Genomic DNA, 144,179 nt, shown 5'->3' on the forward strand with positions numbered 1-144,179 from the left:
CAATTTACCCCACCGCACGCGGCCCGCAGATTGACCACCGGTCAATGTTGGTGTGAAGGGCGGTGGAGGAGACGGGGAGGATTAAAATATTATAGATTTGAAGCTTTCGTGACTGCAAGGATTCATATTCTTAGGTTTTTTCGGTAAAGTCACGTAGGTAAAAAAAGAAAATTTTAAATTAATACAAGTAAAAAATAAGAATTTTAATTTTTTACCTACGTGACTTTATCCAAAAAACCTACGAATAGTCGTTTTCATCGTTGGCTGATGGGACGGAATTCACTCCAAAGTTGCCACTGCCCAAATGTGAGCCAAGCGCTGTCGCCACCGTGCCACAGACGTATGCAGTGACACACATTTAAAACAAATATATATCAACACGCAGAAATCATTGTGATTGCACTTTTATTTCAAAGTCTGGTCTCCTTAGAGCAACTTTTTTTTCGTAAAAAATACTTTTTTTTGTATGTATACGCATGTACATGTTTTAAAAATCAGCACCAAAATACAACAAACACGGCACTTTTCTCTTGGTATAATGAATTGTAAACGTCTGATTTTGTTTTTACTTACTCATAATAATCGTGGAACGCACTTCAAGTTCGCTAAGTTCTTTTTTTTAAATGTTAAGACAGAAATATAGCACGAGCATGACACACGTCTGTTAATAATAATCACCATGCAGCACACCATCGTCAGTGCGTAAACACAGAAGACCAACACGTTAAATGAGTTCTACATGAGCCAAGATCGCTGTTGTTATTCAACAAATTCTGTGATAAAGCTCGTTGATGTTCATACGCGTAAAGATATACTGTACGCACATTGACCCAGTGCTGAAAAAAACACCCAAAGAGTTGCCTTAATGTGTAACGAAGAATGAATTCACTTTTCAGTTTAAACGTAACGAACGTCAGCACGTATCCTGTCCTCCTCTGGAGGAATACGTTTTAAAATCTTTACTCTCTATACACAACGTCGCAGCGAATATCTATCCAACCAATATTGTGATGAGACAAATACGCGGGCGTGATCAATCGGCATTGATCTAGGCACATCAACTGACAAAATGCAATTTAGAGTTTTTGCACGGAAATTATATTGACGTTACCACTGAAACAACACGAGTACAATTTCGTGGAATATATTAAACTCTAACATATACCATTTCTTTGCAATAAAAAGTCCACCCGTCAACAACTCAACATGCTGTAATACTTTGAACTTCATATGTTTTGACCTTAAGTGGGCTATGCACATCTCTCGAAAGATCGTTTCACAATTTTCCAACAGTTTTGTCGTAATAAAAAAAAGTATGAAGCAGGCGCACACATACAATGCATTTCTACATGATATGCAAAATGATTATATATATACATACTACATGCACATATATGCTACTTATATTCTTATACACACATAAGTACAAAGTATAGTAGGCGCTATATATGGACACATTGAATATACCGTGTATATACACACACACGATTCAAGACACTCACAAGTACCATTAATGATTCACATTCACGATCATGCGTACCGAGACTCAATCACACAGTAGTTGAGTGAATGCCTTCATGGTGCAATCCGTAGTCAGCGTTGAATATGCACACGTATGCAGAGTAAAAAAAAACAACAATAAACAGCAAGTCTGGCTTTGATACCGTACAATGTAAACCATGCAGAGGCAATGTAAAAAAAAAACTATAATACAACTGGTGTGCGATTGTGTTCGCTTTTAGGTCCGCAAATGAGGACGCATGAATAAGTCATCAGCCCACGAAAAAAATATATAGCACAGGCTAGACGATTACTTGTGTGCGCTTAGCGCCATGTGCCGGGCCAACAATACTTTCTGTTAAAAAAAACACACAAATAATCTTCCCCAAGGGCTCAGGAGCGGGTAACATATTTTTTAAAGTTTTGAGGGCAGTTTGCCCATAAGTGGCCGTGCACGTTGTTAACACCATGCAAAAACGCTGACAATTATTAATCGCACCAACAAGAAAGCACCAATTATATCCACGTGCCGATAAAAAAAAACTCCGCGTAAATGACAGGCGTTATGCCATCCGTTAAACAATGTGGCTACGGTGCTGTATGCATATACTGTGGATGTAAGCCGGGTCTGGCTCGGTGACGAAGTGGTAGAATGAGTGGCACACAAATGGAAGGTCGCATAAGTTAAAATCCTGGTTTGGGGTTAACTCAGTCCATTATCCCTCTGGGGTCGATACAATCAGTACCAATTTACAGGGAAGTCAAATGTGGCTGTCCTATGAATATCCTCGCCCCCGTCATAGGAATGTGGGATTTCCACCACTGGCTCAGGGCTGTAAACTGAAAATGAGCACAAACTCAGTGATCATTTGAACTGGAAATCACTGATTTTCCCATGTTCTGGGCAGTGGTGCAATAGTGGTTAGAACAATTTCCTATAATCCTAGTGACGTGAAATCATTTTTTGGTCATGTACAGCATCAGTGGAAAGTGGTATCTGAACCAGTACTGAGCCTTCTCAGACATAGTGAGTACTTGGTGGTGGTATGTAAATACCTGATAAAGGCGGCCAGGCCTGGTGCTTCCTACACCACTCCCTCATGTGCACTCTAGGCTTAATAGTTACGAAACCGACTTGCCCCTGCAGTCTATAAGGCTAAAGAGAGGATCTGTTTTTTTTACGTGTGAAGAATTGCCAAAAATAATTGTGCAAAACCCTTTTTACCATCATAATACATGTTCAACGATCCATCGCTTTGTTGCAGAACCACGCTCTATCGTTATCTTGCATCAAACATACGTACACTTTAAAGACACAAGGAATTTCACTTGCACACTTTCACTGTCAAATTTGAATGCATGCCATGTCAAGTGTAAAATTATTCCACAGGCTCTTTCTTGAAAGGGATCTTAAAGTTGGTCAGCTTCCGACCAAATAGCTGGCTTAAAATGCTGTCCTGGGCTTCAGCTGTCTGACGCTGCTGTTTGGCTGTGCATGGAGCTTGCGATTTGTTTTTAGCTGGGATCCAAGTCTTCGACAAATTGTGCCTCATTTGAGGCAGCGGTGGTAATTTCTTGACGGTCTTAGACTTTGCGAGCCTCAAATGATTGCCACTTGTCTGTGGTTTGTGGCCGGCAGAACCTTGTCGTTTGACCACCTTAAACCCGTTGGTGAGTGTGTGCCGTTCAACACCTTTGCTCGCTTGCTGCGTTAAGGCGAGCGAACCTTCGGGCGCAACTTTCCCTTGGTGACTGACCTCATGGCTCCCCTTGTCAGCAGCAGGTGAGTTCGAGATGCATTTGCTCTGTTTGTCAACAACTTGAACATTGTCCGCTCGTTTCCCATTCGTGGCCTCCTGACTGGAGTCTGCCTTCTCTAAAACCTCGGCTGGGTGCTCCGCAGATTTACCCGTGGACTTTTTGGATTCCTCTTGATTGTGAAAAGATGGAGGATCTTGGCAAATGGTGTCATCTTTAGGGCCCTCGCTAGCTGGCAAACCCACATCGGCACTTGCCTTGGAGCAAGATGTTTTGGCTCGAATCGGCTCGTCTGCGGATGCCGCTTTCACTTGCACTTTATCGCCTCGTGCGACGACGGCTTCGCCGCTGCCGCCGGCGCTTTTCGCCACGGCGGGGCACCGCTCTGTTCTGTCCCCTTCGCCCTGCTGCGCGGCGCATTTGTGCTTCTTGTTATGAGCGGGCGCTTCACGCTCGGAGCTTCCCTTGCGCTTTTTCTTATCCCTGCCGCCCTTCCTGGCGCTGGCGGGATGCGGGGCGGGGGAGCACCTCTTTCTCGGCAGCTCTTCCCCCGACAGCAGCAGTGGCCTCTTCGCCCCCTGGTACTTTACCGAGTTGGAGTCCCCCTTCAGGTGCTTGTCGACGTGCCGGTCGTACTGCTCCTTTTTGCAGAAGACGTAATTGCACGTGTTGCACACAAACGACTTCTTGATGATGTTCATGACGTTGGCGCACTGCTCGCAGTCGTAAATCGTCACGTGCTTGGCGTCCAGCTCCTCCGTCAGGCCGTGCACGGCCGCCAGGTGGGACTTCAGCTGAGACGGATCATTAAATGCGTACGGACAACAGTGGCAGAGGTACATCTTTTGCACACTGTGCACAACCAAATGCCTCTGCAGCTTAAAGGGCTTGGGAAATTGCTTTCCGCAGTGATGGCAATCCCTCGAGGGGTCATTGCACTCCGGGTGCGTTCTTGCCGACTGCTCATCATCGACGGGGAAATCAAACATCGACAAGTCGGAGGCGAAACATTCATTCTGTTTGTATTCACTTTTATCGCTTTCCCTTTCAGCGGCTGCGGCGGGCGCTTTCCTGCGCTTGGCGCGCCTGCGCTCCTCCTCGGCCTTGGCGGACGGTTTCAAGTTCTCGGCGTCCGTCGGTCGAGGTTTCGCCCGTGCGTGCTTGTGCTTCTTTGCGGAGACGCGGGCGTTTTCCTTGGGCCTCTCGGAGCGGGCGGCGAGCGAGGACCTCCTCTGCGCGTGGCCGGTGTGTTCTGAGAACTGCGCGGCGTGCTCGCGCAGGTGCTCGTTGTAGAGCCACACGTCGGTGAAGGCCCTCAGGCACATGCCGCACGTCCAACTGGCCGGCTTGTTCTTCGTGTGCTTGGACCACAGGTGCTCCTTGAGCTGCTCCAGCGAGCTGAACTTCCTCTGCACGCACATGTAGCACGTGGGCACGGGCAGCAGCAGGTTGTGGCTGCCCGCGTGCTCGCTCAGCTCGACGTCGGTGCCGAAATCCAGGCCGCAAGCTTTGCACGCGTGCGGCTTTCCCTGCGACTTTGCGCCATCCCCCGGTGGCGTTTTCGACTCGTCGCCACCGCCCTCTGTTTCGCGGACGGAAACGTCATCCTTGAGTTTGTCGACGTCTTGAATTTCACTTTCGCCCGCGGGAATGTCGCCTGTGCTCGGGCTGCAGCGTCCGGTTTGTAGCGCGTTCGCATCCGCCGTCGCGTTCGCACCCGCCGCGTCTTCGGTGACGGCACCCTCTTCCCGAAGCGGGACGTCACCGTCGCCCGTCTCGATTGCGGGGCCCTGGCCGCTTTCCGAATCCGCGGCCCCTCCCCCGCGGTCATGCGCAGGCACCGCTTTGCCCGTTTCCTTGCCGTCGACGATCTCGGCGGCGGCCGCGCTTCGAGCGGCGCGAGCGTCGACGTCTGCGCCCTGGGTCGCGTCGCGGTCTGGGTCAGACGAGCGCCGCCGCTGCACCACAACGCCCGGCAGCATGTCGCTGCACGTCGCGCCCGACGCGCGTGCGTCTTCAACGATCGTCGTCGCTGCTGTTTCTCCTTCTTCTTTGTGGAGCGCCACGCAGGTGTTGGCGCTGACCTTGCCATCGCACGGATGTTCCGTTTTTTTTGCAGCCTTCTCCGAACCTGACAAAACCTCTGTGGCGTTGGCACAATCAGCAACAGCTGCACATCCCATCCCGCGCGCCTCTTGAAAATCTACCAATTTAATTGTGTGTTCAGAACAGTCATCATCAACTTCAGGCTGGCTTGTCTGCTTGCGTACTCCTGAATAAGAGAGGGGACTCTCTGTGCCAACCGAGGCAACGTCGCCAATACTCTCAGAGTGTGTGGCCACCCTCTCACGGTGCAGTTTGCTGGACTCAATTTTATTGCATTTCTCACTGTTGGTTATTGAAGGGCTCTGATAAACACTGGCCGTGGATTTAACAGCAGCCGATGCCGTGCTCCTGAATTCCCTTGAATTTTTACTCAAAGGCGTATCTGAAGATGCACTCGTTTTTTTGGCAGCAGATTGTTCGCGCTCAGATTCACGTGTGAACGTTTTGCTTCCTTCCCGTTTGGGGGCGCATTTGGAAATCCTCCTCTTGAAGGCGTGCCTCTTTTTGAGCTTGTTCACTTTTTCACTTCTCCTTTGTTTGGAAAATCCATCGAAGTGTTTTGCTGCCCTTAATTTCGTGTCTTTCGGGGAGATATTTCGACTCGGCTTTTCGGCGAAATCTGAGGAATGGTTAACGCGGCTTAAATTCGTGTCACGGCGTTCAGCTTCCCGAACAGACACGGATCTTCCGATCGGCGCACAACCGGACAATGAGTTCTCTTCACCGTCTGAATCGACCTCTGAAATGCTCTGCTGCTTCACTGTAGCTGATCCAGGACGGCGACAAAGAAGCATAGAAATGGCTGATGTTATCGCACCCTTCATTTCATCTTCCCGAGTCCCCTCATCGTTTCTTTCTGTGCTCTGCTTAATTAATACGGAAGGATTTTCCGAGTGATTAATTAACACTGTGGGATTTTCTAAAGCCAAACTTTCCATTCTGACGCCCGAATCAATTCCAGCCTCCGCGTTATCACCCGCGCCGGGGCGAGGAACGCGTCTGATGTGATGTTTTATCACGGTGTGTCTGCTCCGGCTGATGGCGGTGGCGAAAGTAGCCTCGCAGAACTCGCAGGAAAGGGCAGGTGTGGCGGGCGGCAGCTTCCCCGCGTGAGCGGAGCGCGCCACATGTTGCCCGGCCGCGGTTCCATTTTCTGAAGGCGCCCAGCCGGCGGGGGACGTGGCGGGGGACGTGGCGTGCTCCGCCGCGCGACCAGTTCTCTTCTCGGCCCTTGTAGCCACGGCGTCCGCCGCCTCTGACGTGCCTGACGAGCGGCGATTGGCATCGCTGGCACTTGAAGGCGCCCCCCCACTGCCGCCCGACGAATCCCTCTCTTCCAGGGCGGCGTCTTTCACGTAAGTCGCCGCTCTGTGCTCGGGGTGGCTCGCCGCCTCCTCGGTGTTCATCTGGATGCCGCCCCTGCCTTTGACCAACTCCTCCGCTCGCTCGGCCTCCGTGCTTTCGCTGCCTTCTTTGATGCTGGCTGCATCGCCTGCTGACCGTTTTTTGTTCGACTGCCACCGCAGAGTATTACTTTCATCATCAGATAAGCCCCGTGGCTTCCTCCGAGATATTTTACACTCATCAAACTGTTGAATGTTTTCCCGCCGAGTTGCCCCCGCTGCAGCGTCTATCCGCGGCATCGGCAGGACACAGGTGCTTTCATTACCGCCGCTCGCTGCAGAAGCAGCAGCTGCTGCCGAATTCACAGCTCTGTCATCCCTTGCAGGAAGGCCAGCACTTGCATCACCTGTGTGGTCTTTCAACTCACGGGCCTCATTTTGCGACTCGAGACAATGCTCATCCTCTGTAAGAAGCAGACCCTGCTGTATACTTTGATCGTAATCTTTACAGCTGCTCCTCTCTGCCGCACCTTTATCTTCCACGATAAAACAGACGTCGGTGGATTTTGCTACAATCGACAGAATGCAACCGGAATTGCTTTTTACGCCATCTAGTCTACTCTTATCAAGTCCGTCTACTTTTGGGTTATTCTCAGAGATGTGAGACTCTACGCGATTGTGGCTCTGGCCGATTCGAATTCCAGGATTAATCCCACAGTGGTGAAGGAACTCATTTTGAGATTTGCAGCCCGATTCAATTGTGTGCAATTTTTTCTTTTTTTGACCGTGCACCCTTTTGCCGGTGTTTGCTCCCCTCGAGATGGAAGCGTCGATACCAGAGCTGTCGTTTTCAAATTTATTTTCCACGTCACTGTAATCCGGCGTCGCAGCTTCACCATTTAAAATGCTGTCGCGAATAACCGCAATTGTTTCCACACTCCCGGGAGAATGCTGGCAGCTCGCATCGTAAAAATCATGAGTGATAATAAGATCTGGTTTTGACACAGTTTCAATGATCGTCTTCTTATCATTATCGTCATTATCTTTGAAATCATCTCGTTGGTCCATGTTTGAAGTGCTGACCTGAAAGCAATTTTCGGTATCTGGGCCAGGATTTTCTTTGCTATCGTCGCCTTTTCCAAAAACCTCCTGCACTCCACACCCCGCGCTCTGCTGGATATGTTCAGCTGATATCTCTGCAGCCCCAGAAGTTGGGGAATATGGCGTTGATGCAAATGGATTGCTGTAGATTTCAAACATTTGCTCAGACGTCCCAGACTCGCCCGATTGAATTTCACAAGAATTTATGGGGCTTTTTTCACTCTCACTTTTCGATGCGCACGACGTGAACTTTGGCAAGATCATCTCTGAAAAATCGTTGCCTTCATCGCGACCATCAAATGCGTCCTCCTTCATATTTATTCCTCCTTTTTTATTGCACTCCCCTCCATGCATTTCACAGTCCCTGCTATCGGACGCAGTGCCGCAGAAAGCTGCCGGTAGCAGACATTTTAGGAAGTCATTATCCGGCACATTAGTCGGAGATTCCTGGGGCTCTTCACCAGATGTCTGGCAAGTGTCGCGCTCATCAGATTCGCACTGGGCACCCGGCGACACGCAATCTGAATATTTATTCATGCTGGAAGAATCCGATGAGCTACAAAGTTCGTTTCCAGTGCTCGCGATCGAGTACCGCTCTGCGGGCTTGCTGGGAGATTCTCCGAGACGGCCATCAGATCCTCGTGCGTCGAGTGGCTCCTTTTTATTTTCTGTCTCTCGGCAGCCCGTACCTTTCCCACTTGGATACATTTCTCCCGGCGACCCTTTCACGTTTTCAAGCTCTTCAAGTGTCGCGGCGCAGCATTCGGCCCGTCCCTTCTCCCCACCCGCCTCGCCCGCCGCGTCCCGTTGTTCGCTGGCCCCCGTCACGCCGCCACGGGGCTGGCAATCGGTGGCAGCGTTTGCCAACGCGTCGCCCGACTCCCAGGACCCGCCGTCCGTGCCGAGCGGAATTGCTGCCGGCGAATCGGACGCGCGCGGCGAGGTGTCTGCCGCGCCCCGACCATCGCGCATGTTCGCTCCCGCGAACGGGCTTTCGCTCGTACCTGCGCTGGCTTCGACGGCTGCCTCTAAGAAGAGCTCTGAAAGGGCACTTTCATTTTCTTGTCTCTTCCTGGTGTTATTCAAGCCCGGCTGTTCAGAGGTCAAGTGGCCTGCAGAGTGAAGGGATTTAGAGTGCCAGCCTCCCTCTGATGTCGCTCCTTCCTCAAGCTGCTGCACCGGCTGCGTCACCGTAATCCGCTGGCAAGCGTGCACTTGTTTTCCCTCCTCCGAAACGGGCACGCTCTGTGACGAAAAATCAGAGCGCGCATCCTGCGCTATCGGTGGAGGGCTCAACATTTCATCGTCATTGCAGGGAATTTCTGCCGAGGCTTCGTCCATTTCAACTGCAAACGTCGCCCCGTTGCTTGTGAGCTCATTTAGTTGATGCTGCTGTTGCTGCTGCTGCTGTTGCTGGTGTTGTGTTTCACACGTGAGTGATTGCTCTTCGGGGACCGGCAAATCAAAGTAAACGCCCCTGCAGTCGTGGGCGCCACCGCTCACCTCGTGCGAATCTGCCGTCTGCCCGCTTGAACCCTCCGCGTTGTCCAACGCGAGTTCACATTCGTTCATGTCCCCATCCAATTGCAGGAAACTGTCCGCCCGTTGATTATTGTCAGGCGCATCATCGACCACAATAATGACCGGCAGTTCGTTCAGGAAATATTTCGGGAAATGTTGGTTGGGGCTCGACACGGTTTGGTTTGCGTCGGCGTGCAACCTTTCTGCGCCATCAGAGTCTGCATCGCCGTCGCATGCCGCGACGGACAGCGAGGAGATTTCGCCGAAGATGGAAAAACCCGTGGCGTCATTTCCCCCGAAAAAGTGCTCGTTGCCGTCGGGGTGGAAGTTGTTCGCATCGGAGTGGTTTTCAAACGCGTCCATTAAGCCCCCCGTGCAGCTGTCGCGCATCGCAGCGCTGATTTCTCGCATCTCTAGAGGATCGGCTCCAGCGACGTCGGCGCTGGGTGGTGACACGCTAAGTGCCTCGGCCATGCCGGGCGGAAGGCCTTCGGCATTTGCGTCCACCTGAGCTGCCGAGGAGTGAAGATTAACGCCGCCGGTCTCCGAAATCGGCGTCACGCGCGACGGGGCTGCTGTTGTCGCGGAGATATCGAAATCGCACAGAGGGCCATCGCCGCTTTCCGAACACACGGCGGGCGGATCCGATTCGCTCACGCTCACCGACGCACTCGCGTCAATGCTTTGGTGGGTTGTTTCACTGTCAGCGCACAATTTGGCAAAAGCTAGCGGTAGGTTATCGTTTTGTTGGTCGTCCGTCAAGGTTACCTGGTCGGACAAGCCCATGCAGGCCTTGTCAGTGACAAATGAGACAAAGTTCTCAAATTCTCTTTGATTATCAAGATCCCTGTCGGCGACGTGCTCTTCCGCTAAGAGAAGTGACTTTTCATTTGCTATCTCGGGAAAGAGCGTGCAATCGAATTCAGGAAGCTGCAAGTCCGAGAGGATGTTTTCCGTGTCAAAGTCCCATCTGTCGTCGTGAGGTACTTCCGAGGTCTCTTTGGTGTGTGGCTCATCGAAATTCACGGTTGATTGCCGGTGGCTCAGCTCTTTACTGTGATCGCCTGCGCCAGTGCCACCATCACGCGTGTGTTGCGATGAAACTGGCAAGCGAGAGATATACGGGGTAGACCTGGAAACACTCACTTCAGAAGTGATCCTATCTAAATGTTCCAAATGTACCGGGTCACGCTCTTGTAATTTGCAGTCTCGATCAACACCGTCTGTGAAAAAATTCTCCAACTGGATGAATGGTACATCATTGTCCTTGCCCAATGCCTCTAAACTCTCCTGCACTTTTGCTCCCGTCTCATCGTTAGGAGCAAGTTTGGCCACGGCCCAAACAGAAGGATTGTCATTCTCCGATTTGTTTAACCACATTGAGGTGTCAGGGCAAGAATTAACCTGAGACCCATCTTGAGTTCCCTCGCAATTAACATCTTTGGCACTGGGCTTCCGGCTTGACGCTGGGACGTTGGCCTTTTCACCGGTGCGTGCATTACTAGCCTCGTAACAATCCGCTGCAGATTCATCATTCTCTGCGTCATTAATTTGCATCGCTCCTTGTCCGGGCGTAAAACCTTTATCTTGCGCGGGCGCTCCGTGAGCGCCTGCCTCATTTCCAAAGCACGTTCTCAGATTTCTCAAACTCACATCGCCCTCTGTGGCAGTTAATGTTGAAATGGAAGCTTCTTCGACAGAGCTCGGAAAAGTCTTTTGCCTCCGACCGCCCGTTCCATCACTGTCATAGCACCGCCGACTGACTTGTCCATTTTCATTATTGCCGTCAGAATCGGTGATACATTTACGCACACCAATCTGCTCAATAGATGTCTCGCTTGCCTTGCTGGGACTGTGAAGGTCACTTTCTGAATCGTCCACACTGTGGAAAACATTGCTCTCGCTCTCACTGCCATTCTTGGAAATGCTATATTTTTGGTTCACTTGATTAACATCTTTCGCCGATCTGTGATTGTCCCCCAGCGCTAAAGTCCTCTTGGTTTTTATTCTGTGCAACGCATTCTTTTCCGCAAACAACTCTTCCTCGGAATCGGACACAAAGTCGTACTCACTCTCTCGGGTTTTCTTTGTGCTGCACTCTGAAGTCGCCGGGTCCTTCAGCAACGACTCGCTACGCTTAAACGCTGCGTGTGCTCTCGGCGGTGCGGGCTCTGGCGCGTGCAACAATCCGTTCACATGAACGCCAATAGGAGGCCTCTTCTTGTTGTTCGTACCCTTAATCGGATGTTTTTTCGAATGCCTGACGGGAATCGGTTGCGTTCTGTCATCTTTCGAAATGGCCACCGATGATCCTGCGCTCCTGTGTACCTTCAAATCATTTGCACAGTCCGTGTCGCAATAATCTTTCTCGGAATTCTGGCCATCATGCCGTGCTCCGTGTAGTGATGAGACCCTGTAACCCTTGTGCTTGTTTGGAGAAGACCACTTGTAGGACACGTTTCCGGAAGGCTCCATACAGGATTCCGCGCTGCTGCCTGCATCCCGTTGTCCCGCTCTCCTTGTCGGCTGGTCAATCGATTGGTGTTGCTTGGTGCCTGATTTTTTCGGTTTTCTCTTTTGCTTGAGGGTTTCTATTTTGAGCTTATTCATATCTTTTCCTTGCGCAGGGCTTGCACCGACTTTGGGAACACTTGGCACTTGCATATTGGCACTGTCACATTCCACTGGTGGAGGCAGGGACATTTCTGAAAGACCTTCCACAACCATCTGCTTCTCCACGTGCTGCTTGCCCGGCATAATCTCATCGGCGAATGCCTCCACAAAGCTGTTCTCAATGTCGCTGCCATCAAGCTGGTAGCTCAGGCAGTTCAAGGTCTCCAAGATCAAGCTGTCGAGCTTTGCTTCTTCAATCTCAATTTCGCTGGGTGCTGGAGAGCAGAAACTGCTGCCATCCAGCGACAGGCCATTGAGCCTGCCGGCCCCGACATCTTTGTCGCTTTCGTGAATTGACAGCCTGTTTGCGATCGTGCCAAACTTATTGGTCCTGTGAAGAGTTTGCAGACTTTCATGCGGCCGGCAGTGCGGCGCTCCCATCATGCTTTGCTCCGCCTCATCGCCCCGCGGATGAGACGCCCTGTGCGCGACCGCCGCTACGTTGGCGGACGTCGAGCAGAACTGCCTGTGGTGGAGGCACGCTCCGACGGTGCTGAACTGCTTGTCGCACTGCTTGCACTTGAGCAGCACGTTGAGCTGGTCCAAGTTGGCACTGCTCAGCGAGCTCAGCAGCTTCTGCTGCGCCGAGTCCTCCGACTCTTCGGCCGAGCCGCCTTGCGCCTTCAGTAGCGGGTGCTCCGCTCCGGGCCACTCGCTCGAAGAGTCGCCCGCCTCGCCCACCTGCCCGCCGCCGTAGGGGGGCTGCAGGTCGAGCACACGCGCGATGTCCGCGCCGCTCGCGCAGCTGTCGGGAAAGTTGGACGACCCCCCGCTGCCGTCGAACGTCGGCACACGCCACTCGTAGCCGGACGGCGGCTGCTTCAGGTTGAACTCCGCGGGCGACGGCGGGCAGCCGTCGTCTGCGCCCGGCGCGGGAGATGAAAACCAGGACATGGCGGGCATGCCCGGGGAGAGCTCGAGCGTGGCCGGGTAGGCGGGCAGGTCGGCGAGGCTGTAGGAGACGCTGTTCTTGGACGAGGGCGGCGGGTGTGCCTCGTCGCACAGCATCCACGGTAGCTGTTGGTTGGTTATGGATGCGATGTCGACGGCGGCAGAGTAATGTTTAAAAACGTCCGATACCTTGTGGTTGTTGTGCGGCTTTGAGAGTCCATAGTTTGTAGGGTGTGCCCACTGCTTGTTGTCTTTTCTGGAAGTGGAAGAAGGGGGGACGAACACCTGCTGCTTGCAAATTTGGTTCGCCGAGTCTGTCCTGAGTGGCAGACCCGCTAAGCTGTTGGCGTGGTGCACGTTTGGCCTCGTGTAGGGAGGCAGAACGTCGTACTTGGACATGTGTTGATGGTGCAGAATTTCGGGCGGCTCATTGCCATGCGGATCCATCGCTAAAAACGACATTTCCTGGTAAGATGCGAAGTCCTGCGATGCACCATTAACATTTGCCCTAGCAGTAGTCGTCTTCATAGCCTGAGATCCGTTTGCCATAGTCAGCTGCGGGTTCTTGAGTTCAATGATCGATTGTCTTTGAGGCAGGGGATGAGAAGCAGATCCACCTGTGCTGCCCTTCCACAGAGGGGGCCCTACGTACACTGTTGCCACGTGAACACCGGGGGTCTGGGACCTCTGCATGTGCCACAGGTCATGCTCCGCGGGGCTGCTCTCCAGTGCCGCGCTATCTGTACAAGTCACGGGACTTGTCGCTAAAGAGATTTGTGAGTCGCAAGCGTTCGTGGGTGCTTGTTGCTGTGAATGCAAGTGGTGGCTGTTTCCCCGGCTGTGTTGCTGGTAGTTATGGTTTGGCTTCACGAGCGTCGCACTGCTGAAACGTTTTTGCGCGTGAATAGTAGCGTTCGATTTGTAGCGGCAGATCGCGTCGTCGGCAAGGAGAAACGATGGATCGGACGCCAGGACTTGCTGGAGGCTCGCCGCGCATTGATTTTGGACATTGTTTAAATATTTCTCCTGGCTGTGCGTATGCAGGACGTCGCCTTCATTTGTTCGAGGTTTCATTGCGAAATGCTTGTCCGCGGCGTGATTCAACAGAGACTGTCCGCAAGACTGCACCCCAAAGTTCTGGCCTGAAGACGGGCGATAAAAATGATGCGTTTGCTGCATTTGTCCTATTGGTAACTGCAACTGCTGCTGCTGCTGCAGCCCAGCATCAGCTGAAGTCCCATAGCAGGTGTCATTCTCCTGCTGAAAGTGCTGGGCCCGTTTGACGAACGCCGGCGGAGAGGAGAGGAGGAGTCCCTTCCCGTCGCTGTCCTCGTGCGACTGCGCAGCGCCTTCGCCCGCGTCACGAATCCTCTGCGGCTGGGACGCGGACTTCTGCTGTGGGTAAGCGATGCCGATGGTGAGGCTCCCCTTGGTTCCGTACGAGCTGGGCCGACCCCCCTTGCCGAAGCGCTTGAACTTCTCCCGCCCCCTGTGCTTGCCGCTGGGCGAGCGCGCGGGCGAGCGGCTCACTCCCCATCCCTTCATCTCTTGGCATCCCGACGTGAGCCTTGAGCCTGCGCCGCTGCCGCCACTACCACCGCCCGGCACGAGCCCGAACTTCCGCGCCTGCTGCGGTCGGATGATGGCTTCCCGCTGGTGCGTGTATCCTGCCGCAACTGCCGCAGCCGCCGCTGATGTTGCCGATGCAGTGGCCGACGGGTCCCCGGTAAAGGCGCCGTCGTCCAGAGTGGCGCTGAAACTCGGAGGGGGGCCGGCATGGCCGCGGCCCATCTCTTGTTGATATGACGCTGCGTCGCCCTGCTTGTAAACACTGCACGCATGTTGACCCGGATCCGTCATGATACGCCGGGGGCGGTGCACTCCGCTGCAGCGGGCTAATTAGGAGTCATGTCCAAATAGTCCTGCGAGGTGGAGCCCGTGCTCTAAGGGGCCATCATAGCAGGTAATTATAGCGAAGGTGGCCACAGGCTGCAGGTACATTTGAGAGGGACGTGCCGTTAACCATCAGCGATGCATCTGTGAATGAATGAAAAAGACACACATATATGTATGATATTAGAATTAAGTACACACAGTCAATCATCCATTTGCATCTATTATTTTCAATACAAATATGAATTGTTCAGACGTTATAACAGGACATTCTTGAAAGGGTCTTGCCACTTATTTCAACTTGTCCCCACCATAGAAATGTGGAGTTGCCTCTGCTGGCTTCGGGACACCAATGGAGATGAGAGATCCCAATGATCATCAAGCAGGGAGACACTTAGACCTATGACTGAATCGTGTTTTACGGATAAAGATTATTTTCATAGAACCAAAATTTAAAAACGTCAACATTTCTCGCTGCTCAAACGAGCATTAGACGGTTCTCATCTCCGTCAGCGACCACGAGTCTGTGCTGAAATTATATATACCTATGGCAGGTGCCATTCTCTCTCCTTGGCAGGCACTCTTATATGTGTGGATTGGATTAATCATTGCACTATAAGCTCAAGCATTCACGCATATTTGGAAAGTTTTATGGATGATGAATGAATCTCATGAAATAATTTGTTCCTACATTCCAGCGATTGCGGTAAAATACCATTATTTATGAGATTATGAATTGCTAAACAAAATTATTTCCCGACAAACACATGCATCTTTCGCGTGTGGAAATAAATAATTAACACCGGAATGGGGATTAGGGGGTGTGGGTGGCGAATGAAGCATCATTGCCCTTTGAAAATTTGAAAAATCAATTTGATTCCATGGATTTCACAACTAAAGACTAAAACAAAGGGAATGTAGCGCGCATTTTAAAGTGGCCCACAGCACTCCTCCCTGACTCTCAACCCCCATCCGCAGCACACGCACACATTCCACTAATGTGTGCAGTGCGCGGTACAATACAGCGACTCCCCAAGCTGCGCGATATTAACCTGCAATAACCGCATTAATGCGAGAACAAATCGGTGAATGGCGGTAGTGTCCTCATCTACAAAGTAGCCATCTGCCGCTTAGCGCTCCGAAAAACTTGGAACGTGCGAGCGAGCCATTCGCAAGGGAGAGCTTGATTTTAAATCAGGCATTGCGAGCAATCAACGCTCCACGCCTTTAATTGCCGAGCCTCGCTGCCGGAGCACGGAGCCAAAAAGCGCGCATCGCGACCCGGTATCAAACCCATTTCGCACGCCGCAATCATCGGAGGCTTTGCCAGCAGCGTCTTGGATACGGGGGGCGTAAATTGCAATTAATCAAGGTACATTGATTTTACCAACAGCGTCGAGTTTTCAGGTGCAATTTTACCGCGATGTTGCACGTACTAATGCCACGTCTGAATTTGCTATGATTTCTGAACCGGCAAAAGTGCCAGTTATGTTGCAGGTTTGCCTAATGGAACATAATAAACATGCTATGAGCAGCATGATTCATTACCACTAATTAGAGGCTTTGCCATCTGCAGTGTCACACCTGGGAGAGATTTGGCTTCAAATTGCAATGCTTTGAATCACATTTTGGAACAAAAAAAATTAAGAAATAAAATCCCCAAAAACTCGGCGAATCATCTCCCCGCTAACGAAAATAAAAAAATAAATACTCAAAACAGCAGTCGCTCAAATGCATTTTGCATTTAAACTGTAGAAAATTTGGCAGTCAAATTCCAGCAAAGAGCTGTTTTTTTATACAGTATGGCTTGTTTACCTGTCACAAGCATCTGTGCCTGGTCAAGTTACATGAAATCAAATCCTTGAATTATAGATGATTTCTAAGCCAGATGTTAGCTAAAATCTAGAACTGGTGGCTCTTACATTAACTATTTAAATTCAACGGAAAAAAAAAACGGTGAAGGTAAGAGATACAAAATATCTTGTCCGTTTAATATATAAATAAAAATGAATTATGCTGATGACGATAATAAAAATGCAATTTTAAGAATATTCTCCCTACTTGCTATGTATGACAGATATCTTGCCAATAGTCATGTGACTTCCAACAACAACAAAAGTTTCTCTTTCCTCCCTCTGATGTAAACCCTGCAACCGCCAAAGAATGCATGCCTTGCGTTGCCAAAAACAGCTTGCGTAGATTTTTTTTGTTAATAAATGTATTACCTAAGTAGAATTTCTCTCTCGTTCTCTCAGTCTCTCCCCCTTTGGACAGCTTTGTATGCAGAAATGGCCAATGTGGTTGAGGGCTGCACCAAAATTTTTCAATCAGACAAGTGTCAAGCTGCTTCTATGAGATTAAGCGGGCTTGCCGGGCGATTCGAAGGAAAGGCGTTTGCGTGATTAGAAATGTGAGCACAAACCGGCGACGATATGCATCTAAATGCAAGGGTGTAGTTACCACTCAAGCGCGCTCGCCATTCGAGCTGGCCGGCTGCACGAGGAACAAAACGACGGAAAACGCCGCTTATGTCCACCCGATGGAGATGACGTTTGCATGGGAAGGCAATGGATAACGAGGAGATGGTAGAATGCTTCTGGTGGTGGTGGTGGAGGAGCAGGAGGAGGGGGAACAGAGGACAGAGGAGGAGTGGCGATGTTTGGCGTAAAGGGGGGGCGGGAGAGAAAGCTGATTTTTTTTTTAAAACAAAAGCCACACATGCCTCATTTGCATTTTTAATTCCAGAAAATTAATTAAAAAGTGTTTCAGCATTTGTGGTTATCGCGGTTCTCCACTGCCCACTCAGCGGTAGTCTAAACCCGGCGTGTCTTTGAACTTCAGCTAATTGTTAAGGTCGCTGGGATGGTGTCAGTGCGGCTGGCTTGATGTTTTTTTTCTCGAGCAAACAATGGGGCAGCTGTGAAGGCGGTTCTGATTACCGCCGGCTAATGAGGGGTATTTATTTCCAAGGCCACCCCTATCGGCACTGGCAGATTCAGGCTCCAAGTCCCTTTGCAGGGGCGCGCACACGCATGCATACGCACACGCGCCAACACACGCGTGAAAACCCTACCAATTCCATCCGTCCTCACCAGCCACACACAAGCGCAATCCTGCACCCTTTTTCTTTTTGTTTCAGTTCGCCTCTTCATCTTTTTCAAATGAACGCCTGCTTAATCCATATTCAGTCTTACTCGTGTTAAAATACTGGATTAGATTAGTGGCTCCCAGCTCCTGTGATGAATTGTGATAAAAGACGTGCAATCTGAGAACGCACACGTCGAGTTATATCACTGGCAACAAAAAACGCGTTCTCGCAAAAGCTGCCGAGGATTCGAAACCGGTGGCTGAACCGCCACTCCACCAATGTGTGTCGACATTTTTGTTATATATATTTTTTTTAAATAAAATGTCAATTTCACAATTAGAAAACATCTAAGTAAAAATTTCACGTCTTTTCCGTCATGTGTTCCCTAAATTAAGAGAGATATTCTGTACGCACGCGGGAAGGCCATTGGCTTTTGGACGACAGCGATAAATTAAGCACCTGTGATTGATCAAAACCCATCGTGAAATTACACCCGTTGCCCTACAACGCCAATGATAACCAGCGCAAACATTCACGCATTCGATAACTGTGTCCAAATATCGATTTCATTTAGTCTGTCACTTTTCCCTGGAATCACCGCATTCTATGCCAAGGGGGAGGAGAAAAAAGGAGGGTGGATAATGGATGGGTGGGGAGGAGGAAAAGTAGGGGAAAAAATAAAGAAAAATAACATTATTGCCGCCATGGATGCTTATACGGCAGGCTCAGATTAGAGGCGTGTGGCAGTGCAGAGATAAAATATAATATGTAATTAACAGTGCGGGGTTTTGGGCCGAGCCCATTGAAATGCAAGTTTTGAAATGCACTGCCACGCCAGGCCTGTGTTTACGGCGAGATAACTGGAGTCTATTTGTTTGTGCCGTTTGCGTAAACACGAGTTTCGTCTCGCCTGCGCCCGCCGCCTGTGCCCAATGCCCCATCAAGCATCGGCGTCCGTCCCCCTCTTGCCGATTATTTCCTTTTTTTACACGTGAATAAATAAGTCGATAAGTAGAGGGCAAAGAAGGAAATGAATAAAGTACGTGGATTATTTAACCACCCCCCCCCCCCCCATAATCAATTGTCAATGCGCACATGATTTCTATTGTGGAAACAGAATTTAACGTTGCCATATCGCGGGACCGTAGATTTACAGCATTCCTGCGCATTAATAACTTTCAAGTTTTACGAGTGCTTGTCTTTGTTGCGCGCAGTGTAGCTGTAAAGTTGGGCTGTCATCTGAGACGGTTAACATTGCCCCCTAGATAAGTTTTGCGCACAAACACACGCGTGCACAATTTGGTGTGTGAAGGCTCGAGAGCACTGTCAGTGAGCACCTATTAAGGCTGGCAAAGCAGAGAAGGTGGCGCAGGAAATTAGGGCAAGTACAGCTCTACTGTCTCTGGCCAATTAACTGCATTGGTGGCCAATTAACTGCATTGGTGACCAACAAGCACACTTCATCAGGTGCTCATTAAAGGCTTAGATGACCTATGCGAGGCTCAGCGCAGGTTCGGATTTACAGTTCAAGCTGAATTGCAACATGCCCTAGCGATGAACCTGGGTCACTGGGATTCTAATGCAGTGTGAACCTAAACATATACAGCGTACGCTACATACACGTGGTCTGAATACTCAAGGGAGCGTTGAAGCAGTGTTCGTCTCTACGTGCAGCCCAAAACCAGCGGTGGAAATTCTAACATCCCGATGTTGGGGAACAGCTCCTACGTAGGATAACCATTGATTTAAAAAAAAAGTGGCAATAATTGAACCAACTCCAAAAGGATGATGGGCTGAATTTGTAACCTTGTGCTTGTGAGCTGCATGCTCTGATCACAGTACCCTAGCCAGACATGTCTTTACACATACACACACCACTTATACATGAGGGATTTGATCCCAGTTTCCAGATAAATCTGAATAAACCGAAAATCGGGCCGAGATAGGACATTTCAGATGGTTCAAATAGATTCGAATTCATACGAATATGTGATGCCACTTGCATGGTATCACTTCCGTGCCTTTTCTGCCAAAAGTCTCTTTCACGTGACGTGATTGTGACCGATATGTGACCGATATGTGACATCGCGTTTCCTTTAATTATTGAAATATTGAGATGTTTACGGTAAAATTATTGTCTTACTGATGGGGCGTCACGTACAAAATTGCAATTTAATTATGCATATTGAAAACGTATTCGAGTGATTACATCTGGCGCATGAACAATGAAAGACATGAACATCGTATACATTCAAGTCTGAAAATATTAAATCAAATTGTAAATTGGGTCCTAAAAGTAAAACAAAATCTGATACCCCGAAAAATGTAATCTGCAACTTATCCCTAGTACAGTGTAGTACAGTACATGTATGATACGTAATTACTTTTTCAGAGTTTGCACATCGTAACATGCACACGTACCCTGTTAAATTTGATTTCAATGCTGCAATTGCTTGAATCTGCACTGTGCCAAAAGTAGGAAACATGAAACGGGGTGGCGCGCTCACAAACATAATTTCTAGAATTTTTTGTTTGTTAACACTCGGAATCATTTTCAGATTGAAATCTGTGCGTCCTCCGTCGCAGCTGGATCGCGTCATTTCGCCGTCGCCTGCAAAGCGTGTGCAGCTGGCATGGGCAGGAACGATGTTATTGTGGCGGCTTTGTGTATCTGAAGCCTGTGTAATGTTACGTCGAGTCCAGAAGAGAGAAAGAAGCCGCTGAGAGTGTTTTTGCATGACCAGACAGAGGGACAGAGACGAAGAGGCGAAGGCAGAGACAGAGACAACCAGAGACACCGACAAACGAAAGTAAACAAAAGGACGCACAGACGGACGGACGGACAAGGACGATAGAGAAATAGCGACATACTGATGGACCAAGATAAAATATAGACAGAGAGAGAGAGAACAGGGAGACCCGGTGACAACAGCCAGGGTTTTATATGGACAGATGGACCGATAGAGATAAAGACACAAAGAGACACACTGATGGATGGACTGACAGACAGACAAAAGACGTACAAACATACTCTCACGTACAGAACGACAGAAAACACAGGCAAAATAAAAAGACAGAGAGACAAAGGAGAGCATAGAGATGGGCCTAATGTAAGATACAGAGACACAGAAGAGGAGACAAAGACACACAGACAAATTAGACAACGGAAGATGGAGAGGTTCGATGCTAGATGCATAAGAGACGGACGAGTGACTGATACAACGAGAACAGCCAGAGATTCGAGTAAAGGCACAGAAACCGAAACATTCCTTAGTTGACCACATTACCACCCATTTATTCCCGTGTAACAGGAATTCATAAGAAATATAAGTCTTCAGTTACTCACCTGTGAGTCTATACTTTTCTCTTACGAGGCCCCTTGGGAAACTTTACACTTACGCTTTTGAGTCATATCTGTGCCCCTGGGTAACCGTGCGGGCCCTGAAATGACTATGCACACGCTAAAAGGCAGGACTCCATAGCACACTTACTCTTGCGGATTACCATCGACACTGGTAAAGTGTGCTCATTTCCTCCGTAGACGATGATCGTGATAAAATCATTAGAAATCCTAGCAGAGGACCACCACACATAAATCCTCCACTTAACCATTTGACTACTGCAAATGCATCGTCCCCTATCGAGGGAGGGCCCACATTAAGTTCAATAAAATGCACTAATCGTAGCCCTTTTAATCAACAACAACAAAAAAAGGGTGTCCCTTTAATTAACGGGAACGCTGCCATGGGCGTAGTGGAATGGCACGCGTGGACTTTGCGATACAGAAGTCGACGGTTGGATTCGGCATCCGGGGCGCGGCGTTTGAAACAAAAGGAGCGAGCTTCTGAAATCGCGGCATTGGTCTCGTAGAACTTTCACCACTCGCTCACAGTTGTCAACACAGATGAGTGCTGCTCGAACCCATGAGAACCAATAGAGATATAGCGTTTATGTGCATCGTGTACTTATATATAGAACCAGAAAATGAAAGACAGAAAGGGTAAAACGACGTCAAGATTGTACTCAACCCAATCAAATGTGCAACATTGGCCCGACCTCGGGACAATGTCGCACGTTTTACTGGGTAGTTGTGCTCCTTTATATGTCCCGATATTGATGATGGACTGAGTCGACGCCCCCCCAACCCCCAATGGGTTCGATACCCCACGACTTTCTCATTGAGCCTCGAGTACATTTTCCTTGGCACTGCAGCACCCAGTCGGTTGTAACGGCGATGATGATGACGATGATGATGAGGATGATCGCGATGATGATGATGTGTGCGGGTGGATAAAGCGTGCGTCGAAGACACGCGGCGGCAATGCGCCTCGTGTGCGGGAGCGTCACGGGTCTTTTAAAAAGAAAATCCGCGAGTTAATAGAGAGCGGCGTTTGTTGATACTGTGCCCGCAATATATTGTTATGGCAGCTGAGATGGGGTCATGAGGGGGTCAACCTTGAACTTTAGAGGCGATGGCTCCTTGGGGATTAAGTCAGCGTGTGTCTGCGTGCGTGTATGTATGTCGTGTGGAGCAGTAGTGTAGCTGTTTAACACACTGCGCTACGAATCCAGAGATCCGAGTTTAATTCTCACTCACGGTTCGTGGCTTCCCCTTTGGTCGACTCAGCCTCAAATGAGTACCTGGTGTGGTGTGTAAACATAGCTACTAGGGAGACAAAGGCGGCCGGGCGTGGTAATGACCTTCCACCACCTCGCGTGTCCCGCCGGCCTTCATAGGTGCTCCCTAACAGCACTTGCCCCAACAATCTGTTAAGGCTACACTTTTTTTTGTCTTTGTGTATATAGTGGGGAGTGGTCGTGTAGTGGTTAGCGAACTGTGCTACAAACCCGCTGACTCGAATTCAATTCCTGCTCACGGCCAATTACAGTGGCGATCATTTTAACCCGATTCTGGGCCTCCACTAGGTAGACTCAGCCTAAAATGAGCATCTGATGTGGGCGTGTGAACTGTAGCACTGGGGAAACAAAGGTAGCTGGGCATAGTTATTCCCACACCATCCATTCACACCCGCTAACAGCGCTTGCCCCAACAGTCTGTATTGCTATCGCGGGATCTTGATGTTTATCACACTCAAGCCAATTCACGTGCAAATAATGTCACGTGTATATCGCATTGTGGGTACTCAACTGTGGTCGTCTCCTGAAGAGCAAGCGGCCTGCACAGCTCTTTGTCCATATACTGCTAGACAAAGTTCAATCTACGGCAACGTGACATTTTCACCACTGGCTCAGAGCAGCCAATGTGCCGCTACAAATCATGAGAACCAACAGAGATGCATTATGCATGTGCATCATGCACATCGGCTATTCCAGAGCCAGTTCGGCGATCACCCGCCACTGGTATTTGCCGTGGCTGGAAACTGACCTCACGTCGCTGGGTTCATAGCGCAGTGTGCTCACCACTGTGCAACCACTCTACCCCAGCCTCCCACCACAGAATCGTGGAATTCCCACCAATGGAGATGAGCACCATCCCATGGAAAGCCTATTTGAACAAAAAGACACCTTCACATCCACTTTCGTACTTACATCATGCGTATCAAGGTATTCAACTATGTATTTACAATCATGTCTGCCCTCTATTGACACACCATAGCTTGGTGCCCTATAGAGCTGTCGTCTCAGTTTCCTGAATCCCAGCCTCCAGGAACTCAGACCCAGGGCACGAGGCATCACCAAATTCTCGCGGCTTCACATGTGAAGAGCGCTGTTTATTCTCCCTCCATACCGCGTCTCCCGCCGCCGTTAGAGGTATGAGTTATGAGCGGTTCCCAGCGTATTCGCTGTATCCTTTTGTCAGCAACCAACCACGTTTGAGATCCGTAAGTCATCCTTGCCAACAAGCAATGATTGAATGCATTCCTTCCTTGGCTCATTGGCATTTGGCTCTTAATGATAAGAGTTCACTTTTCCCAAGAGCACTGCATCCTGCTCCGGCTATCTTTATTCTATCAGTGCACTCATAATCAATCTTGAATTGGGGGCGCTAGATACACACCATCTCTTGTTTTCAACGAGAAATGATGGAGCTCTCGTTTACATGGGCATCATAGGCAGTGCGGTGCCTGGGATTTACGTCCAGGTTACAGTCAAAGTCAAGTCAAAGAACCTCCCTGCTTAAACAAGCATCAGAGTGGTGCTCATCTCTGTGGGTGGCCATCGTGGGTCAATGGTAGATATTCCACATTGCCGTGGTGGTGGCCAGTCTATTCAATGGATGACCACGGTTGACGTCCCATAAAGTAGTACTCGTTTTTATCGACCATTGAGAGATGATGGGCTAGGTCAACCCACGAACAGGACTCAACCTCAAAGCCTTCCGATTGTGAGTTCTCTGCCTACACGGGAAGGGTTAGTGAGGTTAAGTGTCGAGGATACGTGATTAGGGTGGAGGTTAATATTTCATTGGCTAGGCTAGGTCATTTGATAGCACAGTAAGCTTATAATTGTACTTTTTTGAGGGCAACTATTATCATGAATGGCAATGTTTTACTGTCATCATCATCATCATACATAACATGTTATCATTATCATCATTATCATCATCAGCTCTATCATCAATAGCAACAATTATGCAATCATCATTGCATACAGTTTCATTGTCATCAACAAACAATGCAATAATTTATCATCCCTATTCCGGTGGCGGCGATGATGATGATGATGATGATAATCATCCTCAGCATCCATCTGGTGTAGGTAAAATGAGTACCACCCTGGTGAGGTTGCACCACTCAATGGGAAACCGACGCTTGTTGTTGTCGTCGAGACAGACTGGTCTCTGCCATGGCAACGTGGAATTTCCACCGCCGGCTGAACACCACCAACGGATAGGAGAGCGCCGCCCGATGTTGGAATTAAGCACCAGCTGAGGGATCAAGGTGACCATTCTCACTACAGCCACACAAATCTCTTTTTGCCAATGCCCCTGTCCATTGGTAAACATGTTATGCACATCTGCTATGCATTACCATTAACTCATTGGATATGCAATTGTGGCTGAACCTTTTCAATGGCTCAGGAGCGCAGGACAATGCGTCGATGGTGACTTTCCTTGTTTTTTTGTGTTTTTCCTGTAATTACCGCCAGCGTTTTTTTTGTTGCAATAAGCATAAATCTCTGGCCAAATCGATTCAGCCTTCACACTTATAATGGTAACGTTGTGCAGTGAATGCGATTGTAAATGCACACTGTGTGATGCAGTGTTATGATTTTCAATTGTTGCCACATTCGCCCGTTCCTTTGTTCGTCTCCGTGTTGTCGACGTGTGTTTCCGTTTGCCTCCGTTTAGATTTATTTTTAGATTGCTGCAAGGGCCAGGTACAATAGGGGACTGTTCCATGCGATGATTCAAACGGAGGGCCCCATGCTAAAATGATAATAATGTCGATAGAAACACAACTACTGCAATACTTTAATTGTTTTTTTTTGCTTGCTATAAATTAAGGATGTTAGCAAATAAGGGAATTAAAGCAAAGCAAAACAAAGTTTGAAGGACGAGAAAAGTTTTAATTTAAATAACAAACCTAGATTATCTGCCAACTGTGTGGTTTTTACAATTACTGTTTTGTCTTTAGGTTTATGGAGCATTATATAAGCTCCACGTATTAATGTATTTATAAATGCATGGGACAGGTATTTTGTCTGGATGGATTGCACTTCAGAAAAATGAAAACAAATCCATAAATGCTGGACGCATACAAAAGAGAGCACATTTTGCATTGCTACGAATACAACGGCATTTGCCGTTCGGCTCAAATTAACATTTGGGGGACATATCTTTGGTAGCTTCAAGGTTGTGGTGGAAATTCCACATTCCCCGAGGAATGATGGGCTGTACAACCCCTGACTGGGACTTGAACTCATGCGCTCATGATCTTTCAATCCTGAGTCAAGTGATACATTATCGAAACTCGTATTAATAACGTTAATATTGTAATATAAGGCTTGTAGTGTGCTCCCCCCCGCCCTCGAGTTAAATTTCCATTCCTTCAGCTCCATGAACAGGTGACGATTAGCTATGTGGGTTTAACCATTGTCTACATGTTGACAAGGACATTCTAAGGCTCTGAAAGTAATGGCAATCAAGCTCAAATCGATCACACAATGAACATGTTCCGTCATCATCAATGTAAGTTTGATGCTGTAGAACATACTAACTCTATTCTCCAGGTCACGAGAAAGTAAAACATACCCAACACAACTTTCGGGTGATTCTGAAAACAAGTAAAAGGGCGTTTTATAATGAGAAGAATACAGTACTGTGGAGAGGCATCTACGAGGAGGATATGATGAATATTTTTGCTTTAAAACGGGGAGATTTGTCGGCTGGCGGTGCTTTCTATTATCTGGGTGGTAACTCATCGCTGTGTGTCTTCAAATACGGAGCACAAAGGACACGTTCCTCATTGAGTCTCAACTCTGTTAAACAAGGGTTAGGGCATTAATTGCGACTATTCATCGAAGCATTGAGGAGAGCATTATTAGTAATGACGCAGCAAGCGTTGGCAATGTGGGAGAGGAAAGTGAAATGTCGGAGGGGACTGATCCATGACGTTTTATTGGTAACGTGCTAATAGTGGCAGGAGTAATATTACGATTATTCATCTGGAATAATAATCACACTGCAGCGAATGTAGTGTCACAACAAGTGTAATGATTACACAGCACATCTAATTTTTTTTTATGAAATATTGTATGTAAGAATGCCTTGAGAATTAAAAACCTCGATAAAATGCTCGTTAATGAGTCAATAACATGTTTTGACAACTTTGCCTGTTTTTAAAATGTATATTCTGCTGCAATGACCTAAAATGCCCAGAATGCTCTGAAAGCCATTCAGCCAAACGAATCTCATTAACTCCCATACTTATGCATGGAATGTTGAAAATTCAAGACATCTATCTGATCTTTAATTGAATATGGCTCCGTGCCAACAACATAACTCGTCATGTAAAGAGGGTTGTAAATAAATAAATAAGCAAATAAAGAAAGCCACTTCCCATATTCCGCTATAATTAATCATTAGCATAATCATTAGCATCGCATATGTGATGGTTGTTTTAAAAGTATGCGGCACATATTTTACAGAAGCTGCACTGCCTCTTTGCAATGTGGGACAATAACGGATCGATTAGTACACTTAACATGTTTCGTGATAAATCGTGGAATAGTCCAGATGCAATGTTGCAATGTGAAGCTAACAATAATAATCATTAACCATCATCACGTCCACCATTTTATTTATTCGGGAAATCCCTGCCGAACCTCCACCTCTCTCTCTCTATGGAGGTTCTGTCATGGGGTGCTTTAGTCAATTGGGGTGGTTGGGTGGCATCGGCGCGTTCACCAACTCGTTGCAGAGGTTCGCGATTTGGAATCGGGCAGCCCACCCTGGTTGACACTGCGGGTGCGTTGACCTTTCAACCCGCCCGCAGTGTCAACCAGGGTGGGCTGGTTGACACTGCGGGTGCGTGGACCTTTCAACACGCGCATGTTCGTGCTTCACGGTGGACGTTAAAGATCCTGTGATGTCATGCGAAATGAGTAGGCCATTGCGTGCCGGGCATCTTGGTCCAAATGAGTAAATGCCAATTTTTTGTTTACTCATAACAATCATTGCCTCGTATTTGCAGACTAATGCCCACTCACAGGGCTAGGTGCAACGTCACCTTGTACGAGAAGAGACATCTGCTACTGGGGGTTTCCATTTCAAATATTTCAGACAAGATGTAAGTCACTTATTACATCACATAAAGGCCACTTCATCCAAAATAACTTAATGGAAGTAAAACCAAAAATATGACTTTAATTGTTATTCATTTCTGAGTAATTTTGCATCAATGGTGGATGAATGCAGCTGCTGCTGGAAGTTTGTGGGCCAAGCGGTCTCAATTAAGGGACTGGATGGAAAGCAAAATATTTTTTGGGAGAAAACTGAAGTGTCAGAATAAATGGCACACTTACGATAGGAGAGGCGAGCACACAATGATCAATACTGACAAGTGACCGCCTCGTATAATGACAACGTTTTGAACACGCGAATAATTTAATTCACATGCCAATTTAAAAAATATAGTTTCACCGAGAAAAACTTTTAAAACAATGAATGTGAGCAAACACACTCTTCCATTTGATCGAGACATCCTAATGAAACACCTTTGTTCAAATTACTGCTTTTATAGTTCAGATACCAAGGGCCAATGACACGCACAATGGCTAGGAATTAAACCCATATAGCTGCACCAAAATACACTGCACTGTGCTGCACGCGCACACACAAAGCTGCAACCACCATTCACCACGAAGAGGTGGTGGTGCCATCACAATGGTGTCGTGCCTGTGCCAGGCTAGGTGCACATTGAGGCCAGGTGATGTGGTGAAAGCTGATTGAATTACAGGGCAGACTCAGATGTTATGGATTAACTTGCTAGGGGTGACCAACGACAAAGATTCCTTATCTAGCCTCAACAGACTTTTGGGGCAAGTGCTGTTAGCGAGCACCTATGAAGGCCGGAATGGCACACGAGGGGGGTGGGTGGCCCACGCTCAGCCTCCTTTGGCTCCCTAGTGGCGATATTTACACTTCGTCCCAAGTACTCATTTGAGGCTGAATAGACCTAGGGGAGGCCAATGGCCAGATCAGATATTCGTCACTGGTGTTGGCCATGAGCAGCAAACACAATCTCGGGTAGCCAGGCTCGTAGTGCATCGCGCTAACCACCACGCCATTGCTGTCCAGGGGTGACCTCACACATTCACACACAAGCGCAGACTCACAATTCAAATTCACAAGCCATCGGGACAATGCCAGTTAGCAAGCACCTGTCAGGGCCAAGACAGCGCAGGAGAGGGTGGTGTGGTCTTGCTGAATGTGTCTCCCCATTGCATGTGTTCACGTACATTACCAGGTAATCGTTTGGGATAACCTAGCAAAGACTTAGGGTAGGCTCAGAGACCACTTGGCACTGAGTTTGTATATGACTCGCAACCGAACTCAGGTTGCTGTCGTAATATGTGCAATGTGCACCGTTCACTGTTACACCCAGGTGCCTGTTGGGGCAAGTGCTCTTAGAGAGCGCACATGACGTGGAGGTTTGTCAAGCATCACGCAGAGCCAAACTTTATCTACTCAGTACGAATGTTTAGATAGCACATCAGGTACCCACTTAAGGCTGAGCTGATCTAGGGGAGGCCCACGACCGCTTCAGATGTCACTCGCTACTGGCGTTAGTCTTGGCTGGGAATTGAATTCAGACAACCAGGTTCTTTGCATAGTGCGTTTACTACAGGCCCAATGCTCCCCACACACACACGCACACAAAACAAATCCCCCATATAGCCTTAACAAACTCTTGGAGCAAGTGCTGTGAGCGAGCACCTATGAAGGCCGGCACGGCTCACGAGGGGGTAGGTGGCAAGCACCACGCACGGCCGCCTTTGTCTCCCCAGTGGCAATGTTCATACTTCGCACCAGGTACTCATTTGAGGCCGAGTCGACCGAGGGGAGGCCCAGGAACGATTCAGCTAATCGTCACTTGTTGTTGGTGGCCGAACTCGGGTCGCCGGCTTTGTGGCGCAGCGCGCTCACCGCCTACACGACCGCTCCCCGCACGCACGAGCTCACGCATAGGGCGGCGAGCACCCATGTAGTCGCGCCACTAGGGCTGAACGATTTGGGGAAAATATCTAATTGCGATTTTTCTGACAGATATTGCGATTGCGGTTTGATTTGCGATGAAAAATTAAAGTCAAGCTTCAGTTCAATATTCACTGTGTAATAGATTTAAAACATGTCGTGGAGCATTACCACGTGATACCATCAAAATATGAACCGCTCTATATATTCCAATGCAAGGATGAGAACTTAAAATATATGAATTGCTTCCAACGTGTATTTATTAAAATGTTTCAATTGAAATAGAACAATCGAACATAGAACAATTATTAAGTTAAATAAATAAATTATAATAACAAAAAATAAAACAATTCCAATAAGAAAGTAACAAAACTTTTAAAATCGCAAAGAATCGCAGCCATTGCGATTTGCTAATCGCGTTGTTTCAAATGGCGATTTCGATTTGAAATCGATTAATCGTTCAGCCCGAGTCGCCACCGTCCAACGGCTGCCGAGTTAATGATGTGGTGAGCACTCCGGCTAGCGGAACGGCAATGAGTATTATCGACACACCACTGCCACCTACAGCACACCATGCGTGCGCAGCAGCGCCTGTGAACGGCTCGCCGGATTTGTGGGAATTAGTTGCACGGAAAGTGACTTCTGTTGCTGTGCCTCATCATAAGCGAGGGCAAAGATCCCTGGTCAGGCTGATCGGTCATGTTGCTGTTAGCAAGCATCTATTAAAGGGCAGTACAGAATGCAGGCTTGGATACCGCTGCCAGCACTGTGAACCAGTTCCCTTTGTCTTCCCAGTTTTCATGTCAACGTTATCATCATCATCATGAGCCGTGATCGATCCACGATGACATCCCATGCACTCAGATGGTATACGAAAGACCAATTCCAGGTGTATATAACAGTTTCCTGTGGCTCTGTGTATGACCAGTAGGCAACTCCGAGTGACTGATGTTGTAACACATTCAGCACAATTTTCACAGATTTACAAGCAATAATATAGATGCCCCTTACAGCTTTCACAGACTGTTGGGGCAAGTGCTGTTAGTTAGCGAGAACATATTAAATCCGTCAAGGCACACGCAGGGACGGGTGGCCATCACCACGCCACCGCCACCACCACCACGCCACCACCACCACCACCACGCCGCCACCACCACCACGCCGCCACCACCACCACGCCACCACCATGCCACCACCACCACCACGCCGCCACCACCACCACGCCGCCACCACCACCACGCCGCCACCACCACCACCACCACCACGCCACCACCAACACGCCACCACCACCACCACGCCACCACCACCACCACCACGCCACCACCACCACCACGCCACCACCACCACCACGCCACCACCACCACCACCACGCCACCACCACGCCACCACCACCACCACGCCACCACCACCACGCCACCACCACGCCACCACCACGCCACCACCACCACGCCACCACCACGCCACCACCACCAAGCCCAACAACCATTGTCTCCCCAGCGGTGATGTTGACAGTGCACCAGGTACTCTTTGGAGGTTGAGTCGGCCGAGGGGAGGCCCAGGCAGGGGCGGCCCGTCCACGTTGGTGGTCTCCTAACGTGCCAAGTTAAGTGGGGCGCCACATTCGAGGGGAAAAAAACCCCCCAAAAAATATAACAAAGATGTTTATTATTAATTCCCGTGCACGTGCAGAGAGAATATGAATTATTCATGTCTCAACATTTATGAGAATGTATTGGTTGGATAGACGAACGGGCAAATCGAATAATTATTCCTCTGTTTAGAAAAAAAATACGCTTGAAAAACATTAAATGGAACATAGGAGCAAAATGTTTCCCAGTTTACCAAAAAACCTCAGCCGAGATCTGTCCTTGGAGTTTGGGGGTGTGGGAGCGCCGCTTGCGTGGTTCCCCTAGGGCAGGGGTCGGCAACCAAAATAACAAGAAGAGCCATTTCTTTCCAATTCGGTACAAAATTCAGTATTTCAAGAGCCGCAATGCATCTGAGTACATACTGTACATACGTACATATCGTCAAGAAGCAGCCCGTAAAGAGCCGCATGCGGCTCCGGAGCCGTAGGTTGCCGACCCCTGCCCTAGGGCACCAGTTGCTGGCAGCAGCGAGTCTAGGGCCCACTTCCTGGGCCCAGGATGAGTTCATAAATTATGTTGGCTCGTGTTGGCTCATGGCCAATACCAGTCACGGCTATTTGAACTGGACTCAGGTCGCTGAGTTTGTAGCGCAGCGAGCGAACCGCGAGACAACCGCTCCCCATTCGCTGAGTGCGGCACGTTCACACACACACCACAACATTTTTCATTTCACCACGCACGTATTGGTGAGCCAAGTTCGAGTCATCATTCGAAATCCATGAACATGGAAAAAACACATACAGCTGAGTGTAATGCGGCATGTCTGTAATCAATAGACTTTGATGGGGGGGGGGTTGGTGGACCACACAAAGATTAAGCAAAAGTATGTGAGACCGTTTCCTCCAATAAACAACAACGCTCCATGGGGGGCACGTGGCTGGGTGGCTCTGACATCAGAGGACCGAGCTGACGCTGCTGCAATCTGGAGTTCAAATCTGGGTTGCAGTCACCCGTGATTAAATCGAGTTCTCAAGTGTGGCGAATGAAACTTTAAATACAAAAAGAATTTAAACTGAATTCCAGCTTGGAGAATTTTTTTTGTTAAATATATTGGATTGACTGTATGGAAGGGAATGTGGTTAAGTGCACACCCCCCACCTACCCAAGGTGCACTTGGGGGGGGCATGGGGAGAACATAAACCACCATCACCACCACGCAAACTCCGGTCATCCGCACATAGCGGCTTTTGGCGAGACGTCGATCAAAGACGCACACCGCATCGCGCGCATTCCGACGCGCTTCTGCGGCCGTCTGGTACGCTCTCCCTTCCGATCTTACAGAAGCCACTGGAGCTGTGCTCTTTCAAATCTAAAAATTGACAATTATTTTTTTGAGAACTGCTTTTCGTGCTTCGTTTTTTGCACTTCCCCCGCACCTCCTATTTGCACGGTTGGTTACGTACGGTGCGAAATAAGTTCAATTTACCTACGAACAAGGTGTGTGGATGAGAGGTCATTTGAGGGGATCTCAATAGTTGTTCTGTGACATCCACTTCCCCAGGCCGTTCTCTAACATGGGATGGTGTACTGCCCTGTGAGAGTTGGCAAGAGATATTTAGTGTCACGGCATAGTCCCAATAGTATGGTTGGAATGTATATAGGTATAACTTCTTCCGCACAGTACCTAGCCAACTGTGCTAATCGTCGGTGCCAACCGCGCTCACAAAGATTACTCAATTAGGAATTGGACAAACGTCCCGAACAGGAATTGACACAGTGCGTGAATTAATAACTACTAATTATTCTTTTTACTTTTAGAGGAAACCAAAAAAAACGTAATTTTAAACACATTTGACAAAAGATAATAATATTTTAAATTAATTCTGTAGGAATTTTTCATTTCAAGACTGTTAAATCCCACTGGGTTATAATGCGCCAGGTGTGAGGACAGCGGAAGTTTTGTGCTGGTATGAGAGCAATATTTGAAGTCAAACATATTCTAGAAATGTTTCATTAAAATATTTTAATGAGCATGCAGACTACGCACACACACACACACCGAGATAGTGTGCGAAACATTAAAGGATGTGATGTATCCACAACACGCTATGTGATGTGGTTGCAGGAATTGTGGATGTTTTCCCAAGTTAGCAATTTCCTTGCATTAATGTCCATCTAAAGTCTTCCGCTTGATCCACAGGGAGAACTGGCAGTGGTCACACAATTAAGGCTGAATCATAACCGACGACTGGACTTACTTAATAAATATTGTACGACACGGATTTCCCGAGTAATTGTGCCCAGGGGCATCGCTGGGAATGTTATAAACGAGCGATTGGTGTCATATTACTTTCAAGGTTAATTCAAATGTTGTCCAAAATGTAAGATTGCATGTGAAGTGTGCGAGCGCGCTGCACGCACTGTGCGTACAAAGCCACATTGGGGCGGCAGCAAAAAAGAGTTTGGGGTTCGATTCCTGACTCGGGAACTTTTCTGTGCGGGGTTTGTTTGTTCTCCCCTGTTCGGCACGGGCTGCTCGTGCGTTCTCCCGGTCCCCCCGCTCTTCTAAAGATCCATCCACATGGATGGAGTTGTGGGACGCATGCAACGCCCAGAAGCGACTCATCGTCGCCGACCCAACAGTGGAGGACGCTGGCTTTGACCCCCTCGAAGACGGTGGATGACACTCGAACTAAACCCGCGCAGGGTAACACGATGGGGGGGGGGGGGGGGTGGTGCGGTGACACCATGGCCACCCACTTCACGAATGGACGATGAGGGAAGTGACCCCAAGTGCGAGGCTGGGGCCATGAGTCCCGGACCGCAGAGCGACGCGCATCGACCTGCCCTGCTCTGACCATCTGTTGTCGGCAGGCATTTAATTTCTCCGCTTTGGCATCTCAGGAAGCCACTGAGCGGATCGCCAAAACTCGACGTCCCACTGTAACATTTGTCAACGTCACATAAAAGAAGACTTCCCAAGAATAAACGTACAAATGAATATTAATTGCCTACAAATTCCTCACGTGGCAATCATCGCAGACTCACGCCCATCGCTGAGCCAGGTGCCGAGTCACCTTGTGCTGCACAGGGTCAGCTGCCAATCGGGGGCTCTGCGCTCTGAGATATTTTGTTTTGTGATAGTGTAACGACATAAATGAACCGTTCTGTGGCGCCAGTGGGTGTACTACACCTAGGGATGTGGACCCAGAGCCTCCGCGAAGGATCGAGAAGGGGGCGTGACTAGGGGCGGAGCCCAGTCACACCACAGGAGATATAAGCCGAGTCCCGAGAAGGAGCGGGCTGGTCTGGCTGTTCGACCCGGGAATGAAGCCGCCTTCTTCCATCCTCGCTCGTTGGTCTCCGCACACGACGACCCGACGGGCGTGTCGGCTGTTCTGGTTCAACCATATAGAGATTCCGTTCAAGTGAGTAGGTGTGGTTAGGAACGGAGGCCACCACCTTACGTAGTTAACCCGTAATGTACATGGTTTGCCGGAATGTACATAGTTAACCTTGGAACGTTGAGTAGTTGTTGGTTGTGTTAGTGGTTCAAGTTATGTTGGTTGTGTTAGTGGTTCAAGTTAAATAAACGTGTTGCCTCCAAGACCTGGTGTGCGCCTGGTTAGAACTCACTACAATAGTATGGACAACTGTTGGCTCAACATTGTTATAACTCGACGAGAGACATTTCCCCGAATATTCTTAATATTTTTAGAGATTAACTTTTATGTTTTTATGGCTGCGTCATGTTATGTTTTTTTTCCCACGATGTCCGACGTTTCGCTCCACGTGCTTGTAGCTTCTTCAACACGTGCAGCGAACCTCGAACATCATGTACTGAGTACATTGGAGAGATGGACAGTACAACTTTCAGTAACCTACGCAGTAACACAATTGGCTGTTCAACTAACACAAAACGGGGGTTAAACGTGTTCGACTTTGCCCATGCAGCACATGGATGTGTAAGCCCTCCGTCATGATATTTACTGATTATGATTGTCGTGAACGTCTGCACGATATTCGTACAAAGACACATACAGGTGTATGAATACACATGCAAGTTCAAAGACGAACAAATCCCCCAGTTCATCTTATAGACAGTGAGGGCAAGTTCCGTGTTAGCGAGCACCTGTTCAGTATCGAGGTTGGCATGGCACACCTGGCAGGGGCATTGATATCAATCCGCCTTTGTCTCCCCAGCGCTGACATTTACGAATGACACCAAAGTCAAATTGGCTTAGGAGACGCCCAGTACCATACACCGCATGTCACTGATGTTCTACATGGCTGGGAATTGCATATCGGTTGCCAATATCACAACGTAGTGTGCGAAACTCAACACTACCGAGTGCCAATACACTGCAAAGAGAAATATCCCACCCCTTTAGCCTTAACAAACTGTTGGGGCATGTTAAGCAAGCGCCCTATACCAGGTATCCACAGTGCAGGGCTAGCAGCACGGCTATCCACCTTGGTCCCCCTGTGGTGATGATCACACACGGCACCAGGCTGAGTTTGTGAGCAGGAAGGTTGAGGAACGATCCAGATATTCGTCACTGCGTTGAGAACTCCGCTTGCCGGGTTTGCCACTCTACCACCCCCCCCCCCAGACACACACACGTGCATAGCGGATACGATCCATAAAACAAATTCCTTTTCCCCTATAATCTCCACTGGTGATATTTGGCAGGATGACCCTGACTAAACTTGTATGGCAGGCGCTAATTATTAATCACACCAGCGCATGCGAGAGCCGCCTTTATGGAACAGCAGGCTCGCGGTTCGCAATCGCACGTCGGGCAGGCAATGCTCGTGGAGGTGACTTGGCAATTAGCCTACCACATAACGCCGCTGGAGCCAACATTGTGGACAGGATTGAAGGCAACATTTAAAAGGGAAATTACAGTCTGTAATTACGGGCGGATCACTTTAAACTACGCGCAATTGTTAAATCAGCCTAATGCAGTAACACGCAGCAATTATAACCGCGGTCAATATTTGCGCCTGAGCTTTATCGGCGCAAAGTAATGCGGTCGTAAATATGATGCCATAACAAGCGGCGTGTGTGTAGGGGGCATGCTTTACTTAAAGCCTGTATCAAGGATCAAATGTGTGTTGATTAAATAATGAAAAAAGTTTGGAATTACAATGGATTCTATTCATTCTGCAACACCAGTAACATTTGATTCATAGAATCTTGAATGTGCATTGTTGTCCTTCCCCGCGTCTCCAATTAGCACGGTTGGCTACGTACCGTGCGACAGAAGTTCAACATACATACATACATATGTAAACAGCAGTGGTATGATGTCGTAGCGTAGCGTATGTGTGCATGCGATGAGTGGCAAGTCACAGAGAGCGGTGGTGCAGCGGTTTGACAACTGTGCTACAAACCTGCTGACCCTTGCTTTGGTAGTACAGCAACACAAAGGTTTACGTTTAGCCCTTTTAAGTCGTTTCGCAAATACGTCGTCACTGTCTTAAAACGGCGACCCGCTTTGCATCGCCTCGACCCCACACTTATATTGCTGCCAGCATCGTCCGTTATTTCTCGCTATCTGCTGCCTCTCAGCCTTCGACTCCTCTATCACCACCACCACCTACCTACCCTGTAAATCGCTTTTGATGTTCGCCATTTCGATATTCGTTGTCGCACTGTGCAGGAACGCATCCCTGACGTAAAGCGGGCTATTACTGTTCTGTGTCCTCGTTTTATTCAATGGATGTCGTTTTAGGTTATGGAGGCGACGTTTTAATCTATTATCCTTTGAGAAATCTCTGCTGAATTTGGATCAGAATGGATTTGATAAAATACTTGCTATGTTTTGGCTCATGCAATCTTACATATTCATTGACCATGTAAATATAAAAAGTGTAAAAATCGTGCAATCAAAGAAAAACATCTCAACTTAGAAATGTTTTCATAAAATGTACTCGCTATTCATATTTATTAGAAAAATATAATTACCGGGATGATGGTGATTGATGATGATTTGTTTATACGATGGAAAATGTAAGTTACTTTCACACAAATTTTGACAATTTAAATGACTGACAAATACATTTATAATTATTATGAAAAACGTGTATCGTCGAAATTCAGGTTACTTTCATAAGGTATTATTTTTGAAGTGAAAGTACTTCATTTATTTTCTTCAAATTATTGTGAATGATGGCCAATAACATACATTTTTTTGTGACCACTCACGCATCGATCGATCTGGATGCTGGTGTGGCCAGAGCTCTCAGCTGCCAATCAGAACAGTTGAATAAATGGATACCAATGTGTGGGACGTCAACAGTAATTACTAATATAAAAAAACAGTTCGTTACTAATATAATGAGCCAAGAATGTCTGTGTGTAACGCGCGTGACGTCACTCCACATCGACCAGCCCCCCTCATTAATAATCATGAACAGGTGGGGTCCTCCATATGGACGTCCCACACAATAATCATGTACGGGTGACGTCACTCCACATGGAGCACACCCCCCCCCCACATTAATAATCATCAGCGGGTGACATCACTCCACATGGGGGTGGAGGGGGGGCGCCTCCTCCCAACTCCTCGGCGTCAACTCACACCCCTCACTACAAAGACAAAGAACCCTCACGTCTCGCGATCTCCGTAACGCTGTTGAGACGTAGAAGTAAAAAGGACGTCATGACGAACAAGGGATTATAACTAAGTCTGTGTCACTGCGGCCTTACAAATTGCACACGAATGAATGCAATGAATATGACGTGGCGGTCTGCTTTTCGCTTGAATGTTTACGATTTACGGCAATACACCCGTCCTTGGACGGGCTGTAGGCTAGTCGTTATATATCCAAACTCGTCCCTGTCATAGGAATGTGGAATGGCTCCGATGTTGTAGTAAGCCAATAATATATGACCAAATGTTATGGCATAGTCACAAAGGTGCAATTAAAGTGGGTTTGCTGAAAGCTACATTGGCTTCATATTCCAATTTTATTCATGCCGTTTAAAGTGACTGTTTTATATATATATGTATTAATAGGAATTAAGTACATTTAATCTTGTTGTTCACAAAGAAGGCCATGCTATTTTATGAAAGTCGGCTTGACTGCACTTCCATGTGTCATATTCATTACATGTGAGTTTTAAATGAGATTAAAACATAAACCAAAAAAATGATTTGCCTGTGGCGGACTGTCTTAGTAAATAATCTATATCATTGCGATATTACATTGATATTGTATTTCAAACAATAGGTTAACTGATCATTTAAAGTATAGACTGGAATCGATATAACGTATGGGCTATTGCACGTATGATTTGTCATTCATGAATACATGTTTAAGTATTTTATTCCAATGTTATTACACTTGCTAATGTTATACAGTGTAGGAAAAGTCAGAGTGCTTTGTTCAGGTAGAAAAGTCAGAGTGCTTTGTTCAACATTCCCTCATCATTCACGAACTTGCTATCCGCAAATCGCATCTGGAACTCTACACGACCGCATCGAGAGAGAGCGAGAGAAAGAAAGTGATGCATGTTGTTGAACTTCGTTCGCACCGTACGGAGCCAACCGTGATAATCAGAGGTAGGGTACTGCTTCATGACGTCACTTATTAAAGGCCACCGTCTTGTGTTGACGTGCATAGCGGCTCTTGAAATAACACTGGTCAACACACTTTTTTCTGGCATAAGGTATTCCAACGGTTTTAAGGTAATTTAGGGGTGCTGATTCCAAATCTGGCATCAGTTTTTGCCTATCAGGTTTTTGAGATATCAAATATTGCATTTTCAATAAAAACTGCAGAAGAAAAATATTAAATAAATGTGGATATCTACATAAAAATTATATTATAAACACACTATCCTAAAAATACAGCACCATATTTTAACACTAAATAAGTCACTGACTCGCAACAACTTGCAATCATAAGTGACAGAGTTAATTTCGGGTAAAATCAATGAAAATGGGGTATGCCGATAGCATAAAAATGAGATATGATAGAGCAAATCTGAGATCAGATTTGGAATCAGCACCCTGAAATTAGTCTAAAACAGCTGCAAAAGTCCAGGCCAGAAAAAAAAGTGTTTTTGTTATTTTGAGGGTTTTTTGACCGAATAAAAAAAATGGCTTTTGTTATTTTGGTTGCCGAACCCTGCTATTGATTCCTATCGTAAACCACTGTAGTCTGCGCCCCTTCCAGCGTAGTAGCAAACCGACATGGTGGAATAGGCGGTATCTAAGTTTCCAGAGAGCCAAGACAAATATCAGCTTCATGTTTCATAGGGGTACCATTGCTTCAAATGCATTTTTATGCTCAAAATAAACATCAATCTAGAATGTATCATCAGCGATGGTCAATCCAATGTTGGATTAAGGGCCTCCCCACGCAGCATCGGTCACATCAGTCGTTTGACCGTACTTCACCCACGTTGGTCAACGTGTGCGACGGTGAAGGAGACGGGGACCCAGGCCCAGCGCAGATATCACTCGCCGAGGTCACCGGGTTCAACGTGCCGAGCGCTAGCCGCACCGCTGACCGCAGCGCCACTGGTGTCTGTTTTCAGATCTGTCCACGTGGAAATAATGTTGACATGCAAGTCATAGTTGTGTGAGGCCACCCACCTCGAAAGGTGGCCGCAAACCAGTGGCAGAAGTTCCACATCCCCTCTGCCTAGCTGCATGTCAACTTGCAGTATGACCACGAGATTCGAAGCTTTCGTGACTGCAGGAATTACTCTTTTGTTCTTGCGGTAAAGTCACGTAGACAGAAATGTATTTTAAATAATAATAGAATACGAGGTAGTATGACCACTTGTTAACCAAACCACTCATTCTATCCACCGCGGACAAACTGACAGACCAATTCATTACGTAAATAAGTATTGTTCATTGTGACAATAGTTTAACAAGCAAGGGGCTTTTCAGTTGTAATTCTTGCGTTAAAATTATAGCCAAGGTTGACTCGATCATCAACAATATCCCTCAGGAGACGGTAAAACATGTACAGTACCACCTGCTCAGACTGCTCCACTTGATGCCAAACAAGCCAACAGCAATTGTCCTTCAGACATACTGAACCTCACCATAGTAATGTGGACTTTTCACCATCGGGTTGTGACCACTTTTGGAAATGAGTGCGACCAAATTGCACACCTTGACTTATGACACTTCAAAATGTACACTTGTAGCTTGAATGCCTTTTAATAACCACCTTTGACCTCCATTAAACAAAAACACTCCAGGACTTTCACTCCGTGTACCCGATGTCCTGTGCATCTCATGTCGCTGCTCACGCACGATCCAATCCCGAAAGAAGCTGGGAAAGGGGGATCCTTTATTCCACAGGAACACCCGTTGACAGATCGGAAAATTTCTTACGTTGTGATACACAGCGCTTTCATTATAATCTCGTCTCTTGCCAACCCCGCCCCCCCCCCCCCACTTGTTACAGCACGCCAGCCACGCGATAAGAGTTTCAAACACAGAACACCGGGAAAGAGACTGATATCCTGATGCATCTAAGCTTTCCACAGGATCCCAGTTTGCTCTGTCAAGTCAGGCCGACAAACTGATGCACACTCAAGTCACCGAGCACCGTGTGCTTGCCCGCGCGTGCGTGTGCAGTGGTTAGCGAGCTGCGTTACGAACTCGGAGAGCTGAGTTCGATTCCCGCTCACAGCCAACACCAGTGAAGATTATCTGAAGCGGTTCCTGGGTCTACCCCATGTCGACTAAGCCTCAAATGAGTAACTGGTGCGATGTGTAAACATCGCCACTGGGGAGATAAAGGCGACCAGGTGTGTTGTTGGCCACCCATCCCCTCGTGTGCCGTGCTGGCATTCGGAGGTGCTCGCGAACAGCACTTGCCCCAACAGGCTGTTATAGGCTAGACGAGGGATCTTTGTCTTTTGTATGCTGTTTGCTATTGTTTATAGAAATTACATCTGATAGAAATTGACTACAATCTACAAGCCACTGAAGCTTTGTTCAATTCTAGTATCGACTTTGCTGCACTTTTCAGATCAAACCAATTTACACTGAACGTGCCCAATCTGGTCAGATATCGGACGCTGGGTAGGATTAACGCTGGTTAACACTTGGATCCAAGTCTTCAGGTCACGTAGACCGGGGCTTTGAGATGGTCAGGGGCTAGGCACAGCAATGGATTACTAAATTCATCGTGTGGAGCTTGCAACGTTATCCCATTGCACGCACATGTTTTCACAAGATATCTCTGTCTGCTATGCAAACAAAGACAATTTCTCAAAATATCAGCTGACATGAACGAGTTGATCTTTTAGGGCGGCACTGTTGACACATTTGTTAAGATCGAGTTAGTTTCAGTTTCTATGGTTCTTGTGGTTTTCCAGTGATATTTGTGGAGGAATTACTAAATCACAAACAAAGTGAAAGACATACTGGGAAACTTTGGAAGCTTTTAGCATTATATTTCCCACTGGCAGTATAACATATCTGGCCTGGTAGCAATGTAGTCAGTGAATGTGCTCCCACCACAATCTCGGTAGCTAGTTTAACACGTAGGCTTTCGCGAACAATATTATTCATAATAAGGTTTTTTGGTTAGATCGCGTTATTTATGTGTCGTAACCCTCCACCACCCAACATGGCTAATCAGCAAAAAAAGGTGTCACATTGACAAACGACAAATAGTTCACTACTTTAGCCCACCGGTGTGTTGAAGAGTGAATCCACAACATTTTCAATTTTTTTGTACGACGTTTCGCTGGTAATTACATCCAGCATCATATATTTTAACCAGATCAGAATCAGAATCAGAAAGGGTTTTTATTCGCCATGAAAGTTCGCACAGACAAGGCATTTACTTTGGCCGAAAGGTGCATACATTCAACATTTAGGAATCTTAAATCTTAAATAAGTGGTTTACAAGTCTAACTATACTAAAGGTACAAGTCTAACTAATACTAAGGAGCTAAAGTATGTAAACATTTAATAAAATAAAATCTAAAATATACAATAGCTATAATATACAATATAAAATTACAAAAATGCAAATAGGGTAACACAGTGCAAATATGGCAGGGTGTCATTGTGCAGATATTGTGTTAAAGTCAGTTTGAGCGTTAAAGTCAGTTTGAGCCCATTGTGATGATAAAATGATGATAAAAACTCAACGAAGCTTGCAACTTTCGCAAGTGAACAAAAGGCCGAAATGTGCGACGAAAGGTATGGAGTCCATCCCAGAGTTCATATTCTTAGGTTTTTTCGGTAAAGTCACGTAGGTAAAACATTAAAATGAATAAAAGTAAAATAAAATAAAAATCAAGTAAGTACTATCAAGTAAGTACTTGATACAGCTGTCGTGGCTGTGACGGTTCCACCTGAAGACGGAAGCTTGTGTTGCCTCCGAAACGTCGTGATTTTTATTTAATTTTACTTTTATTAATTTTAATGTTTTACCTACGTGACTTTACCGAAAAAACCTAAGAATATGAATCCTTGCAGTCACAAAAGCTTCAAATCTAGAATCATCCCAGAGTTCTTGAAGGCTTTGTGGAACTGGCGTGTCTCCAGGTGAAAACCCACGGAGCCTTCGCCTTTTGCAAGGGATCGACGGTCGCGGAATATTCAGCCCATCAACAGCCACCTGTAGTTGATGAAATTGGTCCCACTAAATTTCGATTTAAAGCTTTCGTGACTGCAGGGATTCATCTTCTTGGTTCTTTCGGTAAAGTCACGTAGAATGGAAATAATAAAATAATAAAAAGAAAATATAATGAAACAAAATAATTATATATATATAAAATTTCAATAAAAAATAAAGCATAAAATGTTGTACTTATTTATATATATTTTATTATGTTTATTTGTATTACTTTATTATTTCCATTCTACGTGACTTTACCGAAAGAACCAAGAAGATTGGTCCCACTGTTCATCGTCATCATCGTTAGCCATGATCGATCCACTGCTGGATGAAGGCCTCCCCAAAGGATGGCTACTACTTTTAAGGGTTGTTGTCATGAATATCCTCAGAATCAGAATATGTATTTATATTGGAAGAAAACGGTTTAACACGTAGGCGTACACGACCAAATATCATCCATAAGAGGTTTTTGGGGTTAGATGTTGTGGCTTGTCTCTCCAACACACCGGTGTGCTGTACTAGTGACGAATTAGCATGTTCTGTTTACGTGACAACCCTTACTAGTTGGCTGTGTTGGGTGGTGGCGGGTTTTAACGACACATTTAAATGTTTAAGCGATATAACCCAAAAAACCTCTATTATGGAAGAATACGATGACCTATCAAGCTCTTTTTCACAGATCCTGTCCCTTGCCAGAGGAATGTGGAATTTCCACACCAGCTCAGGACTGTGCTTACTCGAGCAGGGAGAAACTCTGGCTTACCGTCAGCAATTGTTTCTTGCTGTGGTTGTCCCACCTGATGATGGACGCTTATGTTGCGCCCAAAACGTCGTGAGATTTGATATAATTTATTTTATTTTATACCTACGTGACTTTACCGAAAGAACCAAAGAGGCTGGCTTGCCTTTTCATTAAACGTTCATCACTTTTAATCCAGTCAAGACATAAAGATGTTAAGAATGTGTATTTACAGGACCCCTTTTTTACGCCAAGACCCACCGCTGTTCCGCAACATCTTGTTAAGTGTTAATACGCCTCGCAGTAAAGGCACGGCATTGACCAGATAGAGTGCTCTTAGTGCAGCCGTGAGCTACAGTCTCTCTTATAAAAATGTGAGCAAAGCAGAACCAGGACACGAGCTTGTCTTTGCAGATAGGGCCGAGTGTCGGCAATATCGCTCCGGATTTTTTTTACCGCTCTGCCGATCGTTATCTACGGATGAAAGTAGCTGGGTCAGGGAACCTTCCAATGCATCCCCCCCCCCCATTTTCCACCCACCAGCGAGATGAAAACATGGCTTGAAAGTGATCGCTCTGCAAATCCATGGGAGTGCCACTTCAGCCTTGGCCAACATAAAAGCATTTTTTTTCTCTCGCTCGCTCTCTTTTTTTTAAACTTAATCAGTTACTTGAGATGAGGCCACTGTAACCCAAAACCTACGGCGGACATTAAAGCTAATGTAGCACTCAAAAGAGTGACTTTTAAGATATTTATCATCAGCATTTGTGATTAAGCTTGGAGTGGGATGTTTGAAATGGATTTTGAAAGAAGCAACATCTGATCAGGTGGTAATTAGCTTTTTTTTTGAACGACCAAAAAAAAACGTAAACCTGTCAAAGCCGTACAAGGTGGTGCGGATTTATTCGCTGTCATTTTGTGAAATTTAATTTGTTGTTGTTTTTACAGCCAAAGCTTCAATATCGAGCAATGCAAAAAAAAGGATATTAGGCATGTTTTCGTTGCACTGAATTACAGGGGGAAAAAATCCCGACAAGATCTTGAAAACGCTGCAGAGAGAGAGAGAGGGTGTGTGCATATGAACCCAGGCTGAAAACATCCACCGGCATTAAAATGCTAAATGTCTGGGCTTGAATAAAAAAAAAGCGGCTATAAATTCATACGGAAAGTATGAATGTTATTCTCGGAGTGGAAATTCTTTAGATTATTTGCGGCGAACAGAAGCTTGCCGCGGTGGTTGAAACGGTGCGCATGCGCCACTTGCAATCCGGAGCTCGCCGATCCGATCTCCTGGCGCGACGCGGTCGATGAAACAATGGTGCAGGGTTTTTTTTCTTTCTTGTTGAATCCGAAACCCCATCTCTGTCCACCCAGCAGTATAAACAGTGGGTTCAACCACAGTCGGTCGATCACGCGCGTGGTGGGAGCTAAAGTGTGGACGCTCCCGCCTCTTCCGAGATGTATTTTCCGATATGAGAAAGGCATTGGAGCTATGCGACATTAAATCCAGATTGAAAACTCGTTTCTTCAGAGCTGCTTTTGTCGTGTTTAGTTTGTTGTCCTTCCCCCGCACCTCCGATTAGCACGGTTGGGCTACGTGCGGTGCGAAAGAAGTTCAAGATAGTCCATGCAATGGCCGGTGTGGAAGCGGAGTCCAAATCGCCTCCAACGCCCCCTCTAGTGGAGGCCTTTGTGAGCAAGCAATCGAAAGGGCGATTCACTTTTAACACTCGTGACAATTACACGATGTAACACGATCTTTGTTCCTGGGTAGTAAGTGTTAGTTTCTAATTGTTTATGCCTCAGAAGTATAGAAAATGGCTATTATTCCCCACGAATGTTGCCTTTGTATGGATTCCTGCAGTCACAAAAGCTTCAAATCAAGATTCAAGATATTATTCTAATAGTATTTGGGAAACCATATATAATTCTTGGACGGCCTATAGCGAGGCTGGCTACCGTTGTTGGTATGGCCACCCATTGAGATACATCCTGTAATTTTAGATTTAAAGCTTTCGTGACTGCAGGGATTCATCTTCTTGGTTCTTTCGGTAAAGTCACGTAGAAGGGAAATTATAAAATAATAGCATCATTCAGACGCTCTTTCCGACAGACCTGTTATTCACCTGAGGACGGCTGCTTGCGTTGTGGCCGAAACGTCGTGAGAATTATTTTATTATGTTGTATTTTTATTATTTCATTATTTCCCTTCTACGTGACTTTACCGAAAGAACCAAGGAGATACATCCTGTAAGTCTTAGTGTAAAGAACGGGGGAATTTGAGGCGTGAGTGCAATTTGTATTCAGGAATCGAGAGCTGGACTAGAAAGAAGAAGTTCTAAAAGAAGTTGTCATATGAGCGCAAGTGACTGAGACGGATGCTCGGAATTTTGTGGCAAGATATGACCTCTTTTTGCGTGCAAGATAAGTCCAGAAGAGAACGTAGCAGGTGAGTATTGTCGCTATGATAAGGCCAAGAGGAAGACCTTAGGAGCAGATGGTGGGACGCTGCCACGGCAGATCCTGGAGGTCGTGCTTCGACTGTGCGGCAGCTGGCGGAGGGTAAGGAAGCTGTGGCGAGGTGCGGTGGAATCGACGGCATTGGCCACCGTGACGTCGTGACCTCATGCCCCCATTGCTCATTTGCACAGAGGGACACCTCGACACTGACGCTAATTAAAAGAGCACTGTCAATTTAGGCCTGAATCGGGCGAAGGGACGTCGCAACATTTTTCGATTGACTTAAATTCTATCCCACCGGCGCTTCGGTCCACTCAACGCACGGATTGCGAACACACGCGGCCTTATTGACGCGGTATTGACCGACGCAGTAATGGGACATTAGTCAGCGTGGCCTATCGTGCTCACCTCTCAATTGCGAGGGCCTTAATTGAATGACATCCGTCAATAGGGGATGTCCTAATACTTGGAAAGGTTCGGCGGATCGTCATCAGCCCCTCAGCGCTCAGCCTCCCCATTTCGTATTTGTGTAGCTTGTTAAGAGAGAGAGATGGTGGTGGTGGTGGGGGAGGGGGGTGAAATATGCCCCCGAGGAATGGAGGAGGGCTGAATTGATTTGATGTATCCATCTCGCCGTTTCATGTTGTGTGCTGGAGGTCGTGGCTTAATTGTTTAGCAGCGGAGGCAGTAATCTACACTGCACAGTGCCTCTAGGGTGTTGTCACCTTTAGGCTTAGCTGACTAAATGTGCCTTTTGGGTAAGCGGGCCACACATACTACGCTGTGAAGATTGTACAGTACAGGGAGGGATATTTGAATTAATAGCATAAACCTCTTAAGGCTGCTGATATTTTGCATAATGGTAGAACTAAAACGACAACGTGTGGTGTGACCATGAAAATGTAAAGGCGCAGACCTGCAACTGCTCACTCACACCACTGCTGGTGGCAGGGTCTTCACTCGAGAGTGCTTGAAACAGCCCCCTCCCCCCTCCACCAGCAGATATTTGGCCTACTCTTCCAACCTGGCCAGATGTCTTTGAAGAGGTGGGAGTACGCGCACACTTCTTTACCCCACTACCCGCGGCCTTGTACTACTGCCGTGTCAGGAGATATCTGCTAGGGTTGTACAAAATTAATCACTTCACGATTCGATTAATTGCTATTTATAAAAGTCATGATTCTTTCTATATTTGAAGTTTTCGTGACTGCAAGGATCCATACTCTTTGGTTCTTTCGGTAAAGTCACGTAGGTGAAAAAATAAAAATTCAAAATAAATTAAATCAGGACGTTACGTGTGATGATGATTGCTTGTGTTGCAATCGAAACGTCGTGATTTAATTTATCTTTATTTTTTCACATGATGATGATTGCTTGTGTGATGATGATTGCTTGTGTTGCAATCGAAACGTCATGATTCTTATTCGAGAATATTGTTTCGGTGAATGTAGCAGCATCTATTTGCTGCCGGGGTCAGACGGAGGCGTGACATGCATATTTGGAAAGACGTACGGCATTTGTCGATATGAGATTTGATGCATGTGTTGTGTTTGTTTAAAAGTCCCTGCATTGTTAAAGTACAGATTATAAAATTTAAATGATTCGCAGTCTAACCGTACGACTAACAATGTTGCATTTCCTCAAAGCGGTATTCATACAATTCAAAGATAAAAGAGAAAAGGGCTAAAGCAGAGCCATGAAAAAGACTAATCAAAATTAAAATAAGAAATACCATAGTCCTGAGACTATTATCAGTGGGAAAAATGATAACAGAAAGGCTGTCAATTAAAGTGTTTGCATTCATTTTAATTCCCTCCCTTGTAATTATACATCAAGTGCCGTTCTTTTATCAGCATCTAGTCACGAGAAGGAGACATTTTTATTCGTAAGAAAGCAGTGCACCAGCTTTTTTATCAGAGAATGGGCCCCAGGAAGATAAGGTCACAGAAACAGAATAGTCGTGGTTGCCACCTCGGAGGTATAACAAAAAAAAAACAGGGACGTATCACGGGGAAAGGAATCATACTCTTAGGTTTTTTCAGTAAAGTCACGTAGGTAAAAAAAATAATAGAAATAATAATAGAAATAAAATAATAAATCACGACGTCAAAGCTAAATTTACTGTATACAGTTTACTGTATACAGTAAATTTAGCTGTGACGGTCCCACCTGATGACGGAGACTTGTGTTGCCTCCGAAACGTCGTGATTTATTATTTTATTTCTATTATTATTTCTATTATCTTTATTATTTATTTTTCATTTTTTTCCTACGTGACTTTACCGAAAAAACCTAAGAGTATGAATCCTTGCAGTCACGAAAGCTTCAAATCGGGGAAAGAAATATCTCACAATTCGGGAAGCGGGGGGAGCTACGTGTAACTGCATCGTCTCGAGTGGTGCATTATCCCTCAACTGGTTTCCGGGAGGATATCCAGATTTACCAGGACAGCTACATAAATAGGAGGGTGACCCTGGACAAAAAAAAAAACAGGACAAGGTGGCAACACGAAGTGTTCCTACCAAGCATGCCTCTTCATACCAAGGGTGGCACAGTCGGGTTTTTTACAATCGGGTTTAATTGTCTTTTTATATTAAACCCGATCATCTGAGATTGGGAGAAATACGGTTTAATTGCTTCTAATTGCAGAACCGCACTTCTCAACGATGGGCTTCATCCATTCCAAGCTAAGGAACTCACTGGAGCCCACGATTGTGGAGGAGAAGCTCGTGATCATCAAGATCAACCTGCCCGCCGCATTCTACGACTACCCCGTGCCCGACGGCCCCCCGAGTACGATAGCAGCACCGACGAGGAAGCAGCCTAAGCCTTGGATCAGAGTTTCGTATTCATTAAACCAGGTTTTAACTCCCCGAAATCGGGTTTAATTGTATTACAGAAAAAACCCGATGCCTGCCGCTGGAAAAATCGGGTTTTTTCCACCCATGCTTCATACACATGAGAAGCATACCTGTTATATTCCTTGCAAAGTGTTTCCTGTGCACATGAATTCAATAAGACACCAACTCAGTACAGCATTTAATTATTAATATTGGAATAAGCCAAATTTAGAAAAAATCCTCATTTATTACGATCATTCTTGTGCGGTTATTAGTGGCCAGCTTGAAACGATCGACTCACTACGCATGAGAATCCAGTTTTTTTTTAACAACAAGTGTGTGCCTGGAATTGAACCCAGGCTCTCAGCAGTGTTGGGCCAATGCTCTGACATTGCATTATCCCCATGACCACCTCTCGTATCTAATGTTAAAACGGGACCAAGTTGTAACGGACATCAATGAATGTTGCTGGAAACATGAAATCATCAAATCAAATCACGTGCACATTTGCTATTCACTCCGTTCTCATGGAGAGCAAGGTCATCACGACGGCTCTGTGTTTCACAAAGTCGACACTAGCATGAAGGTCCTAGGGCTGATGTTGCTTTGTGTTTCCCAATTGAGTAGCTTATTAAAGAATGAGTAAAACGTTGGCTTGAAAGGCCCATAGAGGCTGATGGACGTATGTGTCTGCTCCATGATATTCCACGAGGGAGCGCAATGAGTTGTTGTTTTAAATATGCCCCGCATTGTTCCCTGAATTCATCCCATGTGATGCTATTAAAGCAGTCTACACAATATCGCATAGCTATGGTTCATTACAGGTTAAATTTTCGAAATGCACGGTATGCAGGGTTTAAAATGATGTAGATGTAGCATGCACGAGATACACGGATCAGGGATAAGCAGACGTTTCCACAGACAGTATATTATAACTTATTTTGAACGTACATTTACTTATAACCGCATCACTGCAAGATAAGTTTGATATCAATGTAATAATCTTGGTGACCGTGTTTTTGTACATTTATCCAGGAGCCATTTCAATACAGATAATAACACTATTTCGACCCTCTAATGTTTAATGGGCTGTGCAAACGAGTGCATTTAACACAAATTAATAATGTACGCTTTATGTCTCTGCCAATTGTGAATGAGGCTTGATGTTTTCGATCATTTCCTAATCGATATAAGCAAGCTATTAAATGACCGTCCACAGAAAAACCGTGGAGTCGCGTTATAATAGGAGCCATATTTTGTAAATTATAATTCTGCAAGATCGAGGAATAACTAATACATAGATTTGACACCAGATGGCGGCAAAGACCCACTTCGTGCACACTTCGAAAGCCTTTGCAATTCGATTGCACTGCTTTGCAATGCTGCCCTCCAGTTTTAGTCGGACCATGGGTTTGCGCAACTCAAGCAACTGGTGCTACACGGAGAGCCACTCAGTCATACAGCGAGACAATGAGACGCAGTGGTGTACATCGAGGCACACACACAGAAACACACATATAAAAAACTAACCCGTAAAAACAAAGTTTTTCACTATAAATCCTTTATATGCGTGGCGGCTAGAGTCCTCTCGTCCTCTGGCTTGAGATGGCTGCCACTTATGGGTCAGATGATTGCCTGCCTCCATTAAGCAATTGGTAATTAAATATAAATTTTTCGTCCTAAAAAGTGTAAAATTTTGAAAAAAACGTTTCACGAAAATTAATTGTCACGCACAACGAGTCTGTGTGGAAAATGTCAGCTCGATTGGATCACGGGAAGTGGGTTAAAAAACGACCGAAAGATTTGCACGGTCGTAAGCGCGCAAGCAAGCAAGCAAGTGAACTTAATATAAAGGATTTAAAGATAACCCCTGTAGCCTTAAAATACTTTTTGGGCAAGTGCTGTTGGAGTGAGCACCTTTGAAGGCCGGCATGGCACACGCGGGGGTTGGTTGGTGGCCAACACCACGCACGGCCGCCTTTGTCTCCCCAGTGGCGATGTTTACACAGCACACCAGGTACTCTATTGAGGTTGAATCGACCTAGGGGAGGCCAAGGATTGAATATAATCCAACTCGGGTGGCAGGGTTCAAAGCGCACTCGCTAACCACTACACACATAGACACGTATAGAGAAAAAAAAGCATCGATTAAACTTCCATTAAATTTCGATTTAAAGCTTTCGTGACTGCAAGGATTCATCTTCTTGGTTCTTTCGGTAAAGTCACGTAGAAGGGAAGTAATACAATAATAAAAATAAAACATAATAAAACAATTCTCACGACGTTTCGGCCACAACGCAAGCAGCCGTCCTCAGGTGAAGACCAGGTCTGTCGGAGAGACAGCGTCTTCAGACAGACCTGGTCTTCACCTGAAGACGGCTGCTTGCGTTGTAGCCGAAACGTCGTGAGAATTATTTCACTTTATTATGTTTTATTTTTATTATTTTATTACTTCCCTTCTACGTGACTTTACCGAAAGAACCAAGAAGATGAATCCCTGCAGTCACGAAAGCTTTAAATCGAAAGTCGTGAGAATTGTTTTATTATGTTTTATTTTTATTATTTTATTACTTCCCTTCTACGTGACTTTACCGAGAGAAGCAAGAAGATAAACTTCCATTCTGAAGTAGGATTACTGTCAACGACAAAAAACGTGGCATGTGTCCTTTTAAACAGTTGGCTGTTGACCTTTTCTGCAGGCTGCACCTCTTCGGTTCTCAATCGTTAAAAAAACATTTATAATGTTAAATAAATACACATGTGTTTGATGAAACAAAGTAGTTGTACTGACGTGCCCGTGCTTTGTGTTTCCTATTGTTTACCTTCGAAAAAAAGAAATTAGGCCATGTCTCGCACCCCCAGAAATGGCATCTCGTATCCAAGGTGAAGAAGAACCACTGGTTTAGAGTGTAGGGGAGATGTGCTGTCGCAAAGCACCTACTGAGGACGGTACAGCACACAATGGGATGGGTATGGCCAGAACCATGAAACTGACACATTTCATCAGGTCCTCATTTTAGGCTGAGTTGACCGAAGGGGGATGTGCCCAGATTATGTCCGTGGCCAGCAAACAAAAAAATCCAGGTCACCAGAATGACAATGCCGCGTCCATAATCATTGCACCGCCGCTCTGCACATGCAACACGCGCTCGACAGATATGGAAGTCGACATAACACACAAAGTGTGCTAATATTGTGCGTTGGGGCAGCTGGACTCCGTCATTGTTAATGTACTTGGCGCTCAACTCTGCCCCCCCCCCCGCTGTTTTGCTTCGATCCACGCAGAGCAATGACCAAGGTAATATTAAACACAAGCCACTCAATTCAACCAGTGACAATGTACAGGGATACTTACAAAGAGTGAAACGTAAGATAGTGTAACCTTGCTCAACCACTGTGCATTGTTCATCTCTCATGGCAACCCCGAGGCAGTGGTTGAAATTGCACATTCCTGACTGGAGTGGTGGCGCAGTGGTTAGGGAACTGAGATATGAAACAGACAACCCGAGCTCGATTCCCGACCGCAGCTGATATCAGTGGCAAGTGATGTTCGAACCGCTTCTGGGCCCACTGCTGCTTTCAGCACCTCGCACTGACCAGTGCGGTGATGTATGCTCAAACAATCCTAGGACTGACAAACCGCGCGGAGGACTTTGTCAATCCAACCACCAGTGGATTGACAAAGGGCTGTAAACTGATTTTTGTGTTTAATGCGGCAGGAGCCCGTCTTGCCATAGAAGAATAAATCTCGACCTCCAACAAAGTGAGATTCGTTTCAATGACTCCGAGGGCTTATTTGGCCGACCTCTGACCAGCATTTTAACTGGCATGCTTCTTTATGCAAGTCTCATGCTCACCACAATGCTGTACAGTGTATCCAATTGGGTAGGTTGAATATCAGAACAAGAGTAGTTATTGATACTGGAAGAATCCGATGAGCTATAAAGCTCTTTTCCCCAGATGTCTAATAGGGACGGGTTAGAACGGTACAACAATATGAAACACACGATAACAGTGCAAAGTATAGGAAAGGTAAATAAATCACTCACAAAAATGTATAAAAAAAGCTGAACGATGTTTTTTTTATCCTACCAGCTAAAGCCCACTGAGGTACAATATTAACTTATCTTTCAGAAGCGACCTGGCCACAAATGATAGTGCAACAACGTGGCTTATCGTGTGGACATTTATTGCAGCAAAGTAATCTAAATTATCTAAAGGGATGTTTGACAGTCTGACAGTGCGCATGTCATCTGACTTATAGGTGAAAGGCAGAGATGGGGCCCTGTAATCGCTTTTTCACGCCACTGCTGCACCGATGTTTCGACTGTCGCGTCGGACGAACGAAATGGCAAATCTGTAGATTGCAAGCTCGTGCGCTGACCATTCTACCTCGGCGGTACCCTGCATACAACACTGTGACGGCGCACAGATAATTAATCTGACTTAAGCAGAATGCCACGTGCATAAATGTTGCCTTAAGCCTGGCTGTGCCAGCAGTTGTTTTTAGTTTGTAATGGTACTATCCATTTGGATGATTGCTGTTGCGGCAGGGAATTTTATTAATAGGTTGTAAAGTGCAAAGCTCTGTGGAGGATCAACTCGGCCCGGCAACCCCCTCTGAGATCAATAGCTCGAGTTCCACTTTGTCAACAGCTATCGTCCCGTCGAGAAACTCACTCCTCCTCGCCATAGCAATGTGGAATTTCTACTTCTCATTTCTATGACGGCTTTTTAGAGATAAGTGCTATCCCACACCTGTTCGCCTGTCCGCGCAGGAAGACAATTTGAATGCTTCAGATGACCATTGGTATCAGAGATATTTAAATGTCCGCTATCGGAGCGGTCTTTCTTTCAACATCAATCCAGCAGCAGAGGCCAGAGCACGGCTGACTTTCAACAACAAGGACAGCTTTATTATCCGCAGAGAAACGGATGCGTGGTTCAGTCGGGTCTGAGACAAGGAGGGAGGGGGGGGGTTCTTTTCCCAGCACCTCACCAGCTGGAGGAGAAGGCGGTGGTGGAGTTTTACAAAGGATAAATCGACTCTCTGGACCTTTTGCATACCCCCACTAAGCCACATATTTGTACAGCTGCCTCCAATTCACAAGCACTCGCCTCCATAATGCACTCTCTGGGCCAAGTGTTTAATCAAGCTCCTTGGACAACATAACAGTTTGGCGTGTGTGCCAGCAGCTGATATTCCCATTAACATAATTGTCCCTCTTTTCAGCGTTGTTGCCTGCTGTGCTTTTTCCGCAGAGCTGGAAGGTTGTCAACGCAGGTCAGCGAAAAGCTCCCGAACAGCACCTGAATGCGGGGAATGTGCGTGTGGATTGCAGCAGCGGGGGCAGCACCACGTGCCGTCGTTCCTGGAGGAATCCATCGCCCCCTTTGGGTGGTTGTTTAAAAAGGGGGGGGGAAAGCGCACTCTGGAAACTTGAGATTAATATTATTTATACAAGTCTGAATAAGTACAGTTCTCGCAGTCGTCCGCAAACAAAACGAATGAATTACGAGAACGTTGTTTCACGCCCATAGCTCGCGCTTTCATTTCTCACGCTGCTCAAAGTTAAAATAGTCCACGTGTCTCCAACAACGAGTGGGCACTGTTCAATCCCTGCGGTGCATCCTTGAGCTATCCGTGGAACCTTTCACATTCCAAAAGCAAGGGCCACAGTCTCTCCAACAATATGACCACCAGTGACTAGCCATGAGGAAAGCACTCGTTTATATTGAACCCGGGGGGATGAATGGCTGAGTCGACCTCCGACCGAGATATGAATTCATGACCTCCCTGACTATCGCGCAGTCGAACGTTTGCTCTCGCAACTGCGCGGCCGAGCTAACAACAAGACTGCACCCGCTGCTCATTTAATCATTTCACTGCGTTATTGAATTACATCTTGTCTCTATGAAGTCCATAACATCTGGGTCCTGTTGTGCTCTAACATAAAAGCATAATTCTGCCCGTTGTTCTCAGTTTGCAATAAGTGCCCTAACGTGAACGGTGGGGGTAAGAAAACTGTTTGAGGCTGGGTTGGAATGCCTTGTACCCTACCTGGCAATTAAGCTTGAGGAGTGAATGTTACAATGCAACATTAAACTGCTGAGGCCTTGCTTCTGGAAGAGGCAGTGCCGAAGCTGCATTTGTGGCCTTGCCATCACGAGCAGGTCGTTAGCAGACCCAGCAATGGTGATTTCTACATGCTGTGAGATCCACACCCAATTGGCACGTAGGGTAATAATAGCCTTATATTGCACTGATCATCTCTAATAAGGTTGAACTACTAAACACTTTCCATGTAGGGAATATAGTGTTAGGGGTTAGGGAATATGTACATGTACAGTAACTTTGACCATCCACTGCCAGATGAGGGCCTCCCCATCCCTCGTGGGTCATGGGGGTTGTTATCTGACCACGCTTCACCGCGCTGGTCAGTACGAGCTGCTGACGGCTGGGCAGCATAGATGTGGGGGAGCATAGAAGTAGAGGCGAACTCCGTCCATCCAGGGTAAACAGGGGCATGGGTATTGCGGTTCCAAATATCCGGGTTCCTGACCAGGGGGCGTGACCACAGATAATCCTAGATAATTGGAGAAATATTATCAATAACTCAATTTCACCGTGGTCCCGGTCCCGGATATTTGGATGGCCACACTACCTGGAGATTTGGAAGAGACAATCGGGTTTTTCCTGCCCCAGATACACCAATTTACGGATAACTCGGGTCATGGATAAACAGAGTTTTTATCTGTACAGCACAAATCATGTATTTTCGCTGAAGTGGCATCTGCGGCGGCACACAATGAAAAAATACAATTCATCTCAAAGTCAGTATCTCTCAACTCACACGCGAATATGGTGGTGCTTATTTACGATGGTGGTTCCAATCGAGTCATGGAAATTCCACAATCCGATGTTGTATGCCGGCATATCCACCAGACAATCACTTATTGCCTTTCCACAAAGTGGTCCTTGTTTTATCCACCCTTGAGGATTGATGATGAGCTGAGCGATCCCTAATGCCAGAATTTGAAATCACACCGTTTGCAATGGTTAAATCAAGGATTCTTAACCACAGCAGAATGCCCCCCACATGTGCATATTTAATTTGTGGTGTTTTTTTTCCAATTTTTATTGGCATGGTACTTGATCTTTGTTCAACTTGCGGATAAATCATGCCCCTTTAATTGATCCCTTCGAGGTTTTTTGGCACACAGACATTGTAATTAGTGTGGTTTACATTATATTACAAAGTGATCGCATCAGAATAGCAGCAGGGATTCCTATTTTCCTCTGGGTTGGGGAGATTTGGCTGGGGCACAAAGCGCAGTGATGATCTACTCTCTGCCAAAGTGTCAGAGAAGCTAAAATAAATAGTAAAAATATGGCCAATTCAATCAATTTAGTGATCTCTTTCAACACTAACTCTGTAATGAATTCTGTGGTGAGCCATCACTGTGATTTGATTTGAACAATGCACATGTGGCATTCACTTTTTTCGCTGAGCAGCCAAATATACTGAATTGGATTTCGGACCAGCTTATTTACAGTCGTAATAATATCTTGGTTGCAATATTGCAATGCAGCATTATTACATCATATTTTTCTATTACAAAATATGTATGTGTTGCTTGAACTGCATACGAACTGAATTGTAATACATTTTAAGCAGCGGACTATGTTGTAATTCAATATACGCAGAGGTAGTCATCGCCAAATGTTACATCATCGAGGAAAGGTTATATATAAGTAGTGCATTAAGAAATACGCTCATATTATACGCCAAAAGAAACATGAATATGGGAATTGGCTGAACATGACGATTCAGCCTCTTCTATAAAAACACAAGTATTGACGCTCAGTGGGGCTCGTCTGGGTTAATAGAGGACTTTGCATGATTATCACAAGTCAAAGTGCTTACGTGAACAAATTAATAACAATACAGGTAGTCCCCGACTTACGATGGAGATGCGTTACGACGACCCCATCGTAAGTCGAAAATATCGTAAATGTCCTAGCCTACCCAGGAGTCTTAAAGAATGGTGATAATTTAGCAAAACAGAGCAATTTACAGTACCGTACTGTATAAACTATATGCGTACGGTACATCACCGGCAGCGTCCCAACGTACAGTATCGTACCTCGTACGCTGCTGTGTTTGCCTGCCGCGCGAAATGTAAAATATTTTACAATTTTGTCGTATCGCTATCGCCATCGAAAGATCGAATTATCGTAAGTCGGACCATCGTAAGTCGGGGACTACCTGTACTGTTTATAGAGCACAACCATACAGTGGCATTTTCCATCTTTCCATCGACTCCAGAGGTTTGTTTGGGTTGAGTCGATGAACAGCACTTTCAAATGCAGAGCAGGTGGGGAAGTGCTGCCATCTGCTGTGCGGACTGAAGGTCGTTTGATGGGATTTTTCGGAGGTAACTCTGTGATATCCACTCCTGTGGGCCGTTCTCCAACAGGAAGGGTTGCCGCCCCTCTGCGAGAGATCTGAATGAAATGCGAATTGCAACTTGATGAGCACGTGAACCGTGCTTTGCATTTCATGCTTCAATTGTTTAAACAATTCAAGTCGCCTTGAGAGGTTTTTACTGTGCGGTTAAAGGCACTTCGTGAACAATGTCGAGTCCAAATATGAGTGGCAGACAGAGGCGGAGGACGCATTTACAAAGAGCAAAAATCCTGTCACCTGAGTGTGTGTGCGGGCGCTATGGGAAAATCCTGTTATCTGTGTTCTTAAGACCAATTACTCTCTCTTTTAAATCCACGTAGTAAAGTGCGGATCAACATGGAAAACAGGATGAATTTGCCACCACTTCCTATCCCTCTGCTTATCTCAGAATCAGAATCTTCATCTAGAGGTTCGGATAATAGGCTCAAACGAGCGCTCCCGTGGGGAGGCTACTTCAGTGACCCATCTGCTCAACTGTCTCCGATAATAGGACGAACGTCCCACCGCTTGCAGGGTGACTCCTCTTATACTCGCGGACAGATTACAGAAAATAATCATTGCACAGATCAATTCGGGGGGTTGGCAAGACGGGGCGGTGGGTACACACAAGGTACACATATAATACGAATGCATGCAGTGGCGACCCGGCCAGTAGCTTAATTTACTTGCGGGGAGCGAAAAGCCTGTGGGGGTGGGAGAAGAGAGAAAGTGGGGGGGAGAAGGAGGCAGACGGAGGTATTTTCTGCTTACGATGTCTATAATGAGCAGGTCGGTATTGTTGTTAGGGTTGTGCTTTTCGTTGTGTCGTCACGAGCTGGGCTGGGCCCCACCGGGTGCGTAATGACGCCGGGACCACCGCTGGGTGCCTGCGCACGGGGACAGTCACAGGACTGTGTTCGAGCGCTGGCTGGTGGCCCCGCTCCCATACACTGTGTGTAGCAGGGCCCCCACCCCCCACCCCCCCCCCCTCTCCAATGAATTAATCAAACAAATTAATAAATATGTCAACATATAAATGTGCAATATATTCAAGAATCTTGGCTACCTGGTCACCAGTGGCTCAAAAAAGCAAATATTAAACGCATGTTTACTTAGTCAAGCCGCCAGGTTGCAGACTGCAGCACCATTGTGGTCTGCAGTGTTATACACCCCATCAGAGCGACCAGCCAACAAGCCAGTCACTCACCCACCCAACCATTCATGAATTCGGCCAAGCAGACATCTAGCCCGCCTGAAGCCATTAAACAATCTAGCCACACCCATGGTTTGCCAGACTAAGTTATAAGAAGTCGGAGTGTTTTTTTTTTCACGTAGTTTTTGGAAAGCCACAAAAAAAACCAGGAAGGCACTCTCAGTAGGCAAGCCCAACAAAAACACGTCTTATACTTTTGAGGAAAGAGCTCTGTGGTCACGAACCAGATTAAATAGCTCAAAAGGGGAATATGCTTATTTGGGAAAGCGGCACTTTTTTTGTTGTTGCAATGAATCACTGCTTAGTAGCGGAAGCAGAGGGTAACACACACACTGGTGTAGCAAACTCGGCACAATGACCATCGCAATGTGCCCAACCACGTGGCCATGTGGAAAATCAGAGGGTGCTTTCAGCTGTGATGAATAATAATGGATATTATTATTATTGTTCTTAAAATATTGTAGTTCATTACGGTACTCACTCAGGGCGAAAAAAAACTTCACTCGGTATCAAGTATGTTTCGCGTCAGATCAAGAAGTCATTGTGATTATGCCACAGATGCCTTCCGTCCCCTTGCCATCACTTCCTTCCTTCTGCCAGATCTCTTCTCTCATACAGTTGGCATCTGACTTCCAAAGTCTGCTCTTAAAATACCGCACTGGCTGAATTGAGGTCTTTGCTTGGCCACTAACTTCTTGAAATAAACCACGATGCATGCCTCAGTAACCTGCCCTCCTGCGCATGTGTCCCACACCTATTGCAACCTCCGTGTTCTGATTTAATCTACAATGCTTTCCGACAGGTTATATTTTAATCTTACAAACGTTATTCTCCTATCCTGCCATGGTATTCCAAGTATCCTCTTCATGCACAGATTCACGTATGCAAAAAATCGTGGGTTCCATCCCAACTCTGATTCATGTATATTTGGAGTTTGCATGTTCTCCCCGTGGTCACGTGGCTTTGTCTCCAGGGGCCCTCCGATTTTTCCCTCCACATTTAGAAAGTTGCGTTTAGAGTATTTGGCTGGAACACATTTCCACGTGATAAGCCAATTCGTTCAGCTATCATTTGTGGCCAGGTCGCTACCTGCACACAAATAATATTGTAACCATTATAAAATCAGGAGATGGAATTAACCATCTGAGACTCACGACACTGCATTGTATACTTTGCAAGGGTGACCTGAATGCGTTTCATTTCACCGGTCAGTGGTAAAATAATTTCTCACAACCCAAAGTTTAGCAATCAAGACACCAAAAATCGAGTAGGAATCATAACAGTGCCTACGATGACATACGTGTTAGTTCGTTTGACTGTTGAGCCCATACAGGAAAATGTATCTGCCCAAGACCCGTGCTGTGCATGCATGAAAGCAACAGCATTAGCTCGAGTTGTGGTGCCACCAACAGCATCCAGCTTTATACAAGCTTCCGAATGTTAAGTGTATAATTTTTGAGAGATTTGGATCGGTCCACGAAAATACTTTCCGTTCGCTTCCTGCAACCGGACTTTGCCAGTGTAATGCACCCAGAGGAGACGCTCTAAGGAAAAGCAATCTTCCTGAAGGCAGTCCCTTACGAGTAGAGCAGCGCCCAACAGACTGAACGATCACCCAAAAAACTGGAAAATGTACGTATACAAATATAAAAAAACCTCCCCAGCAGCATCTGTCCAAACACTCAGAGCCATTTGTTTTTTTATTTTGTTCCAAACAAAACATCCGTCTTGAGCTAAGCAGGCATATTAATCCATTGAAGGTGGTTGCGCATGCATTCGGCCAAGGATGCACAACTGGCAGTGAGAGCAGTCGTGGAACCAGATGTTCGGCAGTAAGAAGAGTGCTGGATTAAGAGAGTGCGGGGCCTGTAGCATATGTAATAAAGGGGCCCTACATAAAAAAACGAAAATATTAAACCACACACATTTTTAACTAGAGTACCGTAATTGTATTTTTTCATTTGCAATACAGCCAGATAATACGACAAATCGCTAACCTTAAACACAGAGTCGTTCATAAAAGTTGAAGGCGGTATAGTACTATAATAATAGAGCAAGTGCATAATCACTGAACCGAAATTAATAGCTTAAAAACATTCAGCGCAGGACCCGTGAAAGTGCGGGGCCCGTAGCCATATGTAGCTACTTTTGCTACTAGGATAATCCGGCACTGAGTAAGAAGGGATGTGGCATGAGAAGGGCCATCGCATAAATCAGGCAAGCTTTCCATTCGACCGTGTAAAAGTGAAAGTTGCAACACGAAAACATACACACAAAACCACTGTTATTCTGTAAGCATACGCCTTGGGCCATTTGTTCTGCAGCGCTCTCTTAATGTGAGATTTTAAAGAGTCCTTCCGAGAACAACGCATACCACCATAGCGCCCTCTAGCGAACGCTCACCCGCGTTGGAATCCACTCACCTCCATTCACGAGGTGGAGGTGGGGGAGGTGGGTGGAGGTGGGGGAGGTGGGGGGAGGTGGGGGAGGTGGGTGGAGGTGGGGGAGGTGGGTGGAGGTGGGGGGAGGTGGGGGGAGGTGGGGGAGGTGGGGGAGGTGGGGGAGGTGGGGGGAGGTGGGTGGAGGTGGGGGGAGGTGGGGGGAGGTGGGGGAGGTGGGGGGAGGTGGGGGAGGTGGGGGGAGGTGGGGGGAGGTGGGGGGAGGTGGGGGAGGTGGGGGGAGGTGGGGGGAGGTGGGGGAGACCCGTGACCCAGGCCACTTCATGATCACCACCAGCAGCAGCAGCCGTAACCAAGTCACTGCTGCATGAAGGCCTCCCCCAAAGCCTGTTGGCACTTCACGATGCGTGGTGCATTTTGCAAAGCTGCACTATTTTAGTCGATGGATCCCAGCGTACAAAAGGGGAGGATTTGAAAACTGTAATGATTATATATCAACCTGCAGCTGGGAGCTGCGATTTAACAGCAGGCTTTGTATTCAGGGAAGCAGATTTTCATTTGGCGCATTGAATTGATCGATGTTGGTTTGATAATGTGGTAAAAAAAGCAAGCGGTTTGGTTTATCCTTTGAGACAGGCTACTCCGCTTGCAACAATACATTCCCTCTGGGCATTTCATATGCTCTGCAAAATCCCTTAGACATGTTTGCTCGTGAGGTTTCTGCTGGTTGGCTCCGGGAGACAATACTGATGTCAGAGAACTGAGCCAGTCGTGATGAGAATGCAGCTCTGTCTCCAGATTGATTTCCAAGGCAACGTTTCATATGTGGTCGTGTACTGCGTCACCCTGCTCAACAGTGGACATATGGCAGTGGTATGGGAATTAATGAAGGGTAATGGCCAGCTATGGTTAGCGATGGTCAGCACCCTGGACTTGCACCCCAGAGGTTGCTGGTTCCATCTCGCGGCGTGGGCAAGTGAGTCGAAGGGCAGGTCGTGTATCGTGGTGGGGTAAAGTGTGAGTAACTCCCACATGTCTGGCGGGAATAGAAGAGTATGCCAATGTACCCAGCATCTTGTTTGTTACATATGTTGCCAAAAAAAGTAACAGTCAGTATGTACATGTAAGAAAAAACACATTTTGCAGGCGTGATGTTTTTCATGAATAGTGCAGAAAATGCATTCGCACAGTCAAAATGTATCCCTTTATAAAGCAGCATTTTGGTAGGTGTTCATGGTGGTCCTGAGCTGGAGGTGGAAAGGAGATATTCATACGGACTGAACGATTAAATCATCCCGTGCTGGTGCTAGGTGGATCATTACAACACAGGATTGTGAGAGGTGGGACACAGCTTGGAGGAGGCCTTCACTCAGCAGTAGATCGATCATGGCTGATGATGGTGACGATGATGATGATGATGATGACATGGAATACATCGCGTATATTTCAGGCTGCGAGATTCCAAGTAAGAAAAACCTCGTGTGCCTTCCAAACGAAGAGTAGGCATCGTTCACATGCGTTTGTGGCTCGAAATCGGTGGTGGAAATGTCACATTTCCATGACCGGCACCAGCCTCTCGACAGGATTACCCCTGTTGAGACTTTCCACAACGTGGTACAACGGTTTTCATCAACCCAAGAAGGGATCGTGGCCTGCACCGTCCCGAAGTAATTCTAGATTTGAAGCTTTCGTGACTGCAAGGATTCATACTCTTAGTTCTTTCGGTAAAGTCACGTAGGTAAAAAAAAATGAAATTAAAATTAATAAAAAAACAATAAAATCACGACGTTTCATTTTTTACACACGTGACATTACCGAAAGAACTAAGAGTATGCGTCACTAAGAAAACCACCGTTACGGACGCAAACAAGTGGCCGCTACACAGGCGCGCGCGTGCGCAGAAATAGAACAAACTGCCCCCATCTCAAGGCTCCGCCACGTGGGTTCGTGTGCCATGTGGATTTCCGTGGCGCGTTTGTTCCCGCGCCACGTGCATCCCCCTAGCATCTCGTGCCAACCGCGCTCGTGTCAGCGTCCGCATATGGTTGTGGTGCACCGCATCTCAGCCGCGGTGAAGAGCGGCGTTCTCGCCGCCGCGGCACATGCAGCAGTCTTCGCTGCGAGCACAAAAGAACGCGCGGCGCCCGGTCGTCATCGTCGTCGTCGTCGCAAGGGGCTTGCTAATCGTATGTGCATCGGAGGATTCGCTCTCCTCCCGTTAACCGCTGCGTGCTTGTCGTCGAAACGCTCGAGTTTACCTTCTTCTCGCCCCGATTTTCTCACACTCTTTCCCCTTTCTCTATCTTCCCATTTGCCTCTTGCTTTTCTACTTCCTGAGTTTTCCAGATCGCAGAATGGGTGCCTGTTGCAGTGTCAGAACCGGAACACGCACCCGGGCTCTCTTCTGCCCTAACATACGTCGTCATTGTTGATGTCGTGCATTCCGCGTCACCCCACGGACAGCGGCCAAACACGAATGACATGCTTATTTACAACTCTCAATTGCTTTACTTATTCTGCCCTGTCAACATTGCCATCACAGTCGCATCGCACGACAACGTAACGCCCATTGAGAACCCTCGCAGGGAGCAGCGCATGGATCGTCACCGAACGGCCAATCAGAGCAGGACGTCACCTGCTGAGGTGTGTTGCTCAGCACACTGGACTTGCAATCCAGAGGTCACCAGTTTGACCTCCTGGCTCGGCAGTTCCTTAATTCTCCCCACCTCTGTCCACCCAGCAGTATGAACGGCTTCCATCACGGTTAGTCCATCGGCAGGTCAGGGGCCGTCCATAAATGACTTCACGCTGTTTTGCACGATTTTTTACCCCCCCCCCCCCCTTTCGTCACACGGCGTCACAAAAAGTCAGACCCCCCCCTCAAATATGACGTCACAAAGCTGCCCCCCCTCCAAAAAAAATAAAACATGCTTCAAATCGCTTTAAACTATTGTCATTGTAGTGCGTATTGAATGTGGCGCTGCACTCTGATGTTGTAGGAGAAAACATGTATTAAAAAGTCGATTTAATTAAGTAGAACGTGTTGTCTACATTTATTTAAAGTTGCGCATTTTGATGTGACGTCACATTTCTCAAGTCCCCCCCTCGTCACACATCGCCACAAATGTCTGACACTCCCCCCCCCCCTAGGTGCGTGACGTCATTTATGAACGGCCCCTCACGTGTGGGGAGTGGTGGGGTCGGGTGTGGATATTCCCACCTCTGCCAAGACATCTTGTCCAGTGGACAAGTAGGCAAATGTACTCTAAAGGGGCTCTCGAACGCTCCCTCTTGTCGAGGCCGTTGTGGCCAGCAGTGGCGTGAGCAAGACATTGCAGGGCTGCACCTTAACGTTTGTTTTAAAAACATTTGACGAGTTTATTCAAGGTGAAATGTCCAAAATACACGGTATGTGCACTTAAATAAAACAAAATGACTGTTTGGATGAATAGCCATAAGTTATATGGGGTTGTTTAAGAACAAATGCACGTTGTTAAAAGGTATGAGCTCTTTAAATAGAAAAGGCTGCCTTTTACACGCACCAACTGTGTATGTGCTAAGTGACTGAAGATAAGCATTAACAATGACTTAATGTAAACATTACCTGGTATTTCTCCGTAGGTGGGTGAACTTGTGTCCAGACGTAGTCCATTAGACACCAAGCTACTTGCGAGGCAACAGCTTCTGGATGACAAACAGAAAAATACTCTTGAAGGCATGCAGACAGACAGACAACAAAGTTACCTATGCACATACAATTTAACACAGACCGACAGACAGAGAGGGCACTCTGGCAACTCGACAGCTCGACATCTAGAAAGACATACAAGCAGGCAGACAGACGGACAATTAGAGTTCTGACCAGAGAGAGGATTGGGTATCCAAACGCACGTATTAGACAGAGTGAGGGAGGGAAGCAGACACACAGAGATACGGATAAAGACAGGGAGCTAAACAACCAGAGAGCACATCAGACAGACATGCAGTCAGACTGACAATCTGACAGAGAGACAGACAACCAGACAGCCTATCAAACAGCCAGACAATCTTGTAGACAGCCAGACAGACTAACAAACCGCCAGACAGACACACAGACAGACAATCTGACAGATAGACAGCCAGACAGACAGACTAACACACCGCCAGACAGACACACAGTCAGACAATCTGACAGATAGACAGACAGCCAGACTAACTAACCGCCAGACAGACATACAGTCAGACAATCTGACAGATAGACAGATAGCCAGACAGACTAACAAACCGCCAGACAGACATACAGTCAGACAGACAATCTGACAGAGAGACAGACAGCCAGACAGACTATCACACCGCCAGACATTCAGACAGACAATATGATCGCCAGACAGACAGACTAACAAACCGCCAGACAGACATACAGTCAGACAGACAATCTGACAGAGAGACAGACAGCCAGACAGACTAACAAACCGCCAGACAGACATACAGTCAGACAGACAATCTGGCAGAGAGACAGACAGCCAGACTAACAAACCGCCAGACAGACAGTCAGGCAGACAATCTGACAGATAGACAGACAGACTAACAAACCGCCAGACAGACATACAGTCAGACAATCTGACAGATAGACAGATAGCCAGACAGACTAACAAACCGCCAGACAGACATACAGTCAGACAGACAATCTGACAGAGAGACAGACAGCCAGACAGACTATCACACCGCCAGACATTCAGACAGACAATCTGATAGCCAGACAGCCAGACTATCAAACCGCCAGACAGGCATACAGTCAGACAGACAATCTGACAGAGAGACAGACAGCCAGACAGACTAACAAACCGCCAGACAGACAGACAGACGAGAAGCGTAAGCGGTCAGAAAGGGGCACGGACAGAGAAGGGGTGAAGTAAGAAACATCAATAAGGCGCGCGAGGACATGATTACAGGCAGAGGGCCTTTCAATGGGTTCGCGCTCCTCAAACCACTGTAAGCTGAGAAGTTAAAGGAAAAAAAAACCCTCCCTCTCAAAATCCTCGGAGGAATTTTCCAGTCAGCCGAGTGTTTGTAAACTGAAAGGAAGCCCTCAGGGAGAGACACAGTTCTGCACGTGCAGACACTGCGAATACTAATACACAAGCACCGCTCAAAGTAAAAAAAAGAAATCAGTTGGCTCACCTTATGGAAATGTGCCGATGCTGCTTCATTTCACCCGAATCCCGTTTGATCGACTGGGCTAGCTCAGTCGATGGAGCACAGAGCCCATCATCTCAAGAACTTGGGTTCAAATCCCAGTCAGAGTTAACTTTAACTCGTCACCCCGTACATGGGTAGTGAAAGGAGCGCCGTTTGGTGGATAGTAAAGCGTGTTTGTTCTATTTGTAGTAACGCTCACGACTCGTTCACACCGGAGTTGGAGGCACACTTGTTTATTTAACACCAACGTTGTGACATACACATTTGAGGGGGTATCGGCCCCCTCACCCGTCTATCTGAGGACACACCTCTCTAGCTAACCCTAGCCTGCCTCTGAGTCCTCCACTAATGGGCTAGGGGAGGCTATCTTGGCCCGACACTGGTCAGTCGGGCCCGGTACCCAGAGTCCAGACCAGCACTGGCTCTGGCTCTGGTACCACGCCACTGGCTCGAGCCTGCGCGGTCCTGATAAGGACGGCGTACCAGGGGGAGTCCAGGGCTCTATCTCAGACGTCTTCCGCCTCCTCTTCTTTAGCTAAACATCACTCCCGAGCCCTTCGATACAATCCCCTTTTATACCCAACCCCTCCCTGAGGGGTGGGGCCCCGGGGGATCATAACGACCGAATCGACCCCCCAGGGTGTCTGGCGCGGACGTCGCAGAGGGCACCTGCTTGTGCACACATGTAGCCCCGCCTACTGTGTTTGTTTACCATAGGCTGCCATGCATAACGGGCTCTCTCTCTAACACCCCTACATCACTCCCCCCCGCATAGCATGCAGCCGTCCCGGCTGCCAACATACAAAAATTTGACAATAAAGGTGCCTTCACCCCCTGACCGCGCGTGTGCCTCACTATTTTTTGAACAATAACAGGAACCAGAACAAGAACGCAACAACAAGATGAGAAACAACCCGACGCACCCCCCCGAATAAATACGAATTCCGTAAAAAAAACAGCTTATATACAACCAGCAGGGAACCCACCCCGCACACACAACAAACGGTGAACCCAGCATATGTACATCCGAGGAGCGGGAAACACACCATCCACACAACACCCAATAAACACAACAGCTATGTACACATTTTCCGGCCTCACAACAGTTTGCGCATTTTAGCGCGCGTCCTTGCAGCGGGCCCCTCACACGGGGTAACCCCGCGTGGCGGACAATCAGGTGGCGACTGTCCGTCTTGAGGTGAGCATTCCTCTGACTCCGCGTGACCCTCGGCATCCGCAGGAGGGGTGATCGGGCGTGAGCCCGTCACTCCTGATGCTCCTGAAGGTGGCACAGCCGGCAAGGCATTTGGTGAGAGCGACGGAGACGGACCCAGCAAGTCGGCCGACCCCCCACATGTTTGGCCACGCGCGTGTGAAGTGGGGTTGTGAACCGCAGCGAAGGGTTTTAATCTGGAGGGGTGCACGAACCATCGCCGCTTCCCCCACTTGATGCGCACGCACTGCGGACGTAACACCTCCACCACTTCCACAGGGCCCCGCCACGGCCGCACAAGTTTAGAGGAGGTTGCCAGTGGCACCTGGGGGCAGTGCAACCATGCCTTGTCCCCCGGCTTCCACTGCAGCATGTGCGCTCGACTCAATCTGAGGCGCTCATTTGCCTTCTGACGGAGGTCAGAGTTTTGCATTGCAGCATCCCGTGCCTCGGTCAATTTGTCCAGATTAAATTTAACGTGGTCAGCCAGATTAGTTTTTCCCTGCGGCACGGGGATCCGCAACTGGGCACGAACAGGCGGGTCTGGTTCTCGGCCGTACATAAGGTAAAAGGGAGAAAACCCCGTAGCCGCATGGGGTGCCATCCGGTACGCCGCCAAGACCCCCTGAATTTGTAGGTCCCAATCCGTTTGCGAGTCCGAAACTTGTTGTGATAACATGGACGAGATGGTGCGATGCAAACGTTCGACCATCCCGTCAGTTTGTGGGTGATATGGGGAGGTCCGAATTTTCTTTGTGCCCAGGAGATCGCAGACTTGTCTGAGTAGTTTACCGGAAAAATTTCTGCCCTGGTCGGTCAGCAGCCTCTCCGGAGCACCTTTGTCCAGGACATAACCCTGAACAAAGGCCTCCACGATGGCTGCTGCCGACTGGTTGGCCAAAGGCCAGGCCATAGGCCAACGTGTAAAATACTCGACACCCGTCAACAAATATCTATTCCCTCTGGGGGTGGCGGGGAATGGTCCCAAAATGTCCAGAGCGACCAGCTCGTTTATCCTGGACACTTTGATCGATTGCAAGGGCGGGTTAGACTCCCGTGCCGGCGGTTTGCGTTGTGCACATTGAGGGCACGATCCCAACAAATCCCCCACATCCCTCGTCATGCCAGGCCAGTAAAAATCAAGTTGCAGCAAGGCGAGAGTCTTTTGGGTCCCCAGGTGTAGGAGGCGCTCATGAGCGGCCCATACCACCCTACCCCGCAACCCAGTAGGGACAACCAGCCGATGTCGACGTGACTTCCCGTCCCAATGCATTAGCAGACCTTGGCACATTTCCCATGCGTCGGAACCACCACTTTTTCCCCCCGCCGCACCGCCAACGCGACGTCGCCACCCGAGGAGGGAGACATCCTCCATCTGGAGGCGCCCCCATTCAATGACGGGCAACCCCAACAGGGAATCTTTGCCCTGCTGTTCGATCGAATTAGGAACCATTGCATCGTCGTCGTTGGCGGCCGCCAAGACAGGTACCGATGTGTCCCCTGGAGGCCTGCAACGTCCAGACCCCAGGAGGCATGCACACTCGGAGGTGGTTGGCAAGCGTGACAGAGCGTCCGCGTTGGTGTGGCGAACGCCCTTACGGTATGTGGTTTGGAAATCGTAATCCTGGAGGACCTCCAACCATCGGGACAATTGTCCCGATGGCTGTTGAACCCTCAGGGCGTACTGCAGTGCCGCATGATCTGTGCGGACGGTGAAATGCCGACCGTACAGATATGGGCGATACTGTTGGACGAAATGGACAATTGCCAACAGTTCCCTACGGGTGACACAATACCGTTGCTCCGCTGGAGACAACACCCGACTGCCGTACGCAACCACATGTTCCACGCCGTCAACCACCTGGGAGAGCACGCCCCCAATACCCGTGTTGCTCGCATCGGTGTCGAGCAAGAACGGTTTTGAAAAATCAGGGTAAATCAGGGGAGGAGCGTTTACCAAAGCATCCCGAAGGGAGCAAAAAGCAGCCTCCTCCTCCTGACCCCAGCAAAACCGAACCCCTTTAGATGTTAAAGCATGTAGGGGTTTGGCGATAGTCGCAAAATTAGCGACGAAGCGTCTATAATACGACGCAAACCCAATAAAACTCCTAACCTCTCCCACTGAGGTGGGAGTCGGCCAGGAGCTTACACACTGCGTTTTGGCGGGATCGGTAGAAATACCTGAGCGCCCCACGATGTGCCCCAAATAACGCACCGACTCGCGTAACAAATGGCATTTTTGGGGCTTAAATTTCAAATTAGCAGCCCGCATCTTTAGGAAAACCGCCCGCAACCTCTGGAGATGTTCCTCAAAAGTTTTGCCAAAGACAATGACGTCATCCAAATAAATCAGGCACGACTCCCATTGCAATCCAGCCAAAACCAATTCCATCAACCGCTGGAAAGTTGCCGGCGCTGAGTGTAAGCCCATCGGCAACCGGTTGAATTGAAACAGGCCGTGCGGAGTACGGAAAGCAGTTTTAGGCTTTGAATCATCGTCCAGAGGAAGCTGCCAGAATCCCGAAAGTAAGTCCAATGTGGAGAAGAATCGCGCTCCCGCCAAGGCGTCAAGCGATTCGTCCATCCGTGGGAGCGGGTATGCGTCGGCAACCGTAATTTTATTAAGGCGCCGAAAGTCAACGCAAAACCGCAACGAACCGTCCTGCTTCTTAACCAGGACGATCGGCGCTCCCCAAGGGCTGTTGGAGGGAGAAATTATGTCGGCGGCTAGCATGTCATCAACAGCCGATTTGACATGGTCCTTTTCGGCGGGACTCAACCGAAAAGGATTTTGGCGTATTGGCGCGCTGTCACCCGTATCAATATGGTGACGCAGCAGATGAGTGCAGCCCAAATCGTATTTATCCCGACTGAAAACGTCGGAAAATTCCCTCAGTAGTGTCTTAAGACGTTGGCGCTCTAAATTTGACAGGTCCGTCGATCCCGCGCAAAGCGCCTCGAGCCACCCTTCATCGCTGTCTGAATGTGGTCGCGGTGCAGGGGCAGCGCCGACATGACTCGCGACGGGTTCCTCACAGGGCACCGGCGTTGCGTGAGCAAGCACGGTCCCCTGTGGGACCACCACCGTCTGCGAGCCCACATTGAGGACCGCGATGAAGGGTTCTCCATCCCCTCTCACTATGGTCTGGGCCGGGAGTAAATTAGGTCCACTGACCCCGGCCCTAGACGGTCCCAGCAAAACCCCTTGAGCCCCAATGCCCTTAGCGAAGGGCCGCCGAAGTCTCAAAGGAATTAACATTTGCGCCCCCGGAGGAACGCGCACCGTTCTATCTACGAACGCCGGCACCGTCGCGAACGCCGTCCGGCTCGTAGCGGGGGATGGCAAAAACGCCATGCGTCGGCCCGATGGGAGCTCAATGCATCCCTGGTCGATTAATATCCTAATCGGCATTTTGGCCAGGAAATCCGTCCCCAGCAGGCACGGAACCGCCAGCGAGGAGGAAACAAAAATCGGCCCAGATAATTTAATATCCCCGACACAAATTTGGGCTCGAATTTGTCCGATGATGCCAAGTGAACCCCCGTTAGCAGCAAAGAATGGCACATTAACAGGCATCAAAGGACGGCTCTGGGCAGGGAGAATGTTATAAATCAACTCCGAAATAATGGTCGCCGATGCTCCTGTATCGACCAGGATGCGCACCTCGACCCCATCGATGTGACCCACAACGGCCGACGACCCCGATGACGCGGCTACAACCCGATGGGCCAACACGGACCACTGGCTGGGTTCAATGTGAGTACCCAGAGCGGTGCGTGTTGGTGCCATGGTACGCGATATTTGCCCCCCCTTCGCTGCGGTGTTCGAGTGTGTGACGGGCGTGTGCGTGGGCCAAACATGAGGGGTGCCGCGACTCGCCGGATTATGATGGTGGAGCTTGTGACGAGGGCCGGCGTCCCGTTGAGGTGTCATTCCGCGCTGCCGAGGAGAGCGGCACCCCGAGGCGACGTGGCCCCGGATGCCGCAGTTATAACAGCGTGGAAGCGCTGGTGGCGACGATGGACGTTGTAGACGGCTTGAACCGGCCCGGTCCTCCCGCGCTCCCGCTCCGTGCTGCCGTTGATGGTTGATGGCGCAAACCTCTTCCGCCTGGAGGGTGGCCGCAGCGACGGCGCGCCCGCTCGCCGCCTTGCTGGCCTTCCGTCGTTGAGAGGACAGGTTTGCGTGGAGGAGACGGGCCGCTTGGAGGGAGCACATCTCTGCATCGTCCTGTGCGACAATGACGATGTCTAAGTCGTCCGCCAGCAAAAGTATCTTCTCTGTCACCATGGCGTCGACACCCTCGTCATCCATTCGTGGAAAGGCCTCCTTCGCCAGTGCCAGGAGGCTTGTGCGGTACGCCAGGGGCGACTCCTTCGTCCCCCGCTGGCGATCGTAAAAGAGTTGGCGACAGTCCGATGGTGGACCATATACCGCCGACAGCACCTGCATCGCCTTCCGCAGCGTGGAGCGCCTCTCCTTTGAAGCCGATGTTAGAGTGGCGAGGGCGTCGCTGTCGAGAAGTGCTGGCAGCGCGCGGAGAGCCTCGGCGTCTGTCCACTGTGCCATCTCCTGGTGAGCGAGGAAGCGCCGCTGGAAGCCGCCCCAGTCGCCATCCTCGCCCACAAATTCCTTGAGTGGAGGTAGCCGCTGATGTAAGGCAGCGGCTGCAGAGGAAGAACGCACTCCCTCGTCCGCCTCACTCAACTCAGCGTCGGCACGAACCAGCGATGGCATCGCCGGTCGCACCCGTGGTGACGCGGCAGGCACTGTACTCCCGCCGTTGGACGCGATGCTTAGAGCGGCCACGCCCTCAACAGCAGCTGCGGCGATGGCGGGAGTTTCAAAATGTTGCTCCGTTGAAATGGCGGGAAGGCGCTGTGGTCGTTGGCTGCTGTCGCCTCGTGGCGGTCCCGCAGCCCCCAGCCGCGTGATGTTGTCGAGCATGGCGGCTGCGGCGTACAGCAGCTCGGCCAGCTTCGCGTGCGCCTGCCTCAGCCCCTCCGTCGACGGCTCCCCTTCCTCCAGCTGCTGTGGCGTGGATGCACCCAGCCCCGGCTGCTCGATGGCATCTTCAGCCATCTCGGGCCCTCCGACTGCAGCGGTGTCCTCCGCCCCTGGTACTCCGACTCGAGTCGTCCGGCGTGTATCCATGTTCGTACTTTGTTTCACTTCTGACGCCAGATGTAGTAACGCTCACGACTCGTTCACACCGGAGTTGGAGGCACACTTGTTTATTTAACACCAACGTTGTGACATACACATTTGAGGGGGTATCGGCCCCCTCACCCGTCTATCTGAGGACACACCTCTCTAGCTAACCCTAGCCTGCCTCTGAGTCCTCCACTAATGGGCTAGGGGAGGCTATCTTGGCCCGACACTGGTCAGTCGGGCCCGGTACCCAGAGTCCAGACCAGCACTGGCTCTGGCTCTGGTACCACGCCACTGGCTCGAGCCTGCGCGGTCCTGATAAGGACGGCGTACCAGGGGGAGTCCAGGGCTCTATCTCAGACGTCTTCCGCCTCCTCTTCTTTAGCTAAACATCACTCCCGAGCCCTTCGATACAATCCCCTTTTATACCCAACCCCTCCCTGAGGGGTGGGGCCCCGGGGGATCATAACGACCGAATCGACCCCCCAGGGTGTCTGGCGCGGACGTCGCAGAGGGCACCTGCTTGTGCACACATGTAGCCCCGCCTACTGTGTTTGTTTACCATAGGCTGCCATGCATAACGGGCTCTCTCTCTAACACCCCTACATATTTATAGATTCTCCTACGTCACAAGATTGTGGACTCTCCAACACTTGCTCAAGATTTATAAATGGATATATGGGCCTTACCTGATGCATTCAAGTGTACGGCGAGACTCTGATACGAAACCTACCATACGTATCTCGAAATATATACTTCGATATGCACATTGTGATACAATACACAGGCAAATTAATTGGGATAGCTTGGCTTCCCATTGTCATAAATTAAGGACGTGCTCACATACTGTTAAACTACCCTGTTCTGACACTCATTGACAAAATGTGTGGATGGTGAGGGTGGTGTGGATGGTGAGAGTGAGTGGATGGTGAGGGTTGGTGTGGATGGTGAGAGTGAGTGGATGGTGAGAGTGAGTGGATGGTGAGGGTTGGTGTGGATGGTGAGAGTGAGTGGATGGTGAGGGTGGTGTGGATGGTGAGAGTGAGTGGATGGTCAGGGTTGGTGTGGATGGTGAGAGTGAGTGGATGGTGAGGGTGGTGTGGATGGTGAGAGTGAGTGGATGGTCAGGGTGGTGTGAATGGTGAGAGTTGGTGTGGATGTTGAGAGTGAGTGGATGGTCAGGGTGGTGTGGATGGTGAGAGTGAGTGGATGGTGACGGTTGGTGTGGATGGTGAGAGTGAGTGGATGGTGAGGGTGGTGTGGATGGTGAGAGTGAGTGGATGGTGAGGGTTGGTGTGGATGGTGAGAGTGAGTGGATGGTGAGGGTGGTGTGGATGGTGAGAGTGAGTGGATGGTCAGGGTGGTGTGGATGGTGAGAGTTGGTGTGGATGGTGAGAGTGAGTGGATGGTCAGGGTGGTGTGGATGGTGAGAGTGAGTGGATGGTGTGGATGGTGAGAGTGAGTGGATGGTGAGAGTGAGTGGATGGTGAGGGTGGTGTGGATGGTGAGGGTGGTGTGGATGGTGAGAGTGAGTGGATGGTGAGGGTGGTGTGGATGGTGAGAGTGAGTGGATGGTGAGGGTGGTGTGGATGGTGAGAGTGAGTGGATGGTGAGGGTTGGTGTGGATGGTGAGAGTGAGTGGATGGTGAGGGTGGTGTGGATGGTGAGAGTTGGTGTGGATGGTGAGAGTGAGTGGATGGTCAGGGTGGTGTGGATGGTGAGAGTTGGTGTGGATGGTGAGAGTGAGTGGATGGTCAGGGTGGTGTGGATGGTGAGAGTGAGTGGATGGTGAGGGTTGGTGTGGATGGTGAGAGTGAGTGGATGGTGAGGGTGGTGTGGATGGTGAGGGTGGTGTGGATGGTGAGGGTGGTGTGGATGGTGAGAGTGAGTGGATGGTGAGGGTGGTGTGGATGGTGAGAGTGAGTGGATGGTGTGGATGGTGAGAGTGAGTGGATGGTGAGAGTGAGTGGATGGTGAGGGTGGTGTGGATGGTGAGAGTGAGTGGATGGTGAGGGTGGTGTGGATGGTGAGAGTGAGTGGATGGTGAGGGTGGTGTGGATGGTGAGAGTGAGTGGATGGTGAGGGTGGTGTGGATGGTGAGGGTGGTGTGGATGGTGAGGGTGGTGTGGATGGTGAGAGTGAGTGGATGGTGAGGGTGGTGTGGATGGTGAGGGTGAGTGGATGGTGAGGGTGGTGTGGATGGTGAGAGTGAGTGGATGGTGTGGATGGTGAGGGTGGAGTGGATGGTGAGAGTGAGTGGATGGTGAGGGTGGTGTGGATGGTGAGAGTGAGTGGATGCTGAGGGTGGTGTGGATGGTGAGAGTGAGTGGATGGTGAGGGTGGTGTGCATGGTGAGAGTGAGTGGATGGTTAGGGTGGTGTGGATGGTGAGAGTGAGTGGATGGTGAGGGTGGTGTGGATGGTGAGAGTGAGTGGATGGTGAGAGTGAGTGGATGGTGAGGGTGGTGTGGATGGTGAGGGTGGTGTGGATGGTGAGAGTGAGTGGATGGTGAGGGTGGTGTGGATGGTGAGGGTGGTGTGGATGGTGAGGGTGGTGTGGATGGTGAGGGTGGTGTGGAGTTTCCTCCACGTGATGCCGCTCAGTCGGCCTCTCTCTGTGTGTATACTCTTCTTCACAATTGTTTAAAATTGCGGCCTGTGTAATACTTACGTATTTATTCATTAATTGATATCTGCACTGTTAATTATGTTACCGTTCAGAATTATTAAAGGTAAGTTCATTAACGCAATGATACAATATAAAGTACGTTTTCATCAATATAGACATACAGTTCATATGTTTCCATTTAAACGTGATCAGTGTTTACGTCCCATAACCCTCTTTTCCTCATACAACTTTGAGTTTTAATATTTGCACATTTAGTATTCGCGCCGTCCTCCAGGAACGTATCCCCGCCAATGTTCAGCGTTTACTGAGTCTCAACATTAAGTGAAAGTGAATCGGTGCTCAAAGTTTCATTGTGTCAGCGACTTATCCCTGCTGGTGGGCCACCGCCCGGTGATGAAAATTGCAAAAATTGTCGTGGCAGGGAAACTCCTTTCTCCAAAAAACCTGACTTTCCACAAAGTTGCACTGGTTTTACGCACCCCCAGAGAGATGATATGCATTGAGTTGACCCCTTGACAGGACTCGAATTAGGAACATTGCCACTGCGTGCTCCGGGCAAGACGAGCGTGGCCAGCGAGCGAAATATATTTAGCTCCCGTTTATATTGAAAGTGCTCGCACATCAGGACACATTTATCCAGAGGTGAAATCAATCCAGCATGCCGTGTCACAATGCCCCTGACATTTTGGACGTTCGCTATAAGCCAACACGCAGAGCCCTTGGTGTGCAGCCGGGTAGGCCGGGAGGGCGGTGGGTGGGTGGGTTGGGAGAAGAGAGGCCAGGTGTTGCTACATCTGCTGCGATGTTGGATCACATTAACGAGGGACAGGGGGAATCCAGCGCGTGAACTTGCCGCCTCCACAGTGCGTGCGCCGTGTTTCGATTTTTTTTTTACAATTTCCAACAATGTGCAACCGCGTGCTGATACCCCTCGTGCCAGAGAATTGAGCGGAACCTTTCTGCCGTGGGTTTTTTGCTTGGGCAGCCTTCTGTTTTCACTCAGGTCACGACTGCACAGGGATACGTTGCTCGGTCCAACGCGTGATATTTATTTATTTGTTCAATATGATTATTTACTTAATTTTACATATAGTCTAACAGTCCATTACATCGCTTTGAAGGTATCCCTAGGCTAATGGGATAGGAGAGGTGGCCGAATGGCTTCGGGAACTCACGCCGTGCGACAGCGTTGAGATGGCATGTTCGAGAACCTGGGTTTGCATCCAGGCAATAAAAACTAAAACCATAATTTAAACGGGGCAGTTCAGTGAAGTGGTGAGGTAGAGTCAAGCGATAGTCTCGGCCCAATCGCCAATTAACCATGCTGAAAAATCACGCGACTTTTAATTGGCTGTCACATAATCTGTCAAGATTACAAATCGTAGGAGGAACACCTCCATAGCACGACATGCGAGGCGGTGCACCAGCAAGTGTGGATCGGACATCTGAATGGACCTCACGAGTCATTCCGTGATGTCAACTTCCACAGGCCGCTCTCTACCACGATGAGTTGCACCACGTTTGTTCGGCGTTTTGAACGACATGATGTCGTCTGGTCGAACAGCTTAACTGGAATGTAATCGCATGTTTGCACAAGCTTGCATGATGCTGTGTAGCATGTAGGCTTGCAGCCATAAACTACACTGCCTAAGCTCCAGTGATAGGCAGGGGGAATGATCCAACATTCATTTGATCAAGGGGACACTTTGAGGTTTGAGTAGACTTTATAGATTTTTGAGGCATTAAATGTGAGTGAGCATCTGTTAAGGCCAGCAGAGCATACTCCTGCTATGAGCACCAGGCATGTCCAATTGCCTCATGAACCTGAGTTATAGTTAGTGTTGCCACCTGTGTTGGTTTTCCCAGAGCATAAATTTGTTTTTAGGTAGCTGATGTCCTGAGAAATCTGCAAGTCTTCCCGGCACATTAAAAGTGTAATGTGTTGCCAGCTGTGTGATCTTTCAAGACAATGCTCTTGTGAGATGATCTTTGCTCTACAACGTTCTGTTTTTTTGCACCTCAGGAGTGGCAACTCACGTTGCATGACTTGTCGTGTGGTCAGCTAACTCGTACATTTTACATATTTAACCCCTATTTACGTCAATGCATTCAATCATTTTAGTCTACATATGAAAGCCATTTTGCGTTATCACTTATGCAAGAATAATTCAAAGGGTAATTATGCAAACGTATATTCTTAGCTAGCTATATAAATGTTTTTCACATAGGACAGATATGTTTTTTTACATAAGCACATTCATTACACACTACATCAATATCTTCATTGCCAACATTTTCCTCATGTTTCTAATTTGGGAGTGTCCACCGCCTCAAAGATATTTAACTTCGCTTCGATAAATCAAACCCTCAATAAAGAAGTGAAGCGGTGATGCATTGGTCAGAACATTCTCGCCTATACAGCTGGCGACCCCGAGATTAATTCCTGGCCATGGCTAACGTTAGTATTCCTGGGCCCCGTTTCACCAACCCGCGCTGTCCATCATGTTGCAGCGTGGTTTAAGTAACTCCCATGACCAGTGCCGGATTAAGCTAGTGCAGGGCCTGTAGCATATGTTATAAAAGGGCCCTAAATGAAAAGAACCCACAAATATTAAAACACAAATGTTTAACTCGCATAGTAAAGTAATTGTATTTTTCCATTTGCTATACAGCCAGATAATACGACGAATCGCTAACCTTAAGCACCCAATCGTTCATAAAAGCTGGAGGCAGTATAGTACTATAGTAATAGAGCAAGTGCAGAATCACTGAACCGGAATTGATAGCTTGAAAGCATTTAGCGCAGGTCCCTTAGCATACGTACTGTAGCTACTTGTGCTACTAGGATAATTCGGCACTGCCTATGACTGACACAGCAAAGGGAGGTCTTCATCAAGCGGTGCATTGACAAAGGGCTGGCTGTAAATTATTATCTTTTAACCGTTAACATTTTCCCCGGTCTTCATTTTAAGAGTGACCACTCTCTCAAACATATCTCACTTTGCTAAAACAAAGGGCCTGATTAATTGACATGAGGTGGCACATGACATTTAAGTAAATCAGTCTGTGCACCGAAGGTAGTGATATAAAGAATGCACACACACACACGGGGATATGTGCCCACATGTATGCACACAGGAGCCAGTAGCTGTCAAAATATACACGTCGTTACTCACATTTTTAGCATGACTGCTGGAGGTCAAAGCAATATGTCCAGTCATGTTGTTTATAGTATTTTAGCCTGACACATTCACACACACACAGTCACAGAGACAAAGATCATCTGTTGAACCTCACAGACCGTTAGAGGCAAGTGATTTTGGAGATCACCTATGCAGCCCTGCATTGCACATGACAGAGGGGTTTTATCGAGGACTTTGAAGGCTTGCCATTCATTAACACCTCAATGCTTCTGTTAAACACACCACTACCACCACCACATCAAGTACTCATTGAATCCTGTGTCAAGCTAGAGGAGGTCTTGGCCATATTCAGATATCGACGCCACTGGTCAGAAATCATAGTGTGGTTGCTAATTTAGAAACAACACCGCTGCCTTTTTTTGTACGGACACACAGACAGGAATACGCAGACACACGGAGACAGACAGGCAGACACAAACACACAGACACACAAAGCGAAAAGGTGGGGAGCGATACGAACCCGGCCACCCGAGTTCGATTCCCGCTCACGGCCAACGCCAGTGAAGATGATCTAAAACAGTCCTGGGCCTCCCCTAGGTCGACTCAGCCTCAAATGAGTACCTTGTGCGGTGAGCTGGCCACCCACCCACCCCTCGTGTGGTGTGCCATTCCGGCCTTCACAGGTGCTCGCTAACAGCACTTTCCCCGATTGCTGCCTTTTTTTGTACAGGCACACAGACATGAACGCGCAGACACACGCATACATACAAACACACACAGACAGGTGCTTTCAACAAGCGTATTGAATGTCGACGACTTGTGAAGTAAGCATCGGGCACGGACCTACACTAAAAGAAACAAAGTCAGCATTTTTTGAGCATATGTAATCTACTTTTCTTTCAGGACACCACCGTACATTTCATAAACAATCTCTCCGTCTGTGTTTTTTTTCTCTCTGGCCTTAACACAAAGCAACGGGGTGTGTTAGCACCCATTCGCTAAAAAAAACTGTTCGGAGCAAAAATAGTTACAGTAGAAAGTGTCAAGAGAGCGTATTCTATGGGTCTTTCAGTAAAGCCATGTAGATAAAAAAATAATAATAAAATATCACGACGTTTTTTTATTTTTCAATCTGCGTGGCTTTGCCGAAAAACCCATGAGAATATGTATTCCGGCAGTCACGAAAGCTTCGAGTCAAGAGTTGGCAAGAGACCTTCGGTAGACGCAATCGGGAAGAGGAAACCGTGATGGGTGAGACGCCAATGGCAATGCACGGCAGAGACAGCAGCCTGGGCCAGACATTGAAGTGGCGACGCTCAGAGGTTGGCGGCCAAGGGGAAAGAGCTCAAACCCAGACGTTGGGATAACGTCACAGCCTTACAGGCTTACATTCTCAAGGATAATTTTCTAATGTCCCCCTCCCCCTCAACTTATAATTTCCCAAATGTATGTATGAGTGGATGTATGTTGAACGTCTTTCAACATACATACACTTGGGAAGTTTGAAATCTTATCCCCCCTCCCCTCTACCTCCACCTTGGAAACAGTGGGGTAATTCTTTTCTGGAGCTCCACCCAGGACAGCTCCAGCTGAAATTAAACACGTTGCCAGAAAGCCGACCTTGAATGTTGGGTGTTGACCGTGCGATGGAGGACCTAGCAGAAGGAAGCAATGGTGAGATGCTGCGGTGGCATCAACAGCATCAGCTGTGATGACCTCTTGAACTTGACCTCGACAGGGCATTGTTATAAAGACTGAGAAAATGTTATTTTTATTTTTCTCAAACGCAGATCCGTAGGGCACTTAAACATGTGCAAAAACACAGCTGGCTATTGGGGCTCACAGTACACGACAATGCAGCCTTGGACTAATGTAACATCTTCCAGAACCGAGATTTCTAATATAAACATGGAACATTACCAACTCAGCTATGATATTGTAGCCTTGACCTATATAAAGAAGCTGGCAAAAAAGTCAAAAAACATGTCACTACTTTCCAAATCTCCCCACAAAAACAGCTTTTCTCATCTAGTATTTTCACACCAATGTCCCATTATACAGTCCCAATATTTCGCAATCACTACTTGATTATCTGCAACCCTCACTATTCCACAACCCCCCCCCTCCCCCATCAGTTCTGCCTTTAATCCCAAAGCCTGTCTCCCCAAGTTAACTTTAAAGTGAACTCCATAAGATCGTCTATCGATATTCAAATAGTGAATCATTATATTAATAACTGTACATAATACAGGCACTTGTTATGTGTGTCACTGCTAAATTATGTTTTTGCTCAATTAACCAATGAGGCGGTGTTCTGACCCAGAAAGGGACATTCCACATTATCCCCTGTGACCAGTACGACATGGAGAGGCTTTCATCCAGCAGTGGATCGACAGGGCTGTGAATTATTATTACTTCATTGCATCATTAACATTATAATAATGCCATTTTATAAGTGCTAAAAGCATTTAAAGATGCTGCATGGGGTACCCATACAAACATGAGCAGCGCATTAGGTAAAAGAGACCAAAGTAAAACGAGGAGACAATCTGGTCAGACTGAGCAGCGCTGCAACACGGAGTTCAAGCCGCCTAATCCATCGTAATCCCATGCAGGTGGTGAATGGCATGGCACCATCTAACGGCTGAGACCCTCAACATTTGATTCATGAAACCCGGAGAGAAAATAAACTGGAGCGGTGACGATTGTTGCACGTCTTTGCATGTCTTTCCGACAGACCTGTTCTTCACCTGAGGACGGCTGCTTGCGTTGTGGCCGAAACGTCGTGAGAATTATTTTATTATGTTTTATTTTTATTATTTTATTATTTCCCTTCTACGTGACTTTACCGAAAGAACCAAGAAGATGTTGCACGTACGTTGAACTTCGTTCGCACCGTACGTAGTCAACTGTGCTAATCGGTGGTGCGGGTAGTTAATGGGAGATAGCAGGGCAAAGGGGTGGGGAAGGTCAGAGGTACCAAAAAAAAATTCGGGTAAAGTACCTGGTCAACGGCAGAGGAGAGAAGGCAGATGTGAACATAACGTGGTGGAAGGGCTGTTGTGAGAACCAGGGGGAGGGGGTGTAAAACAGCAGGGGCAGCAGAGGAAGGGGAACCTCTCACAGCTTGCCTTCCTTGAGCCACACTAAGCGGCACACGTTTTACATACCCTGCAAAGAGTGAAATGAAAACCAAAGCAATATGTTTTTGTTTCCAGTAAACGGTACAGGTGCAGGCCCGAAATTGCTGCCAGAAAGGCCCTGACTAAGAGGAAGCCCTGGGGGGTGGGGGGGTGGTTCTGGCCTACTTTTTGACACGGGAGAAAAGTTTTGCAAGATATGGAATTATCAACAGTTTGCCCCACGGCGAGTGGTTTGCCGTTCGACGAACTGTGGTGAACCCATTTACACTGCTGGGTGGACAGAGGCGGTGGTGGGGTTTAACAAAAAAATTGTGCACCATCGTTTCAACTTCCACGCTGGAAGAATAATTCCAGCTGGCGACCGGGATCCTGAATGAAATGGGAAAAAAATAACTATTGAATATAATTCGTGGCTTTTTTTGGGCATCGATGACCAGGCTGAAATCATCTAAGTGCTGCAGCTGAAAATATGTATTTATTACGAGTGGATGCCTGGGTTTGAACACAAAAGTGCCAGTTCAGCGCTATGACACGGTGTAAGCCCCCTGGGGCCAGCCAGCCATTTCCCCTGCTTGTTATTTCTTCGTAATGCATTCGCATTTTTAATCTTAAAAAAGAAAAAACTTCAGCAATTTTAACCCAACGTCAATGATATCCCCAAAATTCTGAGTGCGTTTCCCACTTGCTTAAATGGAAATCTGCACAGGAAACAACAACAGCACTGCTGATCCCAGTGTGCTGAGAGCCTCAATGACAGATACCCTTGGTTCATGTCAGTTCTCATTCTCATAGCGTGCACCGCGTCAACAAAATGAAGGTGAGGCCCCCTGCGTTTCCGTGCTCATGCCATCGCTGGCAGAAGAGCCTCCGCTAGAGGTGCCTCACTCCGGATTGTATTTGGGCCTCCACTTCCATGCTGGCAAAATGTCTCGGTAGAGATGGGAGTACTCACACTGTAGCCCACCGGATGCGACCTTCTGATCGACTAACTGCGGGGTATCCATGGATGCAGCTGGGCTGGACACAGGCAGTGGTTGGGGGGGGGGGTATTTAATAAACTGGCCCCATTGTTTCAACTGCAGCGCAGGGAGATCGACGAGGCGACCTCTGGGTTACAAGTCCTGCATGCCGACCGTCGTACCAAGGCAGATGCTCATTGCATCACATATCCACTTTTAAATTATTAGCGCGGTTGGCTACATACGGTGCGAAAGAAGTTGAACATATATACATAGAAATAGTGGATTCAAATGCACGCTGCATTGCTGCAACAATGACTATTTGAAATGTAGGTCAAACATTCCACCTTGGAGCAGTCGAATATTTTTACGGGAACAAAAGTGCAGGTCTACGCATGATGGACAGCATTTTGATAAAATAGCAATTCTAGTTCCTTGCTGCCAATGAACAATATATCAGTACAGGACAGATATTTTCTCGAACAGAGCAAGGCATTTAAATATTTGCAATATTAATCATGCACTGCATTGTGGGAAGCCCCCACAATAACTTGCATGCTGAATTGGGAACGCCAATGTGTACGGCAGACTGCCTTAACTTCTCCTCTAAAAAAATACACTGTGACAGATAACCGTCTTTTTTAAGCTCAAGGACATAATTAGCTCCAGAGAAAGTAAACTTTTAAACTCTCAGTTTGAATGCACATGTTGCTTCCAAGCTTTCCAGATTATTCCGATACACATCGACACAATACAGTGGAACTCCTCTTAGCTGCGGTCATATTTCCTGCGATTTCTATTATCCGTGAGATGCATATGTTCCGTGCAGCATACATTACGTGCCCCGATTATTCCCATTATCCACAATTATCACCCTTGTTTAACCAATTATGTATTTTTAAAAAGTTACCGATGAGAGGAGTTCCATCGGCGAATTCATCCTGTTACCTGTATTTATCCAGAATTCTTTCGTGGATAAGTGAAGCAAATTCGCGGCTAACCCTGCAGATAAAAGGAACTGCGTTGAGTGCCGCAACAACGCTGCAGATATGAAGTGTTCAACCGCATTTAAAACAGCAATTGTTCCAACATCCTAAACAACACTTTCGTAGAGAGAGGAACAAAAAAAACCCCTGGCATCTTGGAGACTGGGCGAAGTTTTTTTCCCCAGATAAAGATTAAAAAAATACTTTCGCTCGCTATACATAGGAACGGCGCAAATGCAACACACTCACCACATCCTTTGAACTGCGTGCACCGAGTGGGCGTCTGGAACTCGGAGAGGGGAGACTTCGTGCCGTTTGGTGAGATGCACTGTCTGGTTTGCGCACCCGACCCCAGAACACCTGGGCTACATGAAAACACATTTATGTTCCACCGGTGGGGAATATTTCCACTCGTCAAAGCCAGCTGTCCTCAGAGACAGTTTCTTGAACACCTCCATGCTCCGGAAAAAAGTTGAACGTTTGCGCGTGAATAAACGTGCGCTGAAAAAAAAACCTTCAATGGGTGTAACTCTTCTCTGTTGGCAGCGCTGAAACAACGGTACGGATTCTACATTTCCATGCATGAACTCCCAAGTTCTACGGTGGCGGGCCAGTTTCTTTGCAGGATACACCGTTGGTGACCTCTCATGAAGGGGCACTCACTTTATTGACCATGAAGGGTGGATTTGCCGGGTCGACCTCCAAATCAGGATTTGATTTGTCGACACACCTGGGCAGATTAGCCAATGGAACGGTCGGAGCAATACGTATTTCTAATAAATGCCCACAATGCAATTCATTGAACCAGATTATAATCCGCCGTGATACTGTATCCCTTTATGCAAAAAAAAAAACTTTTCAAACTATAAGAAAACCCACCGTGAATAATTTACAAATTATTAATTCATTTCGTAGATGTTTAAAACGTTTGGCTCTGATAAGAGCACACAGTGGCATGCTCGAGAATGACGGCACAGGATGTGCAATGCTTATTTTACAGATGCACTCCACTGTGTAGAAATCCTGGCTGGCTATAGGAATTACACAAATCATTTCCATGCACACTGGCTAAGCGATACGCACTCCTGCTGTAGATATCCCGACAGCTGGCGACCACTTCCCTTCCCTCTGCTAGGTTATGCACCTGACCTTTGAGGTCCACGTTCACAGTTGCCCCCCTCCCCCCCCCCCAGTGACTTTCTGGTTTCCTCTGGTCACTAACCACTAACCCCTGGGGAGGGGGGGGGTGAACAAATGCAGCGACGTCCTTGCCGTGTCCCCCTGCAAGTATCCGGCCATGCCCGGGGAAACCAAAGCTACAGCTCGCTGGCAGAATCGTCCTAATCCTGGCCGACACGTGCCTAGGGTTACGCCGTTTGCACCCTCTTGTGCATCCTATGCCACTGGGAGTTATGCAACTTTTAAATCTCGACTGAAAGCTCATTTGTTTAGAACTGCTTTTTGTGTTCAGTTTGTTGTCCTTCACCGGCGCCTCCGATTAGCACGGTTGGCTACGTAAGAGCATTCGCTAAATAAATCAATAGATTTCTCCTGGGTACCACTCCACACTGCCTCGATCAGGAAGTCCTCCCCCAGTCAATACACGTGTTCCATCCATTGCAAAGTATTTTTTTTAATGATTAACCGACTCATGATTACTATGGGAACCTCATTTGCAGGTACAAATATGATAATTGTTTTTTTACCCTTCTATCTGGCAACAAAACTGACACCTTTTTACAAGGAGTCATGTTTGCATAGACCGCAATACCTGCAGTCATAATACAAACAAAAGACATAACTCTGATAATGTGCACTGTCCTTGAAGTTGATTGGTCCACACCCGAGACAGCTTTCCTTAGAGCCTAGAGCCTAGTCATCTGGTCCAACCCATGTGAGACTAGGCTCTACGGAAAGCTGTCTCGGGTGTGGACCAATCAACTTCAAGGACAGTGCACATTATCAGAGTTATGTCTTTTGTTTGTATTATGACTGCAGGTATTGCGGTCTATGCAAACATGACTCCTTGTAAAAAGGTGTCAGTTTTGTTGCCAGATAGAAGGGTAAAAAAACAATTATCGTCTCATGATTAGTTCGATATTGTTCACCATATCCTGTCATATAGTTCCTAGCATCATCGGCGTGCACCATTACTCAAAGGTCAGAGGTTACTTTTCTCGTTTTATAATATACAGTTATCACACCGTGCATACACACACGAGCATCGTTCCTTCCTAAGACATCCGTGCCTGTAAGTTAACGATGAAGTTGACGACTTTCTTTTTTCCAAAGAGGCTTCTGTAATGAACGTTCCGTGATCATGCAGTATTCTCCGATACCTCGCTGTTGATATCATACCTTAATTACGCACTTACGTCCAAAGAGCTATCATTCAAACACAATCCAACACCCTATGGCTCGTCACACAAACACAAGATCCCCATTATTGCTCCAGCAGACTTTAGGTACAATTGCTGTTAGCGAGCACCTATTAAGTACGGCGCGGTAAACACCTCCAATGAGCAAAGGTTGGCTCCGTACCGTGCGGAAGTAGTTCAACATACATACACGAGGTCCGTGGCCAGCACCACGCCTGACCGCCTATGTCTCTCCAGTAGCACCGGGTACTCATTTGAGGTTGAGTTGACCTAGGGGAGGACCAGGACTGGTTCAGATCATCGTCCCTGGTGTTCGCCGTGAGTGGGAATTGAACTCAGGTTACTAGGTTCGTAGGGCAGTGCGCTAACCTCCGCGCCACCGCTCCTCAAACACACATACTGTACTCACACACAGACTCGAGGGAAATTTCCCTGGCTTTATTTTTTGTCTAAATCGGTGTGCAGGGTATTTTTAGTTAGTTTCCCGTCTAATTCAACGTGAAGTTCAGGTGTTTGTGCAACCATCTGCAGGTCTGTAATTAATATACACTAAATATACACTGATAATTATTTTAACACGAAGGCTTTCGCGACCATTGACTGACAATTATGTTAACTATTTGACTAAACTACCTCGATAGCTTATATAATAATAATAATAATACACGTAATAATCATAATAATGATAACCGACTGCTTTTCAAAACCATATTTCTGGATGTATGCCTCCCAATGCCACGTAGTTCATGGGCATGGTTTGGCCATACTTCACCAGAGATTGTTTCAGATATCACTCGTCACCGATGCAAGCCACCAGCCAGAAATTGAACTCAAGCAGCCAACTTCATCGCGCAGTGTGCTTCCCGCACCTTCTATATGAAACAATACTAATCATAATTTACAGCCATTTGTCACGGAATGCCTCCCAATATCGCGCACGTCGTGGGTATTGCTCAACCGTCCTTAACCCTCACTTGTCAGTGTCAACCCGCACTGACCACCGTCCATATAATACACATTTTTTTTATCTCAAAGGAAATAAGGATGATACACGCCTGGCAGGCATTGCTGGGAGGGAATAACACGTAATAAAGGCCAGCCAGGGTTGGGGAACGCTTCGCGAATCAAAGTGCTTCTGGGTTTCCAGTCGCTCCCACCGCGGCCCCCCCACCCCACTGCATCGCTGTCACCGATCCACATCACACACAGCGGTGGCGGCGGTGCGAGTGGCGATATGTGACTCTCCAGTTCCCGTAGACATCCCGTGGAATGCTAAGGCCCTCCCCGTTATATAAGAGCGTTCTGCGAAAGCTCGTCTGCCCCCGAGCGTAAAGCGCTAAACAAAGTTCATTCACGCACATTCCACGTGCTGCACGTACGTCTACTAAGACGTGCGCGCATGCACGCACACACATGCACAAAGACACACGCGCACACACATGCACACACACGTGCATGCCTAGACACTCCCTGCCGTCTCTCTTTTGCACGCGATCTCCCACACAAAGACCCCTATCCACCCCCCGCAGTTCACCTCGTAGCTGCTGGGGCACGCGTCGTTAGTGAGCACCTACTAAGGGCCAGGATGCCGCAATAAAGATTCCGATTCTGAAGATTTTGACTCTAATGCAGCCACATCAAAGCTGCCCTTTGCCTCCCCAGTGCTGATATGTGTACGTCATGAGTCTTCAATTTGGGCCGAGTCAGCCTAGTAGAGGACCAGCCGCGGATCATATTACAGATTATTGCACCCATTGTGGCTGGTACGTATTGTGCACGGCCAGGGATTTAAACTGGATCATCGTCATTGCAATGCAGGGTTTTAACTACTCCATCAGCACAAACACAGAGATACTCCGTTCATCGACAGATGCTATCGAGCCAAAGAGACAACAAAGATCACCCCCATAGCCTTAACAGACTCCTGGGATAAGTGCTGTTAGTGAGCATCTATGAAGACCAGCATGGTAGACACGGGTGCTGATGGTCAGCACCACGCCCGACCGCCTTTATCTCTCAAGAGAGTTGTTTAGAGCCCACACCAGGTACTCATGTGAGGCTGAGTCGACTTACGGGAGGCTCAGAACCGGTTCAGATAACCACCAGTGGTGTTGGCCGTGAGCGGGAATCGAACTCAGGTAGCCAAGAACGTCGTTCAGCTCCCTAACCACTGCGCCACCGCTCCCCACAACGATAGACACACACGGCCACTCTCTGGTCTGTGTGTGTCATTCTCTCACACGTACGCGAACGCACATGCAAAGTGTGCACGTGCGCACACGCACAGAAAGGTTGGTCTTTGGGGGAGGTTCACAAAAAAAGATCACAAAGCCCTTATCCGTTATCCTCCCAGCGTTTGACCCCTGGAGATCAGGAATTAACACATCACTACTGTCACTGGGGAGCGACAGGACATTACATCAGTGTGGAGCAACACACCCTCCAGAATCTAATAAACACGCAATTAACCAGATAATCTCTGGGAAATAGCGGAGCACTTTCATGAGACAAACCCATTAAACATTCATCATTCAAAGATGATTAATGTTTAATAATGCAACCTTGTTAACAAACAACTCTGTAAATGATGCAATGTGCACTTAGCGATGGATCTTAAAAGTACTGCAATTAATTGCTAAAGTGGAGTATTGAAGTGAGAATGTCAACGGTGCACTTGAGACACGTCAAAGTTGTGTATGCAGCTCAAATGACTTCCGAACAGCCTTTAGTCAGACGATGAGATTCTGCATCGCGATGGCAAGAATCAGAGTCCATCTATAGGACAACCACCGCAGTTAAATTAAGTACAGCAATGTTGAATTAGCTGCATGCAACCATGGTACGTGCGCGCGCGCACGCGCACACTTGTTTGTAATACAGCGGTTCGGTTGCACCGAGTGCATGCAATTGCCGTGCGGCAAAAAAAGAGATGGATGTGTGGCGCAGCTCTTACCTGTCGAGGTGCCAATTGATGACAGCGATGAAAGAATTTCAAGTTGCAGACCGACCTCAGTGGCCGGTTAAAGGCACGACCAGCGACCCATTGTCCTTTGGCCAACGCCTCTCAGCTGACGGGCAGCCTGAGAGCGGAAGCGTCACCCGACAGCATTAAAGATCCCTGCTACACAGAGCCGGCGAGAGGGGCTGCTTCGGCTGAGTCAAAGACACTCCCGTGGATTGGAACCCCCCTGCCCACGCTACACTGTAGACTCGCTGCAGGCTTTGGAAAATGACAAGAGGAACTGGGGAGGGAGGGAGAGGGGGGGGGTAGGAGGAGGAGAAGGGTTTGTTGGGAGAGGGAGGGTGAGCAAGCGGCGGGGAGGGGCCGAGCAAAAGTGGAGTGAGTTAGGATTTTGGCTCGAGGGCAAGTGAAGGCGAGAGAGGGAGCCAGCGCCGCGCAGAGAGAGAGAGGGGGGGAGCGGAGCGAGAGAGAGAGAGCGCGCGCGCGAGGGAGATTCAGACGAAGATTTGAGACAGCAATTCAGAGTGAGCGCTGGCAGAAGGCTTTTCCAGATGTGCGAGTTCCATGACATGCTGCCTTTTCTCCCGTGGCCTGCTTTCGCTTGCTCGCCAAAAAAAAAATTGCTCGCTCTCTCTCTCTCGACCCCGGCTCCTTGCGTAATTTATTTATTTTATACAGTGCCACGGGGGCTGATCACCAGCTGGAACTGCTCGTCGTAATTCTCAAATCTTAACGGCACAGAAAATAAACAGGGGCAGGGCGGCTGCATTTACAGCACATTTGTTTGGCATCGATGATTAGACGGGTTGCATGGCACCACCTACGAAGCATTAACGGCTGGGGTCTGCCTTCGTGGCCGTTGACACTGGCACAAATCCCCTAGTGTTGATTCTCGCCGCCTTTCAATCCAAGGCAACAGAAAACAGCTTCTCGCTTCTTGTTGGTATTCCAAATATTATCTCTCACTCCTTGTGTCTCAACATTATTTTTTTTTTGGCCAGAAGCTCCAGCCTAATCGCTAAAGAATGCATAAATGGAGCCGGGGGTTAAGCTAATATTATTTATTGGAAGAAAAAAAAGTTTACCCGAGCAGAAAGTGACCGCGGTGGCAGGACTTCTGAATTAAGGGTTACACATTAAAGAGTTATAAATTACGCACGTGAAGCCGTCCGACGGTGAGGCATACTGGCTCCGGCATTATGAATACGCAGATCACACCACTGGCCTGGGGGGAGTGTCATTAGATGCAACTCTAGCCCCACCCCACCCCCCGGAAAGAGATGAGGACCACCCAATGCTCACTTGGGAATGGGGTCACCTTGACATTTCAAAACAAATAAGACTCCGTCACAAAGAAGGGTGGCTGCAATAGTGTAACGGTTCGCGCACTCAACTTGAAATCCATGAGGTCGCTGGTTCGGTCCCCGGTTCGATCTTCCGGTGCGGTAATTTAAACAAGGGTGCCAGTTTCTTAAATCCCCTCCGCCTACGTCCATCCAGCAATGTCAACAGGGTTACCACTGCAGGTCACGTGGCATTGGGTAAATTGCAAGTCCTCCCACGTCTTCCAAAGACATCTTGCCAGAATGGAAGAGTAGGCCAAATACTCCCAATAAAGGGGATCTTTCTAGATTCGAAGTTATCGTGACTGCAAGGATCCATACTCTGTGGTTCTTTCGGTAAAGTCATGTAGATGCAAAAATAAAAATAATAAAATGAAAATAACTAAATAAAATCGCGACGTTTCAGAGGCAACACAAGCTTCCGTCATAAGGTGGAACAGCCACAGCAAAATCACTGTAGTGAAAGGGGATCTCTTGAGCTCCGTCGAGTGGATGCCCTTCCACCGGCAGTGACCAGAGAAGGAAATTGCACGGCAGCACCTTTATCTCAATGTATAAAAGAGTGGAACAGAGCTCACCAGGGCTTTCAATGGAGGGGTTAAAACGTTCAAATCCTACCTTTGGTTCACTCAGGCAATCATCCCCCGGTGAAATGATCACCACCTGGTGATAATGTACCACTTAGTGACAATTAGCGGTGATTGTAGTAGGGAATCATAATACCGCAATAATAGTTCATTACCTGTGATATTCGTGCCACTCTTATGGCTCAAGGCTCAGACGATGACGCTACGTTTCGTAGAGATATAGTCTGCTCGTAACGGGCGATGTTGTTTTGTGTTTTTTACCAAATCAAGTAATTAATTACCGGTCACTGATGGAGTAATGTGGAATTTCCACTGCTGCCTAAGGACCGATTAACGATATTAACACTGCCCAGTGCTTGGCTGAACATAGGGGTACGTAAATTTAGTAAACAGATATTGAACAGGTATATAAATAGTGCAAATATTTAACCGTGCCATTCACTCTGACTGTACTTCCTAAAACAAATATTTACTTTGACAGTTTAGCAAAAAAAACGACTGCCCTTTACAGCAAACATTTCCAAAGTAATAAGCTGCCACGTAAAAAAAAATTGCTAAATGCAACAGACTGAGTAAACAAATGATAGCTATCAGCTGTTGGTGAGCGCTAAACATGCCCAGAGGCTTTTCATTTTGCCAGAAAAATCCTGTGCCAGTTCTGGAGCACGTCCAACGATCACAGTCATGTGGAGGGATACGAGGAATGTCTGTGGTGTCCGTCGAGGCGCAATCACTGGTAACAAGCGGCGATCTTTAGCATTCGGAGAAGACCTCTTTATACACATTCATAAAGTCATTAGAATATGCTCCGTGGACGCGGCGTAAGCAGAAGCTGTCGGGGATTTTTTTTGTTCGGCCCGAGCATTAAAGCTCTGTGTGTGGCCACTAAAGTGTGTTCGTCTGTTATTTTACAGACTTTTCCCGGCACAATCAATAGCCGGTGGGGGCATGTGCAAAGCTCATGGTGCCGACAGTAAGAGGCTCGAGATGTAAACAGACCAGAAATATTACATTAACAGCAAGTCATCCTCCAATATGTTATTCATTTCAGGAACATCTTCAAAGCAAAACGATAGAGCGGTTAGAGGACTGTGCTACGAATCCTCTCGAGCCTAGTTCAATTCCTGAGCATGGCTTATATCCGCAGTGAGTGATATCTGAACTGCTTCTGCCCCAATCCCATCCAAACCTCATTCACCCAAACTGGTAAAGTATGGTCAAGCAAACCCCCGTAATTCACACGGCATCGGGAGGCCTTCATCCAGCAGTGGACTGACAAAGTGTTGACAATGATATTGCAGTAGTAATAGGTTTTTACCCTTTTATCTGGCACAAAAAGGCGTCATTTTTTGGCGTCATCTGGTTCAACACCAATTGAGACTAGACTCTAAGAAAAGCCGTCTCGGGTGTGGACCAATCAATTTCAAGGACAGTGCATATCATTATCAGAGTTGTCTCTTTTTGTTTGCATTTTTGACTACTTGTGTTGTGGTTATTGCAAACATGATCCCTTGTATAAAAGTGTCAGTTTTAATGCCAGATAAAAGGGTAAAAACCTATTACTATATATTGCAACTGGCAAAGGAGGTCTCATAGTGTAAATTATATTGCATTTAATACGGACTGCATACACCCAAATTCATGATTCTGTCTGTCTACCTGTATTTGTCTTACATTTCTATAGAATTACAAATAATTGTTATCTAATTGTAACCAGAAAGACCGTCGGGAGGTTACGGAGCAATACAATGATTGTTTGACCTTCAATGAATACAATATTTGCGTGAGAAGGAGTTAACCGCATTAAAAGTTTACACAACTCTCTCTGCGGCTTCCTGGAATTGCAACTTGAAGCAAGTCATTCAATGAATGACGATGAGTTGGAGCCCTCTGTTTAAATTTGGAAGGTTGTGGTTTTCACATCCCCATCATTTCTCTTGGTTAGATGAACTGAGTACCATTTTGTGTGAAGTCAACAATGGTGATCACGTGGAGAAATTGGTCACCCTCATGGGAATGTAAATTTCCAGCATCGGCTCAGGAATCTGATGACGCCCATTAGTTGGGCATGAAGACACTTTGCCTTGAGTTTGACTATGATACTGTTGGCTCGAAATGTGTGTCGATTTTAACTACAGAGAGTGAATACATCCACGGCGAGTAAGGAAAAAGTATCAGCTGTGAAGCGTCCATCAGCTCCTATCCATGACCAGTAAGCTGCTAATTCCTCTGTTATGCAAGCTTCATGTAATGAGAGAAAGGAACAGACATTGAGATCATGCTGCAATTCATTTCTCTAATAAGGCTCAATGTTCCTGCAGAACGTAATTACTACAAATCTTTGAAACAAGGGGAAACTGAGCAAGAGGTTGAGAGAGAACGAGAGAACGCATGAGGAAATAATTATACCTTGAAGCATATATGCACTTATTAAAATTCAACGTGTCCCCATCCTCGAATGAGTTGTGAGTGGTGCTCATTTACATCAGTTGTGCTGGCTCATTCTACATTCACATGGCGGGGCCCATAACTCGATTGGACAACCACGGTTTCACTTTTCACCAGGCGGTGCTCATCTCACTGACCTCGTATGGATCTGAACTCATGGCCGTATTGTTGTGAGTCTTGTTGCGCGTGGCACATCTATGTAACTATCTCTTAATAATTGAGCATCGTCCATGATCTATCGACTGTCAGATGAAGACCTCCCCGAGCCATCGCCATCGCGCATGGCCTTGAGATATAACGATGTGCACTCGAGGTTACATTGAGTATCCGTCTGGCAGAGAGTTGCTGTGGTTCGAGCGCTGAACTCACGGTCGTATGCATTACGAGGAGTTCTAATCCAAGTTGTAAATTAACCGGGCCGACCATGTTCCAGGAAATTAACAGTGTTTGTCCTTTTGGGAGGCTGCCGTAGGAATGTGCAATTTTCACGAGTGTGTCACAACTGCTAACTGAGATGAGCACCTATCCACACTCGTTTATCCACACTCATTTAACGAGGGAGAAACATTGACTTTGTATTTTACATGTCATGGAGCATGTTTATTTTAAAATGCTGCGGTGTAACGGTTTGCACACTGGGCTTGCAACCCAGAAGTCGCCGGTTCGATTCCATCTCCCGGCGTGGCAGTTAAAACAATGGGGCGAGTTTTACGTTACCTCCCCCCCCTCCCTCTGATAATAATAATAATACAAATTGTAACGCGCACAAATTGAACGGCCGCAACCCAGAAGCGTGGAGCCAAGTTCTGAGTCACTCGAAAGTCAGGTCATAGAGGTGAGTTGTTAAGTGTCTCTTGAAGGAGACGATGTTGCCAATGTGCCGAGGGGATGGGTGGCGTGCCAGACTCTGCGGGGCAGCCACCGAGAAGCGGCGCATAGCCGTGACCGTCCTGGGTCTTGGTATCGAGAGGGGGTCGTGAGTCACACTTCGAAGGCATCAACCGCGTGCTGCGCTGCAAGTCGTCAACAGTGAATGGAGGTACGGGGGGCAGCCAGTTGCGAAGGCAGGCGACGTTGTATGTGACCCTGCTGGCAATGAGGAGCCAGTGGAGGGCGCGGAGAGAGGCGAGTGAGTCGAGCCGATGATGAGTACGCCTGGCAGTGTGAATGTGTTCACCATGGTAAGCAGTTAGTCAATCGGCAGGTCCTGTGTGGTGGAGCAAAGTGTGGGTACTCCACCTCCCTTGAGATATCTGTCCAGTGTGTTAGCGTAGTCCTGGTCCCCTCTAGAGGGGATCTTTAGAGCCCCTGCTAGTGGAGACCCTTCTGCATGAGCAAGTGATTTGCAGAGCTACACCTTCACCTTTACAAGGACATTTTATGAAAAAGGGCTTTACAGTTCATCGGATTCCTCCAGTTTATATATACATATTCTGATTACGCATATATTACTGCATACCGTATATTAAAATCTACTTATGTCTGTGGGATATTACAACATTAGCCGTCTTAAAATGGCATTTGTGGATTATATTGCAATTGGATAACCACCTCATTTATAATTGCACTAAGTTATGTTGATGGGAAAAAGTGGCCGTTATGTAAGACATTATACGGAGCCTGGCAGTTTTTCATTACAATAATTAATACAACATGCAACTGCAGGCCGTGCAAACTTTCCACAAAGCGCAGCCGCCAAGAAAGCAATGTCCGATTTTTTAATCATCTGTGAAAGAAAACTATTATAGCCGGCAAAAAAATTCATAGAATAATCAGAAAAAGTACAGGACAGGAGATTTAAACGAAAGATAAAAGCCACAAGTTCCCTTTTACAGGAGCGAGTCACGCCAACAAAGGAACTCCTGACCCCGATATTTTATCCGTTCACCACGTGAGGCTATGCGGGCCCCTGTGAGCAAGGGTACTGGCAAAAGGTCCCATTCATGCAATCACACTGGGGGAGGCGGTGGCCGTGACTATAGATTGGTGTGTAAAAGGGCGCTGTGTGGGGAGCCGGGCGACTGTTTCTTGATGGCTTGGCACAGAGCCACCTTGTGCGAAAATCATCGTCCTGCTGCCTCACCCACCCAGCCGACGCCGCGGGTGATGTTGGATCCAGAGCCACTGGGGGGAATTGGAGCCCGCGGTTTCTGTGCGTCGATCATAAACGAAACTATTTTTCTTCTTGGTTCTTTCGGTAAAGTCACGTAGAATGGAAATAATAAAATAATAAAAATATAACATAATAAAATTATTCTGTCGAGAAGACTCTGTCCGTTATGTAATAGAAGACTCTATCTTCTCGACAGACCTGTTCTCCACCTGCGGACGGCTGCTTGCGTTGTGGCCGAAACGTCGTGAGAATTATTTTATTATGTTTTATTTTTATTATTTTATTATTTCCATTCTACGTGACTTTACCGAAAGAACCAAGAAGATGAATCCCTGCAGTCACGAAAGCTTTAAATCGAAACTATTTTTGTTTATTTTACCAGGTGAGGTCAACTGAGTATGTGACCTGGTCACAAATGCTAGATCGACGAAGTGACGTATCACGTGGAAATGTACAGCAGCCAAACACTCTAAAGGCACATTGATTCTAATTGGAGGGAAAAACCCAACGGACCTGGATAAAAAAATCCACGCGACCACGGGGAGAACAGGAAAACTCCAAATATACGGGCATCACGGTCGAGATCGAACCTACGACCTCCTGCACACCAGGTGAGGTAGTTAACATTAGGCGAGGGAGGATTTAACCATACGTCATCACGGCGATGAGTGTGAATTTGTGAAGGCAGCACAATGTTTTCTCTCAACTCTTGCTGGGAACCCGAGTGCTAGTGCTATGGGTCTCGCTATCCAGTACCATAGTTACTCAGGCCTACACCAGTGCTCATTGATGGCGAGGCAGTGCCCAGTGATGAGATGCGTGCAATGGCAGAAATGTGGTCTGCTCTCCTCGAAGTGGGCACTTGTCCAAATTAGTAGATACTCCGCGCACCGTGTGATGCATTCGTACCACGTTCTGTGAAATCTCGATGCCGTGCTGTCTAATTCCCTCGCCTCAACACACAAATAATATGCGACTGGAAATGTAATCGCAGAGTCTAGCATATTTGGACATGTTTGGCTACGTGATTTGGTGCCTGAATTACGCGAGTTGCAGCTGTGTTATATAATATACAATTTGCAGTAAATTATTCACGTCATCATGTAATGTCGATTTATTTAACGCGCTCACTTGCAGGGAACGAGAATCAGCTGTGGTTCTTTTATGGAGAGGGTGGCCCCTGCCATATCAACGTGGAATGTACTACTGTCTGCAGATCACCATGTGGAGTAACTGATTGGCGAATCTGCATACAAATTACTTTGATCATTGCCTGACAACTCATGGCTAATCTAGTCCTTGTGTTTGATTGATACGAGTTGCTACTTGCCCATCTGTATTTTATACGTTATCACGCATAATTTATAGCATATATGTACGGTTTGAATGTTTTTATCTTTGCAATTCTTGTCAATAATTTGTTTTCCCCTACTTCCGTAACTATTTTGTATCCCAGGACTCCCTCAAAAATAAGTTTTGTAGTCTCCGTGTGCTCTTACCTGGTTTAGATATCCAATCGTCTCCCTGCCTGTAAAAGGAGATTTACAAAACATGTATTGTTCCAGGTGAAACCCACTGGGCTATTAGCTCCTGTCGAGAAGCGGTCTGGACACAAATGATAGCCTAACAAAGTGGCTTATGTTGAAATTCATGGCAGCCGAATACTCTAAACGCATGTTTTTAAATGCGTAAGGAAACACAGGAGGACCCAGAGAATAAATCCACGCGGCCACTGGGAGAACATACAAACTCAAAATATACAACAGGCGTCTGGGTCGAGATCGAACCCAGGACTTCCTGCATACCGGGCAAAGGGAGATAACATCTCTCCACCGTGGCGACTCATTGCACATTGGAGTAGGGAGACACGCGTTGCTTATTTAAACGAATTGTATCACTGTGAACATCAGTGGATCAAATGATAGGAAACAACACTAGATTTGAAGCTTTCGTGACTGCAAGGATTCATATTCTTGGTTTTTTCGGTAAAGTCACGTAGGTAAAAAAATATTTTATTTTATTTTTACTTTTATTAATTTTAATTTTATTTTTTTACCTACGTGACTTTACCGAAAAAACCCAAGAATAGGAAACAACACCTTTATTATCAACACCATAACCATGCAGATGTCTTTGTCGCGTAACGTGCAGGTCACGTGAAGTATGAATGGCTGCACCAGCAGCACCCAAGGCATGCGGTAGGACGAGGCTGACTCCTGCAGCTCATCTGACCATTACAAATTGTGCTTTGCTTTATTCCCACTTTAGAATGTTCCTTTTTCATCTTACCACAGCTAACTGGAGATGACAAAGAAGAGATTTTTAGGGGGGGGGGGAAATGCACCCTCCTGATCACTGTATATAGTGAGACCTCACTGTCCAAAAAAAATCAAAACAACATCATTACATGTGATGGGATTTTGATAAGCTAAGGCTGAATAACCTTTGGCAAGTAGCATTTGCAATGGAGAGCTCCGAATCCAGCAAATAGATTGAGATTAATGATGATGGCATTCAAAATTATGTCAACGACGATGATGATGATTTAAAAATCAGTCACCGAGTGCACATGACGACTCAACCTCCTGTACTTGTACCATTTCCCTGCGGTGTTACCCAATCGTTTTCTTTCATTGTGCTCTGGGTTCGTACGCATTTTTTTTGTGTTTCAGTCCGCAAATGAGGAGGATTCTATACTCTTAGGGTTTTTCGGTAAAGTCACGTAGGTAAAAAATTAATAAAATTAAAATGTATAAAAGTAATAATAAAAATGAAATAATAAATCACGACGTTTCGGAGGCAACACAAGTCTCCGTCATCAGGTGGGACCGTCACAGCTAGATTTACTCTATCACTTGATACAGATTTATTATTTTATTTGTATTATTACTTTTATTAATTTTAATTTTATTATTTTTTTACCTACGTGACTTTACCGAAAAAACCTAAGAGTATGAATCCTTGCAGTCACGAAAGCTTCAAATCTAGAGGAGGATTCTGTTCGAGGCTTAAATGTGCATCGGAGGACTTGAGCAGGCAAATTGAAGAAACAGTGATCTCGCCATTCCTCGCCCTAAATGGGACTTGGCATTACGTGGGCTGGGGTTGTGAGTAATAGTCACAGTCAGCGGGGTATGATCAATCACCTCGTTTGACTCGTACCGAGGAATACATTAAAACGGTTAACTTATCTGCGGCAGTTGCAAGCAAACTAGGAGTCGTGAAAATAGATATTCTTGTATTTTTAAACAAGCCCAAAGCCAAGTTTAATTAGTGAAATAGGACACAGCAAAAAAAAAATAGAAAGTTCGTGTAAAAAAAAATGACCGTGAATTTTCCTGACGGTCAAATTTAATGGTTTTTTCCAATCTGTAGAATGTCCCGCCGCTACTTGATTTAAATTATTTTTTCGACGGCAAAAAGTGGGTTTAAGATTTCACATTGAACAAACTGCGCAGAGCACAACGGCATAAAATCGCGGAGCGGTGTCTGCTACGTGAAGAAGAATAAACACAGCAGACGGAACGGACAGGGGCATTTTTTGCAGCTGCAAGACCTCATTTTGACTCTTTGTGAAGACATGTCCACCCCTCTCAACCCCCTCCCCACCACCCCCACTCACCCCTCCTTCACTACCCCCCTCTCAACCCCTCCCCCTTCTCACTCCCCCTCAACCCCTCCCCTACCACCCCTCCTCAACCCCCCTCCCGACCATCCTTCCCCACTCACCCCGCCCCATCAGCCCCCTCACCCCCACCAACCCCGCTCACCCTCCCCCCTCACCCCCCACCCCCAACTGACCCCCACCCCAGTTTCATCCATCAACAAATCATTTCCTTCCAGGTGTGGATCAAAACGAGCGATGAGAAGTGCCGGTAGCAAGTTGACCACACGCAAACCCCGAGATTCCAAAAGTCATTTTCTCTCTCTCTCTCTCCTTTATCTTCCAGACCGGCGATTGTCGTTTTGCAACGTGAGCATGCGTTTACAGAAATAAACAAATTAAGCCGTTATGGTAAACATGTTTTTTCTTTCCCAGAGAGTCAGGGCTTCCTTCTAATATTATTACCGAGTTTTGTTTACCACCCAGAAGAAAAAAAACAACTGTGTAATGCAACAAAGCAAAGTTTATTCATAAAGCATATGAAAATATGTAATAAACACTAAGCTATAATAATACATGTTATATTCCTCTTGTGCTTTGAGACTCTTTTTTATGAGTGTGAGGCTTATTATAAAGTAAATTTATTATCCAGTATATATCTACACACACACATATATATATATAATTATCTTCTAGTAATATCTCATTAAATTGTAAGAATGGAAACATGTTATTGGCATGACCAAGGGGTGGGAACATTTTATTACATTTTTTTAAACATCGGTGGTCTGCGTTGCCAATCAAACAGTTAGAATTCAAACAAAGGAGTTTTCTGTGTCCATTGCAATGAGCTCTCACCCTACGTATGTGCAGGTAGATGCTCCCATACAACCTACGAGTACGAAGGAGAGCTGGGTGTACAGTGACGAGCTCTCTTTTGTATGGCCTGGAGTTTCATGATTCCCGTCCACGGCCAAAATCAGTGACCAGTGGTATCTGAAATGAACATGGGAGCACCCCCACTCACAAAGCTCCCCCGTATAGCCTTAACAAAGATAAAGACCCCCCCGTATAGCCTTAACGGACTGTTGGGGCAAGTGCTGTTAGCGAGTAGCACCTTTGAAGGCCGGCACGGCACACGAGGGGGTGGGTGGCCAGCATCACGCCCGGCCGCCTTTGTCTCCCGAGTGGCGATGTTTACACACCGCAGCAGGTACTTATTTGAGGCCGAGTCGACCTTGGGGAGGCCCAGAACCGGTTCAGATAATCGACACTGGGGTTGGCCATGAGCGGGTATTGAACTGTGGTCGCTGGGTTCTGAGTGCAGTGTTTTGAAGTATGTAGTGGACTAACAACAACAACAATATGTGTACATGCACCCTTACAATTGAGAATATTTTTCTCATATGCACTCTTCATCCTGGCATTGTGATTAGGGGAACTGCTCCACAAGCGGAAAGGTCGCTATCTTAAATCCCAACCAGTCATCTCTCCAGGATTGATAAAATAAAGTACTGCTTTGTGGAAAATGAAAATGTTGCCCCACTGCGAAAATAATGTGGAATTTCCAGCACTGGCCCGGGAACTCATTTTGGAGGTGAACATCGATCCACACCTCGAGTGAGCATGGATATGCACGCGACTCTAACGTCAGGTTTACGTTACCATATTTCAAACTATACGCGTATTCTTTTGTTTGTTAGTACAAGCTTTCAAATAGTGCGCGCACAATTCATCGGAGCACTTGATAGAGAGAGAGAGGCTAAAAATATAACCCTAATGTAATAAATAATAATGGGAGCCACGGGCGGTTACCAAGACTTTTCTTTGTTGCTGGGGAAAGAGAGAAGGAGGAAAGGGGAGGCAAGGGAGCTAAGGTATGGCGTTTTTTGGTTGATGGGGGTAGAGAGGCAGGGAGGGAAACTTGGGTGTGGGGTGGAATGCGCAGACATTAAGTGTCTGGCTGCCGCTTCATCCTGATTGGAAATTCCAAAGGCGTCAAAGTAAAATACCCTGGTGATTAAAAAATAACCCTGACAGGTACGCCAATGCACACAAAAACAACGCACACACACACAAACTGATTTTAAATGTACGTTCAAAACGTTGAAAATGTTTAAACCCTGTGTGTGAAATGTAATGATGACATGTTCATGATGATATTTGATGATGATTATTGCGATGATATCCAGCGAAGTAGCTGTGTCAAGAGCGTGCTCGAGTCACAACCGAAACTTGCAAGTTTGAATCTGAGTTGGGGAGGTGGTCTCCAACTCAGCCCGTCACGCCTCTGGGTGGACAAGGCACAATACAACTTTGGTGACGAGTCAACAATGGTTATTCTACAGAGACGGCTTGCCCTGGCATAAGACTGTGGAATTCCCCCCCCCCCCCCCACTTGCTTGCTGAGAGGTGCCAATGAAGATGAGCAACAGCACAAAGCTGATTTAAGCAAAGAGATTTAGTTTTTTTTGTTCATACGAGTTAGCAGACAATTCAGGCAACGTCGTTTCATTGCCGCCGCTCCGAAAATTCCGAATCGTCTGCTTCGCACACTGCACAAATTGCACTCGATGACCGGGAATGACAGCCTGGCCAAGTGGGTTAGGGTGGAAAGGCATTTAATCACAGGGGCTGTCTTGCTGGGCGTGCCACTGTCTGATGCCAAGACAGGATTGCCCCGGAGTGCATTGCTCATTAGGGTCATTATCGGTTTCTATACAGCAACCCGTAAACAAGCTGTACTGGTCAATAATGAGCTTGCCTGCCCTGAGAAGCATGACAAGTTACTCTTGCTCCCCGACTGTGGTGATGGGAGAGCCAGATAGCAGCCAGAAGTGCACTTTGATTTTGTATCCTGAAGGAAAATATTACTCAGGAAAGAAATCTCCAACGCAGACTCTTCTTTTTTAAATGAATATGAACACATGTAAATACTGTGGAATGTCTCCAGCCGGGCGGCGCTGTGGAAAGAGAGTCTGACTCAAAAGCTAAGGGTCTACCACATTCCAAGTGGATATCTGAGTGGTCGATAAAATAGGTAACTCTTTGTGGAAAGTCAAAAGTGGTTATTCTATGGTACAAGCAGAGATCTCTTCCGTGAGAACGTGGAATTTCCTCACCTGAATCAAGGTTCTTAGCCAGATGAGGGATGCTCCAGGTTTTTTTTTTAAAGGGAGAAACCGCAAGTTGATATTTTTTACACATCTACAGCTACAGACAGATATACAAAGATGTCTCCAGACTATCACATATACGCTGCTGTTAGCCATTACATATATTTTAAGAGGGCATCGGAGTTTATAAGAAAAAAAACGTACAGATTGTAAATAGTATCACTTAGCACGCTACTGTAATAATGTTTATTGCAATCACTGAGTGCTCTTTGAAGACCACCACATTGTAAACATCACCGGTGCAACTGTTCTCCAGTTTTCCACGAACTTAAGTGACTGCAACTCGTGTACGGTGGGTGGATTTTCCGTTTTGTAATTGCGCAGTGCGTTTCACGTTGCAATTTTATCATGGCGCGTGCAGATTTTGTTTCCCACAATTTAAGAATTCGCTAAAAAAGCAAAGGAACATCTCGTACCGTGGCACGAACCTACAAATTAAAAAAAAAACTATACTATTTTTCATTATACCAGGTAAGGCCCACTGAGCTACATTACATAGCTCTGTTTCAGAAGCGACCTGGCCACAAATGGAAGCTCAACAAAGTGGTGTATCGTGTGGAAATGTATAAGTAGCCAAATACTATAAACGCATGCGTCTAAATATGGAGGGAAAACCCGAAGGACCCGGAGAAAAAACCACGCGACCACGGGGAGAACATGCAAACTCCCTATACACAAGCGTCAGGGTTTGGGATTGAATCCACTACCTCCTGTATACCAGGCGAGATTGATAACATCTCGCCGCTGGGGCACCCGGACTTTACGTCGAAGTCATTTCCCTCACATCCTTCAAGGTTAGGGTTTACGCTGCCGCCGATGTTATCCATCTGCTGTGCAGACAAGGCGACTGCTTCAATTGTTTATAGACTCCACGCGAAACTCAAAGTGCCCGTTTGGCCATTGGACAGCGCTGCTCTCTGTTGGTGGCTCTGAGCCACTGGAGGCATGTCCACATTCCCATGGCAGACGCCCGTCTCTCTCTCAATACGATGGCCTCTGAGACTTCCTGCAGCGATCCTGTAGGGATGATGGCGATCACCGAATTTACACTATGAGACATCTCCTTTACCAGTGGCAAAATAAAGTAATAGGTTTTTACCCTTTCAACTGATACGCCTTTTGGCGTCATCTGGTTCAACACCAATGGAGACTAGGCTCTAAGAAAAGCTGTCTCGGGTGTGGACCAATCAACCTCAAGGACAATGCATATCATTATCATTATCAGAGTTGTTTCTTTTTGTTTGCATTTTGACTGCTTGTGTTGTGGTTATTGCAAACATGATGCCTTGTATAAAGGTGTCAGTTTTTTGTACCAGTTGAAAGGGTAAAAACCTATTACTAGATCACCGAATTGTCCGCAGACCGGGATTTGAAATCGCACCTTTTGTGAGTCGAGCACATAGATAAACAAGGTAATGGTGCATTACCACTCACGACACTGCTGATGAAAGGGCCTCCACTAGGGGAAGGTCTAAGGAGCCCATCCAGAGGGTTTTTCGGGCGACTCTGCCACGGTGACCAGAAGTCTTAGAAGAGGTGGGAGCACGCTTGCTTTTAACCCGTCACACGTGACCTGCCAGTGGGCTAAATAAAAAGCACTGGACCCATATGACAAGACAATTTAATTATGAATCAAAGGCCCAGAGCTCGACTCTGGCATGACAGAGAGAGTTAGCTTTGACACAGGCATTGCCTTAGTCCCTGGGTTCCACTCGACCATATGCACATATTTCAGCTTTTTTTGTTGTTGCAGAAAGGCAAAGCTTCATGGTAGCCCCGCTTAGGTTTAAGCAGGGTGAAACAGGAAACGTGTGCGGTCACGACACAGGCCAGACACAGGATGATAAAAATTCCACTTATTCACACAGTAGTCAATGCTGAGAGGTCACTCTGAGGCTGGAATTGCTCGATGGGAGTGTTGTTGCTGATGATATGTTGACACAAGGTGGCAGATTAATTCGCAGTTATTCTCTACACTCAGTAGTGGATAGGCCAGGGCCTGAAAACATACATTTAATGCCGCTACGTGACCGAATCGAGTGATGTGGTGCTCTTCATGGTAACTCAGCTGCCGATATCCTCCAAAACGGCTCCATAATGTGTCAAAACATTGACACTTGACGTTAAATTATGTCTGTGTTCAATAAACAATGAACAACTTGTTCCTAACATTTACAAAACTCCACAGATCTCGTGACTCACGATAATAAATATTTTTTCAAGTATACATGGGTGACCACACCACCCACAATTAAATAACTTCAAGCTGAAGCTCACACTGCGTGTGGAGAATGCGCACTGTGAGTAAACACACACTCATGAACCCACGAAACAAAGATTCCCCATAAAGCTTTAACAGACTTTCGGGGCTTGTGCTGTTTGCAAGCACCTATTAAGGCCAGCACGGTACACCCGGGGTAGGTGACCAGCACTAAGCCCAACCGCCTTTGTTTCCCCAGTAGTGATGTTTACACACCGCATTGCGTACTTATTTGAGGCTGAGTTGACCTAGGGGAGGCCCAGAACTCGGGTCCCTGCCAGGTCCGTGGCACGGTGCGCTAATCACTGCACCACCGCTCCACAGCCATGCACCCACACACACATTGACACATGGGGCAGTTAGAATGTTTATAGTTGGGATGCAGTTGATGGTTGAATGACAGAGAAAATTATCGTTTGAAGAATAGTAAAACGTAACCATTCAATTATTTTTAAAAAACCTGAAAGTGGCAAAAAATGCAACACATTAATCATTCGAGTGTCTTTTTACTTGTGATTAAGCACCATTGCAAATGTAGAATATTTTGTTTTTGTTAAAACTCATTTTGTTTAATATTAATTGTGTTTTTGTTATTTTACCCCTTCGGTTGCTCATCTTTTCCCCTTTTGGATCCTTTCAACAATATCAGCGAAAATCCACAGCATCGTCATTGCTCAAACAACCAATGGAGTTGTATACTTCACCACTGGTTGACCAGAGCCAGTAAAAATCCCACGTTTTCATGGTGGGGGCTGTAGAATGACCGCTGTTGCTTTCCCACAAAGTGGTAATTATTACATCCGGACGGTGGTGACCACGCCTGTAATCCAGCACTGTGGAGGCAGCAGCAGCAAAGGTTGCTGGGTCACAGGAACATTGCGAATCTTCCTCCCCAAACGTCAGTGCAGCAAGAACGTGAACTCCGCCTGCTACTCCCCCCTCTGTATGGGATAGAGGGTTTTTCCAGGTGTAACCACTCATTAACTGGCCGATAACACCTTCATATATAGAGGGCCGTAGAGCTTGGGCAATTGTTGACACCAGCTCACCACGTGGCTCTATTCCTGCTCGTCTGTGGTTCATTGCGCCCGAGTCATTCTCTCTCTGTGAGAGTGAGCTCGTACTATGCGGCACATTCAGATTTGCAATTATTATTATTATTATTATCCAAAAATAATTATGGGCTGACGTGACACCTTATTGGGATTGTGAGTTGAATGCTCTAAACACACCACCACTAACACCACCAAATATTGCTACAGTTTCAAACAACATTTATATTAAACTATTGTAAGACATCTTCTTGGTTCTTTCGGTAAAGTCACATAGAAGGGAAGTAATAAAATAATAAAAATTTAACATAATAAAATAATTCTCACGACGTGACTTTACCGAAAGAACCAAGAAGATGAATCCCTGCAGTCACGAAAGCTTTAAATCGAAATATTGTAAGACATTCAAAACCCAGAGAGTTAACATTGCAGAAATCTCTGTTAGACTGCTTGCCTTACCCAATGTTTGACTCGAACATCAAAGCAACTATCCACAGACACACAATTGTATCCCACATGCTATTGTCCCAGTGTCTGGAACACTTTGTCTAGAACACACAACCGGTGTCCCACAGCTGTCGGGATTACATATTTGTTTACAAATGAAACCCAGTAAATGCTGTGGTCAAGCCACAAGCCAGACCCCGAACACATCAAAAACGGGTTGGGCAAGGGACTTTAAAATGTTTTCGTTATTCCTCATGTATTGGGGTCGTTCACAATTTTATTTCAACGTTACTATTGGCATAATGTCACCGGATGAAGTGTCCTGTCAGAATTATCTCAGAGCAGTGCATACCACACCTCCATTTAGCAGGGTTGGCTATGTTCGGTGCGAAATAAGTTCAACACACACAGTACAAACATACCCCCCCCCCCCCCCATTTCTGTCCCACGAGTTATGAGGAAACAACCTGTGGCAGATATCACAAGATTGCGAGTTCGTCACATGGCATTCAAACCGAAGATATTTTTTTTCGGAGTTGCAATTCTGCTGATAAGGTGAGAAAAACAACGTTAGCGTAATGGCTGACTGGACTTGAGAACCAACCTCAATCGTTGGTGGTTGTCCAGATCTCAATGGTACAAGCTTAGTACTCTGACCTCTGAGTTATCTAGTAACCTCTGCACTCTTTTCATTGTACAGTAATGGCCCAGAGATTCCAACTCACCATCAATTACCACTTATATGTCAGTTTTTTATACTATGTGCATATTTTTCTATAAAATAAGGGTTTTGCAACATGTTAAACTGTCCCTCTGCGTGGCCAAAGTGAGAGATTTCACGTATGCCCTCAGCTGATGGTGAATATCGCACATTTAAAGTTAGGAGTAAATCCATCCAAACGATTTAACACTGTCTGCTCCCGAACAAAATGTTAGTTATTTTATTGACCTCAGAGAGATGATGGCCTGAGTTAGCACCTCACTGGGATTTGATCCAGCAAGTTTGTAATTGTGAGTTCACCACCCGAGTGTCTAACACGATACGGTTCCATCTCCGTGTGATCCAACAACCCTGTCTGTAAGTCACAATAATTTTGTTTTTATTTCCACCACACTCACCTGCTATGAGATGCGTGTTAAAGGAAGCTAGATTTTTACACGGCAACTAGATAAGCAGCCTCTGGTCCATTAATACACACATGTGGAAAGGGAATGTTAGGCATTTCATAGCAGGATATGGGAGCGACTTCTACGTTGGGTAGTAGAATTTGGCTTTAGGGAAAGACCTAAATCCAGATGACAGCGATGATGCGATTGCAAGGGTAGCCCTGGGAGTTTGGCTGGGTGTTGCCAACGCAAGCGCTGAGGGATCTATTCGAAGGAAGTAAATCCGAGGTGTTCTGAAACCAATGGCATTGGCCATATTGACCTCCTGACCTTTCTAAAAAAATATATATACATTACTCGATTATACGTCTTGGTCATTTCGGTAAAGTCACGTGACTTTACCGAAAGAACCAAGAAGATGAATCCCTGCAGTCACGAAAGCTTTAAATCGAAATTTACTCGATTATACTGCTGGGTTATTTTTCTTTTCCCAAGTGGGCATACTTCATGTCAACCCCGCTGACAACACTGAGCGTCGAATCGAATCGCGGGACCACAAATCTTGGAAACCCGTCGGATGGCAAGGGTTTGGAGAAGCGTTGCGAGCCGAGAGACGACATAGAGTGCACATTGCAACAGAGGGTGCAAGGTGGCCCTGCGTTTCTATAGCACTGGGACATTCTCAGAGCAGCTTGCGGTATACTTTTAAGCACACGCCGCCACTTGTTATTGTGCCCCGAGCTGGCAGTAATTATCTGGTTCGACAGTGCTCCCGAAAGGGTCTGGGGAAGCGGCTGCACAGACTGTGCCAGAAAAAAAACATATCATGAATGAGTTTGGTGGGTTCCTGTCTGCGTGACTCACTCGTCTTTCATTGATGCCATTAATATGATGCTTAAGGTTAAGCTAAAGCCCGTCTGCGGTTTTTTTATCCAGATTTTCCAGCTGACAAGTCTGGCTAGATGGGAGAGTGCTGCTCATGAAAGACCCCTACTGAGGTTCACTCAGGACACCAGCAGCTCCCTTTGAACCCGTAATTGGTGGATGACAATCAAGACGAGACTCTGAGACGAACATGAATGGGTTCACGAGCTCATTGCAGCCAATGCCGTTCGTGTCACCGCACCTTCCTACCGTTTCCTGACCTCGGAGCTCCAGGTGTCTGCTGATAAAGCCTCATCATCACCACCATCGGGCGCCGTGGTGGCGAGGGGGCACCACGGAGGCGAAATGTTAACTACCTCCCCTGGTATACAGGAGGTCGTGGTGGGTTCGATCCCGTCCCCAACGCCTGCTGTATTTTTGGAGTTTGAAAGTATTCTCCGTGGGGGGCCATCCATTTGGTGCATACACATGGAGGGGGAGGATTAACCCAAATGCGTACGCTTGCGTATGGGGGGTCTACTGACAATGTACGTACGCATAGGAAACGGGGGGACGGGGGGGGGTGAAACCTCGATAACAATTTTTCTACATTGGCCTTCAAATAAGCCACAGTTCAGTTTCTGTCAGACAAGTAGTAGGACTGTGGGAGAGGTGTCACGTGTGCCACCGTGCCCCTTGACTGCTCGCTGTCACGCAGCTCAGCAAAATAAGTGGCCAAGGTACGCAACTTGAAACTTACATCTTTAATGCAGCCCGCGGTAGACTTTCTGTTTACTTAAACACGTTAATATTATTAATCCTTGGTCGTTTCTGCGTGGATTAAAAATCGGATTCGGGGGGGGGGGGTGTAAAAAGTCAGCGTGCGTACAGGGAGGGGGGAGGGGTCAAGTTTTGACAGATTTTTGTGTACCTACTAAATGGGCCATCCATTTAAAAATCCGTCAGGTCGCGTGAATTTTTCTCCAGGTCCTCCGGTGTGTCCCTCCACATTTAGAAGCGTATGTTTAGAGTATTTGGCAGCTATACATTTCCACACGGTAGACCACGTCGTTGAGCTTTCATTTGTGGCTAGTTTACTTCTGACAAAGAGCTATATAGTTCACAATACATGCATGCGGGTTAGATCGCGTAAGTATCAATGTGTCGTAAGTATCAATGTGTCGTAACCATACACCACCCGACACAGCCAGCAAGGTAGCTCAGTGGATCTTACCTGGTAAAACAAGATGGTTAAAGTTGTTTCCTTTATATTCTTGGTTCTTTCCGTAAAGGCACGTAGAAGGGAAATAATAAAATAATACAAAATGTACAAGAAAATGCTCACGACGTTTCGATTGCAACACAAGCAATCATCATCAAGTGTGGAAACCACAGCGAGTTCATTTGAAAAAAAATTGAAAACATTTTCTTGCTGTGGTTTTCACACCTAATTGATGATTGCTTGTGTTGCAATCGAAACGTCGTGAGCATTTTATTGTTTTATTTTTATTATTTCCCTTCTACGTGACTTTACCGAAAGAACCAAGAACATGAATCCCTGCAGTCACGAAAGCTTTAAATCGAAATTGTTTCGTTCAGTTTGTTTATTCCCCAATCGCCGCTGACCTCTGGACAACACACCCAGTGTCTTTGCAATCTCCCCTCCTCCATCCTGCAAGCGTGCATCACCGTTCGCAAACCACCTCCTCCTCGAGCGGCTCGGCCGACATTCGTGGAGCACGGAGGGAGATCTGTCTCGAAGGCAGAGCGCCAACGTGGGAGACGGTAGAAGGGCAAGCAGTCCCCTCGATACTCGTACAAACTTGCGACGCAAATGCCCTGACAAGGGATTTGAAAGTGAAATGCGTGCGAGTAGCCATCGAGAGCCTTTTGTACATTCAGCCGATCACATTCCTGTCCGAGGAACGGGATGAGCGCCTATGATTAACATGCTTGGCAACGTACGGCGCCAAAGAAGTTCAACATGAATACGGTCAAATCACTAAATTAGGGAAGCAGATATGGGCGGAGTTTGGGTGGGGGTAGGGCAGAGGAGGGCAACCCCCCTTCCAAACTAGACGCTTTCATTAATTGATTTTCAGTAGTTTACTATTAGGATTACAAAATAAATAAAGTAACTATATCCGCCCACGATTCCTAATGTGAGGGACAAAGCGAACCCCCTTCCCTGTCCCCTCCCAGACACTGTATAAAAGTCAAACTCCGCCTGTGGAAACAGACGATGATTGCTCGGCTGGCGAAGGCTTCGGGTTGAGAGGATTCACAGCCACACACAATGAACACGCCGTCAACGCTTCAGAGCGCTGCACTCACACACGCCAGCAGTTCCTTTGACGGCGTGCATTTACCCCCCGTGTCCCTCCAGACGACAACCGCCGCACTTCTCCCTGATTCTATCCGCAACGCTTTCTTTGCCACGTTTCCAACTTGCTCACCTGATGACGCAATGCAATGCTTAGCATCGCCTGCACGCATGGGTAATATTCAAAGACCACGTGTTATTTGCTTCTGGATGCTTCGTTTAAAAGTCAAGCCCTCTGATCTACATAGCAGCGCAGAAGTTACGACTCCGTTTCTCAAGCTCGTGATTCTTAACCAACGCAACTGACTTACGTACCCCCATTCGAGTGGCTCATGAGGTTCATACAAAATGCACCCTGCGAACACCTCTCTCTCTCTCTCATAACTCCCGCGCATTACCAGCGTACGTTCATAAATCAGGAACACGAGCAGGTAACGTGTTAAAGGTGCAGCGCCCAGGTCTGTAAGCCAAAAAGCGTTCCCTTGAAACCGTACCCGCACCAGCGTTCCAGGTCTCCGTTGAAAAAAAAATGGAGGCATCACTTCTCAATGGGGAGCAAACCTGCTTTTAATAAAGCGATGATTTATTGACTCTCTGAGAACACGCAGCACTTCGCTCGTATGGATCTTATAGGAGTGCTGATGCCCTTTCTGGTTGCGTGACCAGACATCAAGTCATTGTCTCGTGCTGTGCATGCGTGGATGGATGCGTGAATACACGAGCGAGCAGATGAAGAAACTTCATGCGGATGAAAAGCATCCTTGTCTGTCATGCTGTGAAAAGTGCCTACCATCTTTATGAAAGGCCTCTCTCTATTTAATATATTGACATATGTCTTGCGGGGGTGGAGGAGGGGTAGTGGTAGTACAGAGGTCAGCTACTTGCCGCTTTACACGATGAACCCAGGAAACCGAGTTCGATTCCAGGCCATGACTCGAATCGATGGCGAGTGATTATGGGGCCGTCCATAAATGACGTCACGCGATTTTGGACGATTTTTGCCCCCCCCCCCTCGTCACACGGCGTCATAAAAGTCAGACCCCCTCAAATATGACGTCACAAAGCTCTGCCCCTCCCCCCAAAAGCATATTTTCATTTTGAAAATAAAACATGCTTCAAATCGCTTTAAACTTTTGTCATTGTTGTGCGTATTTAATGTGGCGCTGCACTCTGATGTTGTAGGAGTGTTGTTATAACAATTAGTGTTGCTATAACAATTCTATATTTATTTAAAGTTGCGCATTTTGATGTGACGTCACATTTCTCAACTCCCCCCCCCCCCCCGTCATCACACATCGTCACAAATATCTGACCCCCCCCCCCCTAGGTGCATGACGTCATTTATGGACGGCACCTATCTGAACCGATCGTGGGCATGTTACGGTGTGGTCAAACAAATCCCATCACTGAGCGGCAAGCGGATGCTTTCCGTCATTCAAGCTGTAAGTAATAATGACCATTGTTCTAACTGGATCGTCAGAGTTGCACGTTCATGGGGGAGGCTGCCGTGCTGTAACAGTTGGCACGCTGGACTTACAAATCCTGGAGGTGGCCGGTTCGATCTCCTGGCGCGGCAGTTGAAAGCAATGGGCAATAACTTTTATAAACCCTTGCTGCCCCCTCTCCCCCAGGGGTACTGCCGCCTCTGTCCACCCAGGAGGGTAAATGGATCCAGCAGAGTTTGTCAATCGCCAGGTTGCATGTGGCGAGGGGTAAAAGTGTGGCTACAGCCATCTCTTACAAAACATGTGGCCGGCATGTCAATCAATCATTCTCTTGTTGTTGTTTTCTTTCTTCACGTTGCCAATATCGCGTCTCAAACGAAGTAGGCATCGGTGCACGTTACAACGGAACGGGAATGGTAAAAAGAGTAGGCCGAAGGACGCTTGAAGCGGGTGTTTTGCTTAAGCTTCCCCCAGTGGAGACCCCTTTTCGTGAGCAGTGGCTCGAGCAAGCAATTGCAGAGCTGCACCTTTACCTTTTCTTTCAAATGTTTGCAATCTGGCTGGATAGAACCGGTCGATTCGCAATCAGAAGGTCGTGACTTGAAATCCCCAGTGGGGAAAACTCGGCCCATCATCCCTCCGGGGTCGATAAAAAGGTGACCAAATTGTGCGAAGCCAGCAGTGTTTGCCCTACAGATGGACTGTTCCCTGCCATGGGAATGTGTAATTTCTGCCACCGGCTTAGAAAATGAACACTTTCCATAAAAATGTGGTCAAGGAATTAAGTTGTATAAAACACATATTTCCATGAAATGTAATCCCTTGTACGAAGAGGCTTGTTTGATTTGTTTGGTAATCACACGTGATAAGCAAACTTCATCCATCGCGTGTCCTCACTGAACGCCACGAGCATCAGCACAAACGTGTACTCACATGTTGAAAAGCACCAAAACAAACCCAGTGTCAGCAGCAGGCACGCTAAGAGCATAATTAATGTCATTCAATGCATGTAGGCCGACTTCATTGCGAGAGGGAATGTGAAACGAAACAGTACTGTAAACATTTCTTGGAAAATCCACTTGGTGGAACGAATGACTAATTTTAGAACTAAAGGGAAACTCGTCTGATCTGCGGCGATGTGGGGAACATACATTGTGGGGTTGTCTGCACATTTACTCCACAGGAAGAAAAAAACCATTGCAGACAATCACGGACACTGGGAACGACAGGCCAGTGGATCAAAGTAGTTTTTCGCAGACCATACAACTCCCGCTGATAAGATGAGTTGCGGGTAATAGGATTGCAGATAAGACCAAGTTTCCTGTACCACACGTGACAAAACCCATCATTATTGCATTTCAAAAGTTTCGCGATGCGGAGTGATTTATTTTCAATTCTTTTCCAATTGTGCTATGGGCCACAGAGAAATTTCCATTTGGAACTCTTCAGCTGACCGTGCATCAACCATGTATTCGAGATACGGCTACCTCTCGTTTTAAGTGGGGGTTGCGTTCTTGAAAAACGGCGAGTAACTCAAAATCGCGTAAATTAAACGTAATTTCCCCATGACAAATAAAGGAAATGGTTTGCGGTTAGGGATGGCACGCTCTCAAACCTCATTCTTCATCGTGTAAATATTTCACTGGTTACAGTACATTTTACTACCAGACACTTATCAAAGATAGTAACAGCCTATTTTCAGAAATAAAAGAAAGTGAAACTAAAATATGTTTAACACGTTGTGACATATTGGTAGGCAAATGCACAAGACAAAGTTGATGCAGACATCATGTTCTAAATGTCATGCTAGAGAAGGAGACGCTGACTGATTATGCTGAAGCTCTCGCCTGTGGTTGTTGTTATTGTTGTGCTGCTGCTGCTGCACCTTGAGCCGTGACCACGACTCGACTTTGCTGAGTCGCGATGACACCATGGTGGCCCAATGCGCCGGAGGAGCGCGTTATTTCAATACTAGTGCACGCATAACCTAACTAACGAGTGTACGTAAATAAGTGTACATAAATAAGTGGACATAAATAAGTGTAAATAAATCAGTGTACGGAAATAAGTGTAAATAAATAAGTGTAAATTAATAAGTGGAAATAAATAAGTCTACAAAAATAAGTGTGCATAAATAAGTGTAAATTAAATTTCGATTCATCTTCTTGGTTCTTTCGGTAAAGTCACGTAGAAGGGAAATTAAAAAAAAACATAATAAAATACAATTCTCACGACGTTTCGGCCACAACGCAAGCAGCCGTCCTCAGGTGAAGAACAGGTCTATCGGAAAGACACTGTTATTTTATTATTTCCCTTCTACGTGACTTTACCGAAAGAACCAAGAAGAAGTGTAAATTAATCTAACGCGACATTTCAAAATCGCGTTACGGAAAGTCCTAAAAGACTGCGTAAGAACTACTTCCAAAGATACTTCACCAGACCTCCACGTTCAACGCTCGGGGCACATCTATTAACTACCCTGAAAAGACTGATGTCTGTCATATGTCAATCAAACCAAAATTAATAAGTCTTAGTTGAAAGCAACTAAATTGAGTGAATAATCGAATTTATTATGGTGGGATTTTTTTTCTTGTGTGCTGGCACTGATGACCAGATTTAAAGCATAGTAGGGGGGGGACATCAACAGATTACTGTTATTGAATTTATGGACACATATTTTAATACCAGCTTTGATCTGGCAGAAGGAAGGAAGTCACAGTCAGGTGTCAATGCATCTTGACCTTGGCATGGAGCTCATTTTCTAGAAAGACATCCTCTCAGCATTCTCTCGGAAAGGGTGCATTTTGCGGGCAAATATTTCGGTTGTCAAAATCGGCCTAAATTTGACCCATATGACTGTGGGCCTTTTTAAGTCTGCATAGAAGCAGATGAAACTCAAAAGCTTGAGTCTCTAACAAAGACCATCTTCGTATTGGTAATTGTCGTAGGCCAGCTTTGAGTGCGTGTGGTGTTGTGTGTGTGTGGGGATGATGGTGTGGTGGTCGTTTGTACCCTCTGCAATGACCCAGACAATCTGGATCGAATTGCTGGGCATGAATAACATCATGGGCACATGGCATCGGACCCTATCCGGAGTCTATCCTAGGTCAAGTCACCCTTAAACTAGTGCCTGGCATGGCGTGTGAATATATCAGCACAGACAAGCAGAGGCAGCTGAGCATGATTTGGCCTGAGTAGGTACTCACTAAAAGCGCTTGTGCTTCAGGATAAATGGTGGGATCTTAGTAATTCTGCATGTGCGTGTGTGTATGTAGCTTTAACCCGTAACACTTGGGGGGGAGGAGGGTCTATCTCAAGACTTCCTGCCAGCTATCATTCACCACTCCATGTGGCCTCAACGTGCACTGAGCCTGGTACACGCACGGTTGTGACATCACCAGCACAACTGTTGTTGATGTTGTTGATCTTGCTATTGTGGTTCCTTCCAATCAAACAGACCAGGGCTCTAACAATAGCAATTGCAGTGCGTGTCTCTGAGTGTCACATGTGTGTCTGTATGTACGCAGACCTTATTTCGCAATTTCAACATATATCCATACATACTACACATGTGAACGATGGCAAACAAACACACACACACACAGGCACACCTCCCGGCACCTCCGATTATCACGGTTGACAACATACGGTGCGAAAGAAGTTCAACGTGCATGCATGCATACATGCAGAGGGGACGCTGCAGAGGTCGCAACGGGTTTTGATTCCTTACCCATACCCGGCCGCACCAGGGTCGCAATCGGGTACCCGTACCCGTACCCGGCCGGGTACGGGTTCCCGTTCCCTACCCGTACCCTACCCGAAATGAGTGACAAACGGTTACTCACCAGTGACTCACGGCCTACCCGTACCCGGCCGCACCAGGGTCGCAAATGGCTACCCGTACCCGTACCCGGCCGGGTACGGGTAGGGTACGGGTATCGGGTACCCGGTTGCGACCTCTGGGACGCTGCGAATTTCGCACAGCCAGACAGCAGCTGCATTCCGCTGATGAGACTCAATAGGGCGCAACACGCGTCGACGATTGCCGTTGTGATGCCAACACGCGTACCATGTGGCCCGCTTACGTGCGTGCGGGCACGTGTGAGTGCGCACGTGTGAGTGCGCACGTGTGAGAGCGCACGTGTGAGAGCGCACGTGTGAGAGCGCACGTGTGCACTCGCATGTGTGAGTGCGCACGTGTGAGTGCACACGTGTGAGTGCGCACGTGTGAGTGCGCACGTGAGTGCGAGCACGTGTGAGTGCGCACGTGTGAGTGCGCACGTGTGCACTCGCACGTGTGAATGCGCACGTGTGAGTGCGCACGTGTGAGTGCGCACGTGTGAGAGCGCACGTGTGCACTCGCACGTGTGAGTGCGCACGTGTGAGCGCGCACGTGTGAGTGCACACGTGTGAGAGCGCACGTGTGCACTCGCACGTGTGAGTGCGCACGTGTGAGTGCGCACGTGTGAGTGCGCACGTGTGAGAGCACACGTGTGCACTCGCACGTGTGAGTGCGCACGTGTGAGCGCGCACGTGTGAGTGCACACGTGTGAGAGCGCACGTGTGCACTCGCACGTGTGAGTGCGCACGTGTGAGTGCGCACGTGTGAGTGCGCACGTGTGAGTGCGCACGTGTGAGTGCGCACGTGTGCACTCGCACGTGTGAGTGCGCACGTGTGAGTGCGCACGTGCGTGTGGGCACGTGTGAGTGCGCACGTGTGAGTGCGCACGTGTGCACTCGCACGTGTGACAGCGCACGTGTGAGAGCGCACGTGTGAGTGTGCACGTGTGAGTGCGCACGTGTGAGAGCGCACGTGTGCACTCGCACGTGTGAGCGCGCACGTGTGAGTGCACACGTGTGAGAGCGCACGTGTGAGTGTGCACGTGTGAGAGCGCACGTGTGCACTCGCACGTGTGAGTGCGCACGTGCGAGTGCGCACGTGTGCACACGCACGACGGATAAGAGCAGCGCGAGCACGCGTGGAGCGTGCCACGTGCACACGCATAGGGTAGAGGTTAGTGCGATGGGTGTTTATATATATATTTTTGGTCGCATGAGCGATATCCATTGCATCGGTTTAATGCACAACACACGTCCAGGTGCGCACTATCAAGATCCTCAACCGCAGAGGTGGTTAGATGGCTCAGGGCAACAGAGCGTAGTTCGTGAAAGAGATCCTCTATTGAAATGCTGCAACGACGCTGTTAATACATCCCGGTTCGTTTGGCTGCGCGTCGACTCTGTGGCAGAGGCCCCCATCGGACCATCGAAAGTTTAAAATAATCCCGGCAACGGGACGACTGGACTCGTGATGTCTACACGGTTCATAAAATTGACGTACCACCCTTTGAAATGCCAACAGAAGTCCCCCTATAAATATGCTGGCACCCACTATTAGGAATGTGGAATTTCCGCCACTGGCTTAGAGCTGCCAATGGGGATGAGCAAGGCTTCACATGCACTTCACACTAAGACACTTGGACTACGGGCACATACCAAACATACACTCGGTAAAATACAGGCACATTTTTATTATTACAATGTCCACTGCACGAATTATGTGCTTTGGTTCAATGGTGGTAAATACAGAAAGGATATATTTTAAAATAATAAGAATGATTATGTTAGATTCCAAGCTTTCGGTAAAGTCGTGTAGAAAGAAATTCAATTAAATAATTACACAAAGCAACCGTCATTAGGTACAAATGAATGAGAAAACAAACATAGTAAACTTGTAAATATAATGAGTCGGCCAACAAAACTTATATTTAATTTATTTCTACGTGACTTTACCGAAAGAACAAAGAGGAATTAATATAATAATGGGGGTTTCCCCCTTTTTTCTGGCGTCAAAACTGAAACCTTTTTACAAGGATTCATGTCTGCATTAACCACAATACTTGCAGTCAAAATGCAAACAAAAAACATACTATGATAATATATGCATTGTCGTTGAAACTGATTAGTCCACACCAAGGGACGGCTTTCTTTTGAGCCTCGACCCAATTGGTGCTCGACCAGCTTTTGTTGCCAGAAAAAAGGGGAAAACCCCTATTATTATATTTTGGTACTGGCAAAGGAGGTCAAATGATGTAGGAATGATTATATTATTACTGTTTTTATACTGTGCTAAGTTAAGTAAATTGACATAGATTACAATGAATTAATAACACAAGACGTACCAATCATGATCATATTATTATTATTTCAGATACTGTCTGTCATGATGTGGAGCAGTGGTTAGAATTATGCGCTATGAACACGGCGACCTGAGTTCGATTCCTGCTCCACAGCTCAAATCACTGGCGAATGAGATCTGAACCTGATAATTGGTTCTTTACCCTTCTATCTGGCAACAAAACTGACATCTTTTTACAAGGAGTCATGTTTGCATAGACCGCAATACCTGCAGTCATAATACAAACAAAAGAACATAACTCTGAGTTATGTGGTCTATGCAAACATGACTCCTTGTAAAAAGGTGTCAGTTTTGTTGCCAGATAGAAGGGTAAAGAACCAATTATCATATTTTTACTGGCAAATGAGGTTCCCATAGTGAGATCTGAACCTGTCCCGTTTCCTTCTTTGCCAACGAAGAATGGCCAACGAGGTAAAACATGCTCTAATAACCCCCCATGATTGACAAGGCATAGGGAGGCCTTCATCCAGTAGTCGACAGACAGAGCCCTCTAAAATGTTGATGTATTTACTGTAGATCATGCATATACAGGAAAACGCATCTATCCCGCGGTGTGATTACCTGCAAACTCTGTTTTTCCCTAGCAGTTGTAGGATCAGAAAAAAACTCCTATTATCCACGTAATACCCCACAGACAACAGGATCCGTGATATGTGTCGCCTATTTTTGCCTCGGATAAAAGGAGTTCTGCATATTCAATATATATGGCAGTGCTATATTTTGCTAAACTATTCAAATTTAGGGCCGTTAAGGAAACTTAAACATTTAAGCCACCGCCTTTTCCACCACTACACTTTCTGTTTATTTTCAAAATAGCTTCCAATTGCGGCTGCCACTACTGCACTCAAAGCAAATATCTTGATGTGCCCAGTCATCCAGAGTACGGCTCCCTAACATAACAGGATTACCAATCGCGTTGCCAAAAACTTCTTAAAAATGGCTAAGTCGTTCCATGAATCAAATGAGAGGAATGCTTGCATTTGGTGTCAACTGTAAGAGTTACAAAATATGAATGTTGCCAATGTCGCGTGTGTGTAGGGGAGATTCACCAATTGCTCACTGCAGGCACTCAAGGTAGTAAATTAGTCAAATATGATAGACCCATGTTATAAATAAGACCAATTCACAGCTATTGAGCCTCAGCGTGATGCTACATTCAATGCAGCTCTCCGCTCCACATCACAAGAGCAATGTACAAACATGGCATTTATTTGGATATAATTTTTCCATATTTTAACCCCCACCACACCCCTCGTTTTACCGTAGCCACAAGCGGCTGTGAATGCCTTGATATGTTTTAATTGGCTTGGCTGTTATAGCCATTTTACCCGTTAATGGCAAAGGCTTACGTGATATTTTGTTTTATTGAATGCGCGTGTGTGTGTGTGTAAATACTGAGCTGTGGCAGAGTATGCTAGCCCACTGCTCCCGGGGACATGATCCCCCGAGTTCGATTCAAAGCCGTGGCTAGCATCGGTGGGAAGCGGTATCCGAAACTGTACGTAACTCCCCCATGTCAGCTCAGCCTTAAATTGTTACCTTGCTCAAAGACAAAGGTGGCAGGGTGTGTGGTGTTGACCACGCCATTCCCTGTTGTGCCATGCAGGCCTTCTAAGCATGAGCTTGATGAACAGCCTTTTGCTCCCAGAATTTATGAGGCCACATGGGTGGGTTTCGTGTAAGTGTTGAAATGTAACTCAGGTCGAAATCATTCTCAACACGCACAATAATAACGGTAGCACCATCAAACTCGTAACTTAACGAAGCTATTGTGGGGCCTCGGCCTAAAATTAGGATCACAGTTCCGAGATGTTTCCAACATTACCACGGGGGAGACAAAGGTGGCCAGATGGAATATTGTCAACATACCACCAGATTTAACAGGAACTCACCGTACACTTTTGACATTGTGCAAGATGAAAGAAATTAACTTGGTGTGGTGTGTAAACATCGCCACTGGGGAGACAAATGCGGCCGGGCGTGGTGCTGGCCACCCCACCCTATCGTGTGCCGCACCAGCCTTCATATGTGCTCGCTAACAGCACATGCCCCAACAGTCTGTGAAGGCTATAGGGGTATCTTTGTCTTTGTGTGTGTGTGCTGGTCGACTCAGCCTTAAACGAGTACTTCACGCGGTGTGTAGTTCACGTAAACACTGGGGGAGACAAAGGTGGCCGGGCGTGATGCTCGCCGCACCTCCCCTCGTGTGCCGTGCCGGCCTTCATAGATGCTCCTTGCTAACAGCACACTTGCCCCAACAGTCTGTTAGAGGCGATACGAGTGTGTGTGTGTGGGTGGTTGGGGGGGTGTAATCTTTGCCTTCGTGTGCATGTGCCGTCAACAGCTGTGGTCAACATTAGGACCGGCAGACAAAAGTCAGTCGGGGGGCTGCATCTGTGTAATGTTGCCCCCTCGACAACCCCGACGCATGCCTCGGCGACCTTAATAAGTGCTCGCTACTGGCACTACCCCCACAATGGATCGGTGTTTTCGTGTCCTTATTACATAAGTGACGACCTGAATAGCTTCCAGCCCCGAGTGTCGCATCCCAAAACGTAACGTTACTAAGCAACATCTCGGTTGGCATGCCACGTTCCTTGACAGCACCTCCACCCCAACAGCGTGCAACTGGACTAACACTGGGATCTTTGTATTTGCATGAGTCTATGTGTTTGTGTGCGTGTGTGTGTTTTAAATCTACACATGTTACAATGAAAGGCTCGACACAAAGAGAAGCAAATAAGCTGTGCTTGGGGGTCAGCGAAAGAAAACATAATGAAAGCCTTTTGTATAATCAGGTGAGACACCACTGAGGGTGAGGTTTGACTTGCAAAGAATAATAAATACAGAAACGTACAGTTATATGATGGAACACAAATATGCTGAAATAAAAAAGGGAAGATATACGTGACAAATAACGTCATACTTAGAGATATAATAATTCAAAGTGATCGTTAGAATCGTTGTGCATACCTTCTATAACAAGTTAAAGGACAAAACATGAATGTGTATTTTGTTGTTAAATAAAAAAATTAAAATGACGATGTAAATATATACCAAGAACTATTGCGTGAAGTAACAAATTCATATCATTGTGAAATGACGACTGCATGGGTTTTATGTAGATGTGCTGCATATCTCTCTGATGTGTTTGCAGTTCCTGAAGAAGCTCCCGGCACTTGGAGCGAAACGTCGGACATCGTGCCGAACAACTCGCGGTACAATCGTAAAAGACGCAGCAGGGCAGTTGTGAAACTGTAACACGCAAGGAATCCCACGATGCTTACCAAAAATAATCATCTTCAAACTACATTTCACACACACACACACATGTTTTACTCTCTCAAAGAAATTCCATCAATTGGGATTTAAAATGCATTTGCAAGACTGACACTTTTCACGATTGCTTTCTTGTGCACATGTGATCAGATGCTTCATCACACAAACTCCCAAATATCGAGGGTTTTAAACCGACCCAGCAGCGTTGTCAATTGTACTGAGTAACTGAGCAGTCCACTTCAAAGGGTGACCCCCTTCTGCGTGTGCAGCCCCCGTTTTCTGCTGTACGATCTGTCACAGCAATACATTCTGCGTCTCACCACAAATGCTTTGGCAATATTTCGCATGCACGTGCGTGTGTGTGAGAGAGACGGTGTTTTTTTATACTGCTTTCGATTTGTTTGTTTTTTAAGCACTATTCATTTATACTCGTTGGTTCTTTCGGCTGGGTGGGGAGGGAGGGGCTGGGTGGGGAGGGAGGGGCTGGGTGGGGAGGGTGGGGAGGGTGGGGAGGGGCTGGATGGGGAGGATGGGGCTGGGTGGGGAGGGGAGGGTGGGGAGGGGCTGGGTGGGGAGGGTGGGGAGGGGCTGGGTGGGGAGGGGCTGGGTGGAGAGGGGCTGGTCACCCGTGGTGCCCTTATAAAACTCAACGTTTAACCTACTCACGCCGGCTTATGCCCGCCCTCACAGTCGGCCATATTTGCGGAATACACCACGCCACCGTTGACCCTGGCCATTGACCGAGCAACCCAACGTTCCTACCAGCTCCCTCCGCAGGAATGTGTTTCCGTTTGCAGTCGGTTCTGGCATGAGTTTCGTAAAAATAATCCACTGCTTTTGTGCTTGTTTAGTTTGTACATGCGCACACCTCTCAAGCGCCCTGTAAGCTGCCGCCACTGCCAATGACAAACCTTTGGCTGTGGTCGACGTCCTCTTAACGGAGCGGCTCAATGGGCCTTACCGGCTGAAATGAAGACCGAGTCTGAATGTGCAGGATGGGAATCTCTCTTCCTGCTGCGTATGAGGACTACGTGCGACCAAGTGTTCTGTTATGTTTCACACACAATTCAGCAGTTGGAAAACTTGGCAGGCGCACGGAACACATCAGTATTCTCTTGCCTATGTTTGCGTTTAAGTGTCCGATTCCTGCATTCATTGTCCACTCTTGTTTTGCCGAAGTCTATAATTTCAAGATTGGAATAAACTGAAGTCAATAACAAACAGCGCAGTTTATTCACTGGCACGAGGCATTGGTGAAAATGTTTGTTTTGAATGCGAAAAATCAACAACACAAAATGCCCAATGTATAGTTTAAGATTATTGCTGATGCCATAGTGGGAAATGCCACTATGGTGTAGTGGTCTGCAGAGGTGTGGACTCGAGTCATGTGACTTGGACTCGAGTCAGACTCGAGTCATGAATTTGATGACTTGCGACTCGACTTGGACTTGCATAACAATGACTTTGTCCCACCTATGAGATGTGGACTCGAGTCATGTGACTTGGGCTCGAGTCAGACTCGAGTCATGAATTTGATGACTTGCGACTCGACTTGGACTTGCATAACAATGACTTTGTCCCACCTCTGGTGGTCTGCATACTGGACAATTCCATTCAATCTCCCGGCTCAGCAATTTAAACAATGATGCAAGTTTCTTAAATCCCCCACCACGCCTCTGTCCAGCCAGCTGTATAAACGGGTCCATCACACACGCGACCTCACCACACACGACATTAAGGACCTGAAGGTGATGTGTGGTGAGGTAAAGTGTGAGGACTCCCACCTCTTCAAATTTGTCTCACCAATGTGGAAGGTTAAAACCAAACTATTTCATATACCAGGTAAATCCCACCGAGTAGCTGTTAGTTCTTTTTCAAAGATGACCAGACCGCACGCGGTGGCTCATCAATGTGGCCGTATATCATCATCACACGTGGGAATTTATAGTCGCAGCCAAATCATCTCAAGTGCACGTTGCTAGACCTGGAGGGCAAAACCAGAAGACCCGGAGAACGTGTCACGTGACCACGGCCAGAGACACGTGTCACGTGACCACGGCGAGAGAGACGTGTCACGTGACCACAGTGAGAGAGACGTTTCACGTGACCGCAGTGAGAGAGACGTGTCACGTGACCACGGTGAGAGAGACGTGTCACGTGACCACGGTGAGAGACACGTGTCACGTGACCACGGCGAGAGAGACGTTTCACGTGACCGCAGTGAGAGAGACGTGTCACGTGACCACGGTGAGAGAGACGTGTCACGTGACCACGGTGAGAGACACGTGTCACGTGACCACGGCGAGAGAGACGTGTCACGTGACCACAGGGAACGAGACGTGTCACGTGACCACGGCGAGAGAGACGTGTCACGTGACCACGGTGAGAGAGACGTTTCACGTGACCGCAGTGAGAGAGACGTGTCACGTGACCACGGTGAGAGAGACGTGTCACGTGACCACGGTGAGAGACACGTGTCACGTGACCACGGCGAGAGAGACGTTTCACGTGACCGCAGTGAGAGAGACGTGTCACGTGACCACGGTGAGAGAGACGTGTCACGTGACCACGGTGAGAGACACGTGTCACGTGACCACGGCGAGAGAGACGTGTCACGTGACCACAGGGAACGAGACGTGTCACGTGACCACGGCGAGAGAGACGTGTCACGTGACCACGGTGAGAGAGACGTTTCACGTGACCGCAGTGAGAGAGACGTGTCACGTGACCACGGTGAGAGAGACGTGTCACGTGACCACGGTGAGAGACACGTGTCACGTGACCACGGTGAGAGAGACGTTTCACGTGCCCGCAGTGAGAGAGACGTGTCACGTGACCACGGTGAGAGAGACGTGTCACGTGACCACGGTGAGAGAGACGTTTCACGTGACCGCAGTGAGAGAGACGTGTCACGTGACCACGGCGATAGAGACGTGTCACGTGACCACGGTGAGAGAGAGAACACGCAAACTCCAAAAACCTACAGGCGTCAGGATCAGGAGGGGCTTTCTAGAGCTCCCTCTAGTGGAGGCCCTTCTGTCAGCAGTGGCATGAGCCATACATTGCAAGGCTGCACCTTTATCACATTCTTTTTTATAACACCTTATTCCCCCCCCCCCCGTCCACTCTTGGATCCTCTCAAATGACGATGTTTTTTTAGATACCTTTTAAAATGAGCTCTGCAAGAATATTTATACAATACAGTACAGTGTATGTTGATAGTGAACCCCTGACATACTTACAGCCTTTCACTCGCATTATAAACTCTTCTCTTAACGCCACTCATAAACACACGCTGCAATGAAATATCTCTCTTGGCTGCGTTTGGTTTTCACAAGGTGATACGTGAGCCAGAACTGTTCGCAGTCTTTCACAAAAGCATTTGCTTTTATAACTTTGCTCGTACTGGTGAAAGAGATGCCTGCTCCACAGACCTGGGCTGCCATGGATGACTGCTATTTGTTCAATGAGTCACACATCCATTGATCGTCTCTTTTCCATACATATAGCTGATGATGTACAAAAGATAAGAAAATAAGTCAATGCTCCTCATAATCACGCATTTATTATCACTCAGTCAATCAATCAGTCGGTCATTCATGTCGTTTTCTTACGATACAGGAGAATAACTGTGGATAAACCTTTACGTGTTCACTTTCTGCTTCTTACAGCATTTGTATACTTACTGGGTTGTTATTATTCTTTCTGCTGCGGCTATTCACATGTATATTTTTTTTATTTAAACAAATTGACGTGAGGCATTTTAACATAATATTTTCGTAAAATGTGCCACACAAAGATAAAGATTGCCTCGGCTGTTTTTTTTCATGTCCACGACGTTAAAGCTCCCTCCACTGAGGTTTATAAAAGTCACGAGTCTTCTTGTTCAAATGACCATTGAAAGCATGGCGCTCATTTCCATTCGCGACACTGAACTCAGAGAGTGGATATTCCATCTTCCTATATTCATATCCCAACCACTGTGTATAGCCTTCCCAAAAAAGGTGGTAGTCGTGTTATCACTGCTGTAGGGAAGATGGTCTGACTCAATTCCTGACCGGGATATGAACTCACAACATTCTAATTGTACGTCAAGTGCTCCTTTACATCATCATTCAAATGTATCCACTAAGCTTAATTGCAATATATATGCAGCATACTTTAATTATCCATTGCCTCATATGATAAACAAAAAATGTACATCCCTTTGTTAATCGATTCCTTGGTGAAAGCCTCCCGAAACCGTGTCAGCCGTGGGGGTTATTTGACCATACTTCACCATGTCTGTCAGTGTGGATTGATGAAGGAGAAGGCTACAACTGGTTCAGATATCCCTTGCCACTGATGATAGCCGTGGCCAGGAATCAGACTCACGTTGTAGGCTCATAGCGCAAAGCGTTAAACGCTGCACCCCAATGCCTTACACAGTTTAGCATATTTCCCATTTCCAACATAAAGATCCATAAAGATCCCCCGTATAGCCTTAACAGACTGTAGGGACAAGTGCTGTTAGCGAGCACCTATGAAGGCCGGAACGGTACACGAGGGGGTGGGTGGCCAGCACCACGCCCGACCGCCTTTGTCTCCCCAGTGGCGATGTTTACACACCGCACCAGGTACTCATTTACGGCTGAGTCGACCTTGTTATATGTGCACATACACACATATAACAAATCTAGATGACTGAGTTGGGCTTAATCAATACGATGCTCTGGTTTAATTCCAGAAAGCTGCCAATGTATAAGCCCAGGATACCAGCAGTGGTCACAGCCCTCAGCTCTGACACGGACATTATGATCACCGCGAGCTAACCATCCACCTCGAGTTAATTAACTAAAAAAAGTCATCCAGCCTCGTGAAGAGGCGCGGCGCTGAAGCCCCATCGCCTTCGGTCCCATCTGAACACCTTTGACCTTATTTTTACGAAGCCGAAGCCTGAGCCCAGAGGCACATTCCACACGCAGCCCTATTGTCAGTGCTCCAACACGATTTTGATCGACGCAGCAGCTTCCACCGATATAAGCTACTAAGATATGTTTCTTCGTGTCCTAGGGCCAACAGGAGGCGGAAAGAATGTGGCAGCCAAGTTCATCATGTCACGCGAATAGTGGGGCCTCATTGTGCGCCTATCTTTCTACGGTACTGTACGTTACGTAAACCGCTATCGTTGATACTGTTTGGGTAATCCATTGTCGATCAAATCGAATTTCGAAATGTAAAGGGTCTCCATCTTCAGCTGAGTATGGGGCAGAAGCTCATTTCCATTTTCGGCCTTGAGTCATTCGTTGAAATTCCACATTCATGTGGCGGGTGAAGGGTGGGTCAATGAAGCAATCAATAGCTGGACAACTGTTGACTTCCAACAAAGTTGTACTCAATGTATTAACCTCAGAAGAATGAAGGGCTGGTATGAACTCTCAATAAGCTGCATGTGTACCCATATTGGAATCTGCAGTGTGTGGAATCATACAATTTACGAATAGCATCTTGTGAATGGTCGACTGATTTCAGCACCAAGGAAAGCCTCTGGTCAGTCCAAGAGGCTTTCCTTGCTGGGATGTTTTATTTATTATTTAGAACTGCTTTTTGTGTTTAGTTTGTTGTACTTCCAGCGCACCTCCGATTAGCACGGTTGGCTAAGTACGGTGCAAAATAAGTACAACATACATACATAATACATTCCTTTTTTAGTGTTTATACCCGAGGGAAGAAACCAAAATGCCTGGAGAAAATTCCTCTCACATAAGGTGTGAACACTTAAGCACTCACACGATTGGTAAGACACCGACTGACTGCACCGGTTCAAGCAAGCCCGACTGATTCTCAACGACTTTCTTTTGATTCTAGATTTGAAGCTTTCATGACTGCAAGGATGCATACTCTGTTTTTTCGGTAAAGTCACGTAGGTAAAAAATCTAATAAAAAAAATGAAAAGAACTAAATTAAATCACGACGTTTCGGGCGCAACACAAGATCGCCTGACGATGCTGAATGTAATCTTGATTTAAAGCTTTCGTGACTGCAGGAATCCATACTCTTTGGTTCTTTCGGTAAAGTCACGTCGTTGAAATATTGTAGAAGAACGTGCTTGCTTTTAAATCTTCCTGCGGTGCTGTTGACAAAATCGAATGGAACATTTGCCCACGTGATCATTTTACTTGAAAAAAAGCATTATTTTTCGAATCATATAATTGGTGACAAAAGCATGAGAGACTGAATGTTGCAACTGCTCCAGAGTTTTCTCATATTGAACCAATGTTGCTGATGAGATGCACTCCCAGAAGGCCGTGTTTTGCCCATGGGCTGTGCAAAACAAAATATCATTTTTTACTTGGCGAGACACGTGGGCAGGAGGCGATTTATTCTTAACATTGTTACATCCTGCACTACTGACTTCCAAGATAAAAAAATGTATCGTTCACATATGATGCAACTTTCCTTCATCATCATCATCATCTCTTGTCATGTTTCACCTTTCGCTTGACACTTTGTCTCAAGGCGCATACCAGGTGATTATGGCGGGGTGAAGAGAAAACCGCAATGATACGTGTAACAAATCACACTTCACAATGTAGTGTCTTCATGGCTCGGTGCATTCAGCTAAGGCACACACTCTTTTAATTAGTTTTTAAATGTATTAAGTGTTTATTTTAACTAGGATTGGAAAGTTACACATAAATTGGGATGCGTTTTATTATCATCGTTATTATAATTTTTTAATAAGATCAACTTTTGACTGCGCGTTGTCTCGGTATACAACTTCAGGGCACTGTAAGTCTATGTCAGCAGCTCTGAAGTTTCACAGCCTTATGGTTGGGATACGTCTAACCACACATAAAGCAATACTAACTCAATAATAAAGTGGAAAACACACGCAAGATTTTTTTATAAAGTGGTTATATGACACATTTGAGAGGCTCCTGGGTAAATGTGTTCACTCCCTCGCCCGGTATGCAAGTCATGGGTTCGATCCCGACCCCGACGCCTGCATTTTTGAATTTTGCATGGTCTCCCCGTGCTCACGTGGATTTTTCCCCCAGGTCCTCTTTTACATCGACTTTGAGAAACATGCGTTTTCGTATTTTGCTGCTACACATCTCTACGTGAAAAGCCACTTCATTGATATTATTTGTGGTCAGGTCACGTCTGAAAAAGAGCTATACATCCTTACCTGGTAAAATAAAAAAAATAGTTTAGTTTTAAATAACGATTATTAAATATATTTAGACACACATCCGAAATGACAATATGGTAAATGACTCTTTCCACAATTATCACGCTAATGTTAGACAAGGCTTTTCAAAACGTCAGTTCTTGCACTGCTCATCATCATCAGCCATGATCTATCCACCAGTGGATGAAGGCCTCCCCAAGCCGTCGCCATCACTCACATTCCCACGATGAGCTAATCCCAACACTCCGTCTCAGTGATGGGCGTCCTCCCAGGTGAGTTTCCTCCTTTGGCTGTCATTCCACGACCGATCTTCTCCATGAGCCATCTTCCTTCTCGTGACGTGTCCTGCTGTAGCCCACTCTGTGTTCTCCGATCTGCGTGCTCCTCTTTCTGCCTCTCCGTGTAATTCCCAGGATGCATCTTTCCATGCTTCTTTGCGAACTTAGAATGGCATGTCCACGTTCTCTGTCGGGGTCTACGTTTCTGAGCCACCTGTCATGGTGGCTCATGTGCAATGGTTGGAAACTTTTTTGGAATTTGGTTGCCATTTTCTTTTATTCTAAAATATAATTTGCAACAGCACTCCCAACCTATTCTTGCACATTTCTTTATTTTCTCATTTGGATCACAGACTGCCGTAATTAGTTACCCAATGTAGACACGATCTGATGTCGTACCAGCTTATGTCCCTCCAACAATGCTTTATTTTTGTTCAGTAAAGTTGTTTGATGTGACTTTTGTTTTATTAATATTTACTTTAAGTCCTGCGTTACAGCCTTCTATGTTTATTTGTTAAATTATGTCCTATAGTTCATTTCAATTGGTTCCTATAATAGCTTTGTCATCATAAAATCAGATTCGGTAGATCCGTTCTCCACTTATATTTATACCTCAATTTCTCAAATCCAATATTTGTAAAAATGTCTTCTAAAGTCACTTTGAGAAGCATTGGTTAGAGTGCTTCCTTGCTTGACCCTCGTGATTTGTGTATTCCTACTTTCTTGATGCAATTCCAGGACAGCTCCTCCATCATACATGGTTTGAATTTACATTTCATTAAGGCCTTGAAGTGGTGAGAGCTTGGATGACTGTATCAGTTTCAACTGAAACCAAATTATTTTCGAAAGTCGACAAAAAACCTCGGAATAATGGCATTAGACATTCATTTGTCTTTTTGAGAATCTGTATGATTGTGTGTATTACGTGGTCGGTGGTAGAATTCAGACTACAAAAGGCAGCCGTCACGCTGCACGATCACTCACTTCTCAGCTTGTGATCGGATCGCCATTGGTTGGCGGCTCACCACAGCTGATTATAATTTGTGCACACGGCACAGTCCAGTATTTGTTTTCTAATTCTGAAAACAATTCATAAAAACTACAAAAAACGGGCAAATGACTTTGCCGGCAGGTTTGGTTTAACGTGAGGACAGCGGAATTTAAATCAGTGATTAAATCGTTCGTATTTATCAGACGTAACCCTTGCATTGTCGGGCCTGAGGACAAGCGTTTTGTGAGACGCTGCCGTCATTGCGGCGGGGCAGCTGTCTGTGACGCAGATGTTCCAGCAGGGCCCTCTCGTGCAGACAGCGAGGTCACGTGTTTGGCAATCTTCAACTTGATTCATGCCGCCAGGATGAACATTCTCAAGGGGAAATGTGCCTCCAAAACACCACAGGGCAGCAGGGAGTGGGGGGGGAGGTCGCGGTCATAGGTTGAACCCCAATTATCCATACTCATGTATGTTCAAAAGCGTTAACTTAATTAATAGGCATGTAAGTACAATTGTTAAATCAGGGGTGTCAGTGGTTAACACACTGTACGTTGAATCCAGCGATCTCAGTTTTGATTGCTGGCCACGTCCAACGGCCGTGGCGGATTATATATCAGCCACGTCTGTGGGAGTGTCCTCTTCACCAAATTGCATTGGTGAAGTATGGTCAAACATCCCCCATGACTGCAACATCATGGGGGAGGCCTTCATCCAGCAGTGAATGGAAAAAAGGTCTGTGGATTATTAATGTTAAATTACGTAATACATTAATCCAGCAAAGCCCCGCTGAGTGTCAACACGTCATAGGATTCCCGCTTCGCATATCTTTCTTTAATTTCCCCATCGGGGATCTTTAATCGTGGGAGAAACCTGGAGCGGTCTGAGAAAGCCGACATGTAAAACGGTGCTAACACTGCATACATATGGGTGAGTAACCTATTACTATACTGCTACCTACTGGCCACTTTAGAATCCATATCACGGCACATGATGATCACGTTAGAGCAAAGATAGACAACTGTAAAATGATTAAGATTACACTCGTAATGTTTAACTGGCTTCATCGGTGTGATATTGACTTTGGTGTTATACTTTAAAAAAAGTGCACAAAAAAAGAGGAATCAAAAATGTCAGGAATGTATTCAGCACTATTAACCTCCAAAAGCAAACTTTCATAATCCGAGCCTTAATTTATTTTTACAATTTTGTTGCTTTGTCGCTCGCAAATGTTACATCATATTTGGACTCAGCGCCGTTCAAAACATCCAGACACAAACGTGCAGAGGCCTCGTTTCTAAAACCAGCGAAGTTGTAAATTCCCTCCACCCCATCACCCCACATCATATTTTTTTGGGGGGACCCAAATCTAAAAATATTGCATTGTACGATACTTCTGGTTATGATTAAAGGCTTAATTTCATTTGTGCCACATTTCAGCTCTCCATACCCTTTAGAACATCTGGGCAATTTACATCATCCACTCATGGAAATGTTCGCTTCACACATAACTGGATTCATAAACTCCTCTATGGGTGTTAAAACACGACCTTACAAGTGTTGAGACAATAGGAAATAACCTGGCATTTGTTGATATAGTAATACTGATGTCCAATGGACGTGGTCCATTGATGGCTCGTAGCTTATAATCTGCCTTACACCTCAAACCTCTCATTCCCAAAACACGTTGCTTAATTGTCAGAATCAGCTTTTTCTAAAAATTATTCCTTAACGCTGTCTTTCCGACAGACCTGTTCTTCACCTGAGGACGGCTGCTTGCGTTGTGGCCGAAACGTCGTGAGAATTGTATTTTATTATGTTTTATTTTTATTATTTTATTATTTCCCTTCTACGTGACTTTACCGAAAGAACCAAGAAGATGTAGAGTTCATATTATAGTTAATGGGAGCCAGGTCTAGTGAGTATGGCTTTCCTCCAGATTTCTCTGGATATTATCAAATATTTTTTCCATAATTATTTCGATATTCGAGGTGGGTCAATTCCGTATAAATAGTTTCAAAACACCTATGACATATGGCAGAACCAGAAGGAACCTTTTAATTCACCAGCAGATGGAAAACTACCTATTACGACACCATGAAAACCTGGTCTTCTTCGCAAACTAAGTTACACATTACATTAGAAATCATAGATATGATGCAAAACATTACAAACCAAAATGTCATGAAAAATAAACCGAGAAACTAAGGTGAATGCCACTTGAGATTCATAAGAAGAATTATCATTAAGAATTAACACAAATATAAAAATGTAAACAGCAGTTGAATTTAGTTGTGTCCAGAATAGACAATCATTTAGAATCAAAATCATATGCTGAGGGAACTGAAGTACGTTATAGTGTAATATTTAACAAGGAATGAATCAGTGTCATGCTGCACGTTGGTTTAATGTCAGGTCATATGACGTTTGTAGCCTGTACTTTGACTTATCCAAAAACTGTAAAAGGGGAATACGGAATAATTGTTTTGTAGACTGTCTTTGCAATGCTGAAAGCTTTTAATTGGGAACTTGACATCTGTGCCCTTGGACTGTGCATAAAAGCCACCGGGATATCCAATGAACAACCTCCGAGAGAGAAGAGTCACAGACCGTGCACAGAAAATTAGTTTTCGTCGCTTCCACAATTGCATGTCCAATGAATTCCGAACGTTGGCCAAATTAAATTCCCTTTGCGATCGAGATGTGGACAACAACGTATCTGCGACTAAAGCGATACATTGTAAACTGTCGTGATAATAACACGACGATTCAACGGTGCAGAAAGCATTGGACTATCAGAGGTGGAATGACATAATTTTACACTTGAAAAGGTAGGGTTAATTTTGATCATGGCCGAAACGCTAAAAGCGGAGATAAGAGAGGGGTGTTTGCTGTTGGCATTTGATCACGTGCAATAAATCTGCAGTGGCCTGCTCGCAGCTGAAATCAGGGCATGTGTTTCCAATCCTTCACATCCTCGTGTTAATGCTCGACATATGGGCTTGGCAGAACATCAAAGTCCAACAGCCTCACCTTTCTGCTCCGGCTTTAAACATCACAGGGACTGGAGCCAAATGAAAAAAAAGTCCACTTGTTATTATAAGGGTGTAAAGGGAGGGTGGAGCCACGTTGAAAAACGTGTTTTCCCATCACGTTAATGATTTCCCTCTCAACAGTCCGTCTCAGCTGCCAGAGAGTGTGACGTAAGACTTCGCCCTTTACCAAAAATTACAGCTCACTCGGTACCCAGCACCTCTTGACAATGAGATGCGGTGCTTGATTTAGTTTACATAATGCATCTTCAGTAACGTATGGTCGAGTCTGTCCCGCCTGTGTTGGCACGTGATGAGTGTTTGTCACCAAAACCCACAATGCGAACCACATGTTGCATCTCCGTCATGCATTCTCACAGAATATATTTTGATTTGTGCTTTTAAACAAAAAAAAATTCGAGACATGTCCACAGACATTGTGCAAAAAAGTTACGACGAGGAAATACCGTTCGTTGCATTGCGCATAAATGTGCACGATGATATAGGACCAATGAGCAGCATGTGCGCTTGTCCGTGTGTGGCGATGGCCTCGGTCTAAAGCAATGCAATAGAATCTCAGTGACCCAGTTCAATCTTAAATCGCTATTCCTCTGTACGCAAGCCCCAATGGTGTCTGAACCTGGCCCGGGCCTCCCTTAGGTTCGACGATGGCTCCAAGTGGGGGGCAGTCAATGGGGGCAACCACCCCCGCCCCCCAACCCCCCCCCACCCCCCCCGAAATTTGGTATTTAATTTATAGTTACGAAAGAATATGTTGAACTTCTTTGGCACCGTACGTAGCCAGCCGTGTGGGGAAAAAGTATTGAATGTGTTTTGCTGCTAATGTAGGGACCTACTTAAGGCTTTTTTTTTCATGACCGCCCTTCTCTTGGGAAGTTTATAGATCCGTGTGTCTGCCTGGGTTTACAACCCATAACGGGCGCCTCACACAGTGGTGCGGTTACGCTGGCGACTAGGCACCGCAGGTGCCGGTGTGTGAAGTGATCACCACATCACCCACTTGTGCGCCATGGTGATAGGTGCACGCTAACAGAATTTGTGCCAACCATTGTAAGTAAAACTGTGAGATATTCATTGATGGGGAAAGTGTATGCGTTATTGTATATGTGGGGAGCGGTGGTGCAGCGGTTATTGCACGTTACTCTACGCATCTCGCGGCCCGAGATCGATTTCTGCTCATTGCCGAAACCAGTGACCGGTCCTGGGCGTCCCATAGGTTGACTCTGCCTCAAATTCGTACCACTGGGGAGACAAAGGGAACCGGGCGTAGTGCTGGCCACCCACCCCCTTGTGTGCCGTTATAAGGGAGAAGTTTGTCTTTGAGTCCACAGTTTAATTTTCCAATATGCTAATGTACATTTGAATAGGGAACTATTTAAAGACATGAATGACATGCAAACACAAGACATTTACGTATGTACCATATAGTGTGCACATAAAACTGTTTTACACACGATTTTTTCTGTCATCTGACCATATTTACCTTTACGTATCTATAAAACCGACAAGCCTTCCTGAATAATATTAACTCTCTGGCATATCTCACAGTTTGAAATCTGATTATAGCATTAGCACGGTCATAGCCGACTTATTAAAGCCAGTCCAACAAAAGCAGTTGGAACATTTATCAACAAAGTACAAATCACTTGAGTCCACGTTATCCTGCCGGAGTTTTACGGTTGTAAAATATGCAGCATTTAAAATAGCGGCTTTTGATCCCAAAAAAACCCAGATATGCATGTTGTTTAAAATGATACACATCAAAGAAAAATATCCCCGGTATAGACTTGAGCAGATTTTTAGAGCAAGTGCTGTTAGCAGGCACCAATTATTGCCAGCACAGCACACGAGAGGGCTAGTGACCAGCAAAATTCTCAACTGTCTTTGTCTTCCGAGTGCTGATATTTTTAACACCACACCAGGTACTCATTTGAGGCTAAACGTAGTGGAGGCCCAGGACCAGTTCACACATTCGCCACTGGAGTTGGCCGAGTTCGTAGCGCAGAGTGTCAATCACTGCGCCACCACTCCCCACAGACACATGCGCACACACACACACAAGCATCACAAAGGAATGCAATTAATCCTAATTTATGGAGTGGGTAAGAAAATAATACAGCTTTAGAGGTACAACATATAATGCGCATGGCTCAGCAGTTCAGATTTAATATTACATGCAAATATGAGGAGCCAGTTATTGGATTAGCTTGCCCATATGGTTTCGTTTCGCAGTGTCATGGATAGGATCTTTTTTCTCAGTTAACCGGTCAAAAGCCTCGACGACCTGCATAAACTCTTTTGAGTTCGCGCAGATGTGTAAAGCACAGGCACCAGAGATTTTGTTTTGCTCGTAAAACGTAAAACAAAACCAGATTCAGGAGCCCACGTCTGGCACAAGCACCGAGTTTTGCAATTCGCCGAGGCTTTTCTGGGCAAATCATGAAATAGTTTTTTATCGCTATTATTAGATACGTGGACCAGGTGGCGCTATGCTATAGCTGCTATAACACTCAACTCCTCATTGAGAAAATCGCAAATGAATTAATTGAGAAAAAAAAAACGAAAGAATAATTAATAAACAAATTCATCTGCGTCTAAACGCTCACACCCAGCCCAGGTGGTGCTCCGTTTCGATTTCTCAACTCAAAAGTGCAATTGTGGTGAGCTCAGACCATCATCCCTGCAGGGTCGATAAAATAGCTAATATTTTGTTATCAACCAGCAGTGGATGTGACCTATGTAGAGAATGGCCCTCGCACGACAAGGTGAACATTTTTTTGACCACTGGCCTCGGGCAATCACTGACCTCGGGCTACCACTTGAGAAGTGTGGCCGCTACGTCCTTAGCATTGCAGTCTGACTTAACTCCTCCAACATGAGGGTGTAGGTAGAGGTCAAGGTCAAGAGTGGACACCGAGAGAAGGCAGGCGCAGCAAAGCGAAGGCAACGGAAGAGATGGCGAGATGAAGATGAACAAATTCGGAGGCCACGGTTGGACAGGAGCAATGAAGGACAGGAGCAATGAAGGAAAGGAAGGAATTGAAGAAAGTTGCCCAGCAGTGGGCAGGCAGAGGCTACCCACAAGGAGCTTAAGAGGTGTTCACACGGACAATGCCACCAGGTCTACTGCACCTCACCGTCTCAACCTTCTCTTTACTAGACCCCACAGCTGTTGCGCCATCAGCACCAGACCTCCAAGGTCTGCGCTCGCAGTCTCCCGCGATCAAGATTTAGGTCTTCCCCTTGGTGAAGGAGGCTGTAAAAAAGATGAGTTACAACCGAGTCTCGAGAAGCGAGTCCTAAATTGTCAGCATTTTCTCGTGAAAAAAAATATACGATTCTTGCTTTGGGGTCATAGAACCAGCAAATCACCATGCAAAGAGCACGGGAAAAAAAAAACAATCCTCAAATAATGGTGCCTTTGACGAAAGGATCCTGGAAAAAAATGTTGACTTTACTTTGGCCACAGAAATAACAGCAACCATATACTTTCTCTGTCAGGCCCATGAAAATGTTTAGCAAAGATGAATTCATTCCAGAGATATTAGCATGGTCAGTATGGAAGTTGTAAAGTTGTCTCATCCTAAAGCAGGAGCCCACAGTGATTAATTTGTTAATGTTAAATGGAGAAGATTGTGTACGTAAAAAGCCAAAGAGTTAAACAAGAGTCAGTGACAATATGCATTCAGGTGGTGCTGTGGTTAGAGCAATTGACTCACAATCAGATGGCTATGAGTTCAAATCCTGGTTGAGAGTTGACCTCGGCTCATCATCCCTCTGGAGTCATAAATCGAGTAGCACTTTGTTGAACATCGACAGTGGTTGTAGTGCAAAAAAATTAACCCGTAAAAACACAGTTTTTCACTATAAATCCTTTATATGCGTGGCGGCTAGAGTCCTCTCGTCCTCTGGCTTGAGATGGCTGCCACCTATGGGTCAGATGATTGCCTGCCACCATTAAGCAATTGGTAGTTAAATATTTAAAAAAAATTCCTAAAAAGTGTAAAGTTATGGAATTTTTTTTCACGAAAATTAGTTGTCACGCACAACGAGTCTGTGTGGAAAATGTCAGCTCGATTGGATCACGGGAAGTGGGTTAAAAAACGACCGAAAGATTTGCACGGTCGTAAGCGCGCAAGCAAGTGAACTTAATATAAAGGATTTAAAAATAGCCCTTGTCACGGCGATATGGGAAGAAAAAAAAACACTCACCATTTTTTTGGGAATAACTTTGAAAACATATTTTACTAATGCATGTTTTAGTTGTCCAACTGTTGCCCCCGTGTTTCTTTACGCATATATTCTTCCAATGTGTTATTTGTCCAGGTAAATCCATTCTGTCAATGGGTTTATGTGAATTATCAAAGCAATGTTTTAATAATGAAAATGATGATCATAATTACGAGAATAACCAAACATAAATATTAAACATGAATAGTTTTTTATATTAAACCTAGTACCTTACCACGAAGCAAAAAGACAAAAAATCTGTTTAAATTTTCATAATGTTTATTACCTCGAAAAATTCTTGGTTTAGAAAGCATGGAAGAAAAATAAATGTTTTTTTGGCAAGCGTTCGTATTTATACAAACGGCGGTCTTTTAATATCATGCTGGCAAATAAAGTGTTTCCAGCTTTTAAAATTGATGGTAATCATGAATGGCCATGCTTGCGCGATTGGCAAAGCAACATATCCCATAATTTAGACGCAAATACGTTCCGTCATTTACTTTATTCGGACATCAAAGGGGGCTCTCTCAACTTGCAGAAGGGCTGATATCGGAGAAGAAGAAGAAGGAATAAGGTCAACTCTTGGCTTCGACGTTTCGAGAAAAACAAAGTGCACAGGTCACAGATATTTTCAGATTACGTCTTACGTCAACCGACCTTTTCTTAAAAAATCGGCGGCAATGTCCTACCGCTGGGGAGGTGCGAGCAAGGAGCGTTTGACGACTGCGTGCGTGCGTGCTGCCGTGCGGCGTCGTCTCCAAAACACCCCCAACCCCCCGTGGCGACGTTTGAAATATAATCATATTCTTAGGTTTTTTCCGGTAAAGTCACGTAGGTAAAGCATCAAAATTAATGAAAATAAAATAAAATAAAAACAACAAAAACAAAAATCACGACGTTTCGGAGGCAACACAAGTCTCCGTCATCAGGTGGGACCGTCACAGCCGAATTAGCTGATGACGGAGACTTGTGTTGCCTCCGAAACGTCGTGATTTTTGTTTTTGTTTTTATTTTATTTTATTTTCATTAATTTTGATGTTTTACCTACGTGACTTTACCGAAAAAACCTAAGAATATGATTCCTTGCAGTCACGAAAGCTTCAAATCTAGAATGAAATATAATCCTCGGCGAAAACAAAAAACAACTGGCGACGAGTGTCATGACCGTATCGGGCAACCGAAATTGTTCAACATCTCTGACCTGTCTTCTTGGTTCTTTCGGTAAAGTCACGTAGAAGGGAAGTAATAAAATAATGTTTCATTTTTATTATTTTATTACTTCCCTTCTACGTGACTTTACCAAAAGAACCAAGAAGATGAATCCCTGCAGTCACGAAAGCTTTAAATCGAAACATCTCTGACCTGGTGCCAGTTTTGAGACCTGTAAGCGACACAGCAGTGGAATGCTGTAACATTTTGGTTGGTGGTGTTAGTGGAGGGGGGGGGGCAAACAATGGCATCTCATTGTGCTCGACATCTTTCAAAGTGGATTGTCAAGTCGGGTTTCCCCCCCCCCCCGCTCCCCCCCCGTGGTTTGAGGACTTCCAAGAACACGACACGATCCTTCGATGCTGAAGGCAGAGTGCGTTGCGGTGGCTTGGTTAGGGCCAATTTATGTGGGTCACGTTGCACTATTTGACCTGGCCTTTTTCATCATGTACGTTACAGAAATGTGAACGCTTAACGCGATGTGTTTTCGCTCAGCTGTGTATAAGGAGCACAATCAAAGGGGCGATTAGGGGCTGCCTCGGCTTACATAATAATGAACATACAATATGCAAACGCTTTGTGAGTGCGTCGGTGGGGAAGTCAATAGTGGGTTGTCCTTTAGGCAGCCTCACCCCAGCCATAAGAAAGTGGCAATTCCACCACTATTGAAAGGCTGTAGACTGCCTCAATACCCATTAGAAGCAGGAACTTTGCTATGAGAAAGCTAATCACATACAGCATTACATACCATGCCAAGGACTTGTAAATTATAGATAAATATACATTCTCTTAAAAAATGTAAAAAAAATGCATCGCAAAAAAAATTACACTTGTTACATAATACATTGCTGCAGATACAAGATCATTATTTAGATTCCCCCCCTCACCCCCAATTTTTTTAGTTTTACAATGTTGCTGTCATGTGTGTTATGTAATTATTACCATGACTTCATATTTACACCGCGCCACGGATGAGGGACTCCTCAATGCACGCTGTGGTAAGGGGGCAGCTGTCCCTGTGAGGCCCAAGTCGGACCACAGCATCGGCCTTCAAATGGACATTGGTCTGCCGGTGGGCGATGACGGTACTGTCACGTGGCTTCCCAATCGTGTGACCTGCGAGTAATGTATCAAATTTGTGCCAGTGTAATGAGAGTGAAGAAACTCGCTTTGTGGACTAAGCCAAGAAACAACACTGCGTGAAGACACCACAGTGCTACTTCTGGAGTCACTTAAATCTCTCGCTCTCGCATTCAACTGGAAACAGTTGCTCCTACACATTCTCCAAAGAGCAGCTCAGTGAATGTCAGTCACCCAATTGCTTTCAGCCCTTAAAGCCAGATTCGACTAAATAAAGTTCAATACCTAAGTTACGCGTTTTTTGCATCCAGTTTGTGGCAACTGGTCTGGGACATCAGCGTGGAAGAGTCGGCTACAGTCCCTTCACTGGAGGGACTCTGCAGTGCTCTCTCTCTCTCTAGTGGAGGCCTTTCCGCCAGCAGTGGAGTGAGCGAGCAATTGCAGGGCTGCACCTTTGGTGGTGCACGCCTGTAATCTGGCACTGTGGAGGCGAGGGTTTGGTGGATTGCACCAAACTTGCCGAACTCCCTTGGCGTGCGCATTGAGGTGGAATAGCCCCGCTTTGCAGAGAAGGTGGCACAGAAATAGTGGGAGACGATTATCATCCGTCCCTTCTGAAAGGGATAGTGTGCTGCCCCCTCGCACACGCGGGTTTTCTCTAGGAGCCAATGTTTCCTGAAAACATTTGACCATTTAGAGGACTGCAGAGCTTGGGCAACTGTTGGCACTGGCTCGCTACCCAGTTACCTTCTTGTGTGGTTCCTCAGTGATTGTGAGATGCAATTTGAGTTAATTTTATTTTATATATATATAAAAAAATCAAAAATTGTGGGTTTGTGGGTTTGTGTGTGGGTTTGTGTGTGGTCGCGCGCTTGGCTCTCCAATGATGGGGTTTACGTAAAAAAAAAATTGCCAGGCACCACGCCGTAAGCCCCGCGGTCAGCAAGCGCTATTCCTTTTTCACATCTGTCAACATTAAATTAGTTTAATTATCGATTTACTGCGATTTTTGTGCGCTTTGCTTTTATTCATTCATTTATGACGCGTGCACGACCATACCAACTTACGCGCCTTTGGTGGGAGGGGGGGCGCCCATGCCAAGTTGCACGCCTTCGGTGGGAGTGAGGGGATTGAAATAGCCAGGTACCACGTCGTAAGCCCCGCCGTGAGCAAGCACTATTCCTTTTTCACATGTCAACTTTAAATTAGTTTAATTAGCGATTTACTGCGATTTTTGTGCGTTTAGATGATATTTATTGATTTATTTATGACGCGCTTACGACCATACCAACTCAAGCGCCTTTGGTGGGGAGGATGGCCCATGCCAAGTCACACGCCTTCGGTGGGAGTCAGGGTCGCGTGAAAAATCCTACTAAAAATACACTCAACGCTCAGGTAAATTGTTCACTGTCTCATGTCCCCGAAACCACGATGCGTGCAGTTATTACTACTATACAGTCTGTAGATGCTACCACTATAGGCCGTAGATATTACTGCAGAGCTGCCGGGTACATCGTGCCTGAGGGGGGGTGCAGGGGTAGCAGCCCAGCCCCAGACTGCCAAGGTGCCACCTCGGCCGGCCGGACAATCTAGGCGAGGCCTTAGGCTCTGCACAGGACTAGGCCTCACCACGCCACTCTGTCAGGTGAGTACTTTGTGCTGTAGAGTCGATAAATACTGCTCTAGAGTCAGCATGAACTACTGTAGTGATAGCAGGTACCACCACAGTCAATATGCACTGCTGTTATCATAGGTACCACCACAGTATGCACTGCTGCAGTGAAAGCAGATACCACCACAGTATGCACTGCTGTAATCATAGCAGGTACCACCACAGTATGCACTGCTGTCATCGTAGCAGGTACCACCACAGTACACACTGCTGTTATATTTTTAAGAGTAGTTGTGAAATATTTTTAAGACCCGGGCAACGCCGGGTACTTCCTGCTAGTGCAATATAAAACTAAACATCATTATTATCATCATCTTCTTGCTACACTTGATAATCCTGGTTTAATTCTGAGTTCATGTCTAAAACGTCAAAAGCACAATCTCAGCGCTGTAACATTGCCATTATGAACCCGCGAGGCGACCTAGAAATATTTTCCCAAGTGCTGGATTTTCTTGGTTTCTGGCTTGATAACAGTCACATTCGATTTGCTTGTGTGTTGCTGCAATGATGGTGCTTAATGCGTGCTTGCATAAATGCACCTTAGGATTTAAGCAAACCCAGTATTGATATTTTCCTGGCTTCCATTAAATGCACATTTCCCTCGCCATTATCTCCTGGCTTGCCACTCACACGGCTCAATACTTTCCAAACAAGTTATCTTCAACTTGTATACAAGACGTATTCCACTTCACAGTTATATAAGTGCGCGAGCTCTTACATAACAATAGCAACCATTACTATAAAACATGTCAGTCACAGGAGGAAAGTAATCAATACAGTCTATCACGAACCCATTACTGTTTTATTACAATTATTCTTTCAGACAAAGCAGTGATGGACTACTGGGGAATGTAATCAGTATCAGCAGGCCCCTATTAAGGAGGCATGGCACGTGTCGGAGTGACAGGGCTAGCAACACATACGCCCAGTCGTCTTTATATCCCTGCTGCTGCAAATGACCACATAGCAACTAAACAATAATTGGAGGCCGAGTTAACCTTGTTGCCAGTTAGTCAATCAGCAGATTGTGTGTGGTGGGATTTGGTGGGGGGGGGGGGTAACCCTAACTTTTCCAAGATGTCTGTCCAGCGTGGAAGAATAGGCCAAAAACACCCTCTGTCTAGAGCTCCCTCTTGCGGAGGACCTTCTGCCAGCAGTGCCGTGAGCGGGCAATTGCGAGGGCTGCACCTTTACCTTGTTGAGGCCTAAGTCTATGCCGCATTTACTGATGCACATTGACGGCCAAGCATTGGCTTTAAGGAGACATTGTCTGGCGAATCGTGAGTGTCTTAAAAGTGGCTTTTCACTCCAGACACGTTTATAAAAGTTGCGTGCGCTAAGCAGCAAACATTCCAGGGAGGGGTGAGAGTGGAATGGTGTGGAGAGCGAAAAAAAAGAGATCGTAAATAAACGTGAGTAGGGACAGGTGGCGGAGCGATTGACTTTTGTACTAAGCAAGCTATTTACATTGACAAAGCTACGTGTCAACGCGTTTGAAAAATACTTGCGCTGTGTATTGACATGGCCAACGATTGCCATAAAGATTATAGCTTTGGTTCATGTTAATATCTAATTCAGGTAGTTGGGTGTGGCTTAATAATTATAATCAGAGCAATGAACCGAAACCGCCGAGATTCTGGGTTCCAGTCTGGGTCTCAGTTGCCTGTGATTAAACCGGACACTTAAGCCGAGTAAGCTGACAGTTTCAGCCTGGTTACCAGTGACTGCAAAAAACACATACATAATTAAATTTAATGGTGCTACGAAAATTTAAAAATGTTGGTTCAGCAGGCATATGACAGTGTGCCCCTCTATACTGTGTAGTTGATTAAAAACAGAAACAAACAAAAAGCTTGTAAGGATTTTTCGAATAAGGTTTCTGCTCTTGGAGGTTTCTGAGTGAATTTGTATCAGGGCATTAAGCCGATAGCACAATGGGAAATGAACGGGGAAAATATGACGGAGAAAAAAACACATCGACATGCAGCTGCACCTCGTAGCTCACACATTTAATTTGCACGTCAAATGTTGCCGTGTGCCAGGCGGGAGTCTGATTGGATCTCTCAACTCACATTGGGAAACCCGTTCGAGTTCAAATCCTGGTCAAAGGTCGACCCATACGTGTGAAGTCATCAATGGCGATCGGGACTGTCGTACTGTCCCCCACCATGATAACGTGAACGTTTAACCACCGGCCGAGAGCCAAGAACAGAAATGGGCGCTGTCCCAATGCTTATTCGAGCAAGGCGATGCTTCGACCTTGGTTAGTTGCATGGCTGTGTGTATGTATCTACAAACACATACATTGGTATACACCCACGACATCACATCTTAAAAAAGCATCCATCTTAACCGCTGCTATAAAAACAGAACTATGAAAGAAAAAAACTACTTAGAGAAATATTTTTTATTCAACAGAAATGTAATGTATATTGGATTTTTTTTTGCGCTTGCTTGGACAAAATGAAAAATAATATTTTCTGTCAAAGCCAATACGCTTTCAACTTTGAAACTGAGAGTTAAAATGATGCCAAATACAATGTAAGTTATGCCGTTGGCTGTCTGGCCGACTCAATTCTGGCTCATAAATATAGTTTTAAAAAGTCACATTTTCCAACCACGTACACTTTGTTAATTTATTTATGCAAACCAACATTAAATGCAGTTAAAAATATCGCGCAAGTCCTTTCATATGCAAAACTGCAGCGAACATTCTAGAAGCACTTTCATTATTACTTGGGGTCATAAATAGTTTGAGCACATTTTTGAGAAATTATAGCCACGGGAAATCAACCTCAAAATGTGCTCGTGCTCAAGTGAGTAGAGGGACAGGAGTCGACTCAACTGGGGGAGGCCCTGAGATTCAGTCAATCACCACAACTGGGAAATGAACTCACGGACCTTCAAATTCTAAGTCATCGCACGAAATAACCATTTGCGTAATTGTGGAGAATAAAAACAACAACACAATAAATAAGCAGACGTCTCCCCCATGTATCGGTGTCTTCACAAACAATGAAAGTTTTTGTTGACACAACCCATCGGTTCATCGGCCCCATGACCTTCTTGGAGTGCAACATTCCACGAGCACAGATTCATTCGGTACAAGAAAACTCCGGACCAGTTTTGACACGCAGTGTTTCATCAGCAGTTTGGTTTGTTATGCAATGCCACAATTTCTCTTGCCGCTTAACTTCGTTTTTCATTTCCCCCAAGGTCCTCCGTGGGCAATTCTTGTAAAACAGCTTCAGGCTCAAATGTTTATTACCCTTGTAAACAAATACAATCAATCAATCAATTATATAAGAAGCTTATTTTTTTCTATAGAGAGGCATTAAATAAATAATGAAACGTGAAGGAGACATATTAGCCGCTCATGTTTTTTTATGTCATAAGTCGAGCACTGTAAACACAGAACCACTCAGAACAGAGTGAAAGGATTGGTGAGAATAACAATCAACAACCACATATGCGTAAGCCTAAATTATATCATAACTAGTTCTAGATTTGAAGCTCTCGTGACTGCAAGGAATCATGCTCTTAGGTTTTTTTCGGTAAAGTCACGTAGGTAAAAAATAAAATTAAAATTAATAAAAGTAATAATAGAAATAAAATAAAACAATTAGTAATAATAGAAATAAAATAAAATAATATAAAAAAAATTATA

The 144,179-nt window shown here is 46.6% G+C and overlaps 1 protein-coding gene across 1 annotated transcript; it reads right to left on the reverse strand.

The window, feature by feature from the left end:
* Positions 1-388: 388 nt before the first annotated feature.
* Positions 389-64,520, reverse strand: ZNF469 (zinc finger protein 469). Its single transcript, XM_078606612.1, has 2 exons — positions 64,441-64,520; positions 389-14,930 (listed from the first exon to the last, which is right to left on the reverse strand). The coding sequence occupies exon 2, from the start codon at positions 14,751-14,753 to the stop codon at positions 2,880-2,882; it is 11,874 nt and encodes a 3,957-aa protein (XP_078462738.1). The 5' UTR covers positions 14,754-14,930; positions 64,441-64,520; the 3' UTR covers positions 389-2,879.
* Between the last annotated feature and the right edge of the window lie 79,659 nt (positions 64,521-144,179).

This window comes from Lampetra planeri, chromosome 26, assembly GCF_965212315.1.
Source record: "Lampetra planeri chromosome 26, kcLamPlan1.2.h2, whole genome shotgun sequence".
In the NCBI taxonomy this organism is placed as follows: domain Eukaryota; kingdom Metazoa; phylum Chordata; class Hyperoartia; order Petromyzontiformes; family Petromyzontidae; genus Lampetra; species Lampetra planeri.

Bases quoted from the DNA above. Each gene is read 5' to 3' on its own strand.
- ZNF469 (XM_078606612.1), bottom strand. From the start codon at position 14,753: ATGACGGATCCGGGTCAACATGCGTGCAGTGTTTACAAGCAGGGCGAC.